General features: G+C 39.5%; 7 protein-coding genes, 1 long non-coding RNA gene and 1 other non-coding gene across 9 annotated transcripts; 5 read left to right on the plus strand and 4 right to left on the minus strand.

Annotated features, from left to right (window-relative positions):
* Positions 1-59,724: 59,724 nt before the first annotated feature.
* Positions 59,725-63,196, plus strand: LOC102232240 (alpha-1,6-mannosyl-glycoprotein 2-beta-N-acetylglucosaminyltransferase-like). Its single transcript, XM_023348272.1, has 2 exons — positions 59,725-60,072; positions 60,168-63,196. Exon 2 carries the CDS (start codon positions 60,424-60,426, stop codon positions 61,684-61,686), a length of 1,263 nt encoding a protein of 420 aa, XP_023204040.1. The 5' UTR covers positions 59,725-60,072; positions 60,168-60,423; the 3' UTR covers positions 61,687-63,196.
* Positions 63,197-64,300: 1,104 nt separating this feature from the next.
* Positions 64,301-77,508, plus strand: brox (BRO1 domain and CAAX motif containing). Its single transcript, XM_005812760.2, has 13 exons — positions 64,301-64,390; positions 64,857-64,990; positions 67,536-67,642; positions 68,481-68,577; positions 68,719-68,814; positions 70,434-70,506; positions 70,655-70,760; positions 71,092-71,181; positions 71,732-71,817; positions 71,923-72,004; positions 73,145-73,295; positions 74,127-74,286; positions 75,125-77,508. The coding sequence occupies exons 2-13, from the start codon at positions 64,890-64,892 to the stop codon at positions 75,206-75,208; spliced, it is 1,233 nt and encodes a 410-aa protein (XP_005812817.1). The 5' UTR covers positions 64,301-64,390; positions 64,857-64,889; the 3' UTR covers positions 75,209-77,508.
* Positions 77,509-77,856: 348 nt separating this feature from the next.
* On the plus strand, positions 77,857-80,354 carry fam177b (family with sequence similarity 177 member B). Its single transcript, XM_023347404.1, has 5 exons — positions 77,857-78,531; positions 78,612-78,773; positions 78,856-78,910; positions 78,986-79,080; positions 79,422-80,354. The coding sequence occupies exons 1-5, from the start codon at positions 78,508-78,510 to the stop codon at positions 79,608-79,610; spliced, it is 525 nt and encodes a 174-aa protein (XP_023203172.1). The 5' UTR covers positions 77,857-78,507; the 3' UTR covers positions 79,611-80,354.
* Positions 80,355-82,811: 2,457 nt separating this feature from the next.
* On the minus strand, positions 82,812-82,893 carry trnas-gcu. The gene has a single exon. It is a non-coding gene; the product is annotated as a tRNA-Ser (tRNA).
* Positions 82,894-84,418: 1,525 nt separating this feature from the next.
* LOC102231722 (meprin A subunit alpha-like) lies at positions 84,419-90,751 on the plus strand. The gene is made up of 14 exons (XM_005812762.2): positions 84,419-84,549; positions 84,633-84,657; positions 84,751-84,795; positions 84,873-84,913; positions 85,077-85,152; positions 86,214-86,331; positions 86,700-86,875; positions 86,963-87,184; positions 87,284-87,430; positions 87,517-87,732; positions 88,916-89,380; positions 89,884-90,057; positions 90,145-90,217; positions 90,298-90,751. The coding sequence occupies exons 1-13, from the start codon at positions 84,421-84,423 to the stop codon at positions 90,192-90,194; spliced, it is 1,884 nt and encodes a 627-aa protein (XP_005812819.2). The 5' UTR covers positions 84,419-84,420; the 3' UTR covers positions 90,195-90,217; positions 90,298-90,751.
* A 1,136-nt stretch (positions 90,752-91,887) lies between these two features.
* Positions 91,888-102,340, plus strand: LOC102231460 (meprin A subunit alpha-like). Its single transcript, XM_023347835.1, has 14 exons — positions 91,888-92,000; positions 92,099-92,123; positions 92,205-92,258; positions 92,353-92,390; positions 92,469-92,544; positions 92,629-92,746; positions 92,905-93,080; positions 96,826-97,047; positions 97,274-97,420; positions 97,532-97,747; positions 97,859-98,305; positions 98,569-98,742; positions 98,824-99,028; positions 101,720-102,340. The coding sequence occupies exons 1-14, from the start codon at positions 91,923-91,925 to the stop codon at positions 101,880-101,882; spliced, it is 2,139 nt and encodes a 712-aa protein (XP_023203603.1). The 5' UTR covers positions 91,888-91,922; the 3' UTR covers positions 101,883-102,340.
* LOC106700188 (adhesion G-protein coupled receptor F1-like) lies at positions 102,040-117,726 on the minus strand. The gene is made up of 18 exons (XM_023347834.1): positions 117,597-117,726; positions 115,549-115,606; positions 115,404-115,416; positions 115,054-115,191; positions 113,369-113,521; positions 113,155-113,216; positions 113,015-113,073; positions 112,345-112,475; positions 111,153-111,383; positions 110,351-110,575; positions 110,129-110,263; positions 109,837-110,039; positions 109,385-109,573; positions 107,620-108,939; positions 105,382-105,423; positions 105,177-105,206; positions 105,006-105,088; positions 102,040-102,803 (listed from the first exon to the last, which is right to left on the minus strand). The coding sequence occupies exons 2-17, from the start codon at positions 115,597-115,599 to the stop codon at positions 105,011-105,013; spliced, it is 3,060 nt and encodes a 1,019-aa protein (XP_023203602.1). The 5' UTR covers positions 115,600-115,606; positions 117,597-117,726; the 3' UTR covers positions 102,040-102,803; positions 105,006-105,010.
* An 8,721-nt stretch (positions 117,727-126,447) lies between these two features.
* LOC111611330 lies at positions 126,448-127,391 on the minus strand. Its single transcript, XR_002753987.1, has 3 exons — positions 127,336-127,391; positions 127,176-127,217; positions 126,448-127,009 (listed from the first exon to the last, which is right to left on the minus strand). It is a non-coding gene; the product is annotated as an uncharacterized LOC111611330 (long non-coding RNA).
* A 46-nt stretch (positions 127,392-127,437) lies between these two features.
* LOC111611439 (adhesion G protein-coupled receptor F5-like) lies at positions 127,438-128,391 on the minus strand (the record flags this gene model as incomplete). Its single annotated transcript, XM_023348238.1, has 1 exon — positions 127,438-128,391. A coding segment is annotated over exon 1 (954 nt), but the record flags the coding sequence as incomplete, so codon positions are not given.
* Positions 128,392-131,037: the final 2,646 nt, after the last annotated feature.

The following is a 131,037-nucleotide window of genomic DNA, read 5'->3' on the forward strand; positions in this document are numbered from 1 at the left end:
TTTACGCTCCACGAAACAGGACATGAGCCGCCTGCAATGTTTTAATTTTGTTTTTCCAGTCCACAGAACATTTTCCCCAACAGTCTTTGGACTTGGTTTTTGACATTTGAACTCTTGTATGGATGCCATTGTTGCCCAGTGTCTTTGTTGTTGATTCATTTGTGCCACTTTTTTTTTTTTTTTTCTACAGAAATGCATAAAGCTTAGGCACAGTTTCATGCTATTGCACATTGTTATCTGAACACTTTGTAATCCTTCGTGGTTGAAATGAGTTTGGCTGCAAACAATCTAGATGTCATTTATTAGACCAGATTTCTTTACTTTGAGACTATGAGTAAAACATAGATAAGCACTATACGTATCGGTTGTCAGAGTGGGTGACAATTGTTCCTCCCCTGTGAAATTGTTGTGTGGTCGGCGCAAAACAGCTTAAAAAAAATCGGGCACAAAACGGCTAAAGACTGAAATGACCAGCGACTGATGTTCTTTGTCCAAGGATGACCTCTGTTGGAAACTGGCTGTAAACAAGCCTGAGTTGCATTCCACTCTAATCCCCAAACACAGACGATAAAATTACTGATTTGGGTCCAACTCGCATTGACGCCTAATGATCCCAGCAGCTGTTTTTCAGTAAAAAAATAAAAATAAATCTTCTAAATGTTGTATTTTCTGTCTCTAACTGTTAGGTTAGAAACCGTATCTTGTCTCTAACCTAAGGGACTTGCTTGTCATTTTCCTATTTTGAACATTTGCGGTTTTTGTCATTTGATATCCAATATCTGTGTACAACCGTACCAGGGAGACATTAAGTTGCTGCTTTGACAACCAGCAACTTAAAGGGTCAGGACAGTTTTTTGCGTGAAGACGTTTTACAAAGTTATTATAAATGATAGGTCCCTATGGATGTGACATCGCGGAGAGCTGGATGAAAATGTAAAAACCTCTCCTGCGTGATGAAAGCTAACCAGCTAGTCAGATGGACACCGACTGTGTTGAACAGCAAAGGTAAAATGAAGTAACTCATCCTGAAAGTGTTCACATCTGTGGACTCCAATACTCTATCAGACATTAGCAGTCTACTACTTCACAAGAAACCACTGCTATCAATGGGGCTATTTTTGTTCTGCCAGTCAATGTTCCTGTCACTACGTGGAGTTACTTTGACTAGACCTTCGGTCTGCATCAGAACACGTCATCAGCTGATTTTTTGCGGTGACCGTGAGTCCGCCAGGATGCTTTTAAAACTATTCTGAGACGTGGAAATCGATGAAACGCATCGTCTTCAGTGCCGCTCCACAACTGACCGTCAGACGTCTACATATTGAACTCTTCACACTTCCTCTGAGTAACCGCTAAGGCAGCTAATTATGGCTTTGGAAGAATATGATGGCAGGCATTTATGATACCTGTATAATGATAGAAACATCCGTTACAATAAATGCAGCAAAATCTAGTTCCAGGAGAGACCCTGACTCAGACGGACAAACATCCTAATATGCTCCTAGAATAGCTACTGAAGTAGGTACAACAGGCATATTTATAGTCTGTATAAATCAGTAATTACTCGTAAAGCATTCATCATATTAGTCTTTTTCCTAGGGTGGGGGGGAAGCGCTAAGGCTCCAAGGAGGAAGTTTGGAACCAGGAGTTTGAATAGATTTCCTTCACTCCTCCCCCACCATCCCCCCTACACACACACAGGATGTAGAAACCTGCCATGACAACCTTCCATAAACATGCCAGTAAACTACATTTCCATTGCTCCTTTTCAGGCGATGGATCGGTTGAACAATCTGCAATCGGACTTCATAGATTTCCTCTCAGAGCGACTCAGAGATGGATGAACTCCGTCCGCACAAGGACAGGACGAAGCACAACGAGGCTGTGATTTGTTGTACGCCCACGAAGCTGCGTTATCACTTCAATATCAACGAATTGCGATAGAGAAAGGAGGTGGTTCCCCTGCAGAGGTGTTGGAGGATGTGGTGAGGTGGAAGAGGAGGGAAAGGAGTGGAAGGGGCGTAAGGAAGGACATTCTTTGTTCACGCTGTTCAAACAAGAAATAATCAAGGTTTTTATAATGAGCAATTGACATTCACACTTTTGCCAGGATTACTGTATTGTGGGTGGGGACATTACGTCTAACAAAGAGAGAAACATTTTTGGTAGATTGGTAATAAAGTCCAAGAAAGCCCGGCGCCATCAGTGTTTCCTTATTGAGGGTGACTGTGAGTCACGCGCATTGGTACACCTTCGTTCTTCCTTCCAGTTTTTCTTTTTGTTATACCAATCCAACAGGAAAAGAAAAGTTTCAGGTTTTTCATTAAAGCTCTGCTCTGGCTGAAACTGCTGAGGGGGGCCTCTCTGCTTTCCTGCTCCCGCTGTGGAGCGTAGAGGCTGCCGAGCGGCTCCTGGCTCTGGGTGACCACCTCATCCTGTTGGTAGTGAGCAGGAAAAGAGCACAATAACGCTGGAAAACTGCTGAGCGAGCTCAGCATTATGCAAACACCTTTGTACTCTTCTGTTTCCTCTCATCCACTGACTTGTTCCTGGAGAGACATTTCATAGCATCACCATAATCACTTTGTGTGTCTGCTGCCTACAGAGCCTGCAAGGCCTGAACTCGTATACCTACAACCTTTGATAATGATTGTTCGATTAATTTTTGTTCATGTAGCCCCAGAAGTCTATTCTTTGTTTTTTCTCATGTTTGCCTGCAACACTTCCCGTACATCTGTGTGGATTATCGTCGTTTCATCCGATTTGACTTCAGTCTCCATGTGCTTATGTTGAATAAGTAATATAGCAGTTTGTCATAAACTGTATTTCTCCTTACAAAGGTGGAGGCCTAAAAGAGTACAAAAGATTCTTACCGGTTTTAATTTGTGTACCTGGTGGGCTACATGACGGAGTACTATCTCCATGGTTACCAATGATTGGATGCGTACCTTCTACATATGCAAAATCGGATTCCATGTTACTCGCTTCCGAGGTGTTTTGATGTTAATCTTACCTTGTAAAAAGTGTTTGCTGCAAATCTGCGAATACGCCAAGGATGGCCAGTTCTTACAATTGACTCGTTACTAAAATAAAATGTTACCAGCATCATTGCAGAGTTCATGTGTGCCTTCTTCCTGAAGGTCGAACATTTCTGATAGCCTTTGGGTTGGCTCAGGCTACTGTAGGAGTTTTCATCTTCTTTACAGCATGGGCCTCCGGTCCTCAGGGTTTGGTGTTTGTATGTATTCCTCGTCTAATGTCCCTGAACTAACCTCTCAACATATCTCTGTTCCAGAAATCCTCCTTTATTGGTCTCCACGAACACGGTGGACCACAAAAGGACATTGCTATGGTAGCCGGCCGTTCCAGGGATCCAAGCATATTTATGGACGTTTAGTGGAAGGAAAACGGTGAACTAAGCCACGGTGATGACTGCAGCCACAAGAGTGAAACAAAGTCCACTCAAGAGTTTGGGAGAGAATAGCAAGATGTGGACTGGAGTCGGATTTTGCGGCTGATGCCAAAAAAAAGTACCAATACAGGTATTCCTGTGCCTGACCTGAACGCCACGGAAAATCTATAAGGTGTCAAGGAGTATTGACAAAGTATTGACCACATATAACGTGCAGTACATGGACATACTTTTTAGTTGACTCACATTTCTGGATGAAAACTCTTTTGTCGCTGATCTGAATGTAATATTCTTATTTTGTGAGGAACAGAATTTGGGGTTTCCATCAAGTCTAAGCCAGAATCCTCAAAACGACAATGTTGTAATTTACTGACGTTGACTCATAGATGTTGGTTTTCCGTGTCCAGACCCGTTTGTGTCTCCATTCCTCTCTCACTGTGGCGCCGCCTTCCTTCAGACATTTCAAGGTTCACTGAGTATTTCATCACTAGACTACCTTCTGACCTTCAATGTCCTTCACTTGGGTTTTATTACAGTGGAATGAAACGAGAGTCGGGGTTTCCATTTTTAGATGTTCTTTATCTTCTGTTCTAAAACCAGGGTCAGCTTGGCAAACTCACGGCAGGGTTGGCTTTTGTCCTCAGAAAACCTTTTTACTGTTTTTCAGTTTGACGTTGGTCGTCTGCTGACGTGGAGCCGGCCCTCAGTGTGTCGCGCCGAGTCAAATGGCTGTCATCAGTAGAGCAGGAAAAGTCGGGCGTTTCCATGCCAGCAGGGACAGCTCATGTGTGACCTCACATGTGACCTCGCGCACCTACACCCATCTCAGACCCTTTTCGGTTTGAGATGGGTTTGACATGTGTTTACATATTCTCTATGTAAACACCCAGAGCGACACGAAGGGACTCGCGGGCAAAGAATGACAAAAAACATTGCTAAGACTTTCACTTCTAATATATTCAGATACGTACCTCAACTTGTGTCATGTAGTTTCTAAATAGAATTAATGTACTTTTTAAATATTTTTTTTAAATGAAAAACAATTTTATTTGTCTGAATTACACTGATAACGGGATTAAACTCATTTCAGCTGTGATTGTACACTAACAGGAGATTATTAAAAGAAAAAGCAATAAGGCAAACATTATGTCCAGGGCTCTTATAAACGAGTATTTCAGTATGTATCGATCATTCTGATGATAAATTTAGTAATGGAATGAAAAATCACCCTGTTCTGCAGATTTTTTTACATAAGCTGGTAAAAAAATCAATACATTGTGGTGGAACCGGCCCTTTAAGAGCTTTCATGATCTTGATTTGCCCCAAAATGAAAATGAGTTTGAAACTCCCGGCATAAGGGAACAGTGACTGATTTATAGAACTTTGTAGGTAGATGTGGTCGGTGGGCAGGTTCTGTTCCACAAACACGTTCCTGTTGGCTGTGCGCTAAAGAGTAAAACAGAATTTAACTGCAGTGAGTCTCTAGGCAGATAATTTGCCTCGAGGAATTTAAGAGTGAAGGTTGTTGGATTATTCGATTATCCTCGTTATGTCTAAGGATAGAGCGCTGCTTGGCTTACATGTAGAAGTTATCTACAGCAGCAGAAAATACAAAAAAAAAAGCTTTGTAAAGAGAAGGAAATAAGGAACAAATTCTATTTGAAAATCAAGATTAAAATCGTCACAATAAAAAAGGTGCTTATTGTGTTCAAGGGCAACTCCAGTTCATTCCGTGAGTTGATTTTAATCTGTTTAGTTGATGGAACATCAGTTTACAGCAAATGCAATCTCAAACCACTTCAGTACAACGTCCAAATGATCCAATGGATTCCAGAACAACCCAATCAGATCTAATGCGGTCCTAATCACGACCGTCGACCGTTTCGGGTTCTCGAGTCAAAGAGCTGCAAAGACTTTTGTTTGGGAAGAAAAACATAGAAAGAAAGAATATATTTTTAAAAAAAGCTAACGTTTAGAAGAAGCAGTTCACAAGAAAAGCAAAACGGCAAAGTGTCACTGACAATTTTAAACACATCATTGCTTTGAAGGGAATTAGTGAATTGTGAAATGGGCCCCACCTCCCTCTGGCAGCGATGCCTCCTGCCGTCCTTCTGGTTGACCTGTGAGGTTCCCTTGTTCCACTGAGACAGATAACAGCTCTGCTCTTGTCCTGAGCCGAGGCACACAGGGGGGGAAAAGGTAGCGCCAAACGCTCAATGGCAGGAAACACCCTCCCTACAGGACGTTTGTGTGAAGCTTTCAGGTTAAACAAGCAAAACAAACAAAAAAAAAGTCTTAATCTAAAACCCTCCTCCATGTAAACATGGAGATTCTTTGTTTTCGTTACTGGTCTGCTCTGCTTGTGCTGGAGACACATTAGAAGAGAAATCAAGTGTAAACTTCATTAACAACACAGTTTTGAGAGATGTAAAACACAAAACTGTTAGGAATAAAATTCTCCTTCCTCTGACATTGAACCTTCTGAGGTATTTCCAAAAAACACGAATAAACAAAGGATACTTATGAACAGAAATATTTTTGGTGTTAAAAGACTGGAATCAAGCGGCGACCTGTTCTGGAACATCAAAGATATGGGATTGCCTTTTAAAAGTTAGCTGTCAAAACATTTCAACAATTAACCTTTCCTTATGAAGTCAGATGAATTATTCATGCATGTGTGAGAAATCCTTTAGTCTCCCATGGCAACCATTCAGCTGTGCAAAAGGCCTGGACGGACCTAGCTCCGCCTTCGAGGGCAGAGCTCCTCCTCAGAGCTGCAGTTTCCGAGCTTCGTTACAGAGCAGCTCTCCTCTGTGACTCGGCTCCTTCAGACTAGCCAGCAGCAATTAGCAAACACCTGGTGGAGGAGCTACTTCTCAGTGCAACACTGGTAAATATGTTGTTAAAGAGAGGAGTCATGTTGTGATGACTTCCTGAAGGCGGAGCTTCAGAGAGAACATGACTTTCTTAAAGAGACAAAGGGCCGATTTCAAGGCATTGAAATTACAAAGTCATATTTCATATATTATGCATTTTTATAACAACTGAATGTAAGATATTTACTTGACTGTGTTCTAAAATTGTACCACGTGCCCGGAGACACATCTGATAACTAAAACTGGTCAGATATTAATGTTTATTTCCATATTGGGTTTTGGTCATGTGACAGTGATGGAGAGCAGGAATACTGGGAATACTGGGTGTTTATCTAAAGCAGAAAAACAATGTCAGCTGTGTGTTTTTTCAAGGAATACAAATTGTAACTAAACATCCATCCATCCATCCATCCATCCATCCATCCATCCATCCATCCATCGTCTTTACACCCAAGAGTAACTAAATATATATAATGTATATAGTAACTTTGATAATTATGAGTTACTGGTCATAACACCAGTATTTATATCAGATAACAATATCGGTCATATTGGTTCAGCCCTAGTTTAAAGTAATCTTTTCATTTCATCACGTTTCAGAAGCGGTGTTAGTTCTTTAGATCTTCATGGCCAAACATGCGTCACCATTACGCTCTAGTTTGTGTTGGTCTATCACTAAAGAAATGTTTACAACGTGTCTTTTGCAGACACTTTCTAAAATATAAAATCGAGCTCGTTATGTAAAGACAAGCTCACTTCTGTTCATCACAGAACAGATCAAACATGGAGGACAGCGCCTGGATGAAGGCTGTGTCAGCGCGCGACTCGCTCTGTTTCCTGCAGGCCTGCAGCCAGTCTGCTTCATTCCACAGTTAATTTGCTGGAATCTCCTGATCCGAACGGGCCTGCTCTCGCAAACAGAGCCAGATTCTCCTCGGCTCGTTTTTCACACCCGGCCGAGTCGAGCCAAACAGAAGAGCCTCAGTGTCTGGGGTCCGGTCGCCGCATCGGTTCAGCCGCGTTTCGTTGGGCGTTTTGATTTGTTGCCAGGTCAACTGTGGGCCTGGCAACAGTGGATTTATTGGCACATGTCACCATTGGCTGCATTTCCTTCTATTGTCCTTTATGTAATAAGGAAGCAAGGTAAACAGGAGGCTGAATACTGCAGTGAAACACTCAACACTTCATGTTGTCACCTGCGTGAGGTGATGAGAGATGGATGGCTGTGCCAAGGATACAGCCGTCCCTGCAGCCATTGTGTGAGATTGACTTAAAAATAGAGGAAAGTTTCAAAATGCTCTAGTCTTATAATATATTTACATGCACAATATTGCAGTCTACTTGTACCACAAGCTGCGTTTCCACTACAAATGCATGCAAAACTTAGTTGATGTTTCGCTAATGTCGAGAAAACACAATTTTGCAATTGAAGTGTTTCCATTAAATAAAAAAACACAATGAAAATCAAATGAATAGGTTTGTTCACAGGATAGGTCTCTAAAAAATGATTATCCCATCATCCTCTTGTCTTCTTCTTCTTTGTAGTTTGCGCCAGTGGCAACGTCCGGTTGCTGATCATGTGACTCACATGATGCGAAAGAAGTATTCCCATTGCAGTTATGAAAAATAAACCAATGTTGATGCGTCCAAAAAAAAAAAACCTGCAATGGAGGGTTCTAGTGCCCTCCATTGCAGGGAATATGTACCTAGAATATGGCACTAGGGTTGTGCATCAACCCTGGACAACACTAGTGCCAAAACATAGTGCCAAAGGTTTTGGCACTATGTTTTGTGCCAAGGTTCTAGTGCCAAAACTAGGACCTAGTTTTGGCACGAGTGCTAGTGCCAAACCATTTGCACTCTTTTATGCAGTCTTTTATCCTAGTGCCAAAACATTTTTATCAAAAAAATAAGTTTTTTTAAAAAATTATTTATTTTAACTGCTGTGTTTCCATTGAACGCATTCATTTGGAAGGATAAACCAACAGAGAACTGGCCTGGGATAAAACTAAGCACTTCAGCAACAACAGACAAAAAGCAGAAAACAAGGCAACAAGGAAACTAAAAGAAACAAACTGATCTGGCAGCAGAATGCAATAAACATTATTTAATGAACGGAATATGTCCAGAGTAAAATAACATAAATGAAAAACAAAAATCAAAACCTAAACACCCAGGAATATGACATAATTCTAAAGGTTGCACTGAAATGTTATTTTATCTGTATACTATTATTTATAGTAACTTGTGGCTGAACAAAATCGTAACAATCATTTTTCCTTGACCTCCCAAAAATTGTCATCTTGGCTCATCGACAGGACGGAATGGCGTTATCGTGTTGGACGCGCCGCTGCTGCTCCACACGGTTTCCCTCTCATGTTTCCTCCCTGCTCGTTCCCGTCCCACCTGCACCGCCGCTGATCAGCAAGACGGAAAGCACAGGAACGCCGTTTGTGCGTTCCCTCCTGCTGAAACGGCTCCGCCGCGGAGCGCAGGCCAACTTGGCACACACGCAGAACTTTTCTGAACTTCCCCCCGACCTCAAGAGCAACAATGCTCTCCCCTGGACCCTTGAAAAATAGCTGCCGGTCCTCGTCCACGCACTAATTGATTTCTTTTTCCTCTCCAGTTGTTCGTGTTCTTCACTGAGTCCTGCCCGTGTTTAGGGTGTGTAATTTTTTTTGCGCAGCAGGAAAGCAGAAGTCAGTGCAGCTCTGATAAGATTAGGTCAGGTAATTGTTCTAAGATATTGTTAAAACGACAATATTAGCGAGAAGTCTGCAGTTCAGGAAGATGAAAAAACCAAAGATTTGAACAGAAAATAAACCCAAGACAATGTTTTATCTTGTTTTTGCAGGAGTGCTCTGTAATTCTTGGGGCAGTGCATCCATTTCCCACTTCCACCGCTTATTACTTATGCTGTTTTTTGTTTGGTTTGTTGTTTTTTATTCTTGTTGCCATCCCTCCCTGGCCTATAGCTATGTTTGGGAAGCCGTTCTATTCCCTTCAAGCCTCCAACATCTACATGCCTGGATGGAAGGACTGGAAGTGACATGGATGAATTTAAACTCTGACGGTCTTCATGTGATCCGTGTGTTTTCCACCCTGCAGGGCATCCAGAGATGTCGGATGTAAGGGGGGGGTCAAGAAAACGATTCCCACACATCCTGCACGTCTCTCTGAAGTTGTGCTCTACAGCTATAGAGACGGATGAGGACCTTGGTGAGGGAGGACATCTTAACTGATGATCCTGGATGGAAAATGTCCCTGCTGTATGGAACCGTCATGCATTGAACTCCCTGAAGTAATAGCAGCAGAATGTCATTCTGTGGGAACATCTTCTCTTTCTCCAAACTTAGCTTCTCGTCCAGCCAGAAGCTGCTTTCTGGCAGACCCTCACTCTCACGCTATAGATTTGAGTCACACTCCCGTTTTCCCACACAGTGAGACAATGTTTTACATCATGGAGGGCTGGACCTTTTCTCCAGGTTCTCCAGAGTTCAAAAACAGAACCCAACAACATTTAATCGATGTTGCCAACTTAGAAACTTTGGGCCTACGTAACGAGTATTCAGACCCCTTAAAGCAGTTTTTAATAAACTGACTTACAGCAAATAAAATATTGTTTTGTGTTTTACTAGAGTCTTTCAGAGCCTGACATAACATACAGATAAACGTAGGCAAAACATCAGCAGATGTCTACCCAGTTTATAATCTTGCACTGTGAAAACTCCTCCCCTCGCAAACCTGCTAGGAAATAGCTAGCTCGTTTTCTTGAGTTAGCAGAGCAAGATTTTAAGTAAATGTTTTTTGTGTAGCTAATGGCACAAAACCATCCAACAGAAAAACTTCCACACTCTGAGATTTTAAACAAACGTGTAGCTACTTTTGCCAAGATAGCTGCACCTTGATCTCTCAATGTTTGAAAGTGTTCACCCACTGAGACCTGCTAGCAAATGTGAAGCTAGTTTTGTGTCACAGCTTTGTAGATCTGAAGGACTTGGAAATGTAAAAACTACTCTACAGCGAGGCTTCTCTCAGACGAAGCTAATACCGGAGCGCTTACTGTGACCAATGTTGCGTTCCCGTTAGTCAGAATTTGGAAATCCTGACTTCCTACATCACCGCTTGAAATCAGCCGTAGCACTGGGAAGTATTAGTTTCTTTAGCTTTAGTTTGAGTAGAAATTCGATTGACAGAGTCATGACTGGGTTTCTGTCCTTGACCTGCTGCCTCCCGAAATCAAGTTTGGATATGTTTATGAGAAATAAAAGGGGAAGTTCAACTTCAGGTTTGAAGTTGAACTTCCCAGGAGGCAGTAATTTCCTTCTGAAATTACCGTCAGAAGGCAGAGCAGCTTGAGAAAAATCCTTCTGTTGGCATGAAGAAACATTTCTTTTAGTTCTTCCAAGGAAACTTAATCAGTAGTTATTCTCCATCCTACTTGGAAATCAGATTTGGCCCTTTGAACATGAAGTGTGAGACTGTATAAAAAAATAGAAATTCAAGACTGTTTAGTTTAAAAAATAAAAAAACATTGATAGAACTTCAATGAACAGAAGAACTGACATGGTGGGACAAGAGGCCGGTTCATGAAATAACTTCTTAGGGAGCTAAAAAGAAGAATTAAATGTTTTTTTAATAAAATGTGAGCATTTGTTTTAACAGTCCTTTGTTTTATATATTCACAAAACATATTTTTGTTTAACTTACAGGCTGATGAACTTTTTTCTGGCAGAGTTGTTCATACTAGGATGAACCACTGTTCCTGTTTTCCCATAAGAACAAGGGACAGAAACATCAACACAACTGCGCCTGTAGTTGAACAGTTTTTGAACTCCCAAGGAAACCTTTAATCTTCAGGGTCTCCAGCTCATTTTCATCCAGCGTACCCTCGGGAAACCTGCCTCTTGTTTACACAGCGCCCCAAACTTTTCTGATTCCTAAACGGCACATTAACCAACGCGAGTGGAAACTCGCTCTTCACCTTCTTTTCCCGGACCAGCGCCTGTCGGCCGCTGATAAAATGGGCGTATTTGAACAATGACAGACCGCCAGGTTCAAGGGTGGCAGCAACAATATTTGGCGAGGATAACAAAGTGGAAACCTTGCGCAATAACTCTGGCTTTGTTGTAACGGGAATGAAGAAAAGTGGAATCTGGGATGTGCCAAACAAACCCAAAACTGGCTGATGTCACATGGGAGGAATGTTGAAGTCGTGTTGGACATGGAGGGATTTCTGCTTTTCACCAAAGAACAAACATCTTGTAACAATATAATAGACGATTTATGAAGAACAGAGCTAATCAGAGCTCATTGTTGCTCCAATATATTTTTAACAGAACTTTTTGAGATTTAGTCAATTTGGAATTAAATTCCATGTTTAGGTTTAAAATGTTTTTCTCTTCATATATAATATACAGTTGAAGCCACATTCATATCCTAAACAAGACAAAAACACTTTTTTTCCCTCACTATCTGAAGTCAAATCAGACCAAACTTTTCTTGTTTTAGCTTAGTAAGAATTACCAGAAATAATTTCTACTTGCTAAATGTCAGTAAACATAACAAAAAAAAAATTCTTTTAGAATTTGTTTTTCTTTGTAACTTTCATTAAATTCAAAAGCCTACATACATTTGGTCAGTACCTGTCAGGATCTGTTCCGTATCTGTGTTTATTTTGAGTTTCTGTGTCTCTTAGTCTCCGTATTGTATTGTCTCCCCTTGATTGTTCCCAGGTGTTTCTTGTCTCCTTGATTACCCTCTGTGTATTTAACCCCACCTGTGTTCTTTGTTCCTCGTCACTTGTCGCGTCGTGTTTGTCTAGTCTGCCAGTGTCACCAGTTGTGAGCATTTGCCCTGCACTCCTTTTGTGCTACCTGGTCTTTTGGACTTTGTATGTTTTTTGGATTTTTGGACTACTTTTGTTATTGAACCATCTTATTCATCTTACCCTGGGTCTGCTGCCTCTGCCTCACCACCCAGTCATGACAGTACCAGGGACAACTGTTTTCTAAAATGTATGACTTGGATCAAACCTAAGCCAGAACAAAAAACTTTGGTCTGATTTACTTTCAGACAGTGAGAAAACCATCCTGTTTCCTCCCCCATGTTTGACAGACGGCATCAAGGACTCAACTAGTGTCTTTTCGTTTGTTCTGCATCTCATAAATGTTCTTCTTTGGGGTCCAGACACCTCACACTTAGGTCCAAGTCTCCACCACACCCTTTTCCAGTCTTCCTCTGTTCTGTGTGCTCTTTGGCCCATCTTAATCTTTTTATTTGGTTACCTGGTCTCACATGTGGCTCTAACTGCGAAGTCAGTCGACGTTCAAGTGGGTCCAGCCTTTGTTCTCAGGTTGTCGTTTCCCTGCGAGCGCCAAAGGCCAGGACAGAGCTGGGAAAGAAAGCTTCTCATTGCAGAAGGATGTACAGCTGGTTTCCTCCGGCTGATGTCATTACGTCTTGTTGGTTTGTTATCTTATTTTCCTTCATTCTGGCCATTTAGATTTTTCAACTTCAATTATTATTATTTTTTTATCCGGAATAAAATAAAAAAGCTAAAGTGAATCCCTTAATCTGACCAGCAGTCCCATCCCAGTCAGCAGCTGTGCTAATATTAGGTGTTTCTGGCTGACAGCTCCAGTAAAATGTGGAGCTCTAAGTGTTGAACGTACTTGGCCAACTCTCCGCTCTTCTTCCTGATCGTATTTTATCCTGTTTATAGTTTTCTACTTATCAGGAGGCTACAGAGGAATTGTTGTGAAAAGAGGACGTGCCAAGAGAGCACGCTCGTTTATTCATTAGTTATGTCGAAGGAAAGGATGCATGTCTTTGTCATAATATTTTCAAGAGCTGCTGCCAAAGTTGAGATGTATTTTCATATTCACTTGAGATACGGAGCTGAACCGAAGTCTTATTTTATAGTGGAAGGTAAACTCAAATGTTTGGAATGTCTGGATGGAGTCGGATGGATAAATAAAACCATATTTAGCGTCATTTCAGCTGAAGTAAAAAATCTGCGCGTGAATGGCACAGATTGACCTTCCTCTTGTGGGATCGTGATCGGTTGAGTTTAGAGGGAGTGAATCTGAAGTTCATATTTCTGCTGCGGTCATCATTTTGTTGTGCTGCAGAGACAAGAGGTAAAGGTCAAACATGTTATAACTTGAACTGTAAACAGAAGCAGAGACAGATCTGTGATGGTTTTGGTTCCTGAAAAGAATCCTTGGGAGACTCGGCGGCTTTGTCTTAAAATAGCAAAACCTGTTGTCATGAAAAATGGAGAAGGGAGTTAAGATCAAAAGAAGGGATTTCCTTCTTAAAACTTTATTACAAAAGTGTTGGGCAACTTCCCCTTTTGCGGCTACAGCCATTTGAATTCTTCTGAGAAGGCTTTCCACAGAGCGTTTGGCAAGCCGGGCACTGTTGGATGTGAAAACCTGGCTGACAGTCTTCACTCTAATTCATCCCAAAGGTGTTCTATTAGGCTGAATTCAGGTCTCCACACCAGTTCCTTCACACCCAGCTTGCACATCCATGTTTTTATGGACCTTTGTGCCAAATGATGTTGGAAAAGAAATGGGCTAAACTGTTTCCATGACGTTGGGAGCATGGAAGTGTCCAAAATGTCTGTATGAAACAAACACGCCGAGCTCCCTGCACCAATCCTTGACACGTTGCAAGTCCTGTTTCACCAGGATCTTCCAAACCCCAGGCCCCTACGTGTCCATTGGGTTGCCAGGCAGAGAGAGACATGGTCTGCGTAACACTACTGCATCTGAAACTTAGCAATGATGTCAAAATGCTGAAACACAATCTGTACTTCATTTAGCTCAGACACTGAGAGAAAACAACAACATAATACGTACATATGGATTCTACCGTCACAAGGCACTTAAAAAGCAGAAACAAATTACTTACTAGCCTTCCACGTGATAAATGCATTAGAGCGGTCTTATTTGTAATATGAGACAGTCTTGATAAACATTTACTGACGTTGGTTTCTCAGAGAACCACGAGGCATCTAAATGGATGGTAGTGATGTGGGTTTGCTTCGTTAGAAAAAATATGACTTCCCTGGTGAAAATCAGTGCAAATATCGACAACAGGAAGTGACAAAAAGGGTGCTCCATTACAAGATTAATGGCACAAATTACTAGAAAATTGACTCAAGATGACTGTCTCCCTCTAGCCAGGAACTTGCCTCATGGAGTATTAAACACATCTGAACTTTGCCAGTGATCATCTGGATGAGCCAGAGGAGACATGGGAGAAGGTCATGTGGTCAGATGAAACTAGAATAGAACGTTTTGGTGTAATTTCCACTTGCCGTGTTTGGAGGAAGAAGAAGGATGAGCACAATCCCTAAAACACCATCCCAAACATAAAGCATGGGGTTGGAAGCATGATTATCTTTGGGTGCAAAGGTGACAGGACGACTGTAGTTGGTGCCGCAGTGAGGGAGTGGATGGACGGGGTTATGTATCGCAGGATTTTAGGCAACAACCTCCTTTGCTCAGTATGAACCAGGGGGTCTCCAAGTCCAGTCCTCAAGAGGAGTCCACCCCATTTTTCTCCATGTTAGATTGCTACTGCCCTGCAACTGTTAGATAGACCCTGTTCCAACACAACTGAATCCGATGACTGAATTAATTCTTCAGCATGCCATCAAGTTGGGCAGAGAGCTATTCATTTGATCTTGGTGTGGCAGAGCAGGGATTCATCGAAAAGTTGCAGAGCAGAAGCTCTAGAGGACCGGACTTGGTGAACTCCTGCTATAAGCACTGAAGACGGGTCATAGCTGGATGAAAATGACCCGAAGCACACAACCAGGGCAACTCCATAGTGGCTCCGTAAGAAGTGGCTAGTGCAGCTAGCCACAGGTAGGCAACCAGCTTGGCTAGTGGCCTAGTTGGTCTCCAAACTTGAACCCAATAGAAAGTCTTTGGAGGAAGCTCAATCTCCATGTTACCTAGCGACAGCCCCAAAACCTGAACAATCTGGAGAAGAGCTTTACAGAGTAAGGGGCCAAACTCTCTGCTGCAGTGTCTGCAAACCGGATCAATAATGACAGGAAATGTCTGAACTGTGTGATTGTAAACAAAAGCTTCTGGATTATTGGCACATGTGATTTTACTAACCCAGTCTGTCTCTCACAATTGAGGTATACCTACAATGAATATTACAGGCCTCTTCATTTTTCTCAAGAGAGAAAACTCAGAAAAAATCAACGACATATCAAATACTTATTGCGCAGTGTTCTTCCTGTAACACTGCAAACCTTCTCCAAGTCAAAAACCAGGTTGAAATTGTTATAAATCTCTAATATCGTGTTGTGAATAAAATACGTAAAACCGTAAAAATATGATTTATGTTCTTGAAATTGTTGTTCAAATGTGGATAACTGTTGTCTTGAATATTTATGGGCATTACAGGGCCAACGGATTGTTTGCCTAAAAAACCAGAACTGTGGAACTTGGACCAACTACCATCAGCACCTTTTCCACGTCCTGTTCTTTTCAGCCTGTGTCCTCCTGGACGGTGAGTACTGTTTGAGTTGGCAGCCACGCCGGGCCTCCTCTTCATGATCGCAGCGGGGAAAATGTCAAAGTGAAGCAATCTGGGAGAGGAGAAAGTCCCCCGGTCGGAGCATCACAGGCTGGGCCTTGGTGTCATCTGTGACCCGTCGCTTCCGTCTGGACCAGGAATCACAGCTTAGTGTGAGTGTGTGTCACTGACTTCTGGTTCGAGTTTGACTCTAGAGGGCACGAACACTCAAAGTGACTAAGAAAGAAAATGAAAAGTGACAACAAATTATCAGTAATTTGCGCAAGCAAAAGACTTGACGTCACGACCTGCACAATGATTTCCATGAACGTATTTTCCTTTTTTACTCACTGGACACTCCTCCCACAGGCAGAGGACTTCAAGAGCTTCCAGCCGGTCAATCAGTTCATACCACATCTTCCTATTCAGAAAAGATGACAAAACGCAGCTTAGAAGCAGAACATTGACCTCAAGAGTTATTTGTTGACCACAGTGGGAAACCCAGGAGTAGGAAATCTGTGTTTAGCGTCACAGAACGCATTCACACCGACTCCCTGGATTTTATCGGTGGATTACCCACTTATTTGGTTTGACTCATAATCCTGTTTTGAATCAAACGTAGATTATTCTACGTCTGAACGACAGTTCAGTGCAATGTAGAATTTCACAAAAGCTAATCTATGAATTTGCCGCAACGGCAGTCATGTAGTCCACAAATCCAGACAAATCCGGCTTTTATGAAAGAGTCAGAAGAAGAAAGACATTTGTGAGCAAAAGCTCTGAGCGTTCGGTCTAAAGTTTGCTGCCAGTTGCTCTGGGAACGCTGGAAACGTGTGGAAGAAGGGCGTCGGGCAGACAAGAAAACAACAGAGGATTTTGGCCTTTAAGCAAAACTCTGGGCCGAGCAGAGCATTAACCCTGAACACACCGTCCCTGTGGAAAGACTCTGCACTGGCAGCGTCATATGGAGCTAAACTGGGGCCATAAAGTTTGTTCAACAGGAAAACAAATGAACCTGAAAACAGTTAAAACTGAAAGAAAGATGTGCAACTGAAAGAAACGTTCAAAGCTATGTTTCAGAGTCGAGGTTTTCTTTTTCAGTTTCAATTTTATTTCTTTTGAACAAACTTCATGGCACCAGTTTAGCTGCTTTTCCAGCAGGTCACAGAGAAAGAGCTTAGAGTGAGTGGAAAGATAAGTGGAGATGAATAAAAGCGATACTGAAAGAAAACCGGTTAGAGGCAGGCAACCACCCTAAAACACACAGACAGATCAAAAGCGCACATGTGTTAAAATGGCCCAGTTAAAGTTCATAAGTAAATTCTGGAAGATAAATGCAAACCTATGTCACAATTTTCTGGTTTTTACTTTGTTGGAAATTTGTTGAAAACCACGTGGGTCCTTCCATTTGTTAATCTTGAATCTTGAACACAGATGTCAAACTCCAGCCCTAGAGAGCTGGAGTCCTTCAACTCCTAGATGTCTCTTTGTCAACACAGCCGACTCTCATAATTAGGTTATGCTTGAGTGCACGAGGAAGTTATTCAGTACTTTGATTCTGGTTGGTTGGACGTAGATCAACCAACCAGGGCTGGAGTCCTCGAGGACTGAAGACCACATAGCAATGTGAGGGTTGGGAATACTTTTGTAAAGCTCTGTACTGTACAGGGAGGTTGGGAGATTCGACAAATTTATCGACCGGCGACGGTAGGTTGAATCCCTCACTGGTTGTTTTTTTAAAGAAATCTATATTTTGGAGGGTTACTTCCCTAATTAAGAACATTGATCGATTGAAGGCAAAAGATGCAGTCCACTGAAAAAATAACAACTATTGTCGTTTTTGATGGTGCACACAAACTCCTTCCAGCTGCAAGCAAAGCGAAAACTTTGTGTATTTTGACGACTGATTGATACATTTTTAGACTTTTGGGTTCCAAGTTGACAAGTCTGACCGGTGATGTTTACATTGTTCCACCCACAAACAAAAAGTCCAATCGTACGGCCCATGGTCATTCATCGGCCTGACTAATATTGGCTGGATAAACGTTACATTTCACCCAATCTTTCTCCATAGTCCTGTCCTACTGCCATTTCCAGAGGGATTCCTTTGGTTATTATTCTGTTTCCTTTTTTGCCTTGTTTGTTTGATGGCGTTCCCTGGGGTGCTCCTGCTTCCCCACACTATTTAAAATTTTCATGTTAGGTTAATTAGTGACTTTAAGTAGTCTGTAATTGGCCGCATATGTTCCTCATTGCATTTCTCGGCGTCGGCCTCGTGACCTCGCTGACCTCCCCACTGGGGCCTGCTCCAGTGACCCTGAACATAAATACGCCTAAAACGTGACCTTTTGGTGGAAACCCTGTGGTAAAATCTGAGATAACATCAAACTCACCTCTCCGCTGGAAACTACAACCTGGATGTTTGAAAAATACCTGTCAGACATGAGCTTGTGCTGCTGGAGAAATGACAGATTTTTGTCAACACCTTTTGTTTTGAGGTCAAGGAGTGAAGTCGCCTAAAAGGTCACAGAAATATTCCTCAGTGATCCTGATGTGACCCCGAACAGCTGCCAGGCGTTCAAGTCCAACATTTACAAGAGAAAGGAGCGCCTCCATTTTGCCATATATCATCTCTTTGTGTTCTTTGAATGGGTTTCAAAGAGATGTCAAGAAACCCATTCAGCACCGGAGAGAACGGCCTTCTGGGTATTTTTAGTGGCCAGGGTCCCACCCTGTGAGACGCTGGCTCTTACAGATGTGGCCTTGATCACGGCTCCGAGTACGTGTGCCAGTTCTAGTTAAACAAAAAGCGACAATCATTTTTCAACGCTTGTTAGTCAACATATCCAAGGTCTTAGGAAACTTCACCACATTGGCCGAGGCGCCGGATTCTCTCAGCCACCTCGGTTTTATTAGCTGATGACTTTGGAGGAAAATGTGTCTTTTGTCTACACATCCCTTTTGGCAAGTGAGTTGTTTGTGTCACCGCAGCGCCCATTAAATGTCATTGGCTGAGATATTATAATAAAATCCGTCAGTAATATGCCAAGTCATAAATCTTTATCAGCCCAGCTTTAGTCTTATACAAATCTGGAGTTGCTCCGGTCATAGTGAGCTGAGGTCTTGCTGTCAAAGCGGCCTCAAACCCCAAAGGCAAGAGACCGAGATTACTTCAAAAGACATTTATGAAAATAGAAACCACAGAAATGGGGATCTCTGAGGTTAGTTTGCCACTGTTCCAGCTTGGTCTGTGATGCTCAACACAATGTTCCTCAGAGGTTCCTGGACACTTGGCTGGCTGATTCCTTAACTTGTAGAGAGCTGTGATAAGTCCTTGTTTCTTCATCCGATGTCCGTTCCTGATTGTACTTTTAGAGTTTGGGGGTGGCAGTAATTGGGCTTATGGCAGGATACACCTTGGACAGGTAACTAAACCATCACCAGGCAATACAGAGACAAACCATGCACACACACACACACACACACACACACACACACACACACACACACACACACACACACACACACACACACACACACACTTAAGGAGACCTTCTTGCTGCAAGGTAACAGTGCTACCAACTGCGCCTCCATGTAATATATTCAGATCATTTCCACAAAGGATGACACTAATGGCATAAAGAATATTAATTTTCACAAAGTGAATTTTTTGGTCAGCAGGTTACAAACTTTTTTTCCATCACTGACCCTAAAGAAAATATGAAAATGTACTGAACCTAAAAAAAATAAATAAAATAAATAATAATAATAATAACAATAATAATAAAATTGTATAACCAATGTCTTAGCTGTGAAAATATTCAACCATTAAAATGGACTTTAAATAATTAGCCTCTGTTTATGGTAGGAAGATTATTTAAAATAAACATCAGTCTGGATCATGTTTCTGACAAGTCTGCTTAAAGAAAGTTCTTGTTGTGTTATCTGGTATTGCTGCAGCTGCAGCTGCAGAGTTAGGGTAGCTAGATTTTGGAGTATCATTTATAGTGAACTTCAAATAAGCAATTCTCATTATGTCTCTGTGTGCTGCATAATCCGTGACTGAACTTATGAAACAAATGGATATCCAGACAGGCTGGAAGCATGGAGGCTTATTAGAAATGTTGTTGTTGCGTTCCCATAAAACCCGGCCACAACTTCTGGTGGGTTGGATGAGCTTCTGGTCAGTCAGCCAGAACCAAAATGAAGGAATGCTCTGACCGCTTACAGAGGGATTCATTAACACCCCATGAATAATTCTGGTCAACGCTCTGAAACCGAAACAGGGAGAGAAACCGTAAGTTACTCAGACCAACATCGCTGGTTAGCCTTATTTATTTTTTAATTTTTTCACAGTTTTATTCAGAGACAGGCATTCAGAAATTTTAAAAGTAATCAAAAATCTTTCATTTTCAGCGTGTTCTACCAATTTTCTCTTTTGCAATAACATAATAAAATCTGATAAGTAATTGAGTAGAAAACGTTTCTTTCCTGCTCTCTGTAGGTTTCCTCCTTCTGGGTGAGGCAGGACTTTCAAAGTTAAACAATTTAAACTGTGGATTGATGTAACTTTAGTTCAATTCTAAGTTTCACCTCAGCAAAAACTACAAACTATTTCGCTTGTGCCAGTAGTTTGAGCTTCAAACTACAACCTTACTTTCTAGCACAAATGTTTTAAGTTTGATTCTATGGAACAAATTACCTTTCCAAATTAGATCTGCCCAGAGCCTGGATCATTTTAAATAGCTTCTCAAAGCTCGTTTTTATTCTTTAGCTTTTATTTGAAATAGTGTTTTGATACTCTGTTTTTATCAATGTGTGTTATTGTCGTTCTTGTGCAGTTTTACACCTGTTTTTAAAGTGCTATATAAATAAATTTGACATTGACGTCGGATTGGACTGAAATATGAATCTATGCTGAAATTCAGAGATCTACGAGTTTTGCAATCCAACTCAAGAGTCCAGCAGGAGAGAAGGAACGAAAACAAGAAGAGGAACACGACTTCCAAGGGACTCCAGCCGTTCTTCTCTCTTAACTGTTCGGCCCGCCGCTTCTCTTCCTCGGACGTTGTGCCAGAGTTTGAGCAACAGCTGCTGTTAATGTCACGCTACCATTAAAAGTTCACTTTCCAGATCTACTTAATCATTGGAGACAGACAAACATGGGAATTAAAGGGGGATCATTTTTAGACTTTCACTGGAAAATCTAAAAAAAAAAAAAACAGTTTTCAGTCCAACATGAGGAAGACTACTTCCCCTCACACACACACACACACACACACACACCGACCCGGCTGCTGACCACGGTTCAGCTGGGGTCTTTCCGGTCCAATCTTTACATTAACCTTTGAGTTCATGCACTTGACTGATCTTGCCTTCAGGCTAAAGGCTGATATGAGATTCTCATAACATATTAACTTTGAGGAAACACGCCACGACATGGCCGTGTTTACACAAACAAGCAAAAATGTACAGCAAGCGCTAATAGCTTCTAAAATAATATGTTAATTATTACAGCTATAATAATGTTCTCTATAAACATTTATTTATTGCTACTTTGACCAGAATGGTAAGTATCTCTGCTCTGTATAGAGTAGAATACGTTGCATTTCAAAAACACAAAATCTGACTACATTTTTTTCATTTTTGGTTTAATTTCTAGTCCAAATCACTAAGTGCACTTAACAAAAGACAAAACTCCCTTCCAAGTAACTTTTCAGCAAGATAAAGCAGCTTGTTTTAAGTCAGTAATTCCTGAATATTGATGAAGACGTACTACTAAATAATCACTGACAGATTATTTCACTTTTAACATGGGGAAAATGAGTAAAATAATCTACCAGTGGAACTTGTACTTTTTCATCCATATTAAGGAATTGATTGACAGCGCTGAGCCCCTCCTACTGCCCTGTGATTGGTTGTTTCTGACAGAACATTGGATTTCTGAGGTTAGCAATGGCAGAAGAGAGGAGCTTGATTTATATTTTTTCACAGAATATTTGTTTCATACTGTCATGACAGTACTAAATACGTAAAAAAACATTTTTTATTTTTTAAATAAAGGTTAGATACTGCAGCTTTAAAGGCGTCTACTTGCACAAACTTGCAGAATTCTAGAAAAGAAGGTCAAACTTCAGTTCGGTTTCTGATGCTGTGGGTCTGCATTTGTATTTCCTGAAGTTTATTAAATATTAAAAATAAAAAATAATGACAGTAAAACGATAAATAATAAATGTTCAAAGGAGCGGGAAGTAGCATAAACTTATTAAAATGCCTCTTATTCAGCAACATCACAATTATGATCTCTTCCTATTTATAAGTATTATAGTAATAAACCTTCATTCTGCTCTCAGATTCTTATTTAAATCAATACATTCAGTGATGTGCTTACAATATTAGTATTGCTAATAGTATCTCTAATAGTATCAATCACAATAATAATGATAATATTGATGCTAACAACACTACAATAACAACAATAATATATAAAGGTAGTGTCTCATATTTAATTTAGACCATTTTCCTATAATAAAGTTTCACTTAATTCCACAGTTAAATCGTTTATTACACTGCATCTATTTTCTTAAAATATCCTTTATTCATATAATTTCCTCTGTCTGCTTCTAGTTAAATATGGCTAATAAAAAACATTTTTAGTAGAAAAAGTCCGATGGCCCCAGGACCCCCACCTGGCTCTGCCCTCCATGGTATTTCCTCTCTAATCCTCTGCATGCCTACTCAGTCTGTGGGAAGATGTTCCTCTGAAAACGTTGGCACACTGGAAATCCCCCGAATGTCGGCAGACAGGAGCTTTTAGTCATGAGGTTGCAGCAGGCGGTTGCCCTTCGCCTGCTGATGGAGCGCGGCAACAAAATGAACGTTTAGACGACCACAGACGTCTTAAACCGGTTCTGACACAAAAAACAAAGAGCCGGTCAGACGCATGGGGGTAAATTTAGAACAACTGCAGCATCAAAATAAATCAATAAATATATGTCTTGGGTTTTCTATGAGTTTTTGGGAGCTTTGTGAGGATACATCTGAAGACATTCAACCCGGCAGAGCAGCAGTATTGTTTCCCACTTCCTGCGTGTGTGTTAGATCTCTCTGCAGTTTTTTAATGCTTATTGACAGTTCAATGGTCGACAGCGGAACAGCTCTGTCTGCAGATCTGTCTGGGTTGTGCTTCGTTTATAGAAAGCACATTACTTCCCAATAAATGCTCGACCAAAGCAGTTACTGCTCCTTTTCTCTCTTTTTTGCGTCTCTAATCATTTCTGTTTAAAGCTGTTATGATCATCTTCTTAAAACTTCAGCATAAACAGGACTGAAAGGAAAAGACACACCCAGTAACAATTTTTAGTAGAAAATATGTTCAGCCCCAAAATTGCTGTATGATAGCTTTATTGCTCCTCTGGATAAAAAAAAATAATCACAAGTTGTCTGCAGGTCTAGTTAAAGCATTTCATTTATTTTGAACTGGGAGTAACTAGTTTGTGTCTGAAAATAATTACAACAATTGTTGCAACACAGTTTGGATGGAAATGCTACAAAATTCACATTATCTTTCCGTCTGCTTTGCTTTCATGTTACACAACACAACAATGTCACACACTTACTAGACGTTGTTCACATGAAGCAAAACGAAGCTCTGTAGATTTCCACTTCGCTAGTTAAAAAAAAAGGTTTCTCTCCCTTTGTGAGCTCACACACACACACACACACACACCCACACACACACACACACACACCCACACACACACACACACACACACACACACACACACACACCCTGCTGGCCAAAAGAAGGGGCTTAGTAGGCTGGTGGTCATAATGTTATGCCTGAATAAAATCTAATTATTGTACCCACAAATAGACAAGCTTTCTACAAGGGAGCTGATTGCTTATGAATATATATGTTCCTCAAATAGGGACCAAGTTCTGTCACCTGTTTGGATCAGTCAAGCAGGTGATAGAACTTTGGTGTGGACGAGGTGGCCCAGTTCCTCCTACAGCCACTGGAGTGCGCTGTTTGAACCTAAATGTTTGACTTGGCAGATTTGATGAACTGCTCTTTTACTCTGCAGGAGGTCAGTCCAAATACCAAACCAAATAAACCTGGAATACTAATGTCAGAGTAAGGCAACGGGCGAGGTAAGGCAAGAAAGCGAAGGTCAATCCCCAGTAAAGGAGCAGCAGTAGGTCAGCCGGGTGGATCTGAAGAACCGAGAGCCTGGCAGTGCATGGTGGTCATTTAGGGCAGTGTTTCCCAACCCTGAACCTCAAGGCACACTGTCCTACATGTTTTAGAGATTTCCCTGCTTTAATGTGCCTGATTCAACTGATTGCAGTTCAACAAACGCCTGTTAATCAGTCATCAATTGAAATCAGCTGGTCTGAAGCAAGGAAATACCTAAAACATGCAGGGCAGTGAGCCTCGAGGACCAGGGTTGGGAAACACTGATTTAGGGCATGTTTGTCTGAACATCTGACTGGGATTAGGAACACTGTCAGGCCTTGGCAAGAGCATCATTACAAGGAACAAGAATGGTCAGCAAAGCAACAGAACTTGCCGAAAAATCTGGCGCCACGGCAACTGTGACGAACAAAGCTGCTTTTCCTTCTTGCTCTAAAGAAGAGTTCACAATCCAGCTCTGAGATCTACCACCACTGTTTACAAAACCTTCCTCACGTCTGTCCCAGCACCATGAATCACTCTCTGTTTTTTTGTTGTTGTTTTTTCCCCACTGTCCCTCCTCTCCGTGGTTCTCGGCTCTGTGTTCAGCACTTGGACTGGAGCGCAGTGTTGGAAGCAGCGAAGACCTTCTCAGGGCCGGGGGCCCAAGTCGACAGGCCCCATCCAGGAGGGATTAAAACCAGATGTGGAGCTTCCGTTCGCAGTGTCCCGGCCCGTCCACGTGGAACCTCGCCTGTGCCAACAAACACAGGACGGAGCAACTGTAGGTTAGAACAACTGCAGCATCAAAATAAATCATGGGTTTTCTATGAGTTTTTGGGAGCTATATAGTATTATATAGTTGCCGCAGCGCCAGATTTTTGTGCCCTATAGAGTATTTCAGTATATACTCAAATATACTGAGCGTCTCAAAGCTCAGCTTGCTGCCCAACACAATGATGGGGAACATATTTTATAATCTGGAGTTTTCATACATTGAAACAATTTGACTCTGAACCACAACGTAGAAACGTGGCGAGGTTCTTCACAGCACTTTGATTGAAATCAGAATTAAGAGTGGTGGACCTCATTTAACAGAACGTGCCTTCTCAACGTCTGAGCCGACTTTCTAATTGCATCCAATGTGCTTCTATTGCTGTCTCTGTTGGCGTGGCTGCAGTAGAAGGGCACCGTCAGTTCTCCAAAGTCTTTCACTTCTTCCTGTCTTCTTTGGTTCTAATGGACCAAAACCTCCAAGTGGTTTCAGGTTCATTTACATCCAGTGAGTTGTTGATATCACAGGTTAATGATTTATTCATAGTGGATCTCTTGGGATTGGAGTTCACTTTCGCTAAATTCAGTTGATTGAACATGATTTGGAATGGAACACATAACAGAGGGATTGTTACGTTACATCAGCACCTGTCACCTGCAGGAAGAATACCAGGATACATTATTTTAGTTATTTAAACTAAAGGTTAATAAGATTATTTACAACCTGCAGATGTCGGAGGTTTTATTTTCAGTACTTTATCTTGATTGTACCGTCCAGCCTGCTGTACTTTTGATTTCTGATGGTTTAGTTTGCCACCTGCCTTGATGGCTGCAGCTCAGGGGCCGTAAAGGGAGGAAAAGTTAGGACAATTCCAAGGGCCCCTGACCGACAGGGGCCCTCCACAAAATAGTTTTGTTTCTTTTTCTTCATAGAAATATATATTTTTTAAAACGGGGCCTTGTCAATTGCAAAATTTATTTTATTGTGTTTTTTAAAATTGTTTTCATCAGCAAAAAAAAATAAAAAAATGTTAGCACTCCCAGACCAAAACGCACACATTCAAATTTACACTGAACCCCCCTTGAACCTGCACGAAAAGGTTCCTTCCTGCTTAGCGGCGACGGTGTTCAGCAGCACTCAGTAGGAGACCAGAACGACTGTGGCAGTTATGATGTCGCCAAGAAAAATGATAAAGTCAGGTTTTCAAAGCGCTGCCAATCACAATCTTTAGCCATCAGTACTGTAGGTCAGGGACGAGGTGGAGGAGATTCATCTCTTCACAGATTGTCTGTCTCATAACAAACTGTCAAGACAAGAAAGCAAGGCAGCTGCATGCCTTTAAATTGTGCCGCTTTTTATGGGTCAAATATACTCAAGAAATTGGAACAGCAGGGGGCCCCAATTACATTTTTTGTCATGGGGCCCAAGCTTCGTGGCGGCGCCGCTGCTGCAGCTACATGCTCATTTTTCACTCCAAGAGGTTTCAGTTGCTCCTAGTGTCTGAAACACTTAGAGAGACTTGGAGGTTCTAGCATGGATGCAGAACCTCCATGCTAGGTTCCTCCATGCTAGGTTCCTCCATGCTAGGTTCCTCCATGCTAGGTTCCTCCATGCTAGGTTCCTCCATGCTAGGTTCCTCCATGCTAGGTTCCTCCATGCTAGGTTCCTCCATACTAGGTTCCTCCATGCTAGGTTCCTCCATGCTAGATTCTGCATCCCCAGAACCTAGCATGGAGAAGCGGCATTCAGCTTCTATACACCACAAATCTGGAACAAACTTCCAGAAAACCGCAAAATAGCCAAAACTCTGAGTTCATTTAAAACTAGACTAAAAGCTGACCTGTGTAGATTTGCTTTTGACACATAATCATTGAAACATTGACATTCTGATGTGTGACGACGGCACTCGGCAACTGTTGACTGTCTTCTACAACTTTGTGTTTTTCATGGGTGTTTTTACGACGTAAAGCACTTTGAGCTGCCTTGTTGCTGAAATGGTGCTACACAAATAAACTTGATTGACTGATGTAGCTCCATATTTTATTTACCCAGTGGATTTTGTGGCATGTGTGAACGCGTTTTGCTGCATTTGAGTCTTTGGTGAATGACTGGGGAAGATTTGTCCCGACAAATCTGGATTTATATTCCCACAGCGGGGAGCAGGAGAGTCTAAACTGAGGTGAACTAAAACAATGTCTTTGTTGTGAGCTTCGCATGAGAAGCTTGCACGTTGAGTTCTCATCCTGGTACTCTTGACTTCTTCCCACACCCAGGTTAGGTTGATGACTCAAATACTTTTTTTTTTTTTTTTGCCTTTATGGAAAACACGCAACGCTGACTGTTCATGATGAATGTGCACAGACCAGAAATCGTGTGTATGTTTTATGTTCAAACTGCTCACAAAGAGGAAAGTCTGTGTTTAAATACCACAACTGCAGGGCTTCGGTTTTCTCACCTCCAAATGAGGAAGCCTGCAGGGAAAATCTGACCTCGTATTTACGTATATTTATGTACGTGGCGAGGAACAAAGAGGGACGGATTGCGAAGGACCTGTGCCGTTCTGGTGGCAGCGAAGGGAAGGAAACAAGCACGGCTGGGTGGAGGCGACTTGTCTCCTCCTGGTTGCTTTTCTCCCCTGGCAGAGCTGGAAGTCAGAACATTGGAGGCAAACACTGCTGCGGTTAATTAGCCTTGTTTAGCCTCATTCATACACTGCTTTGCTACACTGTACGTAGGGAGAAACAGATTTGCTACGTTTAGATCATCAGCTTGATTTACAAAGTGTGCCCAAATCTTTGTCGATATTCTGCCGATGGAAGAAGAAGAAGAAGAAAAAATCACAGTTTAGCAATTGCGGTGTCTCGATTAAATAAGGGATGGAATTAAAATCGCTTTCTTACTTTTGTTGCCAGTGTAACCCTGGCAACAACCATGTTAGTGGGAGCAATTAACAAGGACACAATGCATCCCCCGCATTCAGAACTGCCTGAACATCTCAGATAACAACCCTGTTTCCTGGTTCCTGAACATATACATCTATAGAGCCGAGAAGCTCTTTGACATTTGGATATTTTTAACGTTTGGCAATGGAGAATTTTTTTATACCTCGTTTTCTTTCAGGCAGGCTTGGTACAAAAAAAACAAAGCAAAAAAGCTCCACATTTGTTTCCATTTATTTGAGAAATGGAGAAACCCAAGGAGGAGCATGTGAGGTAGTTTGTTATTTTTAACAAAAAGCATTTCACACATTTTTGAGTAAGATGATCACACGCGTACAGGAACGTGTGATATGGGCTGAAGAACGATGTAGAGAAACGATGACGACTCACATCTCCGTACCTGATAAGAGAGAAATCCCCTCCGGTAATCCCATCACACACTCCCCCACTCACACCGCCCCGTTGCCCCCCCTTCGTTTTTCCTGGCACTGCAGATATGCCAAAGTGTCTGACAGAGGCGTTCTTTGCATGTGAGCCTGCCCTCATCTGCTTTCACTTACTCACACCCTCTCCAGGTCACGACCCCTGCATGCGGCACGGCATGTTCCACCCCAGCAGAGCATAAAGTCAAACCTTTTTCCCGTACTTTTAACACATTCTATATTTCCTCATTTATCCACCCAGCTGCATTTTCTCAACCCATCATAAGCTTCTTTGTGTTTTGCTGTAACTGACACATATACAGTGAGAAAATAAAATGCGTCTTTAGAAGGCTCTTATCTTTGCTTTTTACATTATTATTTGACCACACTTAAATGTTTCAGATAAACACTTTTTTTATTCTCTCCCCTCCAGGGGAGAGGGCTCTAGTGTCTAGTGGCTCTAGTGTCCCTTATATGAAAGTAGGCTGACAGGAAAGGGGGGAAGACATGCGGCAAATGTCGCCGGGTCCGGGAACAGAACCCGGGACTCAAGGCCCTCCGTGGGTCGCGCTATTCCCTACGCCACCACAGCATGCCCATTCAGATAAACACATTTTATCATCAAGGTATTTGAGCCTGTTTGAGGTCATGTCACATCATCATGATGTATGTCAGGACTTTGACTGTGCCACTCTAAAATCTACATTTTTAAATACTATATGCTTTCCAGTAGGCTTCTGACCATTGTCCATACTGGATGACCCAACATAGTCATGACATTAATTTCATAAACTGATTGATGGACATTTTCCACACATATATATATATATATATATATATATATATATATATATTTTTATATTTATATATACACTGTGCTCCAAATTATTATGCAAATTGGATTTAAGTGTCACAAAGATAAAATTTTTTGTTTTGCTATTAGATTTATAGATGGTATTGTGTGTCAGGGAATCACTATAATTAATTTCAGAAAGCTGGTTGATTAGTTTGTCTGATGAGCTCAATCAAAGGAAATCTACTTAAGAAGGATGTTCCATATTATTAAGCAGGCCACAGGTTTCAAGCAATATGGGAAAGAGAAAGGATCTCTGCTGATGAAAATCATCAGATAGTGTAGTGCCGTATGACAAGATATGAAAACATAAGATATTTAAACAAAACTGAAGTGTTATTGTACTGTGAAGAGATTTGTGGCTGATTCAGAACAAAGATGGGTTTGTACAGATAAAGGAATAATGAGGAAGGTTTCTTTTAGACAAATTCACAGGATTAAGAGAGCAGCTGTTAAAATGCCCTTACAAAGCAGCAAACAGTTATTTGAAGCTGCTGGAGCCTCTGGAGCCTCAAGGTGGAGGATCCTCCAGAGGCTTGTGGTGCATGAATCTACTATTGGGCCCCTAACCAGAGCTCACAAGCAGAAACGGTGGCAGTGGGCCCAGCCGTACATGAAGATTAATTTTCAAACAGACTTGTTCACTGATGACTGCTGTGCAACCATGGATGGTCCAGATGGACGCAGTAGTGGATTGGTGGTGGATGGCCACCACATCCCAACACGGCTGTGACGTCAGCAAGGAGGTGGTGGAGTCATGCTTTGGGCCGAAATCATGGGGAGAGAATCATTGGTCCTTCAGAGTCCATGAAGGTGTGAAAATGACCTCAGCAAAGTATATGGACTTTCTGACTGATCACTTTCTTTCATGGTTCAAAAAGAAGAGCCATAACTTCAGTAGCAAAATCATCTTCATGCATCACAATGCACCATCTCATGCTACAAGGAATACCACTGTGTCATTGGCTGCTATGAGAAACTCATGGTGTGGTCACCATCCTCCTCTGACCTCTGACCTCAACCCTATTGAGAACCTTTGGAGTTTCCTCAAGTAGAAGATCTGAGGGTGGAAAGCAGTTCATATCAAACCAGCAGCTCTGGGAAGGTTTTCTGACATCCTGCAAAGAAATTCAAGCAGAAACTTTCCACAAACTCACAAGTTCAATGGATCAAGAATTGTGCTGTGATATCAAAGAAGGTCCAATGTTAACATGTAACTCAGTCTGTTAAGATGCTTTTGATTGAAATAGCTTTTGATTTTAGTACATGTGACCATTTAATGCTGCACATTCAAAGAATGACCGTTTGCAGTTCTTTATAATCCATAAAATGTTTAGAAAATCTGCTGTGCATAATAATTTGGAACAGTGAATTTTTAGTTTTTTATACTGTTCTCATGGGGAGCTTTGTTCAGTAAAATTTGATTTATACTGTAAGAGTTCATGACTTGAAAATTATACTGACCAGAAAATCTGAGAAAATATCACTTGCATTATAATTTGGAACACGGTTCCAAATTATAATGGAACCATTATATATATTTATATGTAATAAATATGTATCTATTACATATAAGAATTTGCAGATAACTTTATTGTTTTTGTCTGAATACATCATTTTACAAGACTGAATCAGATGTTATGATCAGTTACTCACTACTTGAGTAGCTGTTTTTTTACTCTGACTTTAGTCATTTTCTTGGACTTCTACTCTTTACTTTAATTTGAGTTTGGGTTAAAGTATTGCGACTCTTAATTGAGTAGAACTTTTGGATCCTCTACCAAACTCTGGGTAAACTGCAAAAGCAGAATATTTTAATGGAATGAAATCATGAGTTTCTTTTTATTTTTAATATCCTTCATAGCTTCAGCTAAGTTTGCTTGGACAAAATCCCTGTCTTGGTGAGGTACACTGTTTAACAATGACAGAAAATATGGTATATGACCTCCAATGAGCCTTGGCTATGTTCCAAATGAACAAACATGTCTTGTTTTATAATGTGATCTCAAGCCACAGTGGAAATTAAACAGTAAGTCCATTCTCTACATGTGGTTTGCTGTCACAAGTGTTCTCCAAGGGAACTAGAACAGGACCCAGCAGGGCTGAACTTCACTGCTGTGGTTTTCAGCAAAGTGAGGTCACTTATTTCATCATCGGACGAACACGCAAGGAGATGTTTTCTGTAATTTGTACAGAAACATCTGTCAGCCAGCAGGACAGTATTATTCTGTTAAAGACGCTTTTGCGCCCTAAATCGCATATAAATCCCGCAAGTGAAGAATTGCTGATAAAAGTACCATAATGACGTTTTATTTGAAGGGTATAAATGTGGGGGGGAAAATGCATAAATTATTAAAAGGAGAACTTAATGTATGCTAGGTCTTTATGAAGGTGTTTAGAGCCACTGGCTTGTAAATACTCTATGTGGTCACCACCCCATTTTCATTGTGTTAATGATCACTTCGAGCGATTTATGGGCTAGCTGTAAACATACAGGGACGGTAAGAAGAACATTTGGCCTCAGTTCTGCTGCTTTACTGGTCAGGATTTCATTTAAAACATCAGGTTATATTTAAAGGGTTGTAAAGTGAGGTTAGCACGTCAGTTTAACTAGCTCTGTAACAATTCCTGGGTTGACGAAAAATGCCCAAGGATAAAATGTGGACTTTATTTTATGTACGTGCATACTGTTCAGTAATCACCTGTTTCATGGCAACAGTTACAGCAGCTGTAAAAGGTTCTTTTGTTTAGATTTAGCGTAATAAAGAAAGACAGGAGACAATGAGAAAAAAAACCTGGGAAAAAAAATGACCAGGAATACCATAAATTTAGGACTACATGAAACAAAATGAAGAGAATCCTTCTCCACAGTAAACTGGATTAGCTTACCTTAGCTTAATTTAGCTTAGCACATAAGCACCTACTATATAATTTATGTAGCTGTATGCACCTGATTCATGGCAACAGTTATAGTAGTCATACTAGAAAATTCCTGAAGAAATTTAACCAGGGCCTGCCAAAGTGTGCTGGTCGGTTTAGACACAGCGTTCTGATGCAAAAAATTAGCATCAATGCTAAGCTAAGCTAAACAATTACACAGTAGCATGTGGAGAATCACAAGAATGTTGACTAACATGGACTTGCACCATTGAGTATGTTAAAGTAAGTGTATCAGTTGAAATTAGCCAAAATGCTAATGTTAGCATGCATGCTGTGAGTAGCATGTGGGGTATCACTAGCATGTTGTCTTACATTCACTTCCTCCATTGAGTATACTAAACATAGCTAATGTATAAGAAATGGCTAAAATGCTTATGTTAGGGAAAAGGATCATAGTGGAAGGAAGTGAAATGCTAATATTTGTGCTAATGCTAATGCATTGCCTTGCTGCGCAAGGCAGTGCACTAACCTGACAGGTAAAGATAATACAGGCTAATATTATTGCACCGCCATAGGTGGTGCACTAACCTGAGAGGAATATTGAGGCTTTTATTTTGAAATTTTCAGTAAGCCTCATTTTAAATGGCAACACTAATCCCATGTGTAACAATGGTTGGGTTAAATCAGTTCTATAATGCCCAAAACATTCTGCAGTGTCTGTAGACATAGATCTATGTCATAGATCAAAGAACATCTAGGGTTATAAATGCTTCCATCTCAAAACATCAGGTATTTCACAAGCAGCTCTTGGTCTCTTAGCACGGTGTTTTTCAACAATCTTAATATGGAACAAGTCTTAGCTACCTTTTTTTCCCCCTGACTTTTGCCACTGGATATATGATCACCACTGGAGTGAGGAAAGTTTTCAACCAGCTGCTTCCAGGTATTGAATTTGACACCAGTAGCTACCAGGACGAGAGCACAGAGTATGATGAGTTCGATGAGTATCTTTTCAAACCGTCTCCGGCTGGAGAAGGTTACTTTGAGAAAAACTTGAACCATCAGAACGAGTACACCGTCTCTGCCGCGTTTGATGATTATCTTTTCAATCCTCCAGCTGGGAAACCAGAGAAGGATTCCATGGATTCTCTGGCCAGAGAAAATGCAGCAGAAATTTGTGTTGAGATTTCAGAGGAGTGCTCTGTAGAAGAGAAAGAATCATCGAGTCTCTCTGAAGAGCAAACAGTTGAGCCCAAAAACTCAACTGTCTCCTGTTCAGAGCAAACGTCTGCGGCTGCGAACGTTTGCTCTGAAAAGGAGACAGTTGAGCCCAAACTGTCTCCTTCAACTTTTGCTGAAGTGGCATTAAAAGACCGGACCCAGGAAAAAAGATCGGTCCGGGGGGACGATTTTAGCAAACGTCACGAGTATCCAAAGGTACCAAGACCGCCAATATTACCAGGTTGCGACGTTTGCAATGAAGAGAGAAGACGTCTTGCTGCAATGAGTGAAAGTCAACGCAGACGTTATACTAAAAAACCTTGTTGCCCCATATTTTAATTCACACAATGTTCCTCTGTCACGCTCCTCCTGATTTTAGTATGGCAGGTTTGAATCTTCTCCGTGTGCATGAATGGGTTCTCTCTGGGTACTCCGGCTTCCTCCCACAGTAAAAAAAAGATTTTGTGCACATTAGATAATAGCTGGATAATGGAATTTTTTTTACTCGTTTCTAATAATAATTGTTATTATTCTTAGTAATAATAATAGCAATTATAATATGAATACTATAAAATTCCTGAAGAAATTTAACCTGGGCCTGCCAAAGTGTGCCCGTCGGTTTGAACCCAGCGCTCTGATGCTGAAATATAGCATCAATGCTAAAGAGAGCTGCAATGTAAACAATAGCATGTGAAGAGTAGCAAGCATGTTGACGAACCTGGACTTGCACCATTCAGTATGTTAAAATACTGAATGGTACATTAGCATTTGGCTAAAATTAGCCAAATGCTAATGTAAGACTAAATGCTGTCAGTAGCATGTGGGGTATCATTAGAATGTTGTCTTAGATTGACTTCCTACATTCAGTGTCGTAAACATGGCTAATATGTAAGAAAAATAGCTAAAAGCTTATTTTAGGGAAACGGCTAATGCTAATGCATTTTCACTGTGCAAGACAGAATTCTAATAGTTTGATGTAGTTAGTTTTTCTGAAAGACCTGAGAGGAATATTCAGGCTTTTATTTTGAAATTTTCAGTAAGCTTCATTTTAAATATCCAAACTAATCCCATGAGTAACAGTGATTGGGTTAAATCAGTTATATAATGCCCAAAAGAGCAATTACCTAATGTAAAAACTGTCAAGGCTTTTATTTTGAAATTTTTATTAAAATTAATTCAAAATTGCCACACTAACCCTGTGTGTAACAATGGTTGGTTAAAATCAGTTATAAAATGCCCAAAACACAAGCAATTCTAAAGGCAGGCTCATGGACCTTACCAAGCTCCGCCCACAACCGGCCCACGTGACCGCAAGTCTCACAAGCAAAGCCTCGCGGCGCGTTGTTTCTATGTAAACATGACTGGATTAGTTCATCATTTCTACCGGATTTTCACAATATATCAGCTACTAAATGGACAGAGGAACTAACAAGTTCATGTCATCATCTGGGAGGAGGTTACTGGTTTCTCAGTCACAAGCTGGTTGCCAACCTGAGGCCAGCAGGTGTCAGTCAGTTATGGTAGATCTGAACTTTGGTTTGATGACGTCAATATGAGAAGCTACAGACTGATAGGAGGAACCAAAGAGCTCTGTAAAGGTAAAGGCAAATCTTCTGAAGCTGGGATATAATTAATTTAATTTCACATAATTACTTTGTCACCGATTCTGTTCATCACTTTCATGGACAGGATTTCTAGGCGCAGCCAAGGTGTTGAGGGGATCCGATTTGGTGGCCTTAGGATCTCATCTCTGCTTTTCGCAGACGATGTGGTCCTTTTGGCTTCATCAGATCGTGATCTGCAGCTCTCGCTGGAGCGGTTCGCAGCCGAGTGTGAAGCGGCCGGGATGGGGATCAGTGCCTCCAAATCCGAGGCCATGGTCTTGAGCCGGAAAAGGGTAGAGTGCCTTCTCCGGGTCAGGGGGGGTGTCCTGCCCCAAGTGGAGGAGTTTAAGTATCTCGGGATCTTGTTCACGAATGGGGGAAGAAGGGAGCGGGAGATCGACAGGCGGATTGGCGCAGCGTCTGCTGTCAAGCGGGCGCTGTACAGGTCCGTCGTGGTGAAGAGAGAGCTGAGCCAAAAAGCGAAGCTCTCGATTTACCGGTCGATCTACGTTCCCACCCTCATCTATGGTCATGAGCTTTGGGTCATGACCGAAAGAACGAGATCGCGGATACAAGCGGCCGAAATGGGTTTTCTCCGTAGGGTGGCTGGGCTCTCCCTTAGAGATAGGGTGAGAAGCTCAGTCATCCGGGAGGGACTCAGAGTAGAGCCGCTGCTCCTTCACATCGAGAGGAGCCAGTTGAGGAGGCTCGGGCATCTGGTCAGGATGCCTCCTGGACGCCTCCCTGGTGAGGTGTTCCGGGCACGTCCCACCGGGAGGAGGCCCCGGGGAAGACCCAGGACACGCTGGAGGGACTATGTCTCTCGGCTGGCCTGGGAACGCCTCGGGATTCCCCCGGAGGAGCTAGAAGAAGTGGCTGGGGAGAGGGAAGTCTGGGCCTCCCTTCTGAAGCTGCTACCCCCGCGACCCGACCTCGGATAAGCGGAAGAAGATGGATGGATGGATGGATGGATAATTACCGCGGTAGAAGCATTTGTTAAAATTTTATGAAATATATTTGTTCTATTTGATGTTTGTTGTGAATGACGTAAACTCACAAACGAACGAGGTAATTAGTCCAACGTTCAGAAACTACAGCGGCTGTAATGAGCCACAGCAAAGGGAAACAAAGGTAAAATAACCTGAACAGGTGATCAACTCAAAACCACTCCTACCTTTTTACTCTCTCTCTCTCTTTGTAGTTTAAGCACACCTATTACCGTGGCAACCGCCTGCGCCCGCAAGACGAGCAAAGATTACGTTAAAAACATAACATTCAGTCCGTTATGATATCAAGTTTCCAGGCTTGATATTTATTTCTCGATTATTAATCAGCGCTTCCCTGAACACAGCGATGGTTGATTGACTAGCTGTACTTGGTGCTAGCGTGGCTAACACGAGTAACAGTTTAGTCCAAAGCCTTTTCTGCTAAAATAAAATCTTTAGTGTATGTCAGATACAGACACATTGCATATTGATCTGTTTAGCTAACGTAAGACTGTGTAGCAGACAGGCTTCAAGGTGTAGAAGTTGTATCAGTTCTGCCATTATGTTGTACTTAGCTAACGGGAAGCGTGTTTGTGAGACGGCCACCACGTGACCACGTAGAATGGGCATCAGCCAATGAAAAGCGGCCCCTCTGGTAAGGTCCATAGGTGTCTGACATGTAATGCATAGGGAGAGCAGTGACTGACTTGCGACTGACTTTGGAGCCTGCCATATGAAAAAGGTTCCTCTTTATGTGTAATAAAAAGGACAAGAGATAATGAGAAAAAAATCACCATGAATGCCATAAATCTGTAACTAATATTAAACAAAACATAGAGAATACTTCTCTACAGTAAACTGGATTAGCTTAGTTTAGCACACCAACAGTTGTAGTTGTCATAAAAGGTTCTTCTGTCTACATTAAATAAAAAAGACGAAATATTCAGACACAAATGTAAAAAGAAATGAGCAGGAATACCATCAATATAGGGCTAGCTTCAAACAAAACAGTAAACTGAATGAGTTCAGTTTAGCTCAGCGCAATAGCGTTAGCATGATCAGTACTTTTTCGGATGGATGCATTTCTGGATTATAATTAAGCTTTACCTGTTCACAGAGTAGATTTCTTGCTTCAGAATAAGTCAATGCAGCTTCCAGGACCATCATGCAGAAATTGCCAGTCAGCTTTACCTTATAATTGTTTTTACAAATCCACACAATTTAGCTTTTTAGCCCAAACATATTTTTTAAACAAAAAATCCCCCCAGCCTTTTCTGTCAAAGTGAAAACTAACTCCTACAAAATAATGACAATTAAATAAAAATATTTCACATAAGTGATTGCATAAATTACTATTTAGTAGATGCACCTTTGGCTATAGTCACACCATGGAATCAGTTGGTCCGCTGGTCTCAGCCAGGCTAGAATGTCTGGATGCTGCCATTTTTACTCCATTCTTACTGGGAAATTTTGTAGGAAGAATGGAGTGTGTGATGGGTGTTTATGACTACACATATCTTGCAACCACGTGACGACTGTATGAAAGAACCTTTAGTCTTGACTGGTACGTTGATGTAGCTCTCTAAAGAAATAATTCGGGAAAAGAGAGAGTTGCATAAACATATAAATATTGAATTCAGCTTATTGCATATTTCCCTCAGTTGTGAACTCACTCTGCACTTTTGTTTTTGGAGATTTGTAAATAAACTCGGACTCTGACGTAAGCGCCGTGGTTTCTTCGTGTTTTTAAGAGTCATGCACATGGAGCTCAGCCTCACCACGAATTGCTACGTTGAACCTCGTCACAGTGGAGAGTTCCATGCATGAGTTTCTCAGAAATGCAGCCCAGACAAAACTGCCTGTACAATTCAGGCAGTTTTGAATTATACATTCAAAACTGCTTTGTAAAATCTAATTCCCATTAGACCTACTATGAGGAACTAGTGACCTATTCATGTTGAACCCTGACACTAGACTCATGTGACCTCTGCACCCATAATGAGGATTATGTAAGGATACAAAATGGATGGACTGATAGAAACACAAGCAAAATCTATTAAAAATTTTTTTGTTGTAGAACCATTTTTAGCAGCAATGACCTGAGGCACTTTTCTGTTTATCCCTGAAAGTCTCATATATTTCAGAGGGAAATCTTCTTCTTCTGTAAAGAAGAAAGCCCAATCTTTGTAATGGTATGTTAAGTTAATTAGACTTCTAAAGCAGCTTAGCATGCCCAGACTTAGCATGCCTTGGCAACACCATGATTTCTCGTGTTTAGTAGTGCAGAGTGGCAGATGTTTTTTGGACCAATTCTACGTTGCGTGACCCAGTTTGGGACGAGCCACAGCTGTTCTGGATAGAAGCCTGTAAGTTTGACTCCAGAATAAGTTGGTAATGTTCCAAGATTCTCAAATTTGCTGGATTTCAATTTCAACAATTCTTGCGTTTCTTTTCCTTATTGAATATCTGGGTCATCTGATATCATAGGGGGAGAACAAGCATCACCGAGAAGGCTGACACAAAGTTTAGAGTTTCAGAGTGATTTGTTTGCTTTAAAGAACTCCATGCTGGATGAACTTGAGGAGTACAACAGCTCAGACTGAGGAAATGTTTCTGCTGAAAGCAGTTCAGACTTTGAATAAAAACGTCACACTGATGGTAAACAAGTCATGATGGATGCCAACATAAAGATGAAGTGTTGATGATTGTCATCAGAACTCAAAACTGGTCTAAATCCATTAGACGTTTCTCATTTGACTGGTGTCTGCTTATGTTTCCCACTTGTAATCACTATACTCTGCTGCTGTTGCCTCAATTATGTGCCAACACATCAGGCGCATAAATCCAGTGTTAGGTACGGTGGAAAGACAGCAGGTCCAGATGGTGTCGGCTCCAGGGTCCCACAGCACTCTGTGGGATTTCTGAAACACTTCTTCAACCTTAACCAGAACCAAGAAAGGTTCCAGTGCTGTGGAAGATATTCTGCCTCGTTCCGCTGCTAAAGGAAATTCACACATTAGCCATGAGTGACTCTACATGTTACCCTGACACCTCACATCACGAAGATCCTGGAGAGACTCCTGTTGGCCCACCTCAACTATTAAGATCCCAGGCAGTCTGCTTGTTATGGAAACGGAGTTGGAGTGGCCATCATACACCTATTTCAACAAACCCACAGTCTGGTAAATTGGATTTGATTGGTGACAAAAATTGCAACATTTCATCATCTTCCTAAAATAAAGTCATTTTAAACCAAAAGTGATGTTTTTAATGCGTAACTCATCTTGACAATAAAAAGGAGTATTGATTTTTTGTGTGTGTGTGTGTAAAAATCACTTCTGGCAAGAAATGATTTTGGCCATTATTTTAGGAAGGTGACGATTTGTTTTCAGCTGCTGTGTCTCCATTACTCACTGCACTGTGTCAAGCGATTCAAATCTTCTGAAAAACTTGTTCCCCTCCTCTCCTGTGGTGGCGCTGCTCCAATAACTGCTAAAGGAAACAACACAAAAACCTCAGAAGACACTGAGCGCATCTTGCTTCTTCACAAAATGTAAACAAAAATGGAGTGGCGTCAGATTTTACCGGTTGTTACCGGTTTGTCATTGGTATAAAAAAAAACATAAGCCATTTCTCCTGCTAGCGTTGGACTCACATGTTTGTATTGGTTGTATTTACCCAGAATGCCCTGCGCTATAGTTCACTTCTTGCTTTTGGAGCAGTCTTAGCTTTGCTTGGTGTTCATATGTACATCTGAATCGCACCGGAGTTCACTCCAACCGAACTGAGTCAGAAGTTTGTAGGTGGACCAGAGTTCACTTTATGGGTCTGCAGAAGAGTCTTATTGCGCACAAATGAACCTGCAAACAAACTAGAGTTTGATTAAAACAGACTAAACAGCCAAAAGCCTCAAGGGAAATCTAACAAATGGATGAGCTCTGTGTCGCAACACATGCAGACTGTTCAAATGCATTCAGTTATTTGGATACAAGAAAGGTTGTTGCACATCATCCTCAGTATGTTATCATATGCATTTGTTTGTTCTGATCAAAGTATTTCACAAGTCACATATTTTGGAAAATTGTGAATCTGCTGCTCTGTGTGCACCAGATGTTTTATTTTATGTGTATTTCCCCCAGATGTGGTAAACGTATTACCATAACGACATAAGACTTCCAAAGAAAACCCATTGTGTGAAATGATTGAATGAAATCATTTTTCTAATAAGACCTAATTTCTCTGTCATAAGTCATATCAAAGAATTGTGAAGTTACAGTTTCCAAGATCACCATGATAATGGGGCTTTTGTATCATTTCTTGGCTTTTTTATAACTTCCTCATTTACCGTTTTCTGTCAGAACTGCCAACTCTCAGTTCAGGGTAACTTTCCAATGGGATTTATGGTTCATAAGCACTGTCCAGACAGAAAAACAGAGACTGCCAATTGTTTTCCTTCCCCTTTGTTTCCCCTTTATGCCACAGTTGTTTAATGGTGAAATCGTTTTGTGCTCTGGCTCCAGGAAAAATCTGTTCCAGAACTGAAGCAACCCATTGTGAAAAACATTCTGGACACACTCCTAAACATTAGCTAAAACGTCGTGATTGCTGACGGTCATAACTTTTTGCTGTTGTGTAAGAGAACTTAAGGTATATGTGATTTTACGTTCAGACTTATCCTTGTTTGAACTTCCCTTTAACAACAGTTACTGACCCTAAGGAAGGCTGCATGAAGCAATGTTATGTAACCACCACCAAATACGTTTTATGTAATTGCTTCCATTGTTCAATAGACCCTTTTCACAGTGACGTCAGACAATGGCCGCCATAACTCAAAACTGGGTATCTTTACTTCCGGTGTGATTTTGCCTTGGGAACCAAGCTGAAAACTTCCCGCATTCTCATAATCTTAAGGATATAATAAAAGGTAAGTTTAATAATAACAGCATTTAAGTGTTAGATAGCTGTTACTAATCATTGTAAATTCACCATTCTCTATCTGTGTATAAAATAAACAGCCTCCGATCGGAGAGTAAACCACCTAGCAGCAGCTTTAGCCACATTTAGGAAAAATATACTCTCTGTCAGCGCTGTAACGTTTAGAGGTTCACTTTCTGTGTTTTATAAAACGGTGTTTACGTGTTAGATAACCGTTATCAGTCATTGTCAATTTACCATTCTCCAACTGTATTCAAAGGAACCAGCTTCCGATCATGAGTAAACCAGCTAGCAGCAGCTTTAGCCACAGTTAGGAAACATATACACCGCCGCCTGTCAGTGATGTAACGTTTAGAGGTTCGTTTTCTGTATTAATGGAAAATAAAAACAAGACAAAAGCCACAAATAACAGTTGGGCTTGACGATATTTCTGTTTTTCCAGCAACAAAATGCGCATCTCCATGCACTGTTCATGTTTCTGTCACTGCTAACTGTCACAGAGTCTCTCCCAAAGACGCAAAGAAGGAATAAAAATAAATACACAAGAAAATATTAATGTGCAATGATTTGGATAAATAACTTTAATCTGATTACTGGATTTGAAATACGAACTCGTTAGATTATTCGTTACCGAAAAAGTGGTCCGATTAAAGGCATTACAAAGCAGCGGCGGCACCGGACATCTCTGCTTATAACAAACAAATCCCTATTTTATGGGATGAGTGGCAACTCCAGTCTATAATTTAATAATCTGATCAAGATTAGAGCCTAAAACGTTATAGTTCAAAAACAGTAAAAAGGTTTGGTTAAGGAACAGTTATGTCACGTAGTTAGCTAGCTAACAAAATTCACTAATGCTAAGCTAACGGTTACGCAAAACAAAAATACCTACCTTCATAGTCAAACAGGTATTGTTCGGTGAAGAATTTGTAGCCTTTGTCTAATTTAGATTTTTTTGTCAGAGAGAACTGGTTTGCAAATCGTGATATATCTTCAAATCTTATTTTAGGCAAATGTTTTAGAGACTGTGTAAACTCCATGCTCCGGTGATCTGTCTGATCAACATATGCTGTCAGATTTATACATCTCTCTCTCTCTCTCTCTCTCTCTCTCTCTCTCTCTCTCTCTCTCTCTCTCTCTCTCTCTCTCTCTCTCTCTCTCTCTCTCTCTCTCTCTCTCTCTCTCTCTCTCTCTCTCTCTCTCTCTCTCTCTCTATATATATATATATATATATATATAGATATAGATATATATATATATGAAATAGACAACTTTATCATTACTTACTATGTACACCGGAACTAAGGATACACAGCTTCGAGCCAAAACGGAAGTTGTGTGACGTCATGTGAAAAGGGTCTATTGTAGAGTGAAAGTTTGTAGAATGAAGTTGTTTTGAGTCACTTTTCCCTCCTGTTTTCTCGCTGAAATGGAGAACTCTTCAGTATTTTTTATGTATATGTAACATGTAACCCACAAGAAAGGTTCATTTAAATTCACCTGATAATAATAAATGGCAGATAAATTAATTTCCTTCAATGACTAATACCAAATCTATACAGTTACAAAGAAAGTTGGGCTGGATCAGAAGATTCTAAATTCTAGGGAGCCTGGGTGTGAGTAGCAACAGAGAGTACACAGTGTTTATAAGAAAGAATAGAATTTAATATAATAACAATTGTGGATCCAAATTTATAAACAAATCAAAATTGCGCGCTTTTTAAAGAGAAAATAAAATAAAATAAATAACACAGTCTTTTCCAATGTGTCTGTCAATTCAATGTTTCACAGTTAGTGACCAGTCGGGTCACTGTCTACCGGTTCTCTTGATTCTCTGGGCTGGGGCTCGCCATCCAAGTTCAGATGAGGATGATCATCGGGTCTCTGGTCACCACAGGCCAGAAATTGCACCATAACATGGCAAAAATAAAAGCCTGACCTGGAACAAAGCCAAAGTAAAACATCTTAGAATATAAAATGAAATGCCAATATCAATAAAGCTTAAGCTATAGTTAAAGAGATCTTGCACACTTTCTCAAGTTTTTTTTTTTCCATCATGTTGCACAACAATATCCAAGTCTTCACAATACAATGTTTCCAACACATTAGCAAACTAAAGAAATTAGTTTATATGTGGTAAAGGAAAATAATAATAACATATATTTAAATCCAAAGGTGCCAATGAAGAACATCTACAACATTAGAAGTTCCCTGCAATGCCAATGGAAAAGCACTTAACTGAAATAGCACCATTGAAATACCAGAACATGTACTACTAATAAAAAAAACAAGTACAACTACACAGAGAAAGGAAAAAAAAATACAACACCCACAATAATCAGATATTACATATTTTAGCCAATTTTCAACAAATTTACCGAGCCAACTGCCGAGCGCGTGCGGTCACCCACCGACGCCACCAACGGCTTTCTCCGGGCTTCAGTCGCTCACAAGGGAAAACCCTCCGAGATCTAACAAAAGCGGATTTACTATTTTTAATTATATATTTTGCTAATTTATATTAATATTGTTTTTCTTACAGATTTCCAGATTCATCAAATTTCGACAAGCTCTTCATGGAAACAGTCAGCTATGAGCTCTCAAGCGTGTCTGACGCGTTCTGAGTAAAACCTCAGCACAGCAGCTGAAAGGGGCGGGACAATCAACCTCATTGGCTGACGTGAAATCAGACTGTGCCAGCTATTGGTTGTTTAATCAGTCACTAACAGTAATCATCTAAAGGAATATTTCACAGTTTTTAAAGATTAATAGCACTTTTAACCTATATCTATTAACATATTTATCAACTTACTTTTCAACTTTGATACTTTTTAACTCTTAAGTTTTACTTGTGTTTTTAACACTGGGTTACATATATGTTTCATATCTTTACATATACTTCATAACTGCCATTATTTAGATTTCTCCAAAATATTTTTGCAGATAGGGCCTATAGGTTTTTTTCATACCCAGAGATCATATCCTTCTAAATCCCCGATTCTGGTTGTCGGAAAACTGAAATTGATGGCAACAACAGCAAAAATGAAAAACTAAACCGTGAAATTTTTTTCCCACCTCCAATTTTTTCTTACTTCTGTATGGCGATTTAAACAACTTCTACTAAATTCGGAGTAACCAATAACAGTTTGTGTTTTTGTTGTAATTACAGGAAAAGGGAGCAAGGGGGAAAACCACTGCAAATAGCAAAAACATCTTCAAACTCTCTCCAGAAAACAAAAGCGCTCCAGACCACTAGGGGGAGTAGAACAAAGAACAATTAATTTCGGACCAGGCATCATCATGGAGTCACCTCTTCGCAAACTGTTAAAACCAGTAGATTAGCAGATGGAGGAGGAAATCTGCTTTAGGTGTTGGTCAACTCAAATCGTGTGACATGAGTTGATGGAGAAATGAAATACAGAGAAAAGACAAAAGGGTTAAATAAATACAATATACATGGACAGAGGAAAGAACAGTTTTGACATTTGGCCTCAAATTCATCCATATTTAAAATTGTTAGATGGGTAAAAATATGTTTTCTTACTTTTTTGTCAACTGGGTTCCCTTATCCTTCTCCACCTCAGTGGTGGAATTATGGACATTCCTGACCATCCTCTTCATGAGACCGTCTAGGGTTTCATGAAGGTCTAGAGTACCTTCAGTCAGAGGCTTCTTCAAATTTGCTCTAATACAGACTGCTACAAAAGACCTTTGCTGACAACAGCCCTCACCATCCACAATAACTCGTTGAAGAATCTGAATTAATGACTTACAACAACATTTAATTGCCAGTAGGTGGCAGCATAAAGAGTGATAAACGAGACAACTCGACCCTATAAATCGCCATGACCGTCGGAATTCTTCCCCTTTGCGACTGGACTTTTGAAGGAGACGCCTGAAAGAGCCTTAAGAGCCCCGGAAGGTTGGAGCTTGTTGAGAAAGTCTGCTTAGCAAAACTCGCTGAAGAAGCACTTTGCTGACGAAGCCTGCGGTTGAATGGATCCTGGTCAGGACAAGCACCAGCAGGGCGACCAGCCGGAAGGTTAATGTCATTCTTCTACTATTTTTAATAAACGAAAGCAAGTTATTACAAAGATATTAGTGAATTGTTTAGTTTATTTGATGTTTGTGTGTGTTTTTAAAGAAATTCCGACTGCTGTACAGAAAAAAAAGACAATTAGCATACTTTGCTAGCATAAATCCTTCTTATCTAATGAGCCTTTTTCTTGACTGAAATTCGCTGTAAATGTCAGAAATGTTCAACTGTGATGTAGTGATTTACTAAATATATGTTTTTAGTTAATTATGGTCAAATTAGTTGAATTAATGTCAAGCTTATAATTTGACCGTTATTTTTTGAAAAATGCGTGATAAACAATGAGTTTCCATGGATACGCTAAATGAAAGACATTAAATATTTAATTTAATTTTTTTTTAAAAACATTTAAAAATTGTATGTCCCCTATAGTAGCCTTTGAAAAAACAGTTAAATGTCTGTCCAGTTCTTGGAAAAATAGATGGTTCTTGGTTGTTACTTTTTTATTTTTTTGAAAAATGCCCTCATAAACATATTTGGTTTCCATGGAAATGACCGGTTTATTAGGACACTCGAAGACGCTTTACATAATATCAGTAATTTGCATTCATGCGCACGTTTATGGTGATACGCTAATGGATTGTAGCCACAGCCGTTATATCAGGCCATTGGCCCGTCTGACCAAACCCAGCAGGAAAGGTGGGAGAAGCATCTTGACCAAGGACTCAAGGACAGCGGCGGGTCATTGCAGGGCAAACTCCTACCACTACGTCATGTGTGTGCGCATTAATAATAGAGCACTAATAGGCCATGAATCGTGTTTAGTCATAGTGATGATCAATGACAGCTGATTTTCACAAAAAAATAATGATTTCTTTGTGAAAATCAGCTTTGATGACTTTGGTGTCCAGTTCTTGGATGACTGGCTGGTTCTTTGTCCATTTTTTTGAAAAATGCCCAGACAAACATCTTTAGTCTCCAAGGATACATTGGTAAAATTATATAAAATGACTTCTATAAAAAAAATTAAAGAAACACTTTTCAAACATGTACCTTCTATAAAATTTTAATATTTAAATTAAAATCAATTTTGATGACTTTGGTATTCAATTTAGGAAATTGTGACTCTTTGAAAAACATAGCTTAGGAAGGTATAATTTGCATTTTTGGGATGAAACATTTATGAGTTAATTAGCAATGTACTAAAAGATTGAAAGAAGGCATTTTTTAAATTTATATGAGCGTGTGATTTATCTTTTCTTTGTTGTGGTATCATGTGCATTGCTAATTTGGGCTAGCAGTTCACTACAATGACTAACACATTGCAAACTTGTTTAATTAAAGTCACTATTGTAATCATTACCTATTAAATACGCTGTTATTATAATATTGTAAAAGAGTGCGTATTTGAAAAGAATTAAAGTATGACGCACTTTTTCTTTCTTCCGTCAACCTTCTTTTTCAAAATTCTGTATCCAGTTCTATATGAATTGTTCTTTGTGCGACGCCCCCTAGTGGTCTGGAGTACTTCCCTTTTCTGCAGTGAGTTGTTTTTGCTATTTTCCTCCCTTGCTCCTTTTTCCTATATATATATATATTTATATTGTGTGTGTGTGTGTTTGCTGCATTTTATTTGTGGTGTAGCCTGTTTTGTTTGCATTTGTTTTGTTAATTGTTTGCTTCTATTTTCTGTTATTGCAGGAGATTTCTCTGTTGCATTTGTTTTTCACATATTTGCAGCTCGTTTCTCTGTTTGCTGCACGTTTGCACCTGACGGCCACTGTACACATCAAATGTATACGGTAACTCAAAGAATTTGACATTAAGCATGTGGAGAGATGTTTGAAAAAATATGTTAGTCTTGGAGTTCCGCTTCTTAAAGAAACATGTTTGCTAGTAAGTCCTAAGGCAGTAAAACAGTGACGCGGTGCTGGACTGTCACAACACTTTGTCTGACTCTAGGTATGATGTTTATTTATTTATTTTTCCTGAAATGCTGTGTTTTGTTTTTGTGTTTCATGTGTCCTTTCTTGGCATACTAAACATACCAAACGATATGCCTGACACAGCATGACTGACGGTCATCTCCTCTCCACCAGGTGATAGCCAGTGGCTCCATTCTGGATCAAACTCCTTCTCCTCCTTAAACCTGCAGTATGTATGCAACTTTTATTTATTTTCTAGGCCGGCGGTTTTCAAAGTGTGAGGCGCGCCTCCCCTAGGGGGCGCCAGAGCACTTTAGGGGAGGCGCGGTGCGAGGGAAAAAATAAACCGGAAAAGAAGCTTAACCGGATTCGCGCATCAAAAGCACAAGCACATTGTTCCCACTAAAACTAAGGTGAGCTGAACAGTAATGTTGCCATTGTGTTGCCATGTTGCCAATGTAGTTAAAATCATAAATAAAATGAGTTACACATGATTCAGGACCGTGATAGAAAACGACAGGGTGCGCATAGCGTGCGTAATTGTTTTTTCCTTTGTATCCCTCCGCTCTTTCATACAGCACGCTCTTTTAGCTCGAGATAAATTGTTTAGATGAGCCACAAAAAGAGCTCCACGATTTTGCAACTGTTTAGGTTTTTGATTTATTTTTTAATTTCAAAGAAATGTGCAACATTTACAGATGTGTTCCAAAGATCTGATCAAAATGTTTTTGTTGAGATGTGAGAACACTGTTGGTATCTCAAACATTAAACTCAGAATCTCAGATGTAACGTTTGTTTGAGAAAACGGTTGAAAAATGAGTTTGGGGTTGTTCTTATCATTAGAAAAATGAAAAAAGGGCGTATTTGCCATACAAAGGCCCTGATACAATAATTAAAATGGGAGGAAATGTTTTTAAAATGTTCATGTGTTAAATTTCATTCAGATAAAGTGTCATTTTAAAAGATGAGATGGTTCTAAAATAAAAGCAATTAGAAGGTGTTTTGTAGTGGCATTTGTTTGTGTGTGGGTTGATTATTGGGGGGGGGGGGGGGGGGGCAGCAGGCATTGTGCTCCTTGGAGGGGGGCTCACCCTTTCATACTTTGAAAACCCCTGTTCTAGGCAAACAAACCAGAGTTGGATTAAAGCGAACTAAACAGCGCTGGTGTGAATGCAGCCTCTTCTTACTTCATGTGATTTAAGGGATTTCCTCGTTCTACCGTCCTGGACGTGACTAGTGTATCTGAATCTAACAATACAGCTTATCACTACATTGTATTTTTCTGATTTTAGTGAGACTGCGAGCAGCAACATTTTGGATCGGCTTTATGTTAGTCTAAAACTGGAACATGATGCCTCAAACTGCTGCTAAACTCCCAGACACTGAGCTGGTATGCTTCAATCTGATTTGCAACTGCAGATTACATTATCCAGAATGATTTCCACTCATTGCACATCACTTATTCTCTGATCTGCCTCCTATTCTCTGGAAGATGACTGATATGAATTGCAGCTTTCCAAAAAGCAATTAGACACATAAGAGTAAACCCTGTCTTATTTATTGCGACAGAGCAGCGATGTGGGTTAAAGAGCGCAGGAAGTTACTCGGCTGTAGACGTCTAAGTCGCTCGGTGTGTTCTGGGGTGGTCTGGAAGAATGGTCACACTTGGATCATGTGAATGTGGGGTCCTCCTAGCTCAGGAATTCTGTTTGTGCTTGTTGAACACAGCATCAGAGAATTGGAGCCTCTCAAACTGCCTTTGATTAAAAACGGCCCTTTAATCTGGGCTCCATAATGGAAATGAAGTGTTTTCTTCCCCCGACGTTCACGGAGGAATCTAAACAAGCAAATCTGAACATTGTCCCGTTACAGTGGCGTCACGCTAACTCTTGGGATTGTTGAAGACAGATGTGTGCCATTACAGATGGAATGACTAATGCTTGTTATTCAATTAATCAAAATACAATAAGTACACACACTAAGGCAGTTTTAACATAACATTCTGCATTACGATCTTACATTTGTGAAATAAAGATTTATAAAAATGACAATGATGTCGGGTTTGGTGAGCAGATTCTGAATATTAAGTGTATTAAGAAACAAACTGAGTCAGCTCAAATGCCCCGCTTGGTTCATTTATGCCTAATTACGAGATAATTAAAAATAATCTCATAATTAATTAAAAATTATCTCATAATTTCAAATGTATTTGTACCTTTAGGCCGCATGTATCAAGCACAAGGCCTGAGGTCCGAATCTGGCCCGCTATAATCTTTTATCCATCCCTCTGGTCTCTAGAGGGAAGACCTTCAAGATAAGAGCTGAATGCTTAAATAATATTTGATCAATTGAATCAAAGCAGTCTTCATCTGTATGCTGCCAAATTACCTCAGTGTGAAAAGATGTTCAACGTTATTTAGCTTTATGAAGCTTTGACATGATCAGATATTTTGGAGGGCAGGTGCTGAAGAAGTATATAAAATGGCCGCCTTGTCTGGCTCTCAGAAACAGCTGCCTTAGTAGTGTGAGATTTATTGCAGGTCACACAATAATACACTGTAAAAAAAAAAACATTTCAGAAGGGCACTCTTTTTGTCCAGAGGAAAAACGTCAGGTGCACTAGCACCACCTAGTGTCGTTCTGTGCCCATCCCTCTTAAAAAGTTCTCAGTGAGTGCAGAAACTGCTATTTATTCATACTTTAATAGTTTAATGGTTTGTTATCAATATATATCAAACATGACTTTAAAGGAATTTGACTCTGTAATGGAACATTTTGAAATTTGGCCTCTGTCTCTTTAAGAGACTCCTGACCTGTCTGAAACTCCCACCTTCAGGAAGTCATCACAACATCGCTTCTCTATTAGCCCTCTAACAATGTTTTTACCAGCGTTGTATCGAGATGTAGCTCACATAATGAGCTCAGCAGGTGTTTGCTAATTGCTACTGGCTAGTCTGAAGGAGCTGAATGGGGGAGGGCTGCTCTGTGAGGCGGACGCTTGGAAACTGTAGACGAGAGGAGGAGCTTCATCCTCGAATGCGGTGCTATGTCCACCCACATAGCGTTTTGCACAGCTGAATGGTTGCCATGGAGATTAAAGTAATTCTGCATGAAGGAATCGAGGCAAAACCCCAGAGATGATTTTGACGGAGGAATAAAATTATAAAACGTAAAGCTAAAAATGAAGTCAGTTTTACATAATACCGCCCCTTTAAGGGCTCCTTGGGATCTTGGGGTCGCCCTGGAAACAAGCCAATTGCTTGTCTGATCTGGACATTTCTGCTTTAGCTGAGCCACTCCTACAGCTACTGAAGCTAAAATAAAACACAGGATGATGACGTTTTTATAAACTGGGGACATTAATAAATAATGGTCATAAAAACATGCCTGAGAATGGGTAACGGGGTTTGACCCTCAAATCCAGCTGTGGGAGTGTTTGTTCTCCTAACCCAGTGCCATAAAAGGTCAGCTTTCTTGGAGTTTGTGTGTGTGTGTGTGTGCCCTACAACGATAAGGCCATCAGTACAGAGCACAGACCAAAGCCTGGCGTCTGCAGTCCAGCAGTGTTGCAAACACACACACACACACACACACACACACACACACACACACACACACACACACACACACACACACACACACACACACACACACACACACACACACAATAATTTAGATCAGATTAGACAGATAAACTGGAAGGAATTTAATATTTGGAAATATGAAACTGAACTCCTCTGTGACCCTTCAGGGTGTCCCTCTAAAGCCTCAAGCAATAACTCATGTACAGTGCCTTGAGAAAGCATTCCTGTCAGCGTTTTTGGAAACATAAATCAAAAGTCCACAAGCGCAAACCAACGCAGCCAAGAGGTCAAAGGGAACTCTAAAGGAGCAGCAGAGATCCAGACGTCAGACTTGATCAAAGCTGAATCTTTTGGTTTACATCTAAACTTTATGTGTGGTGGAATAATAACCTTAAAGATCACGATGAACGCGAAATGTTTCACCAATGCTGCACAAAGCTGATAGACACCTCCACAAAAATTTTTCTATATGTACAGTATATATGTGTATATTTATTTGGTTTCACATTTATGATTCTCTGGGAGAACTAGTGGGTTGGCCAACAGTTTTCAAGAGGGGACCATGGCCTCCATTGATCCACCTTTGCCAGTGCCCCTGGAATCAGCCAGTTGTGGTTCTACAACCCACTGAGCCTGTTCTGGTGAGTGAGGCTGACTTCGAAGCCACGCCACACTTTACAGTTCTATTTGTGAATAATGTGGAAAAACCATCAATGATTATCTTTCCATTTTACAAGAAGTTTGATTTATATTACTAAACTGCACACAGTAACTACATTTAATCAAATTTTGAAATCTACTGATATTTGTGGGACAAAACGAAGAGAAAATATTCAAAATAACATTTCCAGCTAGAACATTTCTGAAGAAATTGAAATGGGGTTGGCCAAAGTGTGTGTGTGTGGGGTGTGTGTGTGTGTCGGTTGGAATCCAGCATCCTGATCTGACCAGAATCTGGGGTTCTGCGATGCTAAAAATGAGCAACAATACTAAGGTTAGCTTCAGTGGGGTCAGTAGCATGTGGGGTATCACAAAATGTGGACGTACATTGACTTTTCCATTCATTATGATAAATGTGGCTAATATATAAAAACTTGCCGGAATGCTTATTTTAGGTTAAGGCTAATGTTAGCATGAGGACTATCACTACCATGTAGAGCGATTAGCATGTGGCACTGTCAGTAGAATATGGGTTATCACAGTGGCTTACTCTACTCAGTAACGTAGAAGCTAAAATTAACCAAAATGCTAAGGTTAGCTTAAATGCTGTCAGTAGCATGTGAGGTATCACTGAAAATATTGACTTACTCCATCTAGTATTATAAACATAGCTACTGAATATAAAACTGTTTAAAATACTTATTTTAGCAATAGTGGTTAGCATGAGGCATACCATTAGCCTGTAGAGCAACTAGCATTTTGACACTACCAGTATGTCAAAATGGTAGTGTTATTACTACCATTATTACTCCAGACTGTCTGGAGTTATTACTCCAGACAGTTTTCATACATTGCTATGGCAGGCCCCAATAATGTCTCTTCTTTTTTTTTTTAACATTAATGCAAATTTATCAAGATAACAATAAATCGAAATTGTTATTGTAAGAATTTTTTGACACAATAAATGTCCACCCGTATTCCTGAGATCTGATACCTGATAACTGAGGACTGATGCCATCAGTTCCACATTCTTTTTTAAGCAGAGGGTGAGAACATATTGTGCGAACGCTGGACAGATAATAAAAAACATTTTTTACAGCACTGCAGAATGATTAGTATCGTTTCTGCCGGAGCCTTATTCAATTTTTTAAAAATACACAGCGTTTTTAGAGGAGGGTAGAAAATGGTGTGTGTTTCTTGAAAAGCAGCCAAGGCCCGCTCACAAAGAGTAATATTTGCCCTGGGTTTTGTTGGAGCGATCCAGACGTGTGATTGGAAAAAGATGTGTGGCAAACAAACAGTAAAACTCTGATGCACGGAGGAAAAGGGACAGTCCAGCTCACACACACTGAATGACGAGTCGTCAGACCACTTCTGTTATAATCAGTTTATGTACGCTGCATTGCATCACGTCACCGTGCGGTATAATCGTGTTTACATTTTGACAAACTTTTTCAGGATCAGTCGGTTGACTGCTGCCACCGTGTGGCCGCATTTAGAACTGCAGCGCCCAGTTATGAAACTCGTGAGTCATCGTTTCATGGCTTTTATCTGCATAGTCTTTTGTGGCATGTCAGCAACATCACATCAACACGGCTTCCTGTTAAACATCAGTGGAAGCACGGAGCACTTATATAACACAGCAGGCACGAGATGAGACACATCCTGCATACTTTTTGCTTCTGATCACATCCTGATTTGTAGTTTTCTTTCCTGAAAGTGTGGGTGTGACTTTGTAGATTTAGTACTTATGTTAACATTTTTTTTAAAGTGTGTTTGGTAAAACACATAATTTTATGGAAAGATGAATCTTCTCACAACTTTTGTGTCCAGCGATGCACGTCGTAACCAGTAATATAAATATGGAAGGGCAACATTGTAATGATTTTAAATGCTATAAATAGTTATTGGCAACAACTTGAGAGACAACTTGGAGCAAAAACTGGAGGCCTGACTATGACTTGGTGTAAAAGACTTGAAACTTGACATGTTCTTGTCTTTCAGACTTCATGCTTGGCTTTGTGTTATAAAGTATGACATGTGAACATTGCTCCATAACTCCACCTCTCGATTAACTTCTGAATGCCATGGATGTTAGACCTAACAGAAGCAAGTGTTTAGTAGATTCTCCATTCTTTCTTTGCTTATAGCGATTTCGGTGACCGTGTTTCATCGCCCCTCACAGGCCTGACGTAGTTATTACATCAGTTTGGACGATTTTTTGTAGGGATGATGTCATTTGTAGAAACGACGCCATGATTTTGAGTACTGTAACTATTAAAAAAGGTCACTATGCTGCAGAGTCCAGTCCCAGAGAAACTATATTTAGTGTACCTAATTATCAACATTATGTGAATGAGGCCCCAAAACCTTCTCTTGCTCAGGGGGACGGGGCCCCATAAATCCAGCCCTGTTTGTAACCTTTACCACAGAACCTTGGAGACATACTTTAATGGCCCACTCAGATGACAAAGTGTTTTTCTGTTTACCTTGGATTTCATTTTTGCTTTTTGCAGATGGTACACTCCTGCTAGACCCATCATGCAGAACCCCCAGCCAACACTTTGTCGTAGTGCAACTGAGTGGGAAAAACAGCTGGGTTGGGAATTAAATCTAAGGCCATGGATCTGAGCTGGTAAGAAGGGGGATATTAGTGTCGAAATAAGCTGCTGCCAGAGAAAAGAGTTTAGCGATATCTGAGATTTGTTCTTGAGCGCGTTTAGAATGGAACGGGCCTATTCCACAGCCGCCATTTTGACTTAAACAAGAAGGGAAAAGAGAGGTGTAGGTAAAATCTACTGCATTATATTTAGATTCAATTATTGGTTCATACATTCCAGCAAACATGCAACATGCATAGATGCAAAAATGGAAAGCAGCCGTTGTTAATGCAGCACATTTTCATACTCATGAATCTCCTTAAAGTTGGGCTACGTGACTTTGGTAAAAATTACTTGTTTACATATTTACGTAACGAACATTTTTTAAAATTAAGGCTAGCTGCTTGGAATGAGCTCAGAATATAGTTGCTGCTCTGCATGGAAAAGAGCCAGACGGATTGATTGAAAAATAAGAACTAGTTTTTAATGGTTTTTTTAAATGAATAGTTAAAACCAGATAGAAAAAAAAAAAAATCCCAGTGGATTTAACGACGCTCTGATTCGTGTTCATGGACACAGACCAAAGTCTTCCACAAATGTTCAAGCCCATAAACTTCCCTGCCCAAAAATCTCAAAATGTAGTAAAGGTGAAATAAATCTATGCCTGACAGTTAAAATGTTTTCCAGAAGATTTCTCCACCTGATGTGCATTTACAGCTAAGTGGCCATAAGAGAATTTTGGAGGACTTCCTGTAAAAGCCTCAGAGGGGTTTAAAGGATCCACTGGAGGCCAGCAGCATCAACAACGTATGGGAGACCCTCAGGCTGCACAGCCTGGGAACCACAGACATGGAAATAACAGATACAATTTATACTTCTATTCCTCACTGCAGTTGTAAAATGAGTCCAAGTATGCTCGTCCTCTTAGCATAACAAAAAATCCAAAACTATTAAACTATTAGAATTTATAGGATATATATTTGCAGCCTGCATTTATTAGAAGCCCTGGTAAAGATGTGTGAAAAGTCTTAAAGTAAATCCATCTCTTGTTGCAGTAGCATAAGTATTACACTAAATATTTTAGAGAAATATAATATTGAAAAAGAAGAAAAAAATAAAAATAATCCCAAGTCCCCCAATGTGACGAAATGAGTGTTTTAACAGAATTGCCAGTAGCACACTTCCTTTAAATTAAAAATAACAGATTGTTTTTTTCATATGATTCTTTTAAAAAAAAATTTAAGCTGATCAGCACATGGACTCTTTGTGATACTGCAACATCATTGGTCCTCTACAAGGATAATAATAATAACAATAATAATAATAATAATAATAATAATAATAATAATAATAATAATAATAATAATAAAATGGGATCAAATCAACAGAGAAAAATGGATAAACAGACAAAAAAAACGAACCCTGCTCCATGGCCATCTAGTTCAGCTGCACCTGTGAAGTCGTGCAAATTCATAAAGCATTCAAATGTTCTCATGCTATTATTGTTCTGATAGGGGGTCATTTTCTAACCCACATGCAGGAAGCCTCCCAGGGCAAGATAATAGTTTTGAATAGTTTCTTGAAGAGTCGTTTTATTCCACAATCAGGTGAATCTTTGTTCTGGAAAACAGAATAGAATGCTTAAAAAAAAACCAAAAAAACTTTAGTTCCGGTCAGTTTTGGCTTGACTTTCTAACCAGTATGTTTGACCATTAGGCGTTAAGCTCCGTACTCTGTATCATGGATTAGAAGATTGGACACAGGTGTGACCACAACGCTCAGCCCAGGCCACGCCCCCAAGATAACAGCTCTGCACCTGAGGTAACAGCTACAGGAGCCACACTTAAAAACCATGGCAACCACGTTTTACTTAGTGTTTTGCAGCATGTACTGTCTTGTACAATAGTAATACATATTACATAGGGAATTGGACTGTGCCTGGTGTCTTTTGGGTATTCTGATGCTGATTTTGGGAAATTTCTCAAATGCATAATGGAAATTTAAGTCTAGTTTTGGTTAAAAAAAAACGTGCCTTAGAATAAAAGGTGAAACTTTGCTCATCTTTCCTATATTGGAGGTATGGTGCGGCCATTTTACTCCTGTCATAAAATCTAGAAATGGACAAGAATTGATGGTCTGTGTTTTAGTAAACCCAGACGTATGTAGACTGAAGAAGAAGTTTGAAGAAGTTTAAACAAGTCTCACTGGTCTGGTGTTTATCAAACAGAAACATGTTTGGTAATCATAACTGACCCAAAACAGAAAAAAGTTTTGTCAGATTTTATTTAAAACATTGAGGAAAAAAAAGGTAAAACATTTAGATTAAAATGTCTGTTCCAGTGTGGTTCTAAAGGGCTTCAGAAGTAGAGAAACTAACAAAATGCAACATGAAACATGTTTTGCCTGTTTCTCCAGCTTAACACCAGGAACTTCTCTGATCATTTAAAGCAAAGAGAAATCCAAGCAAAGGTCCAAAACGAGTCCAAATTTAATACTGTTAACAGTTTTACTAAACCTGGACCACGTTTCAGGCTGCAGTCAGCAGACTGCCGTGTTTGTTACTGCAGAAATCATTCCACTACTTGACTTATGTCATCCAACGCACTTCCTTCCACTCGGCCTCCGACTGACGAGATCAAACCTCCTTTGTGTGCTCCAACTCGCCATCCTGTGCACAGCAGAGCAAATCTTTCACACTCAGTTGCTAAACGTGAACTAAATTTGGAAACAATTTCCAGCCAGAGAGTAATGCAACTTCCAAATATAGTTTTTGACCGACACTGTGTCCAAAATGCATCCTTTCACTTCTTTCTCTAGTGCAGATGATCTCTAACCAGGCATCCAGGCCACCTCATTTTATTACCAAATGAACACAGTAAATATGATTGTCTAATTCACATGAAAAAAAAATCAATAAAAAAAATCTAGTAACAACAGGCCCCTTCATTAACCATGAGGTGCAGAATAGAGGATAGATATATTTGCATTTGCTGCAGCTGCCATTAACAAATAAAATGCAAATGTTGCCATAAGTAGGATACACAGAACGATGAAAAACTAATGTCATGATCTGGATTAGTTCTACATATTTAACATACACCAGTGCAGTGAATGGGAAAATATAAACGTGTTTTATTCGCCTATGTCGTTAGATCACTCTTGGCTTTTACAGCATCGCTGCATGTAAACCTTTGAAATGTGATGAAGCTGTCGTATAAAAGGACACAGTCATGCCTGCTGGTGCAAGCGACAGATGAGGAGAAAGTGGGATGGCACTTCTAAAAAGCCTTCACACCTTTCGCCACGAATGAATCAACAAAAGCACCAAACACGCAGCGCTGACAGTCTGACGAACCCTTCACCAGCTTCCCTTTTTGACCTCTTGCCCAGCAGTTATTGCAATGAGTTTGCAGAAATGCTAACTGATAAAACTCAGGCGACAGGTCAAACAGCAAGTGGCTCCATGGACGGTAGCTTAGTAGTTCTCCAGAAACTCCAGATCATCCAGACAATTTTCATAATAACTGATAGCTAGCAAACTAGTTCTTTTTTTAAATGTTTAGTACAGTATCTGGGCTCTTAGCTATTGAGAAATTATTACTTCCTGGAGGCGTGGACTCTGTTGTCTCTGTTGACTCGGTTTTAAACGGTTGGATCTGATTTTACCCAATCACTAATGTTTGGCTTTAATGCACCACCTTGGTTGTGCTGGGCGCTACGCTATGAAGCTAAGTGGAAATTGCCTGCGCTGTAAACAACCACTCGCCAATGTCAAGAGAAAAGTGCCGAGCCAAGCAAGATGGCTGTAAATAACAGCTGCAGGACACAGAACCGAAACAGACTTAATGGCTTTGTTCACTTTGCAACAGTGAACAGGCTTTGTTCACTGTTGCAAATGGCTTCGCAACAGGTAGACTAGAGTTCTAAAACAGTGCAGAAAATCGATGTCATCGTTCCTGCTTTTCACTGATTGGTCCCGTTGAAGTTCATCTTGAGAAATCGAGTTCAGTGGGAGAAATCTCAGGCGAAACAGTGAAGGGTGATGAGAATCAAGTGGAATGATTTACTAAGCCAATGATCAGGCTACTGAGTACCACAAATTAAGTTTTCCTACTGCAGCTTATCAGCAAATGTGTTAATTTAGGATACAAACACAGATTAGATATGATGGTGTTTCTCAAGGCTACAGTACATATGCAGTGGGGAAAATAAGTATTTGACACACTGCTGGAACTTTCAGTTCCAAAACGTCCACTTCTGGAAGCGTGTCAAAAACGTATCAAAAACTTCCAAAAGTGGAAGTTTCAGAACTTCCACTTTTGGAAGTAGAAGTTCCAAAAGTGGAAGCGCAGGATAGTTTTAGACCTAAATACTTAACACTTAGACTTACTGATGAGGTGTGTGATAGGTATTTTGTGTACCTAAATACAAAGAAAGAACCACAGACAACGTTTATGAGTTTTCAACCAAGCTTCTGCAGGAGAAAACACAGCAAACCACTTCTCCAAGGTGTTTACCATGCGTTCTGACTCCCTGCAGCAGAGCCTGTCTTTTTATTAAGCAAGAGAAAAGAAGGGAGTCGAGAGTGAAATGTGGGAGAGTGATAAATCAGAGAATGGCTATTCTGAAACAAGGAAGAACACATAAACTAACACACAGGCCCTTTAAGGAGGATCCCTAGATTAGAAAGCAGCTGCAGCTTCAAGGTTTAGGGAAAAAGCAAAGTTTGTCTTTCACATGATTTAACAGATTCTTCCTCCCTGGGGTGTGAATACTAAACCTTTAAATGAAAAACAAACTGGTAACTACTTATGTAAGAATGATAACAAAACATAATTATTCTAACAGTGTGACCTATCTGGACGCCTCAAGGCCTCAGAAACCTGTCTACTCCATGTTCAGAGTGTCAGAAGGGAACAAAGGAAGACAGCATCAGGTTTCTGTGCTCCTGGGTTCTGGGTCAAACTCCCTGAAAACATGAGATGAACTGTTGGGTTTTTTTTTTTTTTTTTTTTAGTAAATATCATTGTTCACAGCAATTTATTTATTTATTTTAAATTCACATTCTATGGTTTCTCTCTATGCGACGCCTGCATTATCTTGTCATTGTTGTAACGTTCTGTTTCACTAACGGTGCTATTTGTTGTCTTGTTGAACTTTATTTTGTGAAATTTTGAATGGCTAAGTACAAATGACGGAAGCTTGTTGCTCTAACGTACTTGTCAAGTTGCCTTTTTCTCTGAAGTGTATAACAAAAAATAAACAGCATCAAAATGAAACTTTATTAGACCAATCCCAGTGTTTGAGTAAATGTACTTCCCCTAGACTGAAAACGGTTGGCCTTGAAGCCTTTCTCTACAACAGATAATGCAAATGTGTGGTGTTATCAGGTGTTATGTGATAATATAGTGCAGGACATATTTGCAATATATGTCCTGAACAGTCCTGTTCTTAATAATGTCCTTTTTAATAAGATTTTAAAATGTTTTTGTTTGTTTTTTCTTTATGCACCAGTGCATATCTTAGCTCTCCATGCAACAGGATCTTGTTGCAGCATAATCCTGACCCAGTATCTGACACAAGTCCCAGCCTCTCTGGTTCCATCTTCTGTTGTCTCGTCCTGACAGGGGTATCAGGTTTTTCCAGCCTAATGGTTTCAGGCATAGCCACGTCCAGGCTTTCGTTATTTGCTAAACCAGCAAGACCTGTAGGCATAAACCCAGGGCCAAAGGGTTTGGATGTTCTTTTTAAATGACTTAAAAACAGAGAGCTGTCCAACTTTATTACTCCACAGGAATCCATTACCTTACACTGACATTCTAAAGATGAATATGTCAAGGGGTCCTACAAACTTTACATGGAAAAAAATAAAATAAAAATTCCAGACTCAGATCTCCAAAGTTTACTGGCTAAATATGGAACCTGACAATTTCGGAGACAGGAAGAACGACAAGAGAAGAAAAACACAAGAAGGAAAACGGGAAACATATTGAGACGGGGACATTAGGGAAGACTGTGGGAAGAAGACAAAAAAAGGACAAGGAAGGGCAGCAGTGTGAATAATAGGAAGGATAGAAGAATCGGAACATGATGGAGACAAGGGAGAAACGAAAAGATGTAGAAAAGAAAGAAAGAAAGAAATTAAAGGACAAATGAAAGGAGGGACTCATCATGGAAGGACAAAAGAAGCAAAAGGAAGGATTGAAAAAAGAATGAATGAGAAACACAAGAAAGAAAGAAAGTATAGAACAAGTGTCAAGAAAGTGGGAAAGGATTAAACACAAAGTGGAGCTAGAGACATGTTTTAGAAAATGGGATAAAGAATAAACTACCATGCTGTGGTTTTTTTCATGTATGTAGAAAAATCAGTTCCATAGTTTTTCTAGTTTACACGTAGGAACCCTTTTTACGAACAATGAAGTTTTATGAAGGTAAGAGTTTTCAAAAGTATCCTGCTGGCTGCAGATTACATTTCCTTCTCATGTTACGTGACCTAGAGCAGGACAACGATTCGCTGAGGAGCAGCTCGCGCTCTCTCCTCGTTGGCTGGATTGTACACGTCAGCAGTCAATAACTTGCATCACCGTTCTGTCATCCTCTTCCTGGTATTAACGTGTTGACACTTCATTCTTAGCTCGGGTAAGTGTGTCCGCGTCGTTTTTTGGAAACTCACAACAAACAGAAGACTTGCCTGAAGTTTGTTTTCTTTCCTGAAATGTTTTTTCCCTCCACAGGTTCTTTCTGGGGGCGACTGCTTGGGAAAATGACTCGGTTTTCCAGCGGAAAGACGGCCGTGTTGGAGAAAAAGGTTGTACTCGGATTTTAAGAGAAAAAAACGTCACGCGGCGTTTTGGGGCTTCCTTTGAAGAGCCGCACCAAGAAACGGAGGCTCGCGGCGCCGCGAGGACTTTTAACGATGCAGTCGCGCGCGAGGAGGTGAACAAAAGCCATATCTGCTGAAGTCCAAAGTTTGCTTTCAGGAAGGAAAAGATGAGGTTTCGGCTGCTCAGGCGGAATCTGCTCCTGCTGCTGGGAGTCATCTTTGTACTTGTGACTCTCTTGTTTTCAACACGTGTGTTGGTAGTTTCTGAAGACGACGCGAGAGCAGGCAGCTCCAGGAACGTGGACGGTAATGGAAATCAGGGAACGAATTCTTGCGAGATATTTAATTTCGGCTCCGTGTCAGAATTGACTCAGTCCGTTTACAGTGCCAATTACAAGCAGTGTGTCCACAATGCAGATCGGTTTCCCGGGGAGCCCCAGCTGGTGCTGGTCGTGCAGGTTCACAACAGGCCTGAATACCTCCGGCTCCTCATCAGGTCACTGGAGAAAGCTGCTGAGGTGCACAGTTTTCTCCTTATCTTCAGCCACGACTATTTTTCACAGGAAATCAACACAATTGTGCAAGGGATAACTTTCTGCAAGGTACTGCAGATTTATTTCCCCTTCAGCACCCAGCTGTATCCCAAAGAGTTTCCTGGGCAGGACCCACGAGACTGTCCCCGAGACATGTCCAAGGACGCGGCTCGGAAAACAGGATGCCTCAACGCGGACCACCCTGATTCCTACGGACACTACAGGGAGGCCTTCGTCACTCAAACCAAACACCACTGGTGGTGGAAGCTGCACTTCGTTTGGGAGCGAGTTCAGGCGATGCAGGGCTACAGCGGCTTTGCCGTCTTCCTCGAGGAAGACAACTACATCTTACCAGACTTTTTCCACTTTTATAAATTAATGATTGAGTTTAGGAAGACAAGTTGCCTAGACTGCGACATGCTGGCTTTGGGCAACCACAACGGCGTGATAGATTTCACCAGCATGTCCGATAAGGTGTTGACCTCAGGATGGATGTCGACTAAACACAACATAGGCATGGGCATATCCAGGGAGGTTTACTACAAGCTGATGGGCTGCAGCAATGAGTACTGCACCTACGATGATTACAACTGGGACTGGACTCTGCAGCATCTGTCCGGAGCCTGCATATCGAAGCCCCTTAAGGTGCTGGTTGCGCAGGGCTCCAGGGTTCTACACACCGGAGACTGCGGTCTCCACCAGAAGGACAACTGCAGACCAGAACAGGCCTCACAAAAGGCAGCGGAGAGCCTTCAGAAGGCCAAGGAAGGTCTCTACCCTCCACGCCTGGTCCTCAGTAGGGCGGAGCCAGTGGAGCACAAGGCGCACATGCAGAACGGAGGCTGGGGAGATGTCCGAGACCATGCTCTATGCAACAATTATTCCAAACGTCTATGAGCTCCGCCTTTTCATCGATAGTCTACAAAATGTGCCATCTTGAAGAACTTACCACGTGTGTCTCGGGGATGTAATGGATTTTGGGTTCTTTTTCTCTCAACCACCAAAGTCGTCACCTAATGATTATGGGACAAAGTGCAAATTTGCATGCTGATCGTATCTGAACTATAATTTTTTATTTCGCCAAAGTTCCACAAGTGCCAAAGTCTTTACATTGTGACTGCAAGCTCAGCCTTTTGCTTTTCTGTCTGCCTTACAAGCCAAAGCATCCGGAGATGTGATTCAATGTTAGATTAAACAGCATCAAGAGGGTACATTTTATACCGATGGCACTTCCTCTCAAATGAAAACCCTTCGTATTCTGTTTATTTGTAGGTTTCTAGGGACTCGTTTCAGGAACAATTTCTGCTTGAGTATAGCTGCTTAGGGGAAGTTGTTTAAAAGTGTTTCCAGGTGCTTTTGATGGTACAATTGTAAATGAGGCAAACGTAAAGAGTTGGTTTCAAAAAAGTTTATCTGCCTTCATCAAATTTGATGAATTTTGGGGTTTGTTCATCATGTTGTAGTTCCTTATTTTGTTCACCTAGTACAATATGTGTCGGGTAATGTGAACTGTTTTCTGTACTGGACAATTGGGGCATTTTTGTTCTTTTCCTGTTGTATTGATCTCGGGTTAGAGAACCAGAAAGTACTTTTTTCTTATGCTCTTATTTACTTTCTGATAGGCCAAAAAGTGACCTTTTGGAACCAGGATTTTGGTTCTGCAAACATCAGGATCACCTGCAATGCTGCTTTTCTATATTTGCACCTTCTATGTTCACAGATTGATTTTTTTTTTTTTGTTAATGAGAACAGAATGAACTAAATGAGAATTTTATTTAAGAAAAAAAAATCCTTCTGTTTCACTGTTTTTGTTGTTGTTGTTTTTTTTTTTTTACATGATTTTGTTTTTGCCTTCAGTCTGACCAAAAGTGCCTTGTTTGGAGATTACTTCTTAAAATGCGCTGACTATTAAAGAACTAAGTACTTACACCATATTGACAATTTTGGGAAACCTTTTTGTTTTTTTTCCTTTTGGGATATTTTTTTGGTTCTGGTGGTTTATTCGTTCAAATCTAAATGTTGATTTATGGTTACAGTGATTTGGTTGGGGCTTCTTACTTGTTTTGTTGCACCTGATTTGTAGTGAATGTGATTGTGAAGTGAATTTCTGCTTGTGTTTTTGCCAGCGTCCCAACATTGACGCTGGGAGAGACGGTAATGACAATCCAGGGCACAAATAATAATTTCCATTAATTTTGCGTGTGGACTTATTAATGACTCCTCTTTTTGAGTATGAATCAACCTGTTTTTTTTTTTTTTTGGTCACTTTTTTTTCTATTGATTTGTTTTGATCATCACTTGAAGTAGCTGGACATTATTTGTTTGTCTGATGGGAAAAATACTTGTGAAAACCATGAACTTTTGTAATTTCTTCAAAAAATGCTAATAAAAAGTTTGTAAAGTGATATGGCATGGTATATTTTTTTAAAGCACCTCAAACAATAAAATATCTTGGTTCAACTTTAGGCCCTTTTTCATGAAATTTTAGAAATAAGAAAATATTTTTAGATAGTATTCTACTAGTGAAGTTGAACTGGGTGAAGATAAAACTGCCATTTGAGGAGTTTTGGGTAGAACATATTTATGGACAAAACAGTTTTTATCTTAAATATAAACTGTTTACATGATTTTTACAGTTATGGCTAAATATCCAAATCTGAATATATAGTTTTTTTTCAGTAAAATGCCGTTTTTTTGCATCAGTATTCTCCAGCTGGTGATTAATCAATTACTTAATTAGTTGACAATTATTTCTATAATCGATTCATCATGATTAATCCGACTAATTGTTTCAGCTCTACAGCTCTGCTTTTTTGTGGCAACATGAGAAATCAAGAAAATGGAGGATCGTAGCACAAAAAATGAGTGGGGGAAAAAATCCAAACAAGTTCCGATTAACGTAGAACGCTGGTGTGAGTTGAACTGTGAGTGTGGTGCTGAGAGAAAAATGTTTTGTTGAAACAATATAGAAACAGCAACTCAATTTTGTGAATTCAAACAATGGCTATTTGTATGATAATGTGGATGGTCAAAATATGCAAAACTAGTAATTATGTTGAAATTAATAACCATACAGACTATGGTTACATACAGTATGTGCCTAGCTGGTTAAAAGGTGAAATTATAAAATATAAAACAAGGATCATGCAGCTCAGCAAGATTTATCTGTTTGGCTTCAGTTTATAGACAGATTATTTTTTTTTACAATCATTCATGAACACAATATTTAGTTTAATCTTTTATTGTCAATAGAAGATAATGACTAATGTTAGAAGCACAATATCTGTAGCTACATTTATTACATGACGTATGTTTAATGTGCTAGAAAAGGAAGAAGCCCTTAAAATTATAACTGTTGCAAGCAAAACTCCTGTCCAACAAGAAATGCACTGCGTGTCGTGTTTTACATGTCAAAAGCTGCACAGAAACCCCCCACAGTGAGTCAAGAGCTGAACTGCTTTTTCTCCAGTGTGCCACGTGACAGGAGCGCCCGTTTTCATTGGTCCGCCCCTGTTTCGTGTTTATTTCCGGAAGTGAGTTAGTTGTCACTGTCAGACTTTCCAGGCAACCAAATCGCTAACCTACGGCGACGCATTGACAGGTAAACAGTCGAAGTTCAGCTACATTCAGACCAGTTGGTGTATATTTATAAAGCCATCTGATAACTCTGTGTTTGCCCTACCGAACTATTCCTGCTTGCGGCTGTACATTTAGCCAGTTAGCCAGTTAGCTGTGGTTGCTCTCTGTTAGCTGACGTCATGGACTTTTGTCTTTATGTAGTAGGGGAAATAACATATTTAGTCGCAGTCCACGACTGGGACAATAGTGTGGGTCTTCCTGCGATTTGAAGTATGTTTGAACTGACGTGAAAGGCGTTTTATCAGAATGCTAACACGGTGAGATGGAGCCACGACGTCGTAAAAGTGACGTAGGAACCCTTCTCATTCGCTTACAAATGTCGCGTGTTGGAGAAATAATCACTGAAACGAGCTGTTTACGAGCTAGTCTCTATCCTAGACACACAGCAAGCGTGTCGGTGTCATTAACCTGTTGTCACTGTGTTGTAGCCTCCCCTCTGCAGGTGTGCCCCTTTCCACATAATGGCCCATTGGTTTCACAGAAACCCACTGAAGGCAACAGCGCCGGTGTCCTTTAACTTCTATGGCGTGGCAGGGAGCCCGGCTGCCAACAAGATATGCAAGTAAGTCTAATGTTCACCAGCTGAAACAGCAACGTCATCACCGAACATGTTCCTCTGGCTGGTTACTGTTAGACTTAATATACAACACTTTGGCGTTGATTTGATTACACATGCGGGCTGACCACCTCAATGTGGCAGCACACTCAATATGGACGTCAAATACTACGGAAAACGGAAAGATACACAGACATAACAGTAAGATTTCTACCAGGTTAAAAAAGCAAAAACAAAAACAACAAAAAGATGCAAGTGACATCAATTCAAAAATATTAAAGGGAATAATTGTACAAACGTAGCACCTCAATCAAAAAAGAAAAAAAAGATGAAGAAAGGTTACAAAAGAACAAATCAGAACTAATGGAACAGCTATTAAGAGCACCACAATTCTAGAAATATAAATGGAAACATTAGGGAACATTTAGCAATAAACAAGATGTCTTTCAAGCAGGAGAAAAGTGACAGGTCTAAGTGTTCAACAGGGTTTGATTGGTGTCAAATTGAAATGGTTTGTCGACTCGGTTCCCAGTCTGTATCGGCCCATGTTGGGGCTGCACAACATGTTCTGGACGTGTCATCACCACAGTTTTAAAGCTACAGTGTGTAACTTTGAGATAAAATTATGTACATTTTGCATATTTGTTGAAACTATCACCATGTTGTTACAGTATGGTATGAGACGGACAGACTCCCACTACTAACTAGAAACAACCAGTCAGAGCCAGGAGCCGGGTCTTAGTGCTGACAATTACAATCTTGTGTGGCGCTGCTCATTCCTCGTCCCTTTCTCTGTTTGCTCTCTGCTAAGCTGCAGTTTTTTCCTGTCACCAAAGTCTATCATGAATGGTAAGGGTAGTTAGCACAGCCACCTTTGACAGCGGATAAACAATTTTTATGTTGCAGTAAGTTGTTTCTTTGCCATTAGCACATTTAGCAGCGAGTACACAAGGATGAATATCAGCGCTAAGACCCTCCTCTTGGCTCTGATTGGTTGGTTTTGGTTGGGAGCGGTGGTATATAGGTGGTTGGAAATAGTAGCACCGGAAGGAGCTGGAGGAGATAAATCTTTTTCACAGATGATCTCTCTCATAACAATCTGTCAGGATATAGTAAGAATTTCAAGAAATATGTTAAAAAATATATATAAATATATTTCTTATAAAAGTCACATATAGCAGCTTTAATGTGAGGATTCTTTAGAAGGCAACAATTGTCTGCTAATGTTGCAGATTTTATGAGTTTGCATATTGCTTATCCAGCATCATTGTAGCAAATTACCAACATTATCCTCAACACTGTGGTAAACATGAGATAAGGGGACCGATCTACACCATGCCGGGCGGTTCAGAAAGGAAGTGGGAGGATCCAGATTTATACCCAAAGGGCTCAATCTGTACCGATCCTGTAAACACAGACGGCTCATTTCAGCTCTACCAGGAGCAGCTCACAGTTTCCTGTTTCTGTCTCTCATCATATCAACACGGACGCCTTCAGATGCTCCTGTGTTGCTGTTCATCAAGACTCGCAGCTTTAAAGAACCTATTAAATTCACACACATTAAGCTGGATCGCAAAATAAGGAAGGCGTTTTTAATGTCCCCATAGTCCGCTCTGAAAGCACCCTTTATCACTGCCTGTTGAGGTTTTAACCAGAAATCATTTGAATAAAAAAAACCCAACCACAAGTAATTGAATCCTCTTCATTTGGTGATGGAAGTCAATGGGAAAATGACAGTGAAAATTATAAATAATAGTATATAATAATAAAATAATAGTCCTAATATTTTTTGAAAGATAAATAATCTGATGTGATAAAAAAGTGTTGTTGATTTAACGGATGGTGTCAGTAGAAGACATCTTTTTAAAAAGTAACAACAACTTTTCCTCACTTGGAGCATAGAATATTGCTTTGCTGCCCCTCCCCTACCTGTTACTGAGCACTTCAGGTAGCTGAAAGGTGGCGATTACTTTGACTTTGCTTTTACCAAGTATAAAGATGAGATAAAATATTTCCAGTTGCAAAAAGCAGACGGTCATAGTTTGGGACCTAAAGAAGAGCCATCCATCACTTTTATTAAGTAGCACTGTTTGAAAACCACAACCGGTAAGCTAACACGCTAGCTGGAGAGCTGTTCTACATAGAAATCAATCATGTAATGCATTTTTGATTTAAAAAGAGTAGTGGTGATGCCATCATTAGTCAAGCTGTTCTATTTTTACTTCAGGTTATCATACCATCGTGAGCCTCAGACCAGCCCAGGTCTGATACAGCAGGTGTTTCATAACGCTGTGGAAACTGACCCATATTCTGGCGCTTCTTAGTATTTTTTGTACATTTTTAAAAATCAATTAAATTTGGTTTATTTCTATTGCACCAATTCACAACAAATGTCTTCCTGAGGCACTTTACAAAAAGTCTTTCAATTCAGTCACAAGTGACCGTAGATGTCAAACAGAGAATTTCAATCGGTTATTCATTCTGAACAAAAGTCTGTTGGTATTTGAGCGACAACATCGTCAGCTGATTTCTGTCCGTGTGATGCGTTTAGTGACCTGAGGACGACCAGAGCGAGGCTGCTGGAGATGTTCACCGACTCCACCTGCACCCCGGAAATCATGAAGAACGCCTCGGATGCGTACTTCTCTCTGCTGCAAGGCAAGTGCACTCACGTCGGCCATGTTGTTTTCAGCACGTTTTTCTATAAACGGACAGTTATTGAAAGGAAATAAGCGCAGAGGCCTGTTTATGCCTTTTAACGTTGCATGTTGGCTCTCTCTCTCTCTCTCTCTTTTTTATAAGAAACTGTAAAAATACTCTAATCGTAATTTTTGTTTCATATAGCTGTGTAACAGTATCAAACTTTGCTGCACAATAAATTGTCCAAGAAGTCATTGCCATAAACAATTATATTGTGATTTTGAGAGCATTTTCAAGCAGCTTAATGATAATGGCATAACAACGCAAGAACACATTCTGAAAGATTAATAAACTTGAAATTCTAACAAATATTTAACGCTGGACCAGGAAGACATTTTCAATATCCAAAATAAGTAAATAAATAAAGCAACAGAAACAAGAAATAAAATGAATTATCAAGTCTTTCAACAAAGGACTAGTTGAGACCAAAGCACCAGACTGAAGACTTTTGTCATCCATTTTTTGGTAGAAAGACAGAGCACGTAACAATAAATTGTACAAATAAAAAATTTCTATTAGCTCATCTTAATTTATCATGTGCTTAATTGATTTACTGCTTAAAATATGATAATTTTCTTGTAGATCGTATTTATTTTATTCATATAACACCATTTCCGTACAGCAGACTATTGTCAATGTGGGTTGTTATCCTTTGCATATGAAAAGCCAGTTACTACACAACCGAAAAGGCAGAGACACAAAATTGCCAGATGCTACCCAACAAGCACCCTTATATTTCATTCCTCAACTTGCACCTACCAAACGTCTTCAGTGTTTGTTGTGCCGTGACCAACAGGCCTCATCTCGTCCCTGGATGGAACTACACAGGAGAACAAGATGAGGTTCATCCAGAACTTTAAGTGGACCGACACTTTACAAGGAAACATCCCAAGGTATCAAACGGCATCTTTGAGGAAGCTGTGGTGGTTTTGAGGCCCCTTGTGGACAGAGTTAACCTGATCTGATTGACATAATGTTCAGATTGTTGTTTTGTAGAAATCCTAACTCCTGGTTTCTCTTTGGCCTGCTGTTAGTGCCCAGCAGGATGCCGTCTTTGAGCTGGTCTCTATGGCCTTCAATTTAGCCGTCTGGTACACCAAGTTTGCCTCAAGATTAGCTGGGAAGGAAAAGTAAGTGTCTTTGTTGCTTTTCTAGCATGTAAAAGAAACATGTTTTTGCAACTCTGTATTATTAATACCTCTGTATTAATAATACAGAGGTATTATTGCTTAAGTGTTGCTTAAGCAGTCTGTTCTCTAGCTGGCTACTTTATTAGGTACACCCTGTTAGTACTGCGTTAAAACCCCTTTTGCCTTCAGTTAAACACCCTATGGGTTTATTCACACTAGCCCTGTTTAGCCTGCTTTAATCAGACTCTAGTTTGTTTGTCTGGAATGTCCAGTTTGTTTGGGAAGGAACTCTCAAAAAAACAAACTCTGGTCTGCCTACAAACCTAGGTCTTGTTTTGGTTGAAGTGAACTCTGTTGCGGTTGCCTAGCGCTAGCGAATGGAAAGGTTTATAGTCTTTTACCAAAGACAAAAGAAAAATCCTCCGCCTGCTAAAATCTGACGCTGCTTCAGTTTTATTCACATTTCATGAAGAAGGAGGTTGTGCTCAGTGTCTTCTTCAGAGGCTTTTAATTTCCTTCAGTGGTTCTTGGTGTCGCGCCACCACTACGAGGCGAGGGGGGAACAGGTTAGTTTGACACAGTTCAGTGTGAAAACACATCACAGTGGGTGAAAATGGAACAAATGTTCCAACTTTGTTCCCCAGTCAAAGTCATTCTACCAGATTATCAGGCGGGAAAACACCCCAAGTCTTCATGACATTCAGACAATAAAGTTTTTGAAGTACAGATAAGGTTATTCTCATATCCAAAACACCATTTTATTTTTGTGGCATCTACTATTACCTTGATAGTGCAAGTAGTAAGCGACAACTACCGGATAGATGATAAAGCACCAAAGTGTGAGAAGAAAATATCCCCCACATCTTTCGACCGCCATCACTATCTGAATCATTGATACAAAGCAGAATGGATCTGTGTTCTCATGTTTTTAACACTAGATTCTGACTAACTGAATGGTGCAGCTGAAATCCAGACTGGTCGGACCAGATGATGTTTATCCAAGCTAACTAACATTGTCCAGTTCTGGTGTTTTGAGGGAAGTGTGGCCTGTGTTTAATTTTCTGAGCTGACAGAAATGGAACCTGGTGAGCGGTCTCCTGCTGCTGTAGCCTGTTTGTTTCAAATTTCAACTAGTGGTATGTTTTTGAGATCAGTTGAATGGCCTTTCATCCATATCTAGTTTGTACTTCAGGAAGTTATCTAAATGCTTGAATGCACTGAGTTGATGTGGGGTTATTTACTAATTCAGCGTTTTATGTTAATAACCAATTGAACTGATGTACCTAATAAAGTGGCCAGTGAGTGGATCTATGCAGTAACACTGTTGTCGCTGATTGTTTTTGTTTTTTAGTGGAAAAAATGCAAACAGAACTTCACACAAGGGGAAAAAAAATGGATATGCTACAGTTAAAAAGTTTGAAATTAATTATTGATGAACAAAATGTTGTTTCTGACTTAAACCTGTGAGATTAGCAATAAACTGCCTGGGTTGTGTGTTTGTTGACTGTTTTGAGCTGACAGTTTGTTCCCCTAGTCACCCAAATATGCCAACTGACCACACAGAAAATGACGAGGATATTCTTGTAGCATACTGACGGCCATGTTTGCCTCTCTCAAAGCATAACAGAGCCCGAAGCCAAGGACGTTCACAAGAGCCTGAAGGTTGCTGCTGGAATCTTCAAAACTCTCAAGGTGAAGCGGATGCACCGCGAGTTTAAACTTCCAACATTTCGCTGCTAGATCTCGGCACCAAGTCTGCATATTTCTGAAAGCGGACACGTGACAGATCAATGAGCTGTAAATTAAAAATAAAAAAAAAGTTTTTGTATCTCTCCCATAGGAGGTCCACGTTCCCCGCCTCATCACCCCGGCTGAAAAGGGCCGAGACCTGGAGCCCAGAGTGATGGACGCGTATATCATCCAGTGCCAAGCCGAGGCACAGGAAGGTACCGTTGGACTAAATCACCAGGGAGATAAAAAGCCTGACCTTTAATTACTTGGACTGCATCTCAAACTTGATAACACAATGTTTCTTTAACAACAAATAAAACTTAATCTTATCTGTCTGACCATAAAATAAAAAGCAACTATAGTACATAAGTGTGTGAGAGGGTGAAAGACGTGAATGCCGTTAGTTTTTAGGCACATCTCGTTTAATTCCAACATTTTACTCTTCTCTATTTAATTTTTTTTAATATGTAAGTTTTTGGTGTTGTGCTGAATCATTTTAAACAGAACTGACTTTTAAAAATCTAACATTCAGTTAAATTTTTCCAGTGACGATTGCCAGAGCCATCGAGCTGAAGCACAACGCCTCCCTGATTGCAGCTTTGGCTTTTGAGACGGCGAACTTCTATCAGAAAGCTGGTCAGTGTTTTTATACCAGCAGGTAAAAAACAACAAACAAACAAACAAACAGCATATTTAAAATGAGACATCAGCATCTCAGAAGGGTTTTAAGTTCATTTTCCTTGCGCTTTGCAAAAACACAAAGTCTTACCAAGTCTTATTTAGTTAAAATATCTTAGCACACTTGAAATACGAAAACGTTAATTTAAAAGTAACATTTTAGCAACATATATAAACTTGTTTTAAGTCAATAATTTGTCAATATACTGTAGATTAAAAAATTACAGATTCTTTCACTTATAAGATAAGTTGCCTGCCCACTCGGTGACATCTGCACATCTGGCACGTGCGGTTGCCAATAGTAACCCCACTGTTGATAACTTGGCAACTTTGTCGCTGTATTTTGCAACCTTTTAGACAGAAAAAAAAAACAAAAAAATGGCAATATGGCATTTTACACGGCCATATTGTTTGGTAGTGTAAAATGTTTCTAACATTTGATCCTGTGGGTTTATTGTTACTCTGATAGTTTTGTGGTAAAACCTTGTTCTTATCTGTGCCGGTGCAGACCACACGCTGAACACCCTGGAGCCGGAGTGCAGCAGCAAGTGGAGGAAGTATCTGCAGCTGAAGCAGTACTTCTACATGGCTTATGTAAGCTGACACACATTTGCAGCTTTGCTTCGGATGGGAACAAAAAACAAAAGCAAAACACGTTTAACCATGAAAGGTCCCAACGGTTTCTGCTTTCCTTTGCAGGCGTTCTGCTACCACGGCCAGACGCTGCTGGCCAGCGACAAATGTGGAGAGTCTATAAGATCCCTACAGGAGGCCGAGAAATGTACGCGCTTCTTTCATACTGTGCTTTATTGAGAGCATGCGCTGTTTGTGACCTTAGAGATGTTATAGTGTAACTTTACACATGCCATCATGTGTCAGTGAGCTGCATGTTGTGGCGTTTCCTCTCCACTTGAGTCAGAACGAATGACTGCCAGTGATGCCACAGGTGCTTCCTGTGTGTTTGCTTCTTGTTTCCTGCCTCTGTGTATTTAAAGGGGGCAGTATTATGTATTTTCCAGGCACATGGCGCCATTTGATAGCTAAACTAAGTAACTGTTACCGCCTGTTGCTATATTTATCAAATTTGACTTCAAAGATATTTGACTTCATAATCTAAAACCTTGAAAATGGGCCGCTGTTGCTTTAAGAACTCCTGCTCTTTTTGAAAGTCCGCCTTCATTAACTCGTCACAACACGACTCCTTTATGAACCCTTTAAAAATGTTTTTCATCAACTTTATTTATAAAGCACACAGCTGATACAAAGCTGTGTGCTTTGACTTATTTATTTCATAAATGAGATAAAATAATTTTTTATCTTGTTTATCAGTAATAAATAAGATAAAAGAAATGATAAAAATAGAGGGACAAAGCGAAGCACACAATAATGAGTTAAAAACTAAATTCCAAACACAATAAAACAATACGGCTAATCAGATATAATCACTACCAATAAAGATGAAGTAAAATCAAGGCTCAGATGAGTTGAAAGCCAATGAATAAAAGTATGTTTTCAGACGGGTTTTAAAAATGGACAGTGAAGGAGCTTTCATTGAGAAGTAGCTCCTATAATCAGCTCAGCAGAGAGGTAGTTCCACAAGGAGTTTGATAATTGCTGCCTCTAGTCTGAAGGAGCTGAGCGGGGAGTCAGAGGGGAGGGCTTAAGCTCTGAAACCGCCTCGAAACTCGTGCTAGGTCCAGCCAGATGTTTTGCACAGCCGAATGGTTGCCATGGGAGACTAAAGGACATGCATGAAAGAATCAAGGCGACTCTCCAGATATGTTTTTCTAGAGGGAATAAAACATTTCCATCATACTGCCCTGTTATGTACACATCCAGCCATGAGTTGTGAGAGGTCTTTTCCTCCCCGACAGCGCTGTGCTCCCTGTATGTTGTGGGTTTTAACACAGTGTGTGTTCAGGTTACTCCCGTGCGGAGGCGCTGTGTAAAGAGTACCGTCAGACCAAAGGGCCCGGCACCACGGCCAAGCCGTCAGAGCAGCTGTTCTTCCTCAAGCTGGGCGCGCTCATTAAAACCACGCTGGAGAAGTGCCAGAGAGAGAACGGCTTCATGTGAGTCACACACACACACACACACACACACACACACACGCACCTGCGCGCACATTTTACTGCTGACTCAGCTGCAGTGCTCTCTGGTGGTTTGTCGTTGAAACATGAACCAGAGAACCCTGTTACATTTTGAGTTTGAGTTTATTAAATGTAGCACAGTAAAAGAATAAAAAGTTATATACAAAGAAACATAATTTCAAACAAAAGAACAGCAATGTATATTTACACGTTCAAAGGAGTGGATAGAAATATCAACTTCTTTTTACACTCACCCCTCTTACATCAGTAGCATTGTCCATTAAATCATCGAATTATATACTGCTCAAAAAAATAAAGGGAACACTTAAACAACACAATATAACTCCAAGTAAATCAAACTTCTGTGAAATCAAACTGTCCACTTAGGAAGCAACACTGATTGACAATCAATTTCACCTGCTGTTGTGCAAATGGAACTTTGTACAGAACAAAGTATTCAATGAGAATATTTCTTTCATTCAGATCTAGGATGTGTTATTTGAGTGTTCCCTTTATTGTTTTTGAGCAGTGTATTACCTTGGGTATAATATTTTTCTTAGTATTTGCTCATAAAAGTCTTTAAAACTTCTAAAATATCTTCAATAGATCTTTGAAGACATTGGAAAACACAATGTTAGTGTTTTAACAATTGTTGCTGTGGATACTCTTGGTCATAACTGCACTGTCACAGCAGCTGATTGAACGTTAGTCAGTTTTACAGTAGCAAGCAGCTGAGAAGAATGTGAGATGTAAGCTGAGAAGTCCTCCTGTTTTTTTTGTTTATTTAATGTTCTTCTGGATGTCGTCCCACAGATACTTCCATAAAGTTCCTGCTGAGCCTCCCCAGCTGGAGCTGAAGGCCAGCTACGGCCTGGCGGAGCCGGTCCCCTTCGAGCTGCCGCCCCTCAGTGAGCAGTGCACTCCTGAGGTCTACGCCACCTTCGACCTCACCAAGGGAGCCAAAAATGACAAGGTGTGCCGTCGGTTTATGAATCCATGCAGTAATCTACTAATACTGGTCTATAAAAGCCTCGCTAGTGTTTTTGTTCCAACATCATTAGAACTCTTTAGTCTTGAAATTGCAGTAGGAAACTTTTGTAAAAAAAAAATATATATATATATTTTGTATATTTGTTGAAACTCTTATCACTATGTTCTGAGAGTAGATGAGACAGATAATTTGTGAAAAAATCATGCTCCTGTGTCGTTGCCATGTCGTCCTACTGCCATCCGCAGAAATGTACAGCTCGGTCAGAAACAACCAATCAGAGCCAAAAGGAGGGTCTTAGCGCTGACAATCATCCTCGTGTACATGCTTTTCATCCCTTCCTCTGTGCTTTTTATTACTTATTTAACCTTTATTTAACCAGGTAAGTTGATTGAGAACAAATTCCCATTTTCAACATCTTTCTGCTACACTACAGCTGGTTCCACACAACGGAGTCTGTCACGAATAGCTAAGGGTAGTTAGCATAGCCACTGATGATGGCAGAAGTTTCTCCGCCATTAGCAAATTAAGGAGTGCGTACATGAGTATGATTGACAGTGTTAAGATCCTCTTTGCTCTGATTGGTAGTGGTGTATTTCTGCAGATGGCAGGGATTATTTCACATATTGTCCGTCTCACATTACGCTGTCATGACATTAACAGCTTTGAGAAATATGTACAAAACACATCTTTGTAAAATTTTATACTGCATCTTCAAGTCACGTTATGCTAATACGGCTTGATTCAGACGTGCTAAACAGCTTTTATTAAAAGCTGACCTCGTACAGTGTTCATGTCTTACTGTGCTCTACTGTCCCACCAGGCCAAGCCCAAGGAAGAGGAGGTGAAGCCGGTGAAGGAGCCTGATTTTAAGCCCCAGAAGGACACAGGCTGTGTTCTCTCCTAGAGCCTCCATCTTTGCATCAACCATGCTGAAGAAACATCGTTTATAAAGACAGCATCTGTTTATCTTCCTCCATCGACTTTTTTCCCCCCCCACTATTAATCCATGGTATTTTACATTCATGCTGAAACATGTTCTTTATATTTGGATGTGATCCACTACCAGAACAATCTGACTCGTGTAAAATCTGCTCCAGACGGTATGATAGGCAGGCCCACAATTCAATCCTATCTGTGTGCTGAAACCTGCAAAAGATGGCAAGTTGAAGCACTAGTCCAAGAAAAAGAAAAGAAAAGAATAGAAAGCCCATCCCATCTGATGTTCCTCTGGAGTTAAATTGAAGACATGCAGCGAGTGTGTTTACCGTGTGTGTTGTCGAACGGGAATATTGTGGCTTGTTTTGGGATAAGAACTTTTACCATACGCAGTTCACTCTACCCAAGACAGTAAATTCTCCAAAACCGGTTAATAGGAGACAGATGGGTGGACCAAACCACCCTGACCTATGAGCTGCAGGAAGAGAAACAAGTTTTATGTGTTCGGTTCTGTAACACGATCCAGAATTTCAACCCGAAGAAAAGCACTTATTGCACTCCAACTATGAAACGTTTGTTTGGAATGTTCATCACTACAGGTATAACTTATCCCGACTGAGGAAAAGCATACGTACAATCCTTCAGAGTACTACCTGAATACAGAGTATCTGAGCTGAGAGGTTTTCCCACTATCACATCATCCAATCATTTATAATGACAAGAAATCCAAGAGACACCGGACTGTGTGTATTGATGGTGAATTTACTTTGTTTTAGCTGTAGCTGTTGATGATTTATTTGATTTAGATCACATGTATTGTAGTTTCTCTTTTTTGTATGTGACATTAAGCTGTTTTCTACATGTACTGTTCCTTTAAGGAGACCCTACTATTGCTGGATATGGCTAAATATTACATTGAGGTGACAAAACTCAGACACACATGTGAGCCTGTTTGATATGTTTTGGTTCTTGAACATTATAGGAGACAATCTAACACTTAGCATAGAGTTCAGTGCAGCTGAAAGGCAATGTTTCTGATGGATATTAGAACTCAGCATACAATGCTAACCATGTAACCTTCTCAGTAGCTGTTGTTTATAGTAGGCACCTTGTTCTGTAGGTATGAACTGAGCGGGCGATGGTCTGTTATTGATATCACCGTATTAAACAGTCGGCAACATCTTCTATTCAACTATACCTACAGTTTAAAGTCCTTGTAGAGAGAGATGTAAAAGAATATCCGCAGCAATCTCAGAGTTCTCCTTACGCCACCTGTTGCTACGCACGGCTAGCCATCTAGCTTAAAAGAGGTTACTATAAGAACAACTAGAAAAGTATCCAGAATTGTTCAACCTCCAGCTTTCTAATGTAAGGAACACCTAAAGCCAGTAAAAATATCAATTCAAGTTATATGACGAGTCAAAAATAAACAGTGACACTGAACCCATCACTCTTTCTAAAACTAGCTAGCATGCTAACAGAAGCACGTACTGTTGGAGCAGATCAACGTCGATGCCCTGCAATAAGCAAACTACTACTAATTTATTTGGGTTGTGTTTTCTATAATTTTCCTTCCGGCTGTGTTTCAAAATACTACAAAGTGTTGGCGGCAACAATATGACAATGTAGAATGGGGGGAATTTTTTCGAAGCAGGAGGAAAAATTGTTTTAACTCAAATCGGTTGTCATGTTATGCTACCATTTTTTCTTTGAAAAAGTAACTTTGTAAATGTGAATGCCACTAAGACATGGTATGTTTTAGACTGGGTCATCATGTAGTCCTGAGTGGCTCCAAGAGACAGAAACAGCAGAATCTGCCTCCGCAGTAGTTTTAGATCTTCCTGCAGAGCAGCTTCACCGGAGTCGCCCCCGCTGTCCGACCTCTGCCCGCTTTGACAATGAAATCTAAATCAGTAAGTTAGAAACCGCTGGAAACTTGTATAGACTGTATAAAGCTGCTTCCATGCACCAACCTAACCCACCCTGTTGTATTCATAGCACATTGGAACCTCTCTACTCAGCAGATTTTAAAGTTGAGCTGGTTTAGACATGTAGTTCGTTGCACTTGGAGAAACGGATTTAGCTTCTTGAGGTGCCGCAGGCGTCGGCCCGGTGCTAATTGTGCGCATCCATTCTTCATGAGGGCGCCACACCGCTGCTGAAGTGTGAACACCTTCCTTTTCTTCCTCCTCCTCCTCCTCCTCCTCCTCATGTGGTGTCCTTTATGTAAAATGTAACCCATGTGGTATTAAATCAGTCAGAAAAGTTGCTGTCTGTAACGTGTTGTCTTTGCACATCTTAGTGCAGTCATAATGTAAGTTTTGTTCATAATTATATTGGTTGAGACAAGTGACAGTATAATATTACGCAATAGTACAGTAAAGTAACAGTTGCAGTAGTTCTGAAAATGCTACCTGGATTTACTTTCCGCTCCCCACTGTAGTGCGCACTATTATAGTATGTTTCTAATAGATTTATTTCCCAGTTGCATCCAAGTGGTTAATTTTATTTATTTACTTCAAAACTGGTCTTTAAAAACAAGAAAACAAGTAGTCAATAGTAGGACGACAAGAGAAAAATAGTTTACCGCTACTTAAATGTTTGAAAAAGAAAAGGAAGAAGCAAACTACTCACTGCTTCCTATAGAAGTGAGTGAACTACAGTATATTGTACATTCAGAGCAGAGAAAAACAAGGTTGTGATCTGATTTGCCCTGCAGAGGTCTTGGTTGGAGATGTAAGAATCCTTCACATTTGAGTTAATATCCAATCTCTTGTTTTCTCTGCTGACAAACCGTTGAGACGTCGGCAGCATAGCGGAGAGAGAGGCACGAATAAAATCATCAGATATCTGCCACAAATGTGTCTGGATCTTGGCGACAATGGAACTGAAGACAACACACACTGTGGGCAACAGCTGAGGGTGGAATGACCGATGGTTTATGTTAACAGCCAAAACCTGCTCTTGCATTCTTTTATGACACCATGGTAAGTCCTTTTTTTATGCCGTGAGGAATAAAAGAGGGTGTGACTCAAACGTAGTGTGTGAGACAGTAGGTTTCCAACGTTTGGCAAATAGACATGACAGTAAACTCTGACATTCCTCAGCTTTAAGCCCGGCCTCCTGGGGATAAGAAGGAACTGACAGGAGGGCAGTGACGGCTCTCGTCATGAGTTAAGGTTCGCTCTGTTTGTCCTCTCAGGTTTCAGGACTCATCCGGTATCCTGCAGTTGGTTTTTCTTCACAGACACTCGGCGTGAACACAGAATGAACACAGACAGCCAGCAGGAAGTGAGTCGTGTAATAAGTGACATCTCTTGGTGTTTCCATTTGAAATAAAAGTTTATGCAAAAATCTCTCTAATCCGTCAGGTTTCTCCACAAGACCAGGAGACAGAGTTTGACGGTCCACCTTTGCAAAAGCAGAAGAGGATCGTCTTCTTCTCCAGCGGTGAAAGTCTGGAGCTGGAGGACTCTGAAGAAGACGAGGCAGAGGAGCAGAAGTCACACAGAACCCCAGAACCAACGGGGAGGGTGGGAATCTGTTCAGAGGATGAAATCTGTTTGGACGTCAAAAGTGGTAGATCATGTGATAGAATTGTCTTCCTTCACTCAGAACCGGCTGTCGTTCAAGAATGTTGCCATTCTAGTTGGGAGGATGTCCCTGCTGGGTACGTAGTGCCGCAAAAGTCATCAGACTAATGACAGGAAGACTAACGAGACGCTTTTTGTCTTTCTAAAACCAGCCTGTGATTTCCTTGGAGAGAGACTGGCCGGCGCTCTTGGGCTGAATGGAGCCAAATATCAATATGCGGTAGATCGATATTATCGTGAGCAGAAGGTAACCTGCAGCTCAGGAATATCTGAAATCTAATCAGTACCCAACGCGATTTTTTTTGCAATAGGCCGACACACAGTAGAGCGTAGCTGTGAAGCAGTGAATCTGCATCCAGCTCACCTGATTTAATACTTTATAAAACCAAATGTTTTTAGGTCTGTCACTACCACACAGCGGCGATGATGCTGAGGATCGTGTTTTCAGGATTATGGCTAGTATCTTATGTCCAGCTCCATTAACCTCATGTACTCAGATACTTTTAGACGATTTTTAAGTTATTTTACAGCATACGTAGGATATTCTTTGTATTTCAGTGCTTGCAAGTCTTTCTGACGTTCTCACAGATTACAGGTCACCATTTGGAGGACCAGGCAGAGGACACTCACCTTTCCCCTGGGCTAGAAGGGGGTCACTATGGAGCCACGGGAGGCGTAAGCAGTCCCTCCGATCCTGGCGAGAGCCGTGATGACAAACATGGAGACAAACACCAAGGATGCCAAAACAGAGCCTATCAACGCGACGAGGACAGCTAGTCATAAAGCCGCAGGACTGAAAATGGAGAGGAATGTGAACACCTGATGTGCAATGTGGCTTTCGGGTTGATGGTTTAATGATAGCAAATGTGTTTTGAGAGAGCAAAGACATTGAGGAAACCGATGTAAGTGGCAGAACTGCATAAAATGCATCCCTACGGTTCTGGAGATACCAGAGGAAATGCTGCTGAGTCCAATGTTTTCTCTACGTGTAAGGAGCAGAAAGAAAATATGGCACAGATCTAACCCTCCCCAACCTATTGCTGAGTGCAGCTGGCGACAATAAGACTATTTCCACTTTTTTAATGCAGAAGAGGAAGACAAATTCATCATATGAAATTAAAAGTATGAGTATGTTAACAGCTGACTGTAGGCAGGCCTGACTAATATCAGCATTACTATGCACAGTGAGCATTTGAAACTTCTATGTTTAGTCAGATTTACTCTGTATTTTTGCATAAGTTTGTATATTTATTGATTCTTGAGAAGGGGGACAGAACATGTCTGCTGGATAAAGTACATACTTTGAATAAAATATATTCAAAATATAACTTCTTCAAATAACTGAATAAACTAACCTGGCAATGTCACCACAACAGTGTTATGTTTTCATGGTGTTTGCTGAGTGTTTTTTATTTTAAACACTGTAGAAGGTGGATGGTGTCTGTAAAAGCCTGGAGCAGAACTCAATACATTATCATAGTTTCAAAGAATTCTAACATAATATGTCTTGACAACTAAATATAAATATTCAAATAAATAATTTCATAAGTATCAATACATGGAGTTAAAAATCATTGTATGTGTTTTCAAATTTAATTGAAATTGTGTCCTGAGTATCAGGCACTATTGGAGGGCATCAGAAATTCTGAGGACCCCATCACCACTTCCTCATTGTTCCTTTGCTAAGAGAGGCTAATGTTGTTCTTTTGTCTTTTCTTCGTCTTTATTCCTACGTTGTTCGTCACAACCATATTGTGTCAACACCACAAGTGACAATTTACAAAATGTTGATGAGGTTTTGTGACATAAATGCTTAACTTTGGTATATTGTAAAGATTTCGAGGTGCAACATGGCCTCCTTCAGAATAACGTCATATAAATGGAGGTAGTTTCACCATCAGATTTTTGACTCCTGGTGATGGTGTTGACAACAGAGTGCAGTTACCTCATTTTAATGTGTTTCACAGAAATGGCGTCAAGTCTTTCTTTTCAAATATGTTTCTGTTTATTTTCAACAACTTGTATAGTTTAATGGTATAAATGTAACATTACTTTATTAGTCCTTTAATATTAATAAGGTGTGATTTATTTCCTGAGGGAAGTGTTTGATGAACAGTGCTCCGATTGTAGAATCGTATGTATTTCAGGCTAGAATGGCCAGAGAAAAGCTATCAGTGGAGGAGCAGAAGACAAAGAACAGGGAGTATCAGGATAGGATACTCCCAGCCTGAGCTGAGGGAAGAGTTTACAAAAAAAGGAAACGATGGAGAAAGAGAGTGGAAGAGGGATAAATAAAAAATATCAATGTTCAGAAGTACAATATTATCACTATGGACAAAATCTCACGCAGGTCACAGGCGTGTTCTACACTGAGCAAGAAAAGAGAAGGATCTGCACAATCTCAGAGTCCAAGTGTGATTTAGAAAGATTTGAATTAGTTCACAATGTATTTCAAAGAATTTTTTCCTACATCTTTTCATTTATATTCATTTGATTAAAATGTAATTGTGGTTACTTCACATTTTCTCTTCATGCTGTACAACATTCCAGCAATTACTTCAACTTAAATGTCATTTCATGTGCATCTTATAACTTATTTCTGTCTGACAGTGTTGACAAAGTTCTCGGTCAGGTCCAGTAAAAATGTAATTTTCAAAAAATAAATGCTGCAGCTGAGAGCCTGAACATATCTACATTCCCAAAACATTATTTTTCATATTTGAATACAGAGGGAGGATTTGAACAAACTTTGTCCTGTAAAAATCACTGTAATACAATAAAAATATCAAAATATGCATTAAGAACCTTTGTATGACTTGAATAATGTTAAGGTTTTTTTTAGCAGCAGTTTAGATAAAACCTGAAATTTTCTGTTTAAATGAAAGCAACTATATAAATAAATGCAGTTTTTTTTTTGTTGTTGTTTTAATATAAAACTTTTGTTTTTAGTCAATGTTCTCAGACCATGAGAATGTCATACCCGTATGTAAATCTTCTTCTTATATTTAGTAACTTTATTTTGTCTCTGTTAGCTCATCGTTGGTGCGACTGCTGTGAAAATAAACCTACAAGTTTACGGCTTTTCCATATCTATCTGTGATACGTGAGCACCCTCTTGTGGCTTCTGCAGGAAATGCTCATAATTGCAATAAATAGGAGAGTACAGCCTGATGTTTTCCGTATATTTCGTAGCTTTATGTTCTCAGTAAAACCCGATGAATGTAACTGAGGACAGTGGAACGGGTAAATACTAAATTTAATCAAACCAACTAAAACTGATCAGTACTTATTTTAAGGTGACGTCCAAGCAGAAATAGAATAGAAGATCTTTGTTCCTCAGTAACCTAAGCCTCCATAACGCCGAGATGAAAGGTGAAAACGTTTTACATCTCACCATGCATATAGTTCATATCAAGGCAGATTGATAAACAAATCTCACTTATGAAATTTAAAGTGCAAATTTAATCATTTGTTGTCACCAATGGATTAGCAGTGTGTTGCACAATGAGACAAAGTAGCATCTAGGTAACATCTCTGTACATGAACATCCGTGCAAGCCGTACGTAAATTACGTGGTGACGTGATGTCATTTGTTAGGACTTTGTTAGGAATGACCGTGACAGTCAGATTTTGTGCCTGCAGAGGGCGCCCTTTAACAAGCTGAACTAAAAGCAGTTAATTTTGATACATGCTTTTGAAAATGTGACCGCACAATAGCTTAAAAGTTTTCTAAAAAATAGTTTTGACTTGGATGTATATTTTCATATGACTTTCTACAAAAGTCATAAGAAGCATTACGCAAGAACAGGTGCAGGCCGTATCTTTTTATAACTTCCAACAGAACCTCTGGTTAGCGCAAATCACACGTACATTCATACATCCAAGAGGTCGAGTCCAAATAATGATTAAAGGATGGAGAGAAAAAAAGGAAAAATCAAATTTCGATTTAGGCCACACAAAAAAAAAGTTACTGGAATGCGACGAGGATGGGATTCGAACCCACGCGTGCAGAGCACAATGGATTAGCAGTCCATCGCCTTAACCACTCGGCCACCTCGTCCTCCTGGCAACGAGTGCATAACATTGACGGTGTTGAGTATTCAGACCCCACATTACCTCTTTCTATGTTACTATATTTATTTTTTCCTGAATAAACCTAAACAAAACTCTGCATTTTGTCGTAGTTAAGCCAGATGTAGCTGGCAGGAGCGGCTAGCATGCTAGTCTACTGTGGTAAAGCTAGGCTGGTCCGGAGCCGCTTTTACCTGCGTGTCGTTTGCCTCTGAAGTGAAAACTCGGGTTGACAGCGTTCCAGTTGCATAGTAGACACTGTTCGCAATACCTTTTGCAAACATCGTTTTAAACTTTGTTTTTCGATCAGCAGACACCGCTTTTAATTTCTTCAATTTGGAGTTGCAAGCGCTGGAAGTAGCTTAATTAATTTTAGACAAGCTTTTCTTATAATAAAACGTGTTTCCGTCAGCTTATTGAAATGCAAGTCGTCGTTACAAATCAGAACCAGGGTAGACGGAGTTGCTTCCTCTTTCCAAGTGGGAAGTCCGACTTCGGAATGCGTTCCAGTTCACTTTTGTGGCTGGGAAATCGCCCGGAAATGTGAAGGAACACACATGTCCTTCTGCTTCTGTTATTATACAACATTTGCTGCATGTAGCAAATGCTGCTACAAAAATTGTGAGGTCACTTGTTGCAATGACCTCACAATTTTAGCCGGTTGCTTTTGAAAGCAGAGAAGCTATGCTCAGTTTTTGTATATTTAATTGGCCGTGGAGTTCAGAGCGATTTCTTATCCCTTTCTGTGTAAAGTTTGGTTAGTCAATGACTGTGGTTTTTATTTGCAAAAGAAAACAAAAGCTTCAAAATATGAATTTATATCTATCAAATTGAAAAAGGTTAAACAATTTCACTTTTTGAAAGAAATTAAAACTGCTTTTCATAATGTCTATTCAAATGACCAGACATTCTGTTCTGTTTCTAAAATCAACAAAATGGCCTTCTGAAAGACCTGCAGGAAAAATGTTGCTGTCCATCAAGGATGTCAAATGATGATCTATAGAGAATTCAAAGCCTCTAGAAATTCCCAGTGTATTGAGATTTTCCAATTCCTTTTTTCACCTTAATTAAAAGGCTCCCGAGTCAAAAAGTGAGTATAGGAAACATTCGTTTTCCAGCCATTTACTGTAATCTTCTAATCAAATATCTATCATTTTTTACTTTTAAGCCATAGTCATCTGGTATAAGTTTCTTGTAAACTTGCCAATCGAAATCTGCTGATTCTGAACAAACTTAAATACTCCTATGAAAACTTCACCAGGATTTGCAGAGTCAGCTGGTGTTTTGTTTTCTTTCTTTTTTTTATTTACCCTGGAATATCTCATAATCTTCTTAGTCATCTGGATTTATGTTGCTAGTTAACATTAGCGTCCAATATAAGATGCTAGCAGTTAGATTAGATAATATCCTATCGGATACAGTTCAACAACAAACAAGCAGGTGCACATGTGAGAACCACTTACTGTAACAATGAGTAACAGCGTGAGTCAAAGTCCTTTGGTTCATCATCATAAATATGATCCCCTTCGAACACATCAGAGAGCACACACTTAAACCAGCAGCAGCATTTAGTCACACACTTTCTATCACAATGGAGAGAATACTCTTTCTGCTGGGACTTGTGGTTTTGACTACATCCTTCACCGTAAGTACTGAACACATGCAGAATTCATCGTGAGTGTCACTGATTTTAATTGCACTCACTTTGACTGGATTTGTTTTGTTCAGATACCGCGTTCCAGTGAAGTACATGGTACGTAAAATGGGAGAAAACTTTTATTATCATTTTTTTTAATAACAGTAAGATACCATTTGCCAGGTATAAACCCACGTGTATGTGTTGCAGAGGTGTACGAGAATGGAGAAGATGAGAACCCCATCTTGAACATTGGTAAGCAGCCATATTGCTTGACTTCATAACATTAACTTTAAAACAAAGACGTTGAATCGTGGTCACTTTTGCTGCAGATTCTGATGCCGACCTCTTCGAGGGAGACATTTTGCTTCCTGTAAGTTGGAACCAGATGATTTTTCTTTTGCTAAATCACGTTAATACCAGTAATTATTGAGAGCTGTTGGTCATTGTACTCCTTAGAGACTAAAGGGCAACATCTCTGAGATAATAGTGTGTTTTTTGATTGGGTGTTTTACTTAAGTGACTTTATGTTGCAGAAAGGAAAGAATGCCCTGGTCAACCAAAGATATAGGTGGAAATTTCCAATCCCTTACATTCTTGGGGATGATTTAGGTGAGTTCATATAAAGTTTAGGATACTCTCACTGAATGATTGTGTTCAAACATTATCATCATAGCTGATTGAGTTGAAAGAACAGAATTGATAAATCTCAGAGAAATACATCCTGTAAAAGCAAATTAACATATAAATATTGCTGAATGAAATATTAAGTCAACTGGTAGCTTACAATGTAGAGTAAGTGGAAATTTACATAGGATTTACTTTGGATGCAATACTGGGCATCAATTGTCCTAAACCTTTAGCTTGAAGATGACCAGCATGTTGTAACTCATTTTATCAGGATAATAATCCCTGAGATGAATGAGAATTATTCCAACTTGATCATTCCATCAGAATATCTTTCATTCCATCTTTGCATGGGTGCATCTTCATGTGTGTTCACTTGTAGGGGTGTGTGAGTGTGTGTGAAAAAAGGAGCGAGAAAGAAAGAGAGATCTAATCTCATATCAGTGTGTGGGCCATTTGACCTTTGATAGTATACTTTCATTAATAGCTGCATGATAACTAATTTGTAACCATTAACTGTCACAGGTGCATGATATCAAGATATCAAAGTGTTCCTATAGAAACATCAGTCGACCTTATTTAAAGGGCTTTTTGTGTAAAATGTTTCTCTTTTTGTTGATTTGATTTCTAACAGTCCCAGAACTCAGAACATCCACTCACATCTTTACTGAATATTTCAGTTTGGCTTGTCCTTATTCAAACCAGAAAAATAAGCCTAAAATCATTTTTGAATGACATTCAGATGTTAAAAAAAACTTATTTTTGTGGATTATCTATCTAGTTACATTTTACTAATTGGGGAAATGGAATAGAAGCCAACTGGTCTTTTTCACTTCTTTAAAACCCTGTTGACTAATATTCTAGAACTTAAGACAGCCTTATCCATGTTGACTGAGAATCTAAATCAATAAATTATCAGCTTTGAAACATCTATCAATATCTTTAGAGCCTGTGAGTGCCAGTAAAGACCATTAATTATTCCTGGGATATGTTTGTTGTTCACATTGTACTTGATCATCCTGTCAGTTCCTTTTTCCTTTGTTCAGATCTGAACGCTAAAGGTTGCGTCCACCAGGCGTTCGAGATGTATCGTCTCAAGTCTTGTGTCGACTTCAAGCCGTACGAGGGAGAGAAAACTTATATCAAGTTTGAGAAGAGGGGAGGGTAAGGCTGTCTTTTCTGTTCACTCCGTGTCCAAAACATCAAACAATATCCAGAAGTTTTGTCAAAATGGTATAAGCAGTACGAACTGTTCCATGAAAACCTAATCAACGCAGGCCCAACTATTGACTGTCTGCATTATGTTCTTCTTTTCAAATGGGTTAATTTTAAATAAGATGTAATGGGGCACATACCTTTCAAAAATTCACAATTTTGTCACATCAGTTTGTCACAAACTATTGTTTTGTAGACTTTGTCAATATTCAACTGTATGGCAACTGTATGGCCAACAGAAACGCAGCAGCAAACAGCATTGGAGTGACATGTATTTATGGGACATTCTGTCTTTAACCAGCTCCCTCTCCCGTCAGGTGCTTCTCGAGCGTTGGCGACCAGCAGAATGGTCAGATCTTGTCTTTGGGAACAGGCTGCGACCATAAGGCTGTGATTGAACATGAGCTGCTGCACGCTCTGGGATTTTACCACGAACAGTCCCGTACAGACAGAGATGACTACGTTGACATTTGGCTGGACCAGGTGACACCAGGTACCTCCGGCACCTGAATATGTGAGGAATGAAATGAGAGTTTGAAAATTTTTCGGTTGTTTGATGTATAGATAAAATTCTCCACAGGACTCGAGCACAACTTCAACAAATACAACGATGACTTCATCACCGATCAAAACACGGCGTACGACTATGAATCCGTCATGCATTACCGACCCTTCTCCTTCAACAAGAATGAATCCATTCCCACCGTCACCACCAAAATCCCAGAGTTCTACAACATCATTGGCCAATACCTTGACTTTAGCAAGATGGACACCCTGAGGCTCAACCGGATGTATAACTGTTGTATGTATATTTTGCAAAGTCAGCTTCTTATGGACTTTCTAGCTAGAAATATAAATCCCCAGAAATAAACATTCAAGTTGCCCCTCTCTTTTACCCTAGCCGGCCCTCTCACCCTTCTGGATCAGTGTTCCTTTGAGTATGCAAGCATCTGTGGGATGATCCAGTCTTCTAATGACGATGCCGACTGGGTCCATTTGAAGAGCAGCGCAGGGGATGAGGATCATACGCTCCTGGGAAGGTGCAGAGGTCAGAGTTGAAGAAGTACACTTCTAAAACCCAACAAAACTGAAGTTCAGACTATTTTAAAAGACTCCTCTTTCACTTATCTCCAGATGCAGGGTACTTCATGTACTTCAACACCCGGACCGGAGACCCTCTGCAGTCTGCTTTACTAGAATCCCGAACCCTTTACCCCAAAAGGAAGCTCCAGTGTCTGCAGTTCTTCTACAAGATGACTGGAAGCACCCAAGACAAGCTAGTTGTATGGGCCAAGATGGACGATGGCACCGGCACTGTCCGGAAAATGAAGAAAATACATACCTTCTATGGTAAACAGAGGACATGTTTCACAGCCTTTAACAGGATTTTTTTTTTTAACTCATTGAAGCTTGTCTAATCTGATTTGCATGCAGACAGTATGAGCCAGAGTGAAACAGGTGCACAGGTGAATAAATATAGTTATCAAATTAAGGTATTTTTAAAAACTCTCAAATAGGAGGCTCTCCACCTACCTTTGAAATATTGAATTACCTAGTGTAGTTTTTTTTTGGTATGGTTTCAGAACACAGTGATCCCCGGTATTCGTGGGATTTAGTTGAGACCCCTCCAAAAAATGCTTCTAACTGCTTGTTGGGACTGTATAACTACTACAGAAGCTAACATTGACAGTCTTCCTTATCTCTGCTCTTGGGGACACAGTCAATCAACACCAATGAATATGAACGGTGCGGCTGCTGTACCATTCTAAGAGCCAAAAGCATGTCAAGTGTTACTGGGCCTAGGTATCTCAGTTGCCCAAGCTGCATTATCTTTGAAATAATTTAGATGTGCTCTACAAAACAAATTCAAGAATAGTCAAATTCTCCGCAAATAATTTGGAGTTACGTTCTACAGAAAAATCTGAGAATAAGTGGAGGTCCATTGTACGAAAAGTTTTATACAACATAGATATCGATTACAGGCTGATAAATAAATTTAACATGTAATACTTTTTTTCTCACATTCCTATTTTGAGTAATCAACATGAATGAGTTAAAAGGTAAACTTTCAGATATGGATCAACTGTTTAAGACAAATTTGCCCTTCGAGCTGCCATTAGACTTTCTGCTAAATTAGGCGAATTGTTAGTGCTGGCTTGCACGCAGTGACAAATTATAAAACTGAGAACACATGTTGGCTGATCACAGTAGCAACTTCTTTAAATTGCCACTTAGGTTAAGCATAAGAGAACAAGAAAAAACAGGTTTTGTTCCCCTTTTTATTTTGGCATATTAAGCTAATGTCTTTCTGTGTCAAGAGTAAGAATCAATTTACAGATCAAAGTATACTTTTCACATTGTTGCAGGAGAAAAAACAAATAATACTTCCGAGAAACACTAAGCCATATTTGGTGCCTTACACAATATAGTGTCTACATTGAAGTAGTAAATGTGGAAGAATTTACTACAATGTCTTTAAATTAACCTTGCTACTACGCTATTTCTCTAACATTAACCTTTGCTTTCTACCCAGCCGATTCTGAACACTCTTGGAAGATCGCCCACGTTCCATTGGAGATAGACGTTAAGTTTCGCTATGCTTTCCAAGCCACGCGCGGAGACCCCACCGCTTCCACTGGAGGCATCTACATCGACGACATCAGCCTGACGGAAACGCACTGCCCAAACGCAGTGTGGACAATCCGTAACTTCTCCAAGATCATGGAAATGGCTAATGTCAACACTGTTCTTGACAGCCCTCGCTTCTACAGCCGTGAAGGCTACGGTTACGGCATACGTATCATGCCGTTGACCAGTTACAGTGATTACACTGGGAACTACGTAGGGCTCTACTTCCACCTGACCAGTGGGGAGAATGACGCTGTGATGAAGTGGCCAGCTGTCAACCATCAAGCCACCTTGGTGGTGATGGACCAAGACCCAGATATTCTGCAAAGGATGTCTTCTGCTCGCAGCCTCACAACTGATTTGACGACAAGTGAGTATGTTTCTTTGCCCTGAGGGAAAAGGGACCAACATTACTCCATGACAGTAAAAACCATGGTAAAAACGACGGAATTCCTGTGCAAGATGTACTCATACTGTGATTTTATTTCATCAAAGGAACCGCCTAATAGAAACAACACCACACTTACTACTTACTAACATCAATCTAACGCCAGGTGGTCAGCATCTATGCTGTTATTTCTCACCTTAGCTGTTGCAGAGGTGCACCATGCTGCCATGGGATTTTCAGGTGGAGGAGAAAGCGAGCAAGATGAAGACAGACCAATGGCACTTTGGGTGTAAACTTAATTTGCTAGCAGTAACTGGATAGCACTTTTGGGAGACAGAGTTTACTTTGACAAGAAATGTTATCATCGATCTTTATACCTGCTTTCATCAGTAATGTTAGTTACCTGTCAACACAGGCTGTTCTACATCATCGTTCAAGCTGTGGAATCGTGTTCTTCACTATCTTTCCGTTCTTTTTGCTTCTAGCATCAGACGGACAGTTTTTGTGGGACAATCCCTCCAAGGTCGGAAAGTACGACCCTGCCTGTCAGTGCTACCGCGGTACATCATGGGGCTGGAGGAACTTCATCAAGCACTTTGACCTCAGGCGGCGCAATTACCTCAAGGATGATGACCTCATCATCTTTGCTGATTTTGAAGGTTTGTTGTTTATTTTTGACTCTCAATCAGTAAAAGTTTGAGATCTAATACTCCCACAATGCAAACAAAACTCTTCCTTCTCTATAGATATAACATCACTCATCAAAACAGAAGTTCCTATTGTGTCGCATGACTAAGGATTTTATAACACAACAAACTGGTAAGTAATTACAAACTGTATTATTTTATTTAATGACACCAATGCAGATATTATTGTGAAATGTTTGTTTTTGTTTGAAGCATTTGGTTGGAGTACGTGGAGCTGGAATGAGAAGAAACATCTGTGAAGATGACGGCACAGGATGTATTACAGGATATTACAATGCATTATGAAATGTCAACAAAAGCCTTAAACAAGAATGTGGTTCCATAAACAAATCTCATTTGTTTTGACGCGTAGGAGGATGTATCTTGAAGAAAAAAATTGTGTTTAATAGAAAATAAAAATAAAAACAGCTCATGGGTTTTAACAAATATAATACTTAAATACTTATGCAAAGTACTAATAAATTGTTCCTCTACATTTTTCTTACTGTAGGTGAGATGTAAACAGACACTGACTAGAAAGTTACACACAGACTTGAGTTGACCCCCTTCTTCAAATCAAATAAAATCAGTGTTAACCATTTGTGCAGCAAAAATGTTCTGCTTGTGCCGCTATCGTTTTAACAATATTAAATGTTTCCAGAGGTTATGGAACGTTTTTGTCATAGCAAACCTTTGGCTTCCAGTTTTGCTTTCTTCACCTGATTTTTAAGTAAACTTTTGCACTCTCAGGATCACTTGATTGTTTTATCAAGTAATTATAAGAAACTCTGAATCACAGGAGCGTACTGCTCCTATCAGGCTATCGCAAAATCTCAATGTTTTCACTGCTTTTGACAGTTTAACAATGAGCTGGAGCCAACATTACCCAGACACAACAGCAGCAAACATATCGTCTTCCTGTTGCGAAATTGAAGGGTGTCAGTAACCATTTACATAATATAATAGTAATAATACTTTTTATTTGCATAGCACTTTTCTACACCCTCAGAGACTACAGGAATCAAGTCAAATCACAAACAGCACACTAAGTACATCAAACAGTCATAAAAGGACAACACTTAAGTAGCATGTTAATAAATAAATAATAAAACAGGATAATAGTCGTATATTGAAAGGTGTTTTGAAAAGGTGTGTTTTAGATGTGAATGTGGACAGGTCTGTACAGTCACGGATGTGTTTGTTCACCCGACTGATGTGAACGTCTTCATTTTAAGCTGATTTCACAAGCTAAAGTCGGCTAAATTAGGCGGTAGATGTCTGTCAAGCTCTTAGCCATCTACCAATCCCAGTATTTATTTTTTTTAATTCCCAGAAAACTCACGTTTCTTCTATAAACAAGAGAATTGTTAACCACAACAATTTTACAAAATCTCACCCAGGAAAAACTTTAAACCCTCTCGAGTCCCATCCTAGCAATGCAGACGCCTAACAACTTTACTCACTCATCACCCGTCTGCATTTGTGACAGAATAACATCTAAATCGTAGCGTTCTTTTTGGGGACCTAATATTTTTTGTTACAGAGTTGAAGTGCAGACAAGAAGTTGCTGCTTTAGTTCAAAATTTTATGAGACAAAAGTAGGATTTGGCTTTCTAACACTCAAAGCAAAACCCCGAGCAGCTTTGAGTGGACAAAAATCTCCGTATCGCTCCATCTCGCTGTGACTGTCACTGTCTGCACATCTTTGGTTCATAGTTTACAGTTTATGGCTGTTATCGCCTCCACTTGCCATGTCAGCTTTAAAAGCTACACAAAAAAAGTTACTCATTAAAAATAACAACCCTGATCAAAGTTCCTCCTCGGCTTGAAGGAGAATCATGGTTCTGTTCAACATGGGACCTGAAGGCAGATTGAGGAAAACTGCTGTTCTGATCGGCGTTTTTGTCATTTTAAAGGTAAGTCGTGTTAATGGATCTCACTTTTCTATACGAAGTTGAAAGTGAAGTTTTGGCTGAGCATTTTGGATTGAGAAGACCTTCTCGTTGTGTGCTAGGTGCAGGCTGATCCGGCAATAACTGGTTGGTGTCTAATTGTCCACATTAATCAGGCAATTTGTTGCCTACTTTTGTTTTGGGTCTAACACTGACTTTATCCTGTAGATGATGAAGCAGATGCCGGTGAACTTAGAGATGACATTCTTGAAATTAACCGAGGTATTCTGTGCTGATTTTCTCTGCACCGATGCGGTCTAAAATAACTTCCACTACCTGCTAACACACAACTTTCATTTTATTGCCCACAATTCAGGATTGACACATCTGTTTGAGGGAGACATTGCTGTCAATGTAAGTGAACAGAGAGGATGTGTAGAAAGTGTTTGTAGAGAAGTCAAATATCGATTTTTCTTGCACGGTGTTCTGTAGCCAAAAAGAAACGCCATCCTTGATGAAACAAGAAGATGGACGTTTCCCATACCTTACATCCTAACTGATTCCTTAGGTACACATTTGCACACGTTGCCCAAATTGTCACAATTTGATAAAACACAAAAGGAAACAAATTCCCTTTTCCCTTTTGATTTAGATCTGAACGCTAAGGGTGTAATTCTTCAAGCGTTTGAGGAATACCGCTTGAGATCCTGTGTGGATTTTAAACCCTATGAGGGAGAATCCACCTACATCTCCTTCGTCAAGCTCTCTGGGTGAGAGACTAGCTTTGTAGCTAGCTAGGTTGTTGCTTAACTTTTATGGCCCAGTCATTGAGTCATACAAAGATACCAAGATGCTCATTTGCCCAGTAGCTAAGTAAAACTCAATAGAAGCAGAAGCGTACTTACTGCTTTCTCTGTAAACCATGCAGTTGCTGGTCATACGTCGGAGACGATGGGACAGGCCAGAACGTGTCCATTGGTGACCGGTGTGACACCAAGGCCATAGTGGAGCACGAGCTTCTGCACGCGCTGGGCTTCTACCACGAGCAGTCCCGTTCAGACCGAGATGACTACGTCAAAATCTGGTGGGACGAAATTGAAGAAGGTGGGTGTCTGTTGTTTTAATTTCACATTCAGTCGAGCGTAGAGTGGCCATTTGAAACCCAGCTGGTGAATTTCAGTAGAGCTGACCGGGAGAACTGTTGCAGTAAAGCTGCTTGTGTGGCTTCGTATTACTGTAAAAATCTTTCTAGTGTGGATACGAGCATAAAAAAATTGTTTGCTTACCCCTTACGTTGCACATCTTTCACATTTTCATTTAGTCTCGTGAATTTCAGGATGACTGTCAGTTTTCAAGATGGCTGACATTTTCGATTCTTTTAAAACGATTATTGCCATAAAGTGCTACCCGCTCTAATGAGTTGGATGAACTTTATGTTAGGTCAGATGTTTTCGACTTTGGCAATTCTTTTCATATAACTTTAAAATAATACGTCGCAAAATCGGCATCTATCAAAGTTGAAGAATTTGTGCTTATTCCGTCGTAATGGAAAAATTATAATGAAAATGACTGGATATGCTGTTTGTATAAAAAGTTTGATAGTAGTTCTAAATCAAGCATAAATCAGATGTATTCTAGATACACGAGTAATGTGAGACCTTGGACATGTTGAGAAGAAAATTATGGTATATTTAAAAAAAAAAAACTTACTAGAGCGACAACTGAAGTGATTCAGTTCTCCAATCTGTGTTTACGGTCGACAAAAACCCAGCTTTTATTTTGATATTTCACTTCCGCTTATCAACAAGCTAATTTGCTTATTAGCTAAATATTTAGCTTGGACCTAAATATTTAGTTATGAGCTAAATATTTAGTTTGTAAATTAAATAAAATTAAATGTGGAACACAAATATCTACTTTGGTACATAAACATTTAGTTTTGACCATACAGTTCCCAGTTATTAATTCCAGCTATGTAATTTATAGCTGTTGAAAAATACTGAAGTAAAACTTTGGTTCTGGTCATGCTTCATTGTCCATCATATGCACACCCCATTAAATAAAGTGTTACCAAAATGTGAATATATTGAAAGCACAATGTAATTTGTTTCACCTGGAAAGTGTTTTGTAATCGACCCTTCTGTGTTCTGGTAGCCTGATGTGTTTGCAGGGCTGTAGTGTGTATGAAGCATCTAATGTCCAAAGTGGCAAAGCAGAATAATAAAATACATTAAGTAACTAAAAAGTGAACTTCATTAGCAATAATAGTAAACCAAAAGTGTAATTGTAACATACTGTAATCACACTACTAATATATAAAATATGTAGTGCCAATATACTGAAACTACATTCTAAATATATTTTAAATGTAATTCAATCCCAAAAATAGTACACTCAAAATATCAAGCACGTTTATATTACATAAAAAGCAATATACTTAAACTATACTAAGTGTAACTTAAGTTGTTCAAAAAAAGTATGCGAGTTCCAACTTCTCAGGTATCTGGAGTTCAGCATGATTTTACTTTTTGAGAACCTCTGAGAAGATTAGGTAAATTTCATACAAGCAGCAAAACTGGGTGTCAAACTGATAACAGCTGCTGCCTGTATGTATGTTAAAAAAAGGTGAACAAATGGTTTAAAAAAGTGAACAAATTTTAGTACACTTTAAATTATGCTTTGATGCAATTTAAATGCTATTAAAATACACTTAGCACAAAATTAGTTGTTCCAAAATGTCACACGTTAAGTTAACTAATCCTAAGTGAACTTGAAGTATATTCATGATTACTCTGACTTAAAGTATGCTTACGTATGCTAAATTTTAACATACTTAGTATATTTATTTTTCACCAGGCTGTAGTTGAATGAAAAACCTGAATGTTTCCAAACCGCAAACATGAATTTCTGGGGTAATTTTAAAGTTCTAGTTTATCTGTGGTGCCAAATATCACCTCAAATACTATTTTTTAATAAGTTAAAGATGGAATGTTGACTTCAACACACTTTTCCACACCATTGGTGTACAGTACACACTGTACTACACTACTGTACAGGTAAAAGCCAGTAAATTAGAATATTTTGAAAAACTTGATTTATTTCAGTAATTGCATTCAAAAGGTGTAACTTGTACATCATATTTATTCATTGCACACAGACTGATGCATTCAAATGTTTATTTCATTTAATTTTGATGATTTGAAGTGGCAACAAATGAAAATCCAAAATTCCGTGTGTCACAAAATTAGAATATTGTGTAAGGGTTACATTTTGAAGACACCTGGTGCCACAAACTAATCAGCTGATTAACTCAAAACACCTGCAAAGGGCTTTAAATGGTCTCTCAGTCCAGTTCTGAGGCCTACACAAACATGGGGAAGACTTCAGATTTGACAGCTGTCCAAAAGGCGACCATCGACACATTGCACAAGGAGGGAAAGACACAAAAGGTTATTGCTGAAGAGGCTGGCTGTTCTCAGAGCTCTGTGTCCAAACACATTAATAGAGAGGCAAAGGGAAGGAAAAACTGTGGTCATAAAAAGTGTACAAGCGATAGGGATCACCACGCCCTAGTCAAGATTGTGAAAAAAAACCCATTCAAAAATGTGGGGGAGATTCACAAGGAGTGGACAGCTGCTGGAGTCAGTGCTTCAAGATCCACCACCAAGAGACGCTTGAAAGACATGGGTTTCAACTGCCGCATACCTCGTGTCAAGCCACTGTTGACCAAGAAACAGCGCGAAAAGCGTCTCACCTGGGTCATGTTTTCTGACGAAAGCAAATTTTGCATTTCCTTTGGAAATCGAGGTCCCAGAGTCTGGAGGAAGACAGGAGAGGCACAGGATCCATGTTGCCTGAAGTCTAGTGTAAAGTTTCCACCATCAGTGATGGTTTGGGGTGCCATGTCATCTGCTGGTGTCGGTCCACTCTGTTTCCTGAGATCCAGGGTCAACGCAGCCATCTACCAGCAAGTTTTAGAGCACTTCATGCTTCCTGCTGCTGACCTGCTCTATGGAGATGGAGATTTCAGGTTCCAACAGGACTTGGCGCCTGCACACAGCGCAAAATCTACCCGTGCCTGGTTTACGGACCATGGTATTTCTGTTCTAAATTGGCCAGCCAACTCCCCTGACCTTAGCCCCATAGAAAATCTGTGGGGTATTGTGAAAAGGAAGATGCAGAATGCCAGACCCAAAAACGCAGAAGAGTTGAAGGCCACTATCAGAGCAACCTGGGCTCTCATAACACCTGAGCAGTGCCAGAAACTCATCGACTCCATGCCACGCCGCATTAATGCAGTAATTGAGGCAAAAGGAGCTCCAACCAAGTATTGAGTATTGTACATGCTCATATTTTTCATTTTCATACTTTTCAGTTGGCCAACATTTCTAAATAATCCCTTTTTTGTATTAGCCTTAAGTAATATTCTAATTTTGTGACACACGGAATTTTGGATTTTCATTTGTTGCCACTTCAAATCATCAAAATTAAATGAAATAAACATTTGAATGCATCAGTCTGTGTGCAATGAATAAATATGATGTACAAGTTACACCTTTTGAATGCAATTACTGAAATAAATCAAGTTTTTCAAAATATTCTAATTTACTGGCTTTTACCTGTATATATTTCAGAGTAGCAAAACTAAAAAGAAAAAAACTTTTTTGTGTGCACGTGATTATCACAAATTAGGCATGTATTTTGTGCTATATTTTTTAATAGCTTTCAAAAATGTATTAAATATTACTTCCACATATACAAATGGTGTATTATGTACTATGGTAGATTTTCTACAGTTATCTCCTGATCGTACTTTCATGTCGGTGATAATGTAGCTCTGTCCTTATAGGGATGGGGCACAATTTCAACAAATATGAAGATGACTTCATCACAGACCTGAACACACCGTACGATTATGAGTCCATCATGCACTACAGACCGTTGTCCTTTAATAAGAATGAAAGCATCCCCACAATTACAACCGTCATACCATACTTTAACAATGTCATTGGTCAGCGGTTGGACTTCAGCGAAGTAGACATCACCAGGCTCAACCGCATGTATGACTGTGGTGGGTATTTCTACTTTATTACTTTATCACACATTACAGATTTGCCTTTGTTTTTTTGTTTTTTTTGGATGGGTAATAACTTAAAGGATACAAGCCAGTCTTTTAAAAGAAAACACCAGTTCTCCAAGGTTACGGATAACTGTGGTCACCTTCGGTTTTTGTGTGGATATTGAGAATTTTCACCTTTATTAAGATTCCATTTTGTTTGATATCAAACATGTTTCAGCTGAGACACATACTCTGCTGGATCAGTGCTCTTTTGAGCTCATAAACATCTGTGGAATGATCCAGAATGAGGACGACAATGCAGACTGGGTCCAGACGCTGAGCAGTCCAAGCGACGGGGATCATACCCTGGAGGGACGCTGTAGAGGTACTGCGGAGGTTTCATAGTCATAAAGAAAATCTTAAACCAAAAAAAAAAAAAAAAAACACTCAGAAGTGATATAACATTTGTCATTTACTGAAGCGTGATCTCTTTCAGATTCTGGCTACTTTATGAAGTTCGACACTTCTTCCGGTGCAGTGGGCAGCAGCGCCCTGCTGGAGTCACGCATCCTCTACCCAAAGAGAAGTGAACAGTGTCTCCAGTTCTTCTATAAGATGACCGGAGCAGCCGGGGACAAACTGGTGATCTGGATCAGAAGTGATGACGGGACGGGAGCCGTGAACACCATCAGAAAGATCCACACTATCACAGGTGTGTTCCCTTAAAACTGAACTTGCGTTAAATTAGGAAGGCCTAGTGATTGGGATGACTAATAAAAGTAATCAAAGGATTAATAACTACTTGTTTATGTTTGTTTCTTAGGCAACGGAGATGATGCCTGGAAAATTGCTCACGTGAATCTTAAAATGTCCAAAAAGTTCCGTTACGTTTTACAAGGAATCAGAGGATCGGCTGGCTCCTCGGGCGCCATCTTAATTGATGACATCACTCTAACTGAGACCGTCTGTCCCAGTCTTGTCTGGCAAATCCGCAATTTCACTGGCGTTCTCGCCACAACTCCCGTCGGCACGCCTGTAAGGAGCAAATGCGTTTATAGCGCGGAGGGCTATTCGTTCGGAGTTAGTGTCTACCCGAATGGAAGAGAGAGCGAATACCCGGATTATGTTGGCGCAACGTTGCATCTCTGCAGTGGGGAAAATGACGGAGTGATGCAGTGGCCAGCAGAAAACAGGCAGGCCACCATTGTAGCGCTGGATCAGGACCCAGATGTTACACTGAGGATGTCTTCCACAAGAAGCTTCACCTCAGGTAGGCAGAGATAGGCAATGTTCACTGTACTGCTGGTTCATGACTCTCCAAACAAGTCAAAAATGTCTGTTTATCTGATGAGCTGTGCTTTCACAACTCTCAAAACCATATCCCTTAAATTTTAGCAATTGGTTATTGCACTAATTGACCTTTCATTTTTGTTTTGTTCCTTCAAAGAATTTGTGGTCCAACAGTAATAAAGCATGGAGATTTTCTGAGTAGTCTAACCTGGATTTCCTTTTCCTTACCAATTTTTCACTCAGACAATAACACCCGCTGGGACAAGCCGACCACCACGTCTAGTGCAGTCTGGGATGAGAGCTGCCAGTGCTACCGGGGTCAAGATTACGGCTGGAGCACGTTCATATCCCACATCCAACTACAGCGGAGGAGCTTCCTCAAGAATGATGACCTCATCATAACCGCTGACTTCAATGGTTAGGATCCAAGATGCACTTTTCTTCTGAGGTGTATATTCTGACCCATCTAAGATGTTTATCAAAATGTCATTCCAACAGATTTAACCCACCTGATCAAGACTGAAGTACGAGTGGAGCGCTCCGTACAAGGCAGAGACCTCCCGGACAAGAAGGAAGACCGTGAGGTGGAAATGAAACGGGAAGCGCCAAAGCACAGGGAGCCGCGCGCCGCCGACCTCTGCCACCCTAACCCCTGCCTGAACGGAGGCTTGTGTGTGGAGGCTGCAGGCGAAGCCTCGTGCAGGTTTGTGCTTACATGTTGGATAGGTACAACATCTGTGTTCCTGCAGCCGTATTTTGTTCCCATTCAGTTACCTACAAAAGAGGATTAGGGCCACCCAAAAGCATAAAAAGTCAAATCAGACTTTAATCAGAATCAGAATTGTTGAGGTTGTTTATGCACCATAGGCTAAATCTAGTCTTGGTGCAAATCCTGTAACAAGGAAGAAACTGTTACATCATTATTTTCATAGACGTTGCATGTTATTGTTTACATCCGGAAATTTCTCGCCTGAATACAATACAGTGCAAACAATTGTCTGCATTAGTTTTAAAGTGACAAAAGAGAATTCTTGATTGGATACCAATCCACTAACACAGGACCAGTGTGGATCTGTATGACTGACTTTTTCAAATTTGACATGAACAACAAATCTATGACATCATATTAGATTAAAACATTTGTATGGGTGCTGTGGTGGCGCAGGGGCAAAGCACATCCCTACACATGGATACCTAAGTCCTCGACATGGCCATTGCAGGTTCGTGTACCGCCCCGGCGACATCTGCTGCGTGTCTTCCTCCTTTCTCATCATCCTCTCTCCTGTCTGACCACGTTCAAAAAAGGCCAGTAGAGCCTTCAAAACCTTTAAAAAGTTGTATGACATTTGAATATGCTTAGAAATTCCCATTTGATTCAGATGAGTTAGAGCAGGATTGGCTCTAAAACAAAACAGGACAGTGGCTTTTGAGAACTGAATGTCTAAAGAAACTTGATCTGTTTCCACATGATCATTTTATAGCAGGAGCTTAGGCTGACTTTAAACAAATTCAGGGTATTTTTGTTTCTCTGTTGCCACAACTACTTGTCTGTTATTCTTACCAACCAGATATGCAAAACTGGTATAATGTCCACAGTGTAGTCTTATTTATGCTGCATTCACACCAGTCCTGTTTAGTCCGGTTTAATTAAACTCTCGTTCATTTATTTACAAAATCTGGTTCATTTGGGGAGGTTTGAATTGAACTCTGATGCGGACCAAAAAAAGTAAACTCTGGTCCACCTCGGCCTCTGTCCAACCCCCTTAGTATTTACCCAGAAAGCAAAGCATTCTGGGTAAATACAACCCAAACAAACCCTTGAGTGTAGCAGGAGAAATGGCTGGTGATCTTTTGACAAAAGACAACCTCTAAAATCTGACGCCACTCCGTTTTTGTTTAGAAAGTTGCATTCGTGTCTTCTTCAGGGGATTTTTGAGACATTTGTTTAAGCAGTTATTGGTACAGCGCCACCAGAGGCGAGAGGGTGAGCAAGTTTTTCAAAGGGTTTGGTTCTTTCGACAGCAGCGCGTGAACCACACCGGCTGAAAATATAACAAACGTTGGAACTTTAGTCCCGAATCTATAGAGTGAAAATAGTGTCAAAAAGATTTGTGTGTGCGTAACAGAATTTGTAAACCTTAAAAATAAAATACATGTTGAAAAAGTACACACAAATCACCTGGTACGCACACACAAAACTGCAGTTACACACAAATCCGGTTACGAGTGCACAACTATTTTTGAGACTCATTTCACGCCTCGGTGGAAGCTCCAAGATTTGTGTGTAGATGGTGCGTTTACATGCCAGTAAAAGCTGGGACATCTGAGTTTTCTTCGGATCTTTTTCTTTTTTCCATAGTTCAATACGTATTTCTCTCTTTACTTAGACATAGGTAAACGTAGACATAGCTGTAATGGGCCAGGAAGATACTGTTTTAAACTGTACCAATGCGTGATACTAATCAAGGACTAATAGTAGCTTAGCTAATGTAGACATGAGCTATTGCTAACATAGAAGGGCGAGAACTTTGGGTCGAACTACTTGAAACGTAAAACGTAATCTGAAATAATCTAAAAAATACGCATTACAACGGTCAGTAAAACGTGCAAATTTTAACATCCACTTACTTCGGACGGTAGACCACGAACACGATCACTCGGCTGACCCGCCATTCTCTTGTTTCTTCTCTCAGTTTGAATGAAGGCTTTTCCCAGTCAGAGCAGAATAAACTTCCACCACCTAGCGGTCGAATTTTTTACCCAAGTAATTACAGTTGTATAGGTCCCAAATGCGGATTCATATATAAACAATCTTATAGTATTGAAAAGTAGTCGTGGGTGTAATGACGTATGTATTTTTCTCTCACAAAAATATGTCTAAGCCACGAGACAAGTAAAGAGAGAAATACGTATTGAACTATGGAAAAAAGAAACAGTTCCGAAGAAAACTCAGATGTCCCAGCTTTTACTAGCATGTAAACGCACCATCTACACACAAATCTTGGAGCTTCCACTGAGGCGTGAAATGAGTCTCAAAAATAGTTGTGCACTCGTAACCGGATTTGTGTGTAACTGCAGTTTTGTGTGTGCGTACCAGGTGATTTGTGTGTACTTTTTCAACATGTATTTTATTTTTAAGGTTTACAAATCCTGTTACGCACGCACAAATCTTTTTACACACGCACAAATCCTGTTACGCACACACAAATCTTTTTACACACGCACAAATCCTGTTACGCACACACAAATCTTTTTGACACTATTTTCACTCCATACGAATCAAACCAGGTCTACCGGGCTATCAGGTGTGAAAACACCCTTAGTGACTGCAGTTCAAGATGGAAGAGTAGAAAGCATTAACATATGACCGGAAACGTCTTGTCTCTCTTCCCAGGTGTGCATCAACCCAGGCCACCTTCTACTCTGGCCCGAGGTGTGAGGAAGTGAAAATAGACAGAGGCATCCTGGGAGCTCTCATCGGCGGTGCGGCGGGAACTGTGGTTCTAACGTTGGCCATCTTCGCTGTCATCAGGAGATCTCACAACAACCCGTTTTAAAATGTTCGGGTTCTCGTTTAGCACAGCAAAAGACTGGACCAGTGCTGGTCCGGTCTTTAAACATACAGAAATGTTTCACATTAAAAAATGAACTCTTCCATTCCAAGAGACGCTCAAAGCCAGGAAAACACTGAGAACATTGATACAAATGGATAGTTTAGCAGAAGTAGTTTCAAAACACTCACTTGGTGTGCAACAGGGAAGAAAAGTGAATAATTTATGTTGCAATATAGGCTTTAATTAACTAAATTAATTTAATAATATTGGTTTAGTAGCACTTGTTGTCATGGTAACAGATTCAGCAAATAAAAATGTACAACGGCGCTTGAGTTTCTAAACCTCTTTATTTCATTATAACTTCTAATACATACAGCAATATACAAGTATTGTTTACAGCTTGTAGTTAATCAAACTATGTAAATTCACTTTTTTTTTTAAATAAACCAATCACAAACAGACTTGATAAAATTGTACTTTGCTCTATATACATTGGTTTGGAACAAAATTTGCAAAAATTTGCATGAAGTTGCTATTTGTACTGAGAAGCATAACGTTTACAGCCAAACAGTCACTGTTCACTATTTGCATTATTTAATTAAAATTATAATAAATAAAAGCTCCACACTGACCCTTAAACCTAAAGAAAATATTGGTTATTTAAATGTGTTGCTTGTCTCATTGGTCAGTAACACATATGGAAAGTACTTCTACAGTATATAAGCATCATTTTGGAAATATCACCAACTCACTGCTAATTATCATTAGTTTTCTACTTGATTGGTTATTGATTATGTTCTTAGATCAATCAGCTACACATTTGGAACAGTCTATGGATCAAAATCTACCACATTGCAAACTTCAAGAAGTGTTCTCCCCTGGGGGCGCTGCGGTCGCCAGAGCTGCTCTTTCTGTTTCCACTGCCTGTGGCACACAAATAGCAACATTTAAGACCAGAAAACAAACTTTAGAAGTTCAAAATGTTAGTTTGTTGCCGACTGACTTCTTTACTTAGATGGTGATCTGTAAAGCTAGGTGGATTATTTTAGTAACTCTTAAAGATGAAAAACACTAGCATGTGGCACTGATTGTGTTATTGTTTCAAGATCAGACTGGGTAGCTAGCAAAAAGATGAAGTTATTAGCTCATTTATTACCAAATAAAGAAGAGATGGTACCAAGGTAACCTAAGGAAAAGTTGTGGACCGTGTCTTTAAACTTGATTTAGCGCCCAGATGCTAGATGCGCTGTCCCTCCTCCTTCCAGTTGGTCCAACCAGATAAGCGAGTCAGCAGAGCTTTAGTTTCCATCGCCCTGGTGTTTACTGTGCCACTTTATTTTCTTAAACAAAGATCACCCCCACGAGCCACATGATATAGTCTTATAATATGGTACATGCTGAGCAGGCTGACCAATGCAAATCAAGTTCTCTAGAAAACCTGTATGTGATGTCATAAAAGACATGCAAGCCTGTCGTCTAGAGTGTAAGGTTGCAAAATGCTGAATGTTAGAGTTTTATTAAAGCAAAGTTTTATTAACTGTCATGGTTCACCTTGGCTTCTATGTCAGAAACCAGTCCTACCTTTCAATGTTTTTCATGTACACCGAAACTTAATTTGGTGTGAAGTATTAATGTTTTGTAGCCTAAATGCAAGTTTTAAATGTAACGTGAAGCTTTGAAGTTACATTTCAAAATAGTGTTAGCTAAAATTAACGAGCCAAGGATGTGTACACATTTTTAAACCAGTGTAGGTGTAGAAAGAGGACACTTCTGAAGGTAAAGAAGAAAATGTAACAATTTTAGTTACATTAATAAAATATTATTTCTTGTCATTCTGATCTTTACACAGTGTTAGTAGCTTGACAAGTTGCTAAGTAACTGTATCAGCTCTTATCTGCTCTGGTAGCCTGCAGTAGGCTATTTACTTTACTAACAAACATGCTAACGCTCTTTGCTAGCATTTTTCTCAATCAGTTTCCTTAAAAACAAAAGCTGTTTGTGGTATTCACTACAGGAAAGACTTCCAGACAACTGACTATCGTTTTTTACTAGATGGAATCATTTAGGAATATTAATTCGCTTTCAATTATCAATCAGCTAAATGGCAGCTTCAGGTAGATGAAGTTTTGCGTTAGAACCAAAAACAACCATTGAATGTCTCTTGCTTCACATAGAAGAACTTCAGGAATGAGACAGTAGATATAACAAGCCATTTAACAGATCTATGTCCAGATTAAGATTGACCAATGTTTATATTTTCTCTGTTGCTACTATGACCATGTCTGATAAAATAGATCTTTCAATCCAAACTATAATCGTTCAGTCTCTGGTCTCCATTAAGAATTTCCTGCAGCATCCCATGAGTATTAATTAGTCTCAGTTTTAGACCATGGCAGCAAATCCAAAAACAAAAAGTAACAATATAATAAAGCAACATTATAATAACTGTAATAAAATGTGACTATATTTTTTGGTTCCATATGATACCAATTAATAATATCTACCAGCAGGAGGTCATTTGGAGTAATTTTGATTTGATTATGAGTCAAGATAGAAATGTCCAGCTGATTTTACATGAGATGTAAGCATTTAAACGTGTATTGGTCTTTATGTTTCATAAACATATTGAAATACAGCAGAAGACAAATTCATATATAATGCGTACAAAATTATTTGTCGACAGGTTTGAAAGCATGAAGTAATATGTAGGTATGACGGGTTAAGATTTAGTGGGTAAACTGACCTGAAGTACCTAAACATACTCTTCTTTTAAAACCTGGTCATTAGGAATCTTAGTCCATCAACAGGTGTTAGGGCCATGATGTTAGAGATCACTTCATACAGTTCCACATCATAGCACTTCCCCCAAAAACTGTACAGCAGAGACTTAACATGGTGGTTGTGTTACCATTTAAAGACTCACAACTTTGGAACGGGGATAAACTGGAATCACATATGGATCAGTGAAGCTGGCAGTTCTGAATAAATGACAGCATCACTGTCCTTTTATCAACACATTGAATAGTTCCACTTTTATAACTTATACCATTCTCCTAAGCCTTACATTCAGTTAGTTTTTAATCTCAAATCGAAGGTCAATAATAGATCTTGTATAGGAGATCTTACCTTCATCATTTTTCTTTTGTGTAGAGTGTAGTCGAACTGTTAGTCAGTTTCTTGGTACTATCAGTGTCTCGTCCAGTTTTTACCTGAGGAAAGACCCCCAAAAAACAACATGATTTCTTCTGGGTGTTTCCATCATATCAGAGCTTAAAGTATTCCAGCTGAATAACTTACCATTATGATTCTAACCACTTCCTGCCTCACCTGGGGATAACATAACCAGAATGATGGTAAAAATCATCTTTCCATACAGGGGACGTGGTAAAACTTAACGTATGATCACTTCAGAGTCACTGGTTTTATTTTTTGGTTTCATTTCATCTTTCTGTTTTCAATATAGTAAGAAGTACAGCGCAAAGGGTCTAAAGGACAAACCTACCTTCTGCTCTCCCACACAACCTGTTAGTAGAATGAGAAGGCCCTGAAAGAGACAAAAGCATATTTTACTAAATTTCTATCCGGTGCCACTACCTTTGAAACTAATCCTGTATTTTTGCTTTCTTCTCTATCACTTAGCCTATAGATTCCGTGTACATAACACGCTTGCCATCTTCTACCTTCTGACAATGAATCCAATGACAATGAAATGAATGACAATGAAAGGGGTTTTGAGTAGACCGCGCTTTTTTCTTTTCCGTGATTTTGGGTTTCCCTGTTGTCTGACTGTGAAAACTGCCTCACTCTTCCTGAGTGTCAAGCTGTTAGAAATGGTTTGTAATCACAAAATTAGCTGCCCCTTGCATTTTGTCCATGTTGTTTAGACATAATTAATGATTGATATGAGCATCTGCGTTTCAGTCACCTCACCTTTTGATAGATAGATAGATAAATCTTTATTGTCATTGTCACAAGGACAACGAAATTTAAAAGGTGCCATCAGTCAGTGCATATGCTTAAAAACAAAAAATAACGGTCTCACTGTTACTAAAGGTGAAATTATAAAACAGTTTTTCAACATTTTTACCCTTAGTGGTGTTTGTGTCCTGTACAATTCAACTGAAATTTAAACAAATCAATCAAATAGGGGGTCGACAAACTGGGTGCTTCCATGGAGATGTCTTCAGGTTAAAGCTTAGTTGAAAGACCTTTTTACTAAATTTCTATCATCACTTTTGGGGGCTTGTTACAGCTATCTGCATTCTGTGTATCGTCTTTGTAATATTAGTCTACCTTAGAAAAGTTCCCAAAACTATCAGATAGTGAGGACATGTCTGATCCACCGTCCTCTTCAGATGAGTGTCTATTATATTCTATTTGGAAATATTCAAGTAACGGCGGGTCAGAATTTAAGACAGTTGAATCACTTTATGTTTGAGTAAAGCACAGCACTGCCTTAAGGGTGTTCAACATTTTCTTTCATTTGAATTGTGTTGGGATAGGTTTGAAAGTCATTCTGGAATTTTAACCGGGATATTTGCACTTTTACGAGCTGCTGCGCACGTAGCTAATATTCAATGCAAAAGCTGTTTCTGAAATGTTATTTTGGGCTCCTTGTGAATATAGTGGCTCACTGTTTGCTGATTTGCTTATTAACCATCAGATTACAGGAGAAGATATGTACAGTTCTGACTTCATCATTATGAATGTCATGTTTACCCAACTCTTTAGCCATTCATTGAAGACATTCTTTATTTGGGATGAGTCAATAATACAACATACATCTTCAATGAATCTCTAATTAATTGTTAAGGTTCTAATTTAATATGGAGTTTTTCTAATCCATACAATGTTTCCCTTGAAAATATTTGACTTGTCTGTGTGGACAGTTGCAAATTTCAGCCTCCCACACCTCCTTGTTGGGTTTATAGTAGGCCTGTCTTTCAGTCCATGGTTATGTCACTGATGTTGGTCTTACAATGGAAAGAAAAGGCTTACACATAGCATTTTTCAAATGGATCCTGCATATATTTATCAATATGACTGTATGTATACTACTGACTGCAATTTTGTCTGAATGAATTTTTGCCTAAAGACAAAAATTAGCCAAACTGTTATTAAGTTTGGGTTAATAACTGAAACTGAAGCCCATTTCACATCATGGTTCTGCAAAAAATACGCAAGCACCAAAAGGCCTTCCGTGTCAGGACAAGATCACTGGTGCTTTTAAATAATGAATTATCATTAACAGCGCCCTCGTTCGGATCGGCACTTCTGTCTTCGCAGTGCAAGATGGTTGTTTACAGCTCAGGCTTCACAGCGTTGAACTGGCACATTACAAGTGTCACGGCCAAACGTTAGCAGTTGGCTTAAATAAAAAACTTCAACAGAGTGTACGCCTCCAGCAATGGTCCAGCCATTCTGTACAAAGCAAAGCCAAGAACAAGGAGCTGGTATTTACCAAGCTAGCAACTCCCTGTTGTTCTATCGACTGAGAGGAAAGCATTCAGGGCTTCAGGTACAAGCAAAATTGTTGTGGACCTTCTCCATCGTGTTATTATTTGCATCGGATCCTGTGTTTTGTGCTCACCTAGTAGCCGTGGGGTGTATTATTTATGTGTTGCTTTCAACCTCTCCCTCGCCCATTATGTGTTGATTTCTTTCAGTTGATCGCAAGGTGTACGAAGTGTGTGAAGATCACGGATCGACACCATGATGTGAAAGGGGCATAGTAAATTACCTGGAAAGAATTGAGGATGACGAAGGCGTACTCAGCAACCCCATGCAAGGAGTTGGTTTGATCCAGCAGGAGTATAGCAAACCCAATGATCCACGTTACTCCAAAGACGGGAGCTAGAAAGACAATCACTTTGAGAATGCTCTTGGCTGTGTCCTTGTCATCTGATTTGCTGCTGTCTGGTACAGAGGTCTTCACCAAGGTGACAATGACAACCACCATGGAGAAGACATTTGACAAAATAATGGTGCCCACAGGAAGAAGAAATGCGTGAATGGAGCCCTCCAACAGCCGGACATAAGTTAACCAACAGGTATCTCTACTATAGTAGTCCTGTTCTTTGTATTTGTAATACACATAGCTGGTTCCCACTAGTGCAATTGGTACAACATAGCCTACAATGCTGGAGAGGTACATGAAGACTCTTTTCCTGACTGGGCTGAAAACAAAGATGAGTTGGTGGACGAGCATCACACTCAGACAAAGCATCCAGCAGAACATCGTCAGGTAAAACAGGTGCTTGCAGACGGTGAAGGTGAAGCACCAGGTATCAGAGAGCTTTTTGGGATCAGTCGAAGCCAAGAAGCTGCAGTCTGCGAGCAGGCGGAACACGGCAATGTTCACCACGGCTGTGTGACGGAAATGTGACAGGTTCGTCTTTGTCACGGCCGACCACACCAAGGATTCGACGAAAAGAAAGATCAGCAGGGAGAAAATAGACACACCCAGTCCAATGTTTGTGATCGTATCAAGGATCAAAGAATCCTTGGTGTTGGGGTTGACGCCTTTGGACATGAGGACGGAGAAGGAAGTGAGGTGGTTGCATTCACAGAGTGTTTGGTTGTCGTCGGTGATGTTGGCAATACAGCCTTCGCTGGACCAGTCTTTTGCATTTGTATCCCAGAAGACACAGAGACGTTCTATGGCGGTTGGTTGCTCGTCAGGGAAGAACATTGTAATCTTAATATCTGAATCATTGTTGCCTTCAAGGGTGGTTGACAGCAATATGCTGCTGTGATTTCTGCCTGGAAAGTTCTTGTTTTCCAATTTTTCCATCAGATTCTTTACGCCCATGGTTTTCATTGTTCCATTGGTCTTGTTCAAATTCACATCGATGCCATAAACAGAAATGCTGCAGTCATCACTTGAGCAGAATTTGAGCTCCAGGTTTGTACTGTTGAAACCCTCACTGGTGTTGATCTTGATGTTCTTCACCAAAGTCTCCACATTGGAAAGGTAGTTTGCAGACATGCCGTGACGGACTGTGTTATTTACCCCACTCCAGTTTGAGTTGACCATATTGCTGGCTGCATCAATTAAATCCTGTAAGATATTAGGAAAACACACATGCATGTTATGTGGTAATCAGGTTAGGACATTATCAGTTTGAGAGTAGCATAAAAATGGTAGCTGAAATTAAGTTTTTTATTTCTGATAGAATGACTAATTTGGAATTAATCAAATTTTTGATCCATGTGGGAAGCAAGACAATGTATCCCACAACTGCTGATGAACTCTTTAAAGTGAGTATTGTCCAAATGATATTTAGTTGTAGATATTACCTACTTTATATCATCATTTTGAAGATCATATTGTTTACTAAAAACAACATGCATTCTTTAGCAATCAGTGTGATGATTATGCCCCGACACCTCAAAAATAGATAGTGTAGATATAAAAACATTGATGAAGAAAGAAAATACTTAGAGTAGCGCATTAGTGTTGTTTTACACTGAAACTGAATTATATCAACAGTAAATGATCTTACAGGAAACAAATTCTCATCCAAAGCAATGTTGGCTGAAGCATTGGCCATCACTCCTATAATGCCAATGGAAGCACCAATGTCAGCAACGTCACCACCAGAACCATCAGAACTTAAACTAGAGCTGTTCTTGACTCCTTCAAATATGTTCTTAGCCACTTCCTGTGTGGCTCCAAGTCCATCCCGAAATTTCTAGAAAAAACATCAACAGCAAATATTAGTATATAAATCCTGCAGAAATGCTAATGATTTTCCTTCTGCGTCCTTAGTGGTGAAAAGATAAAGGAAGGTGTTACTGCTTAACATCTTCAATCCTGGCAGAGGCTTACAGTTCAGCAATTTGTAAACATGGTCGGTTGATATTTTGAAAGTCTAATAAAAAGCATATGCATTAAATCATGTCTTCTCTATGACCAGATAAGTGTGACATTCTGTGTGGGTAAATTCAAACTCACGTTAGCTGCGTCTGTAACTTTGCTCAGCTCCTCACTGATGCATTTGGAGAAAACCTCTTGCCATATTCCCTCCTGATCACAGGTACGTGACTTGAACCCTACCCTGCCTGGTGGACAAGTCTGATTAGTCAATGTCACTCCACCTGGAGTTTTTGGCCAAAGCTCATTGTTGAGAGTCTCTTTTTTGCAGAATATAGCAGTTTCTTGAGGAAAAAAAAGGATTAATGTCAGTCAACGTAAAGGCAAGTTAGAAGTATTGTGTCAACTGTGTCAAGTTGAATGGATTCAATACCACGAAACACAGGGATTTCCACAGCTGCAGTCGCTTCCTGACCTAGGTTGTTTTTAAAAGTGATTTTCACAACTTGTGGGCCTTTATATGCACAATCCAGCTGACATGGGTAATTGAAACTTGTGAGATTATTTGCTGCAACACAAAGATTGATGTTTCTGTCAGGAAGCTGATTTAAGTTTAAGAATAGTAAATGTCCAAATGACTGTAGAATTCTCTTACCATTGTGCTCGGGTTCATTGTTACCATTGTAGTTCCAATAGTATTTGTATGCCTCTTCGGACTTTGGGATAGTTGCTGTGACAGTTATAGAAGGATTCTTGCCAGAACAATCTGCAATCAGAGGGCTAAACTTCATGGTAATCACATCCGGCAGGAGAACTACTTTTATGGGAATGCTGGCAGTGTGTCTGATTGTTCCAGTAGTAAATCCACACTCATATGTACCTGATGGGAACACACAGACACATTTCAAGGTCTTACTTTTTCTCTTTCAAATGACTGCTCATACATTGCTTGAGAAAATTTGGTTTGAGACACACTTAAGCACTTAATGCTTTTGTAATCTAACTGGTAATGTTAAAAAAAAAAAAAAAAAAAAAAAACAGGGCACCATAGGGATGTTTTGAGGCTATACTGAATTGGATTCAGTAAAGCTTCAAAATATTTCATCAACCTTGACAATAGACTTTTCTGCTTCCCCTTGTTTTTCTTTAACTGCAATAAGAGATGTTGTTTCCCCGTTTTGTCACCCTTCAGTGCCTGTGTGTCTCCAGAAATCAGGTGAACAGGCAGCAGGAGAGACTGAACTGAAATAATACTGCAGGCCCAGACTGTGTCATCCCGTGTGAACCACCTGTCTGGGATTCTGAAGCATTTCTTCGTTATGACGTTTATTTTCCCTTTAGAAAACCTGATTGCATAGTAATTACATTCAATACACACTGAGTTTAGTCTAATCTTATATATCAAAGCTGGTTTCAGTTAAACATTAAGATAATCCAGATAAGGTTGGTATACTTGCCTGTCCATGCACCTGTTGCTTCAGTTACAACAAGTTTCACACAGGACAAGTATTCTGCAGTGGCACAGTCCTTGGTAATTTGGGTCAGAAGGCCTTTGTTGATCGAAAAGCGCTCAAATGGTCTACTTAGGTTCCACCCAGCGCTGACTGTCGCCTCCTCCATTACGCAGGTAAGACCGATAGATTCCTTATACTTCACTGTATCGCTCACCACAGAGATGTTTACCATTTCTATGTCATAGTAGAAGACAGAAAAATCAGTCAAATTAATAGACCAGAAATAATTACATCCTGTGGTTTACAGCCCCAAAAAAGTGCCTCTGCCATGCATGGAAGGGCAGCATTTTGCCTGAGTAATCAAGAAACAAATAACATATACAAATTAACAACTGCTAATGAACATTATAGAAAGCTTCAAGAAAAACAATTACAGACATACAGTAGTTAATCAGTTGAGATGTGAGGAACTGATCCGGTGCACTTTCAAAATAACCACACAATCATTTTCACACTTCGGCCTGGTCCACATGTAGCCAGATGTCTGGGAAAATTAACACATTTTCACTCGCTTTGGCCTTTCATCCACGCAGAACTCAGTTTGACATAACTAAAAGTTGTTATTTATAACAACCCAGACCAAAGTGGAGAATTGAAAAAAACTCTATTTATGTTTGCATGTGTGTATATATGAAAACGGAGATTTGCAGTCCGACGCATTATACTCTGCAACAAGTAATGGAGTCAATAAGTCCACATACTTGCTTTGACATGATTCCCAATTAACTCTATCTTGTGTTTTGGTAACTTTATATTTCAGATAGCAAATCTGAAATATGAAGTTTTGTTTTAGCAATTTTAAACTGCTATTTAAAAGTACTTTAACCTACATATCTTTCCACACAAACAAACATCCTGGCACCACAGTTAATTCCTAACAGGAAGTCTTGGATGTTTTTAAGCAATCTGATTGGCTGACACAGGTTTTAGCTTTGTGCTGCACTGCATTCAAAATAATGCTCAGCGCTGGATTTATGCGGGTTCACGTGGATGAAAACATTTTCCTGCAACTGATGCGGGAGATTTTATTTTATTTTTATTTTTTCTATGAAAACATGCCTACGTGTGCACAAGGCCTGAAAGTGACATCACACAGATCATGAAATATGAAAATGAAACTGTGAGATTTACTGACGTTTAGTGTCGACGTAAATTGGGGCCGATGACAGGTTGACAGTCAGACCATTCAGAATCTGTTGAAGGTTAGTTAGGTCTAATCTGACGTAGACGTTCATCTGAAAGTCAGCAGTGGTCGACTCTAAAGGTCTGCAGAGGATTTGGAAAACATAATGGATAAAACAAACATGTCTGTCAATGGAAACAGTTTGTCTTTTGGCAGAGAACCAATAATTTATGGCACAATCTCAAGTCACAGAGTGCTTACATGATGTCTATGTACTTTTACAAAGCACATAGTCAGTATAATTATTTACTTCTTTACTCCCTTTCTTCCTTATGCTGTCGTTTTTGTCTTTTCTTATTCATATCTGTACTCCCTTCCATAAACCATTGTTGCAAATGTCTATGTTTAAACGTGAGCACAGTGAAATTATCTGCAATTAGTTCGTAATAAGCTTCTGAATTTTGGAGTTAATTATAGATGTGGAAAGACAGCTCTGCCAATCTGAGTCTGAAAGTGAGTCTACTACACACTTTCACTTTTCCACATGAAAGTGTGTAGTAGACTCTGTGTAGTCATCAAACTCAAGGCCCACGTGCCTTGAGTTTGGAAAAAAATATCTCGTGATTTCGGTTGTGTTGTCAGCAAAACGACAACATCCTGGTGACATTTGCAGAGTCCAAACCTCGGCCCAGTGATATTCACGGATCCCACGCCATTCAGCATCCTCAGCCCAGTTTCAAGCTTAAAACAGAGAGAAGAGAGTAGTTTTAGCACTTAGCCGAATGTCGAACAAACCTCTTCTGAGACAAGAGCGACGCATACCTTCGTGGTTTGCGCAGAAGCCCAGGACCCCGACGTCAGCTGTACGGATCCATTGATGATAACTTCCAACAAATTATAAAAATGAGGGAAAAAAAAGTTTTGATGCAAAATCAAAGAATGTGCAAAAGGTAGCATGGTTCAAATATATGTTTGGACCTCCTAGGTAGCTGGCCAATTTTCAGAAACTGTCAGAAAGACATTGGCGGGCCCTTACCATTGAATTTCTCAACGCAGATGAATGTAGCCTGGGACACATTTTTCAGACATGGAGCTTCAGTACAGCAGCCGTAATTGTAGCAGACCTCGTTACTCCAAGCGTAGCCTGTAGAGCAGTTGCAGCTGTATTCTTCTCCAACAACCAGGCATTCTGGAGAGTGACACAGAAAACAGATTTCTGTTACCAAAGGCACGAGAACATTAGCTTTAGAGCACGTTGTAAAATCACTTGAGGAAAAGTTTGAGTGATTTGATGAAGTCCGGCATTGTCCACACTTTTACAAAAGTACAATTTAATAAAAAATAAAAATAAAAAAAAGCAACAACTTGAGATAGTACTTCCAGTCCAAAACAAATATTGATAAAATTGACAGATTCAAAGACTCAGAAAGCAAAGAATAAAGTGAAAAGAAAAAGCCGAAACACTGAGTTCCTTTAAATCAGGGGTGTCAAACTTATTTTCATTTTGGGCCAAATCAAGATCATGATTGCTCTTAAAGGGCTGGTTGTGCCAAATGTATTGATAAAACCTGTTCACAAACTGTTAAAAAATGCAAAAAAAACAATAAATTCTTACAATTAAATAACATTATTGATCGTCTTTTCAGTCCCTCCAGGATTTTGTGATTCTTTTTCATAATTTTTTGAATTAAAAATCAAAGTGTTTATGGTACTAATTTAGAAATATTTGCCCTTATTTATGATGGTAAATGCAACGTTTTGTTACTCGCTGTGTAGATCATGGACTATCATGTGTATATCATCTGACATCAATTAAGGCTGAGGAAGCTGTTTAGTTTTTTGACAATTTTTGAGAAAAATCTGCAATAAACTCCCAATTATTAGCATTAAACAGCACGTGGATTTGTTGATTTTGTTTGAATTTCCACAATAATTCTCAAGAACCTAGAGGGCTCAGATGAAAACTGCATAAATTTGATTGATAGCGTAATATCTAAGCTCACTTAGTGTTTAGTCTAGAATCTAGAGGGCCACATAAAAAGCTATGGCGGGCTGTATTTGGCCCACGTGCCTTGAGTTTCACACATGTGCTTTAAATCAAAACGGAAAAACCCGCCTGTTTGGAATCGCCTTTGATTAATAAGAAATCTTCTTTGGATTGAAGCTTTTCAGTTAAGGTTAGGTTTCAGAAGAGGGTTTGTAAGAGAAAATGGTCTCTTCTGTTTGTTGTGCTGCGTTTTTATCATGTCAATCGCTTTGAACTTCCTTGTTGCAGAAATGTGCTACACAAATAAATTTGACTCGACTTGTTGACGAGAATTGGAACAGTTTCTGCTTCCGCTTTAAATCCTCTGAATAAAGGATCAGAGAAACAGCCAGACTCACTCGGGTGCATCGGTGCTACAAACGTGGCTAAACGCAGCAGGAGTTCCTGAACAAAGCGTGACCCACATTAACACACCGCCCAGTGAGGACTGCACGGCCAGCTCCGCACCAGGATTTTGCGCGTTTAATATTCGGGCCAACGGGTAAAATAAATGCAAAACTTCCTAACAAGTTTTTGTTTGCGTTTTTAACAAAGATCAAATTAAAAAACAAAAACAAAAAACAGTTTTTCACTCCAGACAGACACTACTTTCCCAAACCAGTAGTTCAACAAGCTCCCATCTGTCCACTGACTTCATGCTGGAACAACATGAAGTTGTTGTTCAGATAGATTACCTGCGACCAGCTCGCTGCTGGAGATTAGCACATTGTTTCCACCCACACTGAGGGAAACGGATGGGCTCCAACTCGCCAGGATGCTCTCAGACGTCAGCGTGACGTTGCTCTCCACCATCACCTCCGCAACATAGATGTCTTGATGAAAGAGGAAGAGGAAGATGAGTTGACAAGCACAGATAGAATACAATTTACCGTCCTGGTTAACACAAGAGATTGACAGTCTATTTGGAATGACGTAAGTTATACAGTGAACAGAGAGAAAGAGGCCTTGAGTCGTAGTTTGTGAAAACTGTGTTTTGTTTTGGGGGGTTTTTTGCGCGCCTCCTCTGCGCTGTCGAATTTCTCACCTTGCGAAAAAACCTACAAAGGCAAAAAATAAGAAAACGCCGTAATTAGTGTCTGTGTCAAATTGAGTTGGGCTTACATTGTTTTCATGAGAAAAATAGTGCAGGCCGTACAAATATAAAGTTTGAGAAGGAAGGGTGTCTCTACCTGGCACATGCACAGGGCGCCGACCAGAAAAAGAAAATGCTTGGTCCACATTGCTCCTCTGATGGGAAAAGAAAGACAAAAGATTTTAAAACTGTTCAAAGATCATTTTCAATGAGGACTTTTCCTGTCCCGCCAAACACTGCGGTTTGTTCGAGAACATACATATGTAACCGACTACATTTAAAAAGAAAAACAAAGTCCTTGGCATTCACAAAGACAATAAAGACATTCTCCTGAAACATCCCAGTACTGAGAGTTACTAATAATTTTAAAAAATAGCCTCAGCTTCAGTTTTACTTCAACGTTACTCGGACAAGTCTAGGTGCAGTGGAATTATGTGTGTGGGGATTTTCCAATAAAAAAAAAAATAACAGTGCAGATCTCATGCAGTATTTTCCCTTCCTAACTGCAGCCTGAGGAGCAGTTGAAACCACATTCAAATGAGCAAATATGAAATACATAATGAGTAAAAGCTGATCTTCTCTGCAACCAAAGCAGTCGAAATGTGGACATATTAATGAGAAATGTGAATTAAAACATATTTATCTGTCTACTTCTCCTTAACCCACCTGGGTCATTCTGTAGATTTTGTATTTTTTCAATTTTATATTTATAAAGCTTCCACTCTTTCATACGCCTTAAAAAAATATCTGTTATTCTACATTTTTCCCCTCCTCCCATTCACTGAAGGTTTGAACACACTATCTAGCAATTTCATTTCTTGCTTGGTCTCTGTTTTTTTTTTTGCAGTCGTCAGAGTTTCAGAGAAATGAAGATGATTTTTCTGTTTTTCCCCCCTTGGATACATGTTGCTTTAAATTAACCCATTTAGTTAAAACATATTTAGAAAATAACCTAAACTCAGTTGCTACCTTGCCGTAGTAGACGAAGGATCCCAAGGATTAAAACTATTGACTATATATTCTTTTTTTAAAATTACAAATCTGTTCTTGTGTCCTAAGGGCCCAAAAATCAAGTTGTAAATGTAAAACTGTCATAAAAACAAATAACATGTTTTTATGACAATACAACCATTAATATCAGGTATAATATAATTAACATGACGAAATTTACGAAACTTACTTGTGTTTCATTCTAAAATAGTTTTTCTGAGTCACTTTATAGAAGCTAGCACAAAGAAAAAGCACAACTAAAATCATTTGCATTATAAATTGGCGTCAAAAGCATATATTTGTGAATTTTTTGTGTAAATCCTGATTAAAATAAATGTTATGTTGTAAAATGTATCTATAACATAAATATAGATAAATGCAGAAGACTTTCTGCTTTCAAAACAGTTTTGAAAAACATAAATGTGCTAATTTATGTTTAAAAACTTCTTTCTCTCCAAACATTTTTTTTTACACAATTTATCAGCAGCCATCTGTTATTTTTTTTTTTTTTCTAATGAAAGTTGCGCTGTGAGTATTTTCCTAAGCAAACACGTTTGCATTACTTTGCATCTGAGCTATGAATGGCAGTAAACTGGTGGGGATTTTTTTTTTTTCTTCTGATACAGGAAACTGCTAAATTCTGCCCGCAGAAGCAGCTGTAAAAAACCACTGCAGTAAAACGTCTGTAAACGCAGCACATCCTTTAACCCACAACATTTCCCTGTTGGCTGATGCCTTCCTGCGGCTCATTGTTTCTGAAATCTGCCCGACGTCACAAGTTGGAGTTTTTTTTTGTGTGTGTGACATCACTTCTTCAGTTATTTAAAAAAAAAGCTTAAAACCAAGTACAGTCAATCATTTCCTCTATAAAGCAATATATATATATATATATATATTTATATAAATCTATACTCTCAGAACATATGATATATTTATGCAGCTTTATTTGAAAGACAAAAAAAGGACATGAGTTGCTACAGGTCAAAGTGCATTACACCAAATTAAATGTTCATTAAACAACTTGAACAAGTGATCAAGCATGAAAATGAGTTTAATATTGCTATGCGTATTAAATTGAATGTTCACTCAGATTTCTTAATAAAAATGTGGAAAAATGCCACAAAGTCATTCAAATCAATCTGAAGCAACTCTTACCTTTGTTTGCTCCCACTGTCTCACAGAAAACCAAGGTATGAAATGTTCTGACTTTAGCTAACCAAGTAACAATGTAGTCCCATATCTACCAGCAGCTGATCAGAGATCAGAATCCCAGTAAGTGTGCACATTCGCCTCTAACGCTGGCTTATGCTGAGCAGGGTGGTGCTGGGTTGTTTTTTTTTGGGAGGGGTGGGGGAGTTGGATGCTCTTTTGACGCAGCTTTCTGTTGGAGGCTCATTTGCATCCGTGGCTCGTCTCCAGTCCAGCTGGGCTGCTCAGGGCAGGACCCGTGTCTTCAGGTTTTCCATGGACATTTGTCTACCAAATCAAGCCGTCTCCTTCAGGAAGAGCAGCCACTCGTCTTGGGGCAACTCGCTCTGAGGTTCGTTTCTTAAGATGACTTCATGATACCTTGTTATTAAAAAAAGAGAGAGAAAAAAAACACATTTTCCCATTTCCTGAAAAGGTTACCCTCTTTTCCATGTTAGAGAAACCAAAAACACAAAGTTGAATGTTTTTTTTTGTTATTTTTTTATTGGGGTTGTATGTGACTCAGCGTTGTGCAATCGTGACAAATTGTGGAATTAATTTGCAAACTGAACAAAAACTGAACATACGCTGTTCAGTTTTTGTTAATCAAATCTTTGTCTATATTCTAACATCTAAAAAACACAATTTTGCAATGGCTTTGTTTTTATTAAATGATAAATTAAATTGAAATCACACACAAATGAGTTTGTTCACACGATAAGTCATTAAAAATCATGGCAGAAATGAATATAAATGACATTTAATCTTAATTCAGCCATGGCGCTCATCATCTGCCGGCCAATCAGAAATTGCCGTCTTTCCATTAAGCACTTTTTTTTTTTTGTAATTTCAATTTGTGCAATTTTATGGTTAATGAAAACACAGTTCTGTCATTCTAAGCAATACTGTGTGAAGAAAGGTCCCATGTGTCTGCACCAAAGGAAACAGCTGAATTTGGACCAGACCATGATGGAAACCATCTGTGATGATTCATGTCTGAACTTTGACTGTTCCATTCTAACACATTCGCATGCTTTGATTAACCCTCCTGTTACGTTGTGGGTCAAATTGACTCTGAGCAGAATAGATGTCTCAAGTTCATTTAGAAATGCCACCAAATAAAAAGAAAAGCTTTAAATATCAGTGCAGTCCATGTCAATGTTTAAAATTAATTTCATGTAAGTATTGTTTTTCTTTCTTTGTAGATTTTTCCATTGGACAATAAAGAAATCAAGATGTGTTTTTAAATGTAAAACAAATAAATTATACTCATTGGTCTGTTATCTGTAGGATATAAAGAGCATCACTGCACTCATATTATTTGAAATGGAATTGATAATTGGATACAAACATGTTTTTGGGAACAAGTTGGGATTCTGACACCACTGGATGGTTTAACACTCCAGTATCAGTGTTCAATTTTCTCCACTGAATGTTTTGCACATAGGCCATGAAGTTACATTTTGGTATTTTTATAATCTAACACCTTCTTTTACCAATATTTTTATACCGGGTGGGCCATAAGTTTCCATACATAGGAGAATGTAAAATGTATATTTCTTTAATATTTCAGATACCCAACAAGATGCGTTTGACAAAAGAGCAAAGAATTTAAAATACACCGACGGTTGGATCAGGAAGCAGTCGCATGGTTGCACGAAACTTGAACAGAAAACATGGAACGAGCGTCACACACCACACTGCGGCAAAACGTATTTGCAAGTTTCAGAAAACTGTAAATGTTGCAGATCAACCATGAAGTGGCCCAAGATATGCAGCGATTACACAGATCCCACAAAACAAACAAACAAACAAAAAAAAAAACGGTTGTCCAATATAAAATGTTTATTTTTTCTATGTATGGAAACTTATGGTCCCCATATAATAACAATATTTCACCCAATTCTCAAAAAAACAGGACAGCAAAATAATCATATTCATAATCAGTGAAATCAGAGCTCATCAGTGCAGTGCGCTCAAGACAGCGTTTAAATGAAACCCATTTCTGTCGGAAAGAAACATTAGAAGAGCAAAAGGCACACACAGGGAATCTTGTGCAAATGATGTTTTTGCATTTTCTCATGATTTACCTCCTCATTTCAATGTTCCGACTTAAGGCACGCCACATGGTCCCGAAGAACAACACCGACCCGACACACTGCGCCTTTACTGTACATCATGTGCTCACAATCAAGTCTGGTTGGCGGCAGGGTCAGCTTTGAAAAGGTCGCTGTCGTTGACAAATTATTTACCAGCTTCTGGTTTTCATAATTCTCTGCTCAACTTCAGGTTGGCAAACAAGCAGCACCTGCTGGGGATTTGCATGGTGGCACAAACGACACCATAGTCTTTGAGCTCTCTTACAAGCAGGTGTCCCTTAGCTGCAAGGAGGCCGATAGATTCATCAGTATTTAGATAAAAGAAGGCTGACGTGTTGACCTGCAGAGTAACCGCTGGTGACAATAGGCTCCAGTGGAATCGTTCAAGGTTACCGTTTCTTGTTCAGCGGAGTTTGTGTTAAGGGCAGCGTAGGTTCATGATGCATACAATGACCATTCACTGACTTTCATTTACCATAAATTGCCCAGTTTGACGTATTGAAAATGAATTGGCTTAATGGAAACAAAGCATTCCAGAAAAAACGTGGGTTTTTTTTTACTAAATGTTTTGGTGGCTTTTTTTTTTTTGGCCGTAATGGAAGCAAATTCTTTTCCCATCAAACGAGTCACATGATCATCAACTGGAAGATGCCGCTGGCGCAAACCAGGAAGAAGAAGACGACAGAAAATGGTAGGAGGATCACGGAGCTGTATGTTTTTTTTAATGACTTTATCGCCTGATTTTAATTGTGTTTCTTATTTAACGGAAACGCCACAACTGCGAAATGATGTTTTTTCGGCATCAGCGGAATATAGACAAAGATTTGTCACACTCACACCCGAACACAAATAATCCAAACAGTTAAAGTTCATCCAAACACAGATTACTTTTCCATCGACGCGGCTTGATGCTGGATCCAGTCTGGACTCACAAAGTCAACCACAGAATTAGGATGCCATCGTCAGAAAGCGTTTTAGCAAAGCAAATATTTCCTGGCATGTCAGTAACCATCATCTACGAATTAAGCTGGAAGTACCGAAAACATGACACCTAAACAAAAGAAGAAAAAAAAAAGGTGCTGCAAATAATCATTTGCATGAGATTTTCTGCTCGTGGTTCCAGAAAATACTTTTTCCTGTCATGCCTGCTAAACAAACGATTGTCAGAAGTTGAGGGATTACAGGTAAATCGTTTTGTTTGACAGCGTTGGCCACAGCTGCCCCCCCCCCCAACCCCTACTACCCCCCACTTCAAAAAAAAAAAAAAAGAATAACAGGATTCCTTTCACTGCTAATTGGAAACGATACATTTAAATCTGTGTTTAGAAATAGAAAGTTGAAGTTTGGGTAGATTTGTCATTGCCTCTGAGAAAGAAGGAAATAAGGAAAGACCAAAAGGAAGAAAGGATGAAAGAAAGGTAGCAACATGAGGAGCTATGGTAACAGGTTTAAGGTTATTATTTTAAAACATCATTATAAAACGTCCTGAAGGGACACGGCAAGAAACAAAGAATACAATCCGATATTTTATGAACAAAAGGTGACATGAACTAAAGTACTGTGTAAATGTAAACTTTATTTTTTAAGTTCCCAAATATAAATTCTGCAAAAAAGAAAAGAAATCAGCTTAAAAGCATTTTTTTTTTAACATTGATGGGAAGTTGAGCGGAAAGAAAACGTCTGGTGCAAAAGATGGGATTAAGAAATTGGGATAATGAACGGCTTTTATTCTGAAATTCCATGTGTAAAGAAATGTTTTTAAGAGGCCCACGTCTCAGTTTTAATCATTCAGATTTGATGTAATTTAAATGTTCCGAGAATCTGAATTTTAGGTTTCGTTTAGCTGCAAGACTGAATAATAGGAAAAAACACTTAAAATGTGTTACTGTAGATATAATGAACAGATGTAAAGAATTCAGCAATCAGTTTGCTCATTAAACTTTTTACTCAAATGAACCTTGATTATCTTCCCATTAGTTGAGATGGGAAGTCGTTTTTAAAAAATTTTGATTAGTTTTTTTTTTTATATATTTCTGATATAAGGAAGGCATTTATGGCGACCTAAAGCTGTCTTGAAATAATGGATAATCGATGTAAAAGCATTTTTTTTGGGTAATTTCTTTGCTTTGTGCAGGAGTGATGAAACGTCAACAACAAAGTATAAAGAAATGACGAATGAAATTTTTAAAATTATCAGAAGAAACAAAAGCAGCAGGAAATCTTGACACTCTTATGCGTCTGCAGGCCAATTTGACTGGGTTGGTAAATTTGTCTCTGTGACGAAACGCCTTGAACAAATAAGCCTGTGAACAAATATGTCTGTGCTACAGAGCCTCATTTGGTTAGCAAACTAAATGAAGAAAGAGCCATTTTGCATTGGCTTTGGTGGAATATCTGGCGGAATTCAATTTCTCCAAATATTTTTAACATCTAGAGATGATTTTATGCACTCGGACATCAAATAACGCGCAAAACTACAAACATCCCTTAAAGACTGTTGGTGATAATGGTTTAAAAATAATAGACCATCATAAACCATTAAAAAGAAATCCACATATATTGCAAGAGATGTCCCTACCATCCGAGGCAGAAAAACAAAAAATATTTCAAAAATGGAGAAAAAGAAAAATTGAAAGTTTTGTTCATAACCTCGAGTATGATGACCTGTCAGCATATCTAAAGTACACAGTCCGCTTGGTGATGTCGCAAACATTTATATGTGAGTCCATCAATCAGGTCACACTTGAGACTTGTGAAGCTAAGTATTCCAAAGAGAGCAAAGCCTAAAAACTCAAAGAATCAGCCATTGTGTGTGAGTTTTAAGAAACACACACACAATCCAAATGGTGATGATCACACAGAAAAACGTTTCTTATTTCACTGATGTCAGATGGAGTCTTGATTCAGTTAAAATCGCTGACTCAATCAGACTCCATCCACCGATATAATAAGATACGATACAGCAAACAGCACTAAAGGTAGCTCTGTTGGGAGGCATATGGGCCTGAATTTATTTGTTCCAAGTTCTAGGTCAGTGGAGCAGTTCTGGGTAATACTTTTCAGTTTATGTACACTGCATGTTTACACAGCTAAATATCTCCCCCAGCTTTTAACCACAAGAAAGCTTGTTTTCACCAGTGTGGTTGGTGACAGGGTGATAAATCAGAGTGTTTTACTGCATGAGCTATAAAACGTATGTGTTTTTGGACCTGCGGACATATTGCAAATCAATTCCCAGTTGGGGAAAATGAAGGTACCATTGCCATTGACATAAAAAACCTTTAGCCTAGCCGCAGCTAATGACGGGCCTAACAAAAATCCAAAAGCTAAAAAATGTCAGACAATGTGAAAAAGTGGGTCTGCTCTGCTTTTTAGCTAACGACAATAAAGTTCGGAGTCTATTGCTAATGTCTAAAGGCATGCTATCACAAGCTGCTCTCCAGTCACTGAGCAGCTGTTGTTCCTGTTTGCATTTACATTGCTGGAAAAACAGAAAGTTAAGGAAAGGACTTGCTGTACCAAGGTGATGAGAGTGACCTAATCTTTTATTCATGCTTGTAGAATCTGTCTGCTTGCATGACTGAAGAAATCTTTACACCGTTAGATGTTAAAGTGGTTGAAACACCTAATTCCAATGATTAGGATGGGGAGCCCTCTACTTTTAGCAATGGTAGATTAGTTTCCATCGATCAGAAAACTGCACAGATTGAAATTACAAAAAGAAATTTGCTCAATAGTAACAGATCAATTTTGAGAAAACTCTTGTTCTTTAATATTTTTTTTTCTAGCTAGAATAAGGTTTTTATTTTTTTTTTTGGCCGTATCAAAAAAGGAAACACAAAATATAGGAAACAGTATTTTCGCATCACATGAGTCACATGATTAACATGTCATGTCATGCTGCCTCTGACACAAAGGCGACAGGAAGTAGTTAGACTACGATGGCGCGGTGTTTCTTTTTAGTGACTCATCGCGTGAACAAACTTATTCACGTGTGATTTTAATTGAATTTCTTATTTAATGGAATCGCGACATTGTGTTTTTCGATATTAGCTGAAAATTGACAAGGTTTTGAACACACTTGTAATAGAAAGTTTGACGTAAATGTTTGTTAAAAATAATTTTAAAGAATAAAGTAACATTTTACAACAAGCAATGAATCAAATTAACTTTTAAAACATAAACTAAGTACATATCAGTGGTGAAACTGTAAGCTTTTAGTGTTAAAGATAGAAAAAAAAAACATCTTGATGCATTTAGAGCACATTAAAAAAGCCATGCAAAAAACAGAGATGATTTAAAAATTCACTTATAATAAATGAAACATCTTCATATCAACAGATAATAAATTTAATTAATCAAATGTTTGTTTTTCTGTTTACCCTGCTGCCAGTCTTACACATTAAGAGACTTCATTGCTGTAAACCAGCTGATGAATCTTTGGATTTCTCTTTTTTTTTCTATCAGTGGAAGAAGAGAATAAATAACTAACAAGTTCCTGTGCCTTATTGTAAGCAGGAAAAGAAATAAAATCATTCGACACACAGCGCTTTCCATCCATACAAGTGTAATAATGAGTGCACACTATCACCTGCTGGCCAGAATAGGTAACTGCCAAATTAAAATAAATGTCTCAAAATGAATATGTCTCTCATTCATTTACTGGCGACTAAAAACAACAATAAATTATCCGTCCACTGAATGCTGGCGGTGACTTTGTCAATCACTGTTCATTTATTAGGTAGGAGAATTATTCCAACAGTCTCTATAATCAATGAATCTGATTGAAAGATAGCTGCTCATGGACCAAAGTTTAGAGAATGTGGCATTTTAGACAATAATGAGTTGAATCATCAATCTCAATATAATCCTCCTGCTGTAGCCAGCTGGTTTCCAATGGGACACAATAAACCAATGGAATGATTAAAAATCACATCTTTAATCAACAAAGTATTTGAGGTTCAATAACCCATATTTTAGTTATTTTTTCAGTGTATTATTGTAAGATTTTTTTTATGACTTACTCTTTTTACACATTTAGAGGGAAAGAGTTTCAACATTACATAAGATATAGACACACAGAAAAATATGCATTTGAGAAATCCTTATCTCCAGTTTTAAAAGAGAAACATAATTACATAACTTATATCCAAATGAATAAAATGACAGATGATGTTAATTAATTAACAAGGACTTCTTGAACTTTTTTTTTTAATGCACATGACATTCAAAAACGTGAAAATATTTCATAAGTAGCAGAAAATGTAAACAGTTTTAGGCTGAATAAACAAGCATTAGCTCATTGTTTTTCTACAATCTCCACTGCAGCTAGAGAAGAAGGAAAACTCTGGAAAGAGCCTGAACTCAAACTGTTCTCCAGACAGTCTTGGTTTCTGCAGAAGACAGAATCAACTTTCTTTAAGCAATAGAGTCCAACCAGAGTAAGACGTCTGACTCAACTCATCCCACCTTTCTACAGTCCCACCACATTTTGAGTGATGAATTTTTTTTTTTTTTTTACAATTTAAAGTTTTAAATGGACGAGCACCACCGGAGCATGATAGCCATACACTTTAAGCAGTCTTTACCTTTGAATTTTAGCTAAAGAAAATATAATAATATTTACATTGTCTAGTTTACAGCAACTATTTAAGGAAAGTAGTCCATGTTTTTCTTTTTTTTTTTTTTAACAAAGATTTAAAGCTTTTGATTATACAGCAGCAGGAGGCCACACAGTTCAATCTGGTCCTCATTTTAAGTACAAACCTAAACCTGAAACAGTTCTCAAGAAATGATTTTGCATATTCCACCCAGAACAGAGATACATCATCAAGCTAAACCATATTTAGTAACATTTAGTCCTTAAGTTACAACAAGGTTCTCAGCATGCCCTTCATTCCAGTGAACATCTTGTCATGTAGGGTCAAATTTTAAATTCTTACATGATACAAGATTCTGCATGTAAATTCACGTTATTTTAATAATCTTAGTTTAAGTAGTGTAAATAACAAAATAATTCTAGAGTAAAAATGTAATCAATAGCAGGTCATCATTCATGTCTATAGACTCTGGTACAAAGAAGTGCAGGGCGACTGAAAGACCTAAAACAATGGCACCAAGAAGCAATACTGAGTATACTTTTGTCAGATAAATCCACAGTTGTATGAGTTCATGGGTGGAGGTCAGTTGATGGTGGTGACATTCAGAATTGCAGTGCTAAACTGCATTGCATTGAACTCGCTTGATTTCCTGAACTGGAGCCATTTAAAAAACAAAGATGTTCAACTAAGATTATTTTTGTCCTGAATTATATTTCACTATACCCCGGAATTGTTGTTGCACCAATTTTGTCCCAAAATCCTGAACTGAATTCTCTTTTGAAAGTTCCAGAGTAATGCTCAGCATTCTTTTTGTTAAAGTTAAGGTGCATTCACACCAGCTCTGCTTAGTTTGCTTTTATCGAATTCTGAGGTCTTATTCGTTTGGAAAGGCGTGAATGTGTGATTGGAACAAAAAAAGCAAACTCTGGTCCATCTAAAAACCTCGGTCTCTGTTCAGTTTAAGTGAGCTCTGACATGGTTTGATTGCATATGTGAACAACAAATGGAATGGAGACTTCTCCAAAAGCAGGAAGCGGACTATAGGGCAGGGCATTCTTGGTAAACACAACCAAAACAAAACAAACACAGTGCTAGCAGGAGGAAAAGCTTGTGGTCTTTTACCAAAGACAAAAGAGAAATACAACTGCTAAAATCTAATACATTTTTGTTTACATTTTATAAAAAAGGGATTTGCCTCAGTGGTTCTCGGTGCAACACCACCAAAGGCGAGGAGGGGATCAGTTTTTTCAAAGGGTTTGGTTCATTTGACAGTGCAGTGTGAAAGTGAAACCCAGCAGCTGAAAGTATAACAAATGTGGCAATTTTGGTTCCCAGTCAAACCGAGTCTACTGGACTACAACGTGTGAAAACACACATATGGCTCCCAACGTAGTTCAGTGGAGAACAAGAAGAGAAAAAGTCAGACTTTCCCAGATCTGACAGGAACCAACAGGCCAAAAGGGTATAAATTGGCCAATTAGCTGAAGTCCTGTCAACTTACAATCTTGGAATCCAATAAACCAAATGAAATGTCAAAACATGAGGGGTGATGAAAATGGTTAAACAATCTTCTCACAGAGGAACTCCTCCGGCACATGAAGACTCATGAAGCAGTGTGACATCATGAACCAGTCGCCAACTTATCCTGGGAGCTCAGATACTTTATAGTTTCTGATCGTACCTAAAAAGATGACAATAAGAAAATATGAATTTTATCAATGTAGGAATATTTGATTAGTTTGTAAGATTAAAAATGAATAACTTGTAATAATTCTATAACTCTTGATAATGATGTATTATTTAAAACCAATTACGATTTAGGTGAAAGAAAAATGAGACAAACAAACCTTTTTGTCCAGGAGTGTTCCAAACACCCAAATGAAGCAACCCTGGAAGAGGAGCATACGGTCAACAAAAGGGCAATTTTACTTTTTTAAATAAACTTGCGCTATATTGTAAAGTACAGAGCAGTAAAACAATTTCAATCAATTAAAATGATAGTATTACCTGCAGTGAATTGCACAGGGTAAAAGCAAAATTAACCTCCCTGTTTTGGGGGGCAATTATGGTTCCGATTCCCAAAATCCAAGTCAGTCCGAAAAACGGTGTGAGCACAGCCAGACTCCTGGCAATCACCACCAAAACATGCTGCTCTTTGCCTTGGCCTGTATTCCTTAGTCCTCTTCTGCTCACCATTTTATAAATCACTACTAGCAGGATGAGGAAGTTTATCGCCACAATCACAAGTGCAGGAGCCAGAAAACCCAACAGAGCTTTGGAGTTCTCCCAGTTCAACCAACAGCCATGGTTTTGTCTGATGTATTTATGTGACGGGACAGTCACTGCCATGGTTGTTACGGCGATGACCAGCGGAGCAGCATATCCCAGAACAAATCCAATAACCAGCATGGACGTCTTGGACAATCCGCCCTCGAAGACGAAGACAGTGCGGTAGAGCAGCAGCAGGCCTGAGGCCAACATCCAGAAGAACATGGCGAGGTAGAAGAGGTGGATGAAGAAGGTCACAACTGCACACAGCGCAGGGTGTTCCTTCTTACTATCGTCTCTAAAGTACGCTCCGATGATGAACCAGATGTCTGCGATCAGGAGAGAAACGGCTATGTTGATGATGGAAACGTGACGCAGGAAGGAGGTGGTGTTGGTACTTATTTTTTTCCAAGTGAGAGCTTCTGTGATAAGACATATGACCAAAGAAGCCATGGATATGCCAACTCCAATTATTGTTATGTCATCCATGTTTTCGTCCTCAATAATCTCAGGAGACATCAGCATGGAGAAGGAGGTGAGGTGGTTGCAGCTGCAGCTGATGGTTTCATTGTTGTGGGACAGCAGAGAGCAGCCTGAGTCGCTCCATCCTCCAAGACCATCAAAGAGTGTGAAATTCCAAAAAACACACTTTGGGTTTCCCAGGGTGTCATTCAGAATTCCTGATGTTATTGATATATTTCTGATTTTGGCTGCTGTCGTAGCAAGAACAACCTTTCCGTTGATAACAATGGATGAGGAGTTGTCTTCATCTCTTGGAGGCAGAACGTTATCCATGGACGCGAATACAATTGTAGTAATGAACTGACTTTCTCTGGCCTCTGGTATGTCTATTTCCATTGAGGTGTTAAATACGTTGTTGAAAGTTATTTTGTTTTTTAACTGAGTTCTATTCAGATGAATAAAAGGTGTCTCAACAGAGAACGATTCATTGACAAGGAGGGTGGCAACTGATTCAAAGAGGTTCAGCAAGGAAGCGCTGGAGCTTTTTATCTTCCCACCATTCTCTGTGCCTGAGCTCCATGTTTTATCGTTCGTGTTTAGGGTATCCCATGATGCCTTCGTTTCATCAGAGGTGAGAAGACCTGCGATCTTCAGGATGTCCTGTAATAAGAAACACATTATGTATTAGATTATGTCTTCAAAAAAGGAAATATTACGTAATATCCTCCTTCTCCTACCTCTGTTGATTGTTTATTGATTGGCATGGATAACATTGAAGATCTGTTTGCTACGTTGCTGAGGGCTTTCACAATGGAACTGATTGTATCTGGAGATTTGGAAATGTTCTTGGTTCTGTTAACGGACACAACCTTGAGTTTCTCCAGGAATACCAGAAGCGTCTCATTATTCAGTTTCTGTCAGGATTAAAGAAAGATTTAACATTATTTCCTCTCATAGTTTAAAGTAACGCTCTCTTTAAGTTTTTGTTTCATTGTATTTCTTATGATCAACTGAAGGGATTCTGGTTAGCTAGTGTTAAATGTGTCTTTAAAGTTACTAAAGTTAAAGGGAGATTCAGTGGTTTTATCACTGTGTGTATATCTCCTGATCTTCATGTGTAGGAGCTGGTAATGAACCATCTGATGTAAAATATAGTTGGAACAAGTACATAGTTGGTGATCCTGTCATTCATACGTTGTACTGAAACATAGAAGTTTATTTTATTATTTACGATGTTCTCAGGCGCTCTCATATGCACATTTTTGTGAGATTCCAGTTTTACTACTTGGACCAAATTATTTAAACACTACAATTTACTGAAAATAGTCAAGTTTAGGATTTGCTGAATAAAACACTGGAGGGATTTTGCTGTAGAACCTGTACATCTGTAGCCCACTTATAGTATAATAAATGTTAAAAAATCTCTCTTTGTGAAATCATTTATTCAAGTAAAATAAAACGGAGAGACTTTTTTAACGCTGGTATGTAGCACCAATCACCTCTGTAGTTTATATTAAACAGAAACATTTTTTGCCATTGCTTTGGAATCCTACATGTTGTTGCTCTCCACTATTAGGCCAGGTTTGAAATTATTCCCAGAAATATACATTTGTATAAAATTCCTATGCATAAAATTCCTACTAGGCAATGTCTATTGTTAATGTCCATAACTTTTAATGTCAAAATATTCATTTTTCTTTTTTACTTTCTAGCTGTTCAGTAATACTTATTTAGTTAGTAGAATAGAAAATCTTCCCCTAATGGAAACCTTTTAAATAGACTCAGCATTTTAGACAATATGTAACAAAACAGAGTTGTGGACTGATTTTAATTCTGTTTTGTTGGGTCAGAAATGTCCAAAGTGCTACATTACCTCAGATTCATCAAGCAGCTGCATCACAGCTGCAGGGACGCAATTGCCTTGATCACCTCCAGAAGTACCATTTTCATTACAAGTCACTGGACCTTTTCTGGTGGCCACCACTATGAAACATACAAATTCTTTATAATCTTTGACCATAGAGAAAATAATATTGTTTGGGGAATCTGAAAATTTTAAATTTCAATTCTCAATCTCCAGACAAAAACATCTTTCTGTGTTCCGTTTTCAGAGAGGAGTATGTCTGGGCAGAGTGAGCACGAGAATCCGTAACTCTGAGAATGCTGATAAGTCATTTTTTAAAACTGATTAAATTTAACAGATAACATATTACAGAATGTGTAGAGATTATTTAAGAGATTGTCAACTAACCTGGGGTAACACTGGTGGTTATTTTCTGCGTGGGTTCAGATTCTGTCATTATGTATATAGAGGGCCTTTCTGTGAGGATGAAATTTCACAGATAACATATTGCAGATGTGTAGAGCTAGATCAAAAAATTGTCAACTCACCTGTGGTCGTCATGGTAGCAGATTGGCGGTAATTTATTGTACTCTGCGTAGGATTAGATTCTGTCATGGGGTATGCATTATCTGCTCCTGTAAAAGTAAAAAACTGTTGTCCTGTGTTCTCTAGTACAAATGAGCTGTATGTATCACAGTCACAATAAGCAGAGTTTGTAGAACTATTGGCTTATGGACAGTATGCATAAAAAGTCTACTTGTCTACAAACATATGTGCAACTGGCAACTGCAAAGAGTACCAGCTTTAAAGAATAAAATCCATTGAAGAGTCTTATTAAATAGTTTTCTTTATTTTAACTTGTGTCAAAGAATTGTTTCCAAGTAGAGATTTTGAATCTGTATCAATCTGTCAATGTTGATTTCAATTTGTTGCCAACCAGTCTCATTTTAATATGCATAAGGTCCTGGAAGTATGAAATAAACTAAGAAACCAGAACCCTTCACCATAAATCTATGTGTGTTCAGATGAAAAGTGCTTGTTGAAAAGGTATAATTGCAAACTGTACACATTTGTGGATTATGACATATTGGAAGAAACTGCTGCCGTTGGTCTTTTCGAAGAACAGGGGTCTCCAC

The sequence above is a fragment of the Xiphophorus maculatus genome, chromosome 15, assembly GCF_002775205.1.
Source record: "Xiphophorus maculatus strain JP 163 A chromosome 15, X_maculatus-5.0-male, whole genome shotgun sequence".
NCBI lineage: Eukaryota > Metazoa > Chordata > Actinopteri > Cyprinodontiformes > Poeciliidae > Xiphophorus > Xiphophorus maculatus.

Bases quoted from the DNA above. Each gene is read 5' to 3' on its own strand.
- LOC102232240 (XM_023348272.1), top strand. From the start codon at position 60,424: ATGAGGTTTCGGCTGCTCAGGCGGAATCTGCTCCTGCTGCTGGGAGTC.
- brox (XM_005812760.2), top strand. From the start codon at position 64,890: ATGGCCCATTGGTTTCACAGAAACCCACTGAAGGCAACAGCGCCGGTG. The intron at 70,507-70,654 runs GTGAAGCGGATG...TCTCTCCCATAG, and splicing joins GAATCTTCAAAACTCTCAAG to GAGGTCCACGTTCCCCGCCT. The intron at 71,182-71,731 runs GTCAGTGTTTTT...GTGCCGGTGCAG, and splicing joins GAACTTCTATCAGAAAGCTG to ACCACACGCTGAACACCCTG.
- fam177b (XM_023347404.1), top strand. From the start codon at position 78,508: ATGAACACAGACAGCCAGCAGGAA. The intron at 78,532-78,611 runs GTGAGTCGTGTA...CTAATCCGTCAG, and splicing joins ACACAGACAGCCAGCAGGAA to GTTTCTCCACAAGACCAGGA. The intron at 79,081-79,421 runs GTAACCTGCAGC...ACGTTCTCACAG, and splicing joins GATATTATCGTGAGCAGAAG to ATTACAGGTCACCATTTGGA.
- LOC102231722 (XM_005812762.2), top strand. From the start codon at position 84,421: ATGATCCCCTTCGAACACATCAGAGAGCACACACTTAAACCAGCAGCA. The intron at 86,332-86,699 runs GTAAGGCTGTCT...CTCTCCCGTCAG, and splicing joins AAGTTTGAGAAGAGGGGAGG to GTGCTTCTCGAGCGTTGGCG. The intron at 89,381-89,883 runs GTGAGTATGTTT...TTTTGCTTCTAG, and splicing joins CACAACTGATTTGACGACAA to CATCAGACGGACAGTTTTTG.
- LOC102231460 (XM_023347835.1), top strand. From the start codon at position 91,923: ATGGTTCTGTTCAACATGGGACCTGAAGGCAGATTGAGGAAAACTGCT. The intron at 93,081-96,825 runs GTGGGTGTCTGT...CTGTCCTTATAG, and splicing joins GTGGGACGAAATTGAAGAAG to GGATGGGGCACAATTTCAAC. The intron at 97,748-97,858 runs GTGTGTTCCCTT...TTTGTTTCTTAG, and splicing joins AAAGATCCACACTATCACAG to GCAACGGAGATGATGCCTGG.
- LOC106700188 (XM_023347834.1), bottom strand. From the start codon at position 115,599: ATGTGGACCAAGCATTTTCTTTTTCTGGTCGGCGCCCTGTGCATGTGC. The intron at 113,217-113,368 runs GTAAGGGCCCGC...ATTTGTTGGAAG, and splicing joins CTGCGTTGAGAAATTCAATG to TTATCATCAATGGATCCGTA. The intron at 110,040-110,128 runs GTATTGAATCCA...TTTTTCCTCAAG, and splicing joins GGAAATCCCTGTGTTTCGTG to AAACTGCTATATTCTGCAAA.